At 42.7% G+C, this 144,179-nt stretch overlaps 1 protein-coding gene across 2 annotated transcripts; it reads left to right on the plus strand.

Moving 5' to 3' along the window:
- The first annotated feature begins 1,831 nt into the window (after positions 1-1,831).
- On the plus strand, positions 1,832-110,173 carry TBX22 (T-box transcription factor 22). 2 transcript variants are annotated; one of them, XM_086966776.1, is made up of 8 exons: positions 1,832-2,177; positions 4,743-4,881; positions 10,691-10,792; positions 15,630-15,804; positions 57,357-57,521; positions 66,011-66,075; positions 102,754-102,842; positions 109,097-110,173. In XM_086966776.1, the coding sequence occupies exons 1-8, from the start codon at positions 2,033-2,035 to the stop codon at positions 109,702-109,704; spliced, it is 1,488 nt and encodes a 495-aa protein (XP_086822902.1). In that variant the 5' UTR covers positions 1,832-2,032; the 3' UTR covers positions 109,705-110,173. The 2 variants fall into 2 exon arrangements, with proteins under 2 accessions (XP_086822902.1, XP_086822903.1); XM_086966777.1 differs by lacking the exon at positions 4,743-4,881.
- Positions 110,174-144,179: the final 34,006 nt, after the last annotated feature.

Here is a 144,179-nt window from a genome sequence, read left to right on the forward strand (position 1 = left end):
CTACGTGATGGCAACACAAAATGGAGGCACGAACAAAATGGAACACATATTCGAGACGAAGTCTCTGAATACGTAATGAACTCGCTAGTTAACGTGACGAATTCACTCCATATTAGCCGAACTTACTAAATACGGTACAACATCACCAAAATCGTGACAGAACCATAACCTCACGGAACAAGATCGGATTTCACAGAACCTCAGAGGTGTAGAGCGCCCTCTCTGCCAGGTTTCCCTCCAAAAGCTGGGGTTGCTGGGAAACGAACAACTAGACTGGCAACCCACCTTAGTCAGGCGGCACAAACACACAGCCATGGCATCCATTTAACAAGTATATCTGCACACGCCATTGAGCAGCAGGTATTTTCTCACACACGGTAAAAGGCTTGGGGGAAAAGCGAAAAATTTAAAGGAAAAAGGGCCAAGTCCAACAGCCACGTTTTGACTGAGTATCACGTCCACCACACTCTATATAAGGACTACTGGATTCTTAAGACCTTCTGACCCATAAATCAGTATTAAGACATTTAGCTCTCCAATGATCCTATCTGTAGGTAATTTTTCCTGAACAATAAAGCAATCTATGTATTTTGCTCTTCATACCTCTTCTCTTCCTCCCATCTATATCTTCTGCTTTTCATCTCTCTTTGTGTCTTTTTCTTCTTAGCTCTCTATATCTCCTGCACAACTTTGGGACTCATATTGTAAACTTTAGTGTGCATCTCATAACAATAAGGCGTACCTTGTATGCCTCTCTCTTTCTCTTTCTTTGTTCTTTACCTTACTGCCCTTATTTCTCTGTTTCAGCATGCCTCCCTCTTTATCATTTTCTTCCTTACTTTAATTATTGTTCTTTCTCTTTCTTCCCTTAGTTCCTTGTTTTTCCCCTTGTTTCTTTTTCAGCCTTTGTCTATTTCTTACTTTCTTCCTTTCTCTTTGCGGATATAATTCTCACCTTCTTTTTCTTCCTTGCTGTCCCTATCTCTTTTCAATTTGTTTCTTTATTTTTCGTTAAAGCATTTCGTTTTAAAATTGCCACTCTGAAAACATTGATTGCTGCTAACCGTGAACTATCCTTGGTTTTGTTTTGTGTCAGTTTGTAACTGTGATGTCAAACATAAATAAAAACCCGTTTTAGAAGTTTGGCAGGGCTATGTCTAACACATGAATTTGTAGAATTTAGATGCACAACTGAACAATGTCCCGACTTTTGATGGATAAGTTTGCCTCTGGTGCACAATTATGTCATATTTCTTTCTAATTGAAACTTTAATCTAAAACAGAGATGTTCTCTTGTCCCAGAGTAAACTTCTCACTCCTCCCCTCTCTCTATCCGTGGATATGTCTGATAGCTTCTTCTCGTTTCTTTCTCTCCCTTTCAATATTTAACCCTGTTATTCCCATGACTTCTGTTCTTTCTTTGAATATACAATAATGTCAACGCTGCGGGTGACGTTCTTGATTATTTGCCCTGCAGCCGGAGTCCTTCCCTTTTCCTCAAGCTACCAGAGTGCCAACCTGAGGGACCTCTCAGCCTCCGTTGACATTTATCAGTGACGTTCTTTCCATATTCCAACCCCTCCATGTTGTCTCTCCTCCCTCACTCTCTGTGTACGCCCCTGCTTCTCATAGCCCCCGCTCCCAACACCCGACCCTTCTGAAGTGTCAGTCATGGAGTGTTTTTAAAGTCCACCACAGTTTCCAAAACAAACACTGGAGCCCGCAGCCTCACGTTGCCTCAGCTGGGAGCAAGACGCCTCCTCATTGGACTGCGCTGACTGGCACGGGGACAGGCCCTCTGCCCCAGCCCTCCTCCTTCGGGGTCCCGCGAACAAGTGAAGCCTGGAGCTCCACTGACAGATGCGTGCTCGCGCCGGGCTGGGGGCTCTTCAGTGACAGGACCTCCGCCATGAGGAGCTGCAGGTCTCCATCCGCGCCGGTCACTCTGTTTTAGGATTGTACGCGCTCACCCGCGCAGAGGCTGTCGGACTCTTCTATTCCTCGAGGGACTCTACTCTGCCTGTGACCTGGGATGGCCCTGAGCTCCCGCGCGCACGCCTTCTCCGTGGAGGCGCTCGTGGGCAAAGCGAGTAAAAGGAAGTGCCCGGATCATAGCGCCGAGAAGCAGCTGGGCCAGGAAGAAGGAACATGCACCGGCAGCACGAAAGACGACGAAGGTGAGAAGAATATTTAACGGGGTCAGGAGTCCTTCGTATATATGACATTCTGACCGTTTGTTGGATGAGCAGGAAGGACCCTTTGTTTTTCCTTTATTACAAAAGCCCGTCATTTGATTGACATACCTGTTCAGTGCGGTGTGGTGCAGCTAGGTGTAGGACGGTTTTCAGTGGATTTCTTGCTTCTGGGGTATAAATATGACACATTAGGCACTGCGCCAGGCTGTATTTCCATTGTTACGAAATTAATAAAAGATGTTGTTCTAAAATACCACTATCTTTTTTTAAGTATATATTTTTTAAATGGGCAATTACGAAACCTGTGCAGAGTCAAAGTTTTTCGAAACTGAAAAAAGAAGCTTTAATGTGCTTAACAAATCTTGGAACTGACGAGTATTAACAATGGTATTAATGTTCTTATTCCCCTCAGTTTTCCAATTGGCAATATATATTTGCCGATATTTTAAAACAAAATAAATTGCTTATAGTTAGTAAAGTTTGAGGGTTTGCGCGAACACATGTGCGCAAAAGCAACGTACAGCAAGAGTCATAAAAGCGACAAAAGTCTGTATATTTTTTATTTTATTGATCATTTTACTTTTTGGAGCAGGAGAGAAATGAACATGTGTGGCCATCTGCAATGTAAAGAACGGTAAGAAGGCAATGTGATGCTAATATCTTAAACCACGCCTTTCTTTGAAATGTGCTTTCCACAGTAAAATTCTGTATCACGTCTCTGCCCCACTAGTATGTGGAATGTAACCACTGCAGAGTAACAAAATATCACTGGTGGATGGTTTCATCAAAACCCAGCTGTATATAATGAGTGGATGATTGTTGACAGTGTCTCTGCCTGTGGGCAGCTTCAAGGCGCTTCCCTAGAGTGACAAATGGAAGATTAAGATGAAACAATAGCAATAGGACTCCTTCTTAACACACAGTGAGATACGAGCTGTGACTGCTGTAAAGGGTACACATGTTCTCTCACTGAAAGACTGCTCTGAAGGCACACGTGGGCAGAAGAGAGGTGCGGGGAGTTGTAGCGCCTCCTCTGACACCTTCCATTTATTTCGCAAATAAATGGTTCCTATTCGAATCCCTCGCTTTCACATTGTCGCACGACTGACATAAAGAGGAGGTTATTTCAGCGTGGATTGTTACAGTTCTGTTTGCGCTCCTCTTCAACCACTTTGTGTTTGTTTTTTTCTTTTTAGTTAATGTAAGCACACACGCTCACCAAACGGAGAGCTAGGCACGCACACACCTGTTCAGGGCCAGGATACTTTCGCGGGTGATACAGGCTTTACAAATACACATAGCATAAATAGAGGTGGGTGAGTCGCTGAAAGCTCAAGCCGGGCTCGAGTTTGAAGCCGGCCCTGCCTCAGTTCGAGATTCTGTTGGAACCTTGAACCTAGAACCAGCGGAGCTTTTTCGTGGCTTCTGCCTGCCTACCCCCTCTGTCTACCCAGGATGTACCATTACAGCCAGGGCTGCGGCTTTGGAGCCAGGTTCGAGGGCTCTGCCTCGGCTCAACATCCTGTGATTCTGAGCAAATCACGTATTATCCTGAACCTCAAAAGTGAGAAAAACGCCAGGCGAAAACAAAGCCTTTACAAAAAGGAAAAACAAATAGATACTCATTTATTTGTATAAAGTAAAACTATGAAATATGCATATATTGCGATTTTCCCCGCTTAAAGTGTGTGAATGTAGTCATATATTTTATTTCACCAAAACTCTTTTTTTTCTTCATTATCGTGAATGAAAACACTTTCAAATATGTGAGTTCAGAATACCGGTTGTATAAAACCTATTGAGTTTGTTTTACTAGACTATGATTGTGCTCTATTATAACCCGTGGGCCCTACAGGGTTTACATGACAACCGTCTTGACTTCTGATTGTTCATGTTTTAAAAATATCACTTCTAATAAGTCTCTCTCAGAGCTGTACTGTAATGTGACGTATATCGTCACCGCTTCTTCAAGTTAAAGAAATAGACTTTTCTGAATGTTGATCTGACTTTTATATTTTAGGTGATGTTGGTTGAATGATGTATATTCCAAACATTTTCAGGGCTCGGCTCGTGCACGGGCTCTAAGATCCGAGCCAGACCTTTGGCTCGTCACTTTGATAATGTGTCGGCTCGCCCACCTCTAAGCATAACATAAAAGAGATGCGCCAGGACGGGGGCTTGTCAGTTGTGAGGGTCCTAAGATGGCCTGGTGGGCGGCCTGGGCCAGTCTAAAAAGACTGGTGATGGGGGTGGGAGAGAAAGCGGTGGGGGTCTGGTACCTGGACTCTCATAATGTCTGCATTATACCCCCGTTACACGTCTGCTCTGCCCTCTTGGTGTTCATGCACAGTTGATATTCAAGATACGTTTGCCACTGGCTGAGGGTGCCCCGTCTGTGCCAAGAGCTTTGCCCCTCATGTTGTTGGCGCCCTAGCCCTGGCACCCTGTCACGTCGGACCCTGGTGGGTGCCCCTGGTCCTTGCCCTCTGCCTGTCCTGTCTCACTGTCCCTGCCCTGTCTCACTGTCCCTCTCTCGGTCTCTTGCAGAGAAGCGGCCGAAGTCGGAGCCCGGCGCCGAGGGCAGGGCTGCCGCGCCCCCCATCGCTCAGGTGGAGCTGCAGGGGTCCGAGCTCTGGAAGCGCTTCCACGACATTGGCACCGAGATGATCATCACCAAGGCCGGCAGGTAGGCACCTGCGCCCCCCGCCCACTGTCGGGGCCGCGGAGCCCTGTAACACCAACCAATCTCACAACCTCTACTGAAAGAAGCACCCAGCACGCGCAGTGCTCACGCTCGGCACGTTCCATTCACTTTATCAGCCCGTGAGTGTGTGAATAAATAATGCGCGACTGAGCTTTGCAAATAGTGCGCTATTCGGAGCAGAAGAGCGCTGCTGCTCCTAATAGTGTAAAGTGGATGTCCATGTGAATAAAGTATCCTTTGCACGACTCGCTGGAAACCACCAGCGGGAACCTTCAGCACTGTTTACAGCACTGTGCACCTTAGCGCGACTTGATCGAGTGTGGCCCAGTTCTTATATATAGTAGCAAAAGAATTATCGGCGTAAATTAAGTCAACAACACTTGTGTGCGCATTTGCATAATTCATATTAAGTAGTTTTAAAAGAGAACTGACCATTCTGTAGCCGTGTTTCTCATAGAAGCCCCCTTGTTTCCAGCGTGGACACATATATGCTCTCTGTTGTTATATACGTGTGCGAGTTCTCATTTCGAAAAATGCTCGCTGTTGACAGCATCATGAAGTGAGGTTTGTGGTCGTTTTTGCAAATTTGCTACCTCGTGGACACCAATGCAGGTATTTGTGTTCATTCGTGCTGCCTTAGTGTGTGCAACTGAGTGTGTGTGTTGTGTGGCACTTCTCACAGATCCGCACTATTTTGCGCCAGCGGGTAGATTCTCGCTCGTGGCACGCGGTACGCGCTGGTGCGTTTTATAGACGTCCTCTCGTGTTCCTTTGGCCCTGCTGTAGTATCGATGGTTGATGTTCGCTCTTGTTATTCCAGCGTGTGTGCCGGTATTCCTCAAAGTTGCCTATACTTGTCACATTCATCCTTGAGCTCTTTTTTTCCGGTACATTCCCATACATCGTGTGTGCGCTGCTTTTACTCACAGATACATATCTTTGTTACATCAGTGCGTTTATTGGTAATTCTCATGGGTGATTCCCCTTGTTACTTCGGTGTGTGTGTGTGAGATGCTATGTTTCGTAGATTATCACTCTGATCATCGTCGTGCGTGTGTTGGTACTTTCCGCAGAGGCTCACTAGCGCTAGCCCGGCGTGCTCAGAGTTAGTGCCTCTTTCATCGATGCTCATTTTTTTTAGCTTGTGATTGTGCTGATAGTTTTCGCAGGTTCACTCTTGCACTCTGAACGGGTGTGATTATATTTGTGTAGGTTCACCCTTGCTAGCTTGGTGCGCGTGCCTGAATTCTGCGTGAGTTCTCTCTTGCACGCGCTGTGTGCCTGCTGATGCTGTTCGTAGATGCTCTAACTTGATAGTGTGCATGCTGGTATTGTTCAGAGATGCTCGCTCTTGACCTTTCAGTGAGTGTGGTGGTGATTTGTGTAGTTCCACTCTTACTCGCTCTATCGTGTTCATATTTGGTGTAGATACACTCATGCTAGCTCAGTATGTGCTAGTTTTCTTGTTTGTTTTTATGCTCTTTCTAACTCAGTGTGGTGGTATTCCCTTGGGATAATTCTTGGCAGCGCCGTTTGTGTGCTGCAAACCTTCGTAGATTTACTCTTGCCGGCTCATTGTGTGTGGTGGTATTCTTTGTTTGTCCATACTTGTTAGCTCAGAGTGTGTGCTAGTTTTGTTTCTTATATTCACTCTTGATAGCTCAGTGGCTAGCTGGTTATATTGTTCCTAGGTTGGCTAGTGCCTGCTCATTGTATGCGTGCGTGTTGGTATTTTTCGTAGGTAAACTCTTGCTAGCCCTGTGTGTGCTGGATATATTTTGTTGGTTCTCCCATTCTCTCCTGTAGTTCAGTGAGCGTACCGACATCCTTCTAGTTTCACGCGTACTGGCGCAGTGTCTGTCTGGTATTCTTCTTCTTAGGTTTGCTCTTGCTAGCTCACCGTCTCCGTGTGTGCATTGGTATTCTTTGTACGTTCACTCTTGCTAGCGAAAAGTGCGTGCTGGGTATCTGCCAGCACACACACTGACTAGTAGGTTCTTTCCTATAGATCAGTGAGTGTACTGATACCCTTGGAAGGCTTACTCTTGCTAGATCAGTGTCTGCCTGGTATTCTCGCAGTGTTACTCTTGCTACCTTATTGTGTGCGTGTTGGTAGGTTCACTTTTGCTAGCTCAATATGTGCGCTGGCTTTGTATTGTAGTTTCTCTCTTGTGGTTCAGTGTCTGTGCTGGTTGTTTTGAATATATATATTTTAGGAGGGGGTTTATATGACGGGAACTTGTCCCAAAGATATCTACATGAGCAACAATTGCTTTACAGACGGACACAGTCATTTTGTTAGGCACGGGGAGATTAAGTGATTTGCCCAGAATCACAGGATGTTGAGCGACGCTGCCGAGCCTCGAACCCGGTTACCCAGCTTCGAGGTCCGCCGCTCTAGTCTTTGGGTCACATTCTCTCCCTTTTCTGTCATGTAGTTCAGTGATTGTACTGGTTATGCTTTGTAGGTTCTCCCTTGTAGTTCAGTGTTTGTGCTGGTTATGTTTTGTAGGTTCTCTCATGTAGTTCAGTGTTTGTACTGGTTATGTTTTGTAGGTTCTCTCATGTAGTTCAGTGTTTGTACTGGTTATGTTGTGTAGGTTCTCTCTTGTACTTCAGTGTTTGTGCTGGTTATGTTTTGTAGGTTTGTAGGAAACGCTCTTAAATGGATATCAAGCTATCTTGAAAATAGACGATCAAGGGTCCAAATCGGTGACCACACCTCTATCTCCTATAAAAATGATAAAGGAGTCCCACAGGGATCTATTTTAAGCCCGACCCTTTTCAATATTTATGTTTCCCCTCTGGCCAAGATCATCAGAGAATACGGTTTTGGGACAATATCCTATGCTGACGATACCCAAATTCTCGTCACCATTAGCCAAAACAATGAAGATGCTAAATTTAGGTTCAAAAACTGTATGATTAATATACAAGAGTGGATGACTAGAAACTACCTCATGATGAACGCAGGGAAGACCGAAGTCATGCTCTTTGGCAAAGCTGACCAAATCTGGTCACCGGACTGGTGGCCTGACGCCCTGGGCATGTGCCCTGCCCCCAAACCTTACGTCAGGAACCTTGGTGTAATCCTAGATAACAAGCTCACTATGTCCGAACACATAAAAAAAATAGTTGGAAGTAGCTATGGCCAGATACGCAGTCTGAGGAAGATCTTTAAATGGATCCCGCTCTCAGCACGCATGCCCCTAGTTCAAGGGCTGGTTATAAACAGGATGGACTATGGAAACGCACTGTTCTCAGCCATCAATCAGTCACTACTAAACCGACTTCAGGTTCTTCAAAACACGGCTGCAAGGCTAGTACTAGACCTTCCTCCGCGAACCCCGTCAGCAGCTTGTCTCAGAACGTTGCACTGGCTCCCCGTTAAAAAACGCATAAAATTCAAACTCTGCTGTCTGGTTCATAAGGCAGTAAATGGACATGGACCAGTTTACCTAGAAAGGAAACTTAAGGCCCATATCCCACTTAGGACACTACGCTCCTCTACTAAAGCCCTCTTATCCGTTCCCAGAGTCCGAACGGTTAGGAACGGGGACCGAGCCTTCAGCAAAACCGCCCCAGAAGCATGGAACTCCCTCCCCACACCTTTGAGAGAAGAGCCAGATCACGTCAGATTTCGGAAACTGCTCAAAACTTACCTCTTTAACCCTTAGTATCCCAACCCTCAAACTCCTCTGAATCTGCTGAATCCAAGGATCTTGTCTGCTCCCAGCGCTCTGAGACCTTCGGGTGAATTACGCGCTTTACAAGTGAAATAAATGTAAATGTAAATGTAAATGTAAATGTAGGTTCTCTCATCATGAGAGAACCTACAAAACAACCAGCACAAACACTGAACTACACGAGAGTCTCGTGTAGTTCAGCGTTTGTGCTGGTTGTTTTGTAGTTTCTCTCATGTAGTTCAGTGTTTGTACTGGTTATGTTGTGTAGGTTCTCTTTTGTAGTTCAGTGTTTGTGTTGTTTGTTTTGTAGGTTCTCTCATATAGTTCAGTGTTTGTACTGGTTATGTTGTGTAGGTTCTCTCTTGTAGTTCAGTGTTTGTGCTGGTTATGTTTTGTAGGTTCTATCTTGTAGTTCAGTGTTTGTGTTGGTTATGTTTTGTAGGTTCTCTCTCCTAGTTCAGTGTTTGTGCTGGTTATGTTTTTCAGGTTCTCTCTTGTAGTTCAGTGAGAGCCTTTCTTTGAAGGTTCACTTTTGCAAGCTCAATGTCTGGCTGGTGTTCTTCGCAGGTGTACTCTTGCTAGCTCACCATCTCTGTGTGTTGATATTCTTCCTAGGGTCACTTTTGCTAACCCAGTACATGTGCTGTTTATGTTTCGTTGGTTCTCTCTTTCAGATCAGTGTGTGTGCTGGTTATGTTTTGTACGTTCTCTTTTGTAGTTCAGAATGTGTGTGTGAGTTATGTTTTGTAGGCTCTCTCTTGTAGTTTAGTGTTTTTGCAGGTTGTTCCCTATGTTCTCTCTTATAGTTCATAGTGTGTGCAGGTTATGTTTCGTACGTTCTCTCTTGCAGTTCACTGTGTGTGCAGGTTATGTTTCATAAGTTCTCTCTTGTAGTTCAAGGTGTGTGCGGGTTATGTTTCATAGGTTCTCTCTTGTAGTTCGCCGTGTGTTCATGTTATGCTTCATAGGTTCTCTCTTGCAGTTGACTGTGTGCGGGATATGTTTCATAGGTTCTCTCTTGCATTCACTGTGTGTGCAGGTTATGTTTCGTAGGTTCTCTCTTGCAGTTCACTGTGTGTGCGGGTCATGTTTTGTAGATTCTCTCTTGCAGTTCACTGTGTGTGCAGGTTATGTTTCATAGGTTCTCTCTTGCAGTTCAGTGAGAGCCTTTCTTTGAAGGTACACTTTTGCTAGCTCAATATCTGGCTGGTGTTCTTCGCAGGTGTACTCTTGCTAGCTCATTGTGTGTGTTTGTATATTTCCTAGGGTCACTTTTGCTAACTCAGTACATGTGCTGTTTATGTTTAGTTGGTTCTCTCTTACAGTTCAGTGTGTGTACTGTTTATGTTAAGTTGGTTCTCTCTTGAAGTTCAGCTTGTGCTGGTTATGTGTCATTGTTTTTCTCTTTACGTTCAGTGTATGTGCTAGTTATGTGTCGTTGGATCTCTCTTTTAGTTCAGTGTGTGTGCTGGTTTTGTGTCATTTGATCTCTCTTTTAGTTCAGTGTGTGCTGGTCATGAGCCGTTGGATTTTTTTTATTCAGTGTGTGTACTGGTTATGTTAAGTTGAGTCTCTTTTGAAGTTCAGTGTGTGCTATCTATGTGTCAATGTTTCTCTCTTGAAGTTCAGTGGGTGCATTTATGTGTCATTGTTTCTCTCTTGAAGTTCAGTGTGTGTGCTAGTAGTGTGTCGTTGGATCTCTCTTTTAGTTCAGTGTGTGCTGGTTATGTGTCAGATCTCTCTTTTAGTTTAGTATGTGCTGGTTATGTGTCATTAGATCCCTCTTTTAGTTCAGTGTGTGCTGGTTATGTGTCGTTGGATCTCTCTTGAAGTTCAGTGGGTTCAGTTATGTGTCATTGTTTTTCTCTTGAAGTTCAGTGTGTGTGCTAGTAGTGTGTCGTTGGATCTTTCTTTTAGTTCAGTGTGTGCTGGTTATGTGTCGTTGAATCACTCTTTTAGTTCAGTGTGTGTGCTGGTTATGTGTCATTGGATCTCTCTTTTAGTTCAGTGTGTGAGCTGGTTATGTGTCGTTGGATCTCTCCTTTAGTTCAGTGTGTGTGCTGGCTTGCCTCCACTCTGCTGTAAACTGTTCACTCTCCCTGCAGGCGCATGTTCCCCTCTGTCAGGGTGAAGGTTAAAGGTCTGGACCCGGTGAAGCAGTACTACATCGCCATGGACGTGGTCCCTGTGGACTCAAAGAGATACAGGTGAGTCCTGAGCAGGCTTGCAGAGCACCCGCCACAACGTCAATACGTGGGCAGAGCAGAGCCTTTGAGGTGAGGCGTGGCCCGGCAGCACCAGTTCGAGATGGTAAAGGTAGATTCTTCAAGGAAGGGGGAAGGAAGGATCCCTCAAAGCGTGAAGCAAGCAGTGCCCCTGCACATGAGTCTAGGGGCCTACAAGAAACGGGCGGGTCACAGCTCCATCATGTGGTTACGTCTGCACTTTCTACACATGACCAGCGCAGAGCCCTTTCACTTTCAAGAAACAGGGTTGCACCACAGACCCGCAACAAATGCCACTGCTCAAGGCAGAACTTACGTGTTCAGTAGTACAGTACAAGCAAGACGTCAGGCATTTTCTGCACCCCTAAACACATCTTTTGTGTTGTATGCAGAAATGGAAAGCACTTTCTAATGTATTTTTTTAAATTCAGCGCCCATTTTTGCCCTTGCCTCAGATATTTCTTTCTTTATTTTTTAGAGTTGGCACACAAGGCCTTGTGTTGGTTTCTGCTTCTAAAGTCATGAGCTCAGGCGTGGCGTGGGTCATAGATTTTAATTTCAAATATAACATACAGTATTCTAATCTTATGAATCAACCTAAGAGCTTTAGGGAAACTCAGTCATTTGCCTAGAGCTCCAGTGCAGGACATGCATAGCCATTTCTTATTAAAAAAGGTTCATCAATAACTTATTGTATTTACCATTATATACGGACCTCTGCCTTATATTTGAGGTTCCTGTTTTTTTGTTTTTACTGATTTTTACAGATAATTAAAGACAGAAAACACAGTGTTTCCTGTCTGTTTTTTCTTTTTAAGAGCAGAAAAATGCAGAAAAGTCAGCTACTTGTGGGTGACTCTCATGCTGTTTTTGTGATGTCTAGGACAACAGCTGATAAGAGAGGCTTCAATAGAAGTTAAAAATAGGTTGAGATCTCGCTAAATGCAGGTGTTTGATAACATATTTGTATTATAATGCTCACATTTACCTGAAGGTGTAGTATTGTGCTATATTTGGCTGCTTAATTTGCTAAAACGCGACAGGCAGCAAAGTATGAGTGAATGTTGTTCAGTTAAATAAATGTGGAAATATACCATTTTCTGACTCCATATATTCGCAAAACACAAAATAAACATGGATAAATACCAATAAGATGGGCAAAAAATAAATATGGAAAAATACAGATGGAAATGTTAAAAAAATAAATACCATAAAACCGAGAGCCCTACTTATATTATATGGATATTGCATATCACAGAGGAGCTCACTAACTATCAAGAGGAGGAACGGGGCAGGAGGCAGAGTTCCTTTAAAAGGTTACGGAGCTCCAAGTTTATAAGGTTATGGAACTCCGAGGTATGGTCACACCATCACTTTTCCCACAAACCACAACAATCTTTGGTGCATAGCTCTATTATGTGAAAGAGAGAGCATTTTACAAACATAAAGAATACAACTTGAACCGCTAGTGCATAATTAAACACATCAAAAACCTGTTCGATATTTGTTGCAAAAACATATTAGCATCAGTTCAGTACAACTCAGTGTTATTTAAAGCTGCAATAGCTCAGAATGAGTAGAACTTGCAGAAATATTCTAACATATATGTAATTTTCTAAGAAGTGTAAACATAAACATGTTCCCTCTGCTTATCACTATAAGCTAGAAAAACAGAGCAGAAGAAAGAAAAGCAAAGTTTCATTTTTGTTGCTTTAAACAGATGCTTTATTAATGCTATGAGACCTGTCCCGGTTTTCCCTTCAGCTGCTGGCTCTGACAACAGGCACTGTGACGTCAGAACTCAACTGTAATTACAGTTCATATCTGAAGTCATTTCTATATAATCAGCGGCTAGGCACATTATAAGTGCCTAGCCGCTGGGTGTTTTTTCGATTGCTGAATCCCATGTATTATAAAGGACATTTCTCCTTTGATAGAGATGCTGCAAGTGCCCTAAAAATAAGGTACTCTACAGTGCCTTCAAAAATAAGTATATCGCCTTCAATTTACATATAGCATTTTCATATGCAGGTATAGTGACCTCAAAATGAAATTGTGAACAATCAAACAGTAACAACACTGCCATCAAAAGGGAGCTAGAGTGCCCCCAAGAACCACAGTGCCATTACAAAGTAGGTATACTGCTGCAAATGAAGTCTTACCTGAACTTGCATGCCTGCTAGAGATACTGAGCCCCTTCATGGAACCTTGTAAAGCAGTAGAGGAAGCCTGGTAGATCCTTAGAGATAACTGTGTAAAGCAGCAGAGGAAACCTGAGATAACCCCAGTAATAACATTGAAAAGCAGCTGAGGAAGCCACAGATAACCACAGCGATAACCTTTTAAAGTAGCAAAGGAAGTCTTAGATAACCTTGGTAATATCCTTGTAAAGCAGCAGAGGAAGCCTGAGATGACCTTGTGATAACCTTCTAAAGCAGCAGGGGAAGTCTGAGATAACAGTGGTAATATCCCTTTAAAGCAGGAGAGGAAGCCTAAGAAAACCTTGGTAATAATCCTGTGAAGGAGAAAAGAAAGCATGGGAAAACCTCAGTGATAACCCTGTAGGCAGCAGAGGATGCCTGGGAGAACCTCTGTAATAACCTTGTATAGAAGCAGAGGAAGCCTGAGAGGACATTAGAGATGATAACCTTGTAAAGCAGCACAGGTAGCATGAGATAACCTTAGTGATGACCTTTTGAAGAAGCAGAGAAAGCCTGAGATAACCTCATTAATATCCTTGTAAAGCAGCAGAGGAAACATGCAACAACCCCAGTAGTAACCTTGTAAAGCAGCAGAGAAAGCTTGAGAGGCAAACTTGGTAATAACATTGTAAAGTAGCAGAGGAAGCCTGGGATAACTTTAACCCCCGTAATAAACTTGTAAAGCAGCAGAAAAAGCATGAGGCAACCTTAAACCCCATAATAACCCTGAAAAGCTTAACCTTAGAAAGCAGCAGGGGAAGCATCAGGTAACCTCAGTCATATCATTAGAGCTGCAGAGGAAGTCTGAGATAACCTTAATCCCAGGAATAACCTTGTAAAGCATTATTTTGAACAGCAGCAGAGTAAACCTGAGATAATGGAGGAAGCCTGAGGTAACCTCCGTAATGACCTTGAATAGTAGCAGAGGAAGCCTTTGAAATCCTCACTAATATCATTGTAAAGCAGCAAAGAAAGACTGAGATAATAGAGGAAGTCTGAGGGAATCTCTGTAATAACCCTGTAAAGTATCAGGGGAAGCCTGAAATAACCTCAGTAATATCCTTGTAAAGCAGCAGAGGAAGCTTTAAATATCCTTTCTAATGTCCTTGTAAAGCAGCAGGCAGCAGCAGTGGAGAGCTTTGGAAATAAAGGGGCAGTGGCAGCTGCAGACTTGACAGCACAGGGAGGCCTTCCCATTCCATCGGAGTCTGCAGGAGATGCTACTTCTGAAAACTACACATTTTGAGACAGACCCCCGACCTGAGCCCCACGAACAATCCAATATTAAACGCTAGACTCCAATGAGACAATTTCTACACAGGAGGAAGAACCCGGAGAGCCATCTTGGGTCTGCCTGCTCGGGGGCCCGTTTAACAAACAGCGTTTAATCAAGCACGTTTGTGCTACATGCTTCCTACCACAGGTCAATGGGTCTGTCAGCAGGGGTCACAGCCAATGTTCACTCTGATTGTTTTTCTTCATGTAGGACAGTACTATAATGTGTTTGTAGAGGCGGTCTTCATCTGTGTGTGGATCTGGGTACCCTCCCCCCCCCACCCCCGACCCTACCGGGCACTGCCTGATTGCCCTGTAGGCCATTCCGACCTTGTAACCCCTTTCAACTCTGGGGTTTCTTCCTGCAGCCAGGGGTCACCCCCAATCGAGAGAAATGAAATGGTTTGACGCCGCCACTGTCATATGCAAAAAAATATAGATTGTTTCAAGAACGGTGCGAGTGCTGGACAAACAGTATAATGAATGTTCAGATGCCAGCGTGCATTTCTTTGTGGGGGGAGGAAGGGCGGGAGGGTTACCTGTCCCTGTGGCCACGGGTCTAGATAAGGAGGCAAGCATCTCCCTTTACCAATGAAGCCTGAACAGTTTAAAACATAGTTGTTTATTTAGGAGCGTATCTGCCCAATCAGAAACGTTTTACACAAGCTGCATCGACCGCACTTAGAGCTGTGGGAGTGATTAACATAAGAAACAGAGGGCAGCAGTTCGGTGTGGCTAGATGGTGCCAATGCAGGGATAATATTAGTGAAGACACACGCACATTTAGGGTAATTATATTGATATAAATACTTAGGAAACAATAGTTCCAATGTACAAGTATTGTGTTTGTCGACCTCAGGGTATAACAGAGAAGAAGTAATAACATCAGAAACAACACGTACTGGTGGAGAGCTAATAGAAAATAAAAATGTACGTTAAAGGAGATGGATGGGTGGCAGAGCAGAGGGGTGGATGAGTACACAATGGACGGATGGGTGAATGAAGGGCTGGATGGACTGATGGACAGATAGAAAGATGGAGGGATGGACGGACAAACAGATGAATGTTTAGATTGATGGATAGATCGATGGATGGATGAACAGTTGGATGAACAGTTGGACAAATGACAGGGATGAGTGAAGGATGATCAGAAAGACACACCAATAGACAGAAAGATAGCATACATTATGGATATAGAACGTTTCAAAAAATGTTATGTACTCATTATAGGTTTGGAAATGCTCCTGTGATTATGACTTCTTTTTCCTTTCAGGGATATTCCTTCTCTTACTTCCTCTCACTGCTCGCTTATATCTAAAACTGTGTGTGGCTTGGTTTTGCAGGTATGTCTATCACAGCTCCCAGTGGATGGTGGCGGGAAACACTGACCACTCGTGTATAACACCCCGGCTGTACATCCACCCTGACTCACCGTGCTCCGGAGAAACCTGGATGAGGCAAATCATCAGCTTTGATCGCGTGAAACTCACCAATAACGAGATGGATGACAAGGGCCATGTAGGTGTGCGTTTGTTTATTAATTGGACATGTAGGTGTGTATTCGTAATAGTATATGGAAATGCAGATACAACTTTTCAAAGGTGTATGGTCATATATGTGTGCACTTTCTACATTATATGGACAATTAGGAGAGCATTCTTTGTAGTATATGGACATGCATGTATATATTCTCTATGTTACATGGTCACGTAGCTGTGCATTCTCAATGGAAAAATGTAGCTATAAATTCCCTTCATTAAATGGACACCTAGATGTATATTCCTCATAGTATGTAGAGATGCAGGAAAACATTTCTAAAATATATGGTCATGTACGTGTGCACTCTATAGTATATGGGCATCTAGGTGTGCATTCTTTGCAGTATATGTAGATGTAAGTATATATTCTCTGTGTTATATACGGACATGCAGCTCTGCATGTTTTTTGTTATATAGACATGTAGGTGTGAATTTTTTTATTAAATGGACATGTAGGTGTGAATTATGTTTATTAAATGCACATATAGGTTATGTTCTTTATATTATAAGGTCATGCAGGTGCAGTTTGTCTGACGTGTATAGGTGTCGATTCTTTATTATATCTGCAAATGTAGGCACACATTGTTTGACATATTAGAACATGTACTTTTCTCAAAAGTATATGGTGAAGCAGGTATTCATTTTCTAGCCTATTTGTTCATGCAGGTGTTCATTTTCTGTATTATGACAGAATGTACATCTGCATATTCTATAATATGTGATACATAGTTGTGAATTCTTTTTAGCAAGTGAAACATCTCTGAAGCATATGGATGCATATTTGTGTGCTGTCTAAGAACACATAGGGCAATCATGTGTGCACTCCTTATAGTTTATGGACGTGTGTGTGCGTTCTCTATGCTATATAACACATACTTTTGTAAAGGATATAGATACGTAAGTGATAGTTTTCTATAGTATATGTCCAGTAAATTATTCTCTATATCATATTGACATGTACTCATACATTCACTATATCATACCTGTTATGTGGCTGCATGGTATCGGGAGTATATTGGAATTTAGGTGTTTTTCAACAATACATGGGTATGCAAGTGCAATTCTAAACATTGTATACTGCATGTAGTTTTATATACTATATAGTACCTAGAGCATTTAGAAACCTCTCTTAAATTAACACTTCCAGTGCTCCCTGACTGCAATAGCTCTACGTCTCACGGTCTCTATCACAGTTATGCGCTGGCTGTTTTCTTAAGTAGCTGAAGAGCTGGAACCATGCTAGGTCACCGTCTTAGACAGTGGTGATGGTTGTAATGTCATTGGAACATTAATGAAATATTCATGTATTGGCTTGAGATGTAGCACAGTTTGTTTAGTGTAGTGCAGACCACAGTAGAATACAACAGAACAGCAGAACACAAAACAAGATAACAAGACAACAAAAATCTAATATGGCACAATGCACAAAAAAGCCAAAACAGAATACAGCACAACAGCCATAGTATACCACAATAACACAACAACCCATCAATGGAGCACAAAAACAGAGCATAACAAAATTATTAAAACACATCACCACTAAAAAAAAATGTAACACAACAAATATGCACAAATATTATTTTCATACATTACCACTTTCACAAATCTGCCGTCATAACATGGTGGTAGATGGTGTTTGCACCAAGTATTTCCAGTAATAGCACCAGTCAAAACTGTTTTATGATCCAGCCACTTGTTTCAAATTCGCCCTTACCGGGTTCACTTTACGTGATGAGGCCATCTAAGTCCAAAGAACCAGTTGGTGCCAAGAGCAAGTTTTTTTTAATAGAAGAGGAGGTGTTGGTATGCTATTCAAATTGTGATACATGTTTGGAGATGCCAGATTCAGTAACATGGTGGATTTTGTAAAAAATACATCCTCAAAGGTGATTTGCAAGGATCACAACGGTTCTGCTCCTTTTGTGCTTTGATATCTGGCATAAATGTCTGTTCCTCAACTTTGAAAAGGATCAGGTCAGCAGATCCTGTGTACGGCAAATAATAATTGTATCACATTCATAAGTATAATAATGAAAAACGTTTTAGAAAGGATAACCTGGAATTGGCTAAAAATACACTTAAAACAATCTACACTAGCACTAATATATCAGATTTAAAGCCTAATCAAGAATTTCAGAGATGCTTGATAGAGTTGTTAGTGTTCTCAAATTTTACTATCAGCTAAATGGATACGATTCAGGGAGCTTTTTAAAGGACACCAGCAGGGCACAGCAAGTTGAATGAATATTTTCCTTATAAAGTCTGATATCATTGGCACAATGAATATATACCAAAGCATCAAACATTTTGCTTCCAACATAGTAATCACAAGATATCAATATTGATAGTTCCTTACTTGCTGTAAACAGTCTCTACTTTAATAACTTGGTTGTATAAAAATAGTATCTATTGATGATAATTATTATATCTATTCTAGAAATCTTAAATCCTGAAAGGTGTACGGCATTCCTCTTCTCCAACCTTGTCCAACCCACTGGAGTCTGGACACATCGAGCACAATTGTCCATATCTAACTCCCAAAGGGCTATCCAAGTTGAGGTGGAAACTGATACATGCATAAAGTTCATTTTCCAAATTCATCATACACAAAACCAGTGAAGCCGGTGCAAGGGTCTAGCAAGGCTTAAGATTTGAATTGCATTTACACTTTTGGCCTGACAGTATTATGTGAACGACTAAAACAATACATGTAAAAAAGGTATTATACAGTGTGCGGCTTATTAGCAAGAAATACATGTGGAAAAAAAGAAAAGGATCATAAAGATTAAGATAAGATTTGCCTAAATCATTCATCTTGTGTAATACAATTTTCCACCTTGATGTTAGTCAACATTAGTCCTCCAGAGGTGAACCTCGCTCTAACCCATGAATCATCTGTAGATGTGTGATGTAGTAAAACTAAGACAGATTGCACAGGTTGTCTGTTCTGCCTGAAGACAATGGCAGCTCATTGGGTTAAATGTTGAACTATGTTCAACAAAAGAGTACTTTAGGTTGGTCAAATGATCATAATGCTTCATTTACCTTTAATGTAAAGACCAATATTGTGTGATTTGTTTAAAAACGACATTGAGATGCTGTTTGAATAAAGACAATTAAATTGCTCTATTACCCCAAACCGGACTATGTATTCAAAAGACCCATGATAAATATTCTGGTTTGACCAAACGTTAGTAAAAAGTTTATCAGTAATCAATTACTAGCAATATGCCCCCCCTGCCTAGAAAATGACACCACTCCCACTTTACCTATCTAACAAAACAGGATGTATTAATGCATGCCCAGACCACTGAATATGCCTAGATAATTTCTTTTTGACCAAATGTGAAGATGCACCTGACTTGACTTGGTCTTCAAATTGCCTTGATCACAAGGCACCACAATTCTTATTTATTAGGACATAAAATAATTTGTCTAAGTTATGTTCTCTAATCACAGACTTGTACTTGCCTTACTACAAATCTAGAGAACTAAGACGGAAAGAACATGAACATTAAAACAGGTATTCTCCTGTGACTCCCGCATACTCTGGAATGACCTCCATCTGCATCTAACACTGATTCATTCCTTCCTGCTGATCATGAGGACATTAACATCAACTAATTCCTGCTTCCTCTTTTTCCTATGTCCTCCCCCAGGATCCCAGTTACTGACTTGTAACCTGATCATGGATCATCACAAATCACTGAATACCTAACAGTTAGATTGCAATTTTTGGAACTCTTTGTCGTTAAATATAAGATCTCAATCCAATCTATTGCACTTTAGGAAAATGTTAAAAACCTGGCTTTTTTTCTCGGACATATAAATAAGTCTTTTATCTCTGGTTAGGCTTTGGTGGTTTCTTTTTGAACGCTTGTGCTAAGACGCCCTTGGTTAATCATGTGCTATAAAATTTCTATTTACATTGCAATACATTATAATTCCTGTAACTACGGCAACCCTATATGCAATTATATTTTGTTCAAGTACTTACATTTACGTTCTACATTATTGACTAATTTCTATAATTTAAGTCACATACGGCACCTCGGTATGTGGGTTTCCATACCTACCTTTCATCTAGTTTTCCATTTTTCTATGTACCGCCCTTGAGTTCCAATGGCATGTTTCATGCTTAAAACATAACCAAATACAATAGAAAATAAATATATTTTAGCTTCTAAATCCACTGTTTGTTGTAATAATTTTATTTCCAGTTTCAAGTTAACTAACCTTTTTCTTTTTTTTAGTTTCCGATTCATTCATCATAGTTAGACATTAGCAGGTGTCAAATAAGCTTAAGAATTTATTGGTTCACTTACCAGTTCAGAAATAAGTGACAAATAGTGCCTGGTCAATTATAATTAAATTAGTCAAATACATAATGATATTCAACAGTCTATCTACAGTGTGATCTTCCATTTTACAATGTTACCTTCCTATCTAAATCCCCAGCCATTAAGGGCATTGTGACCTCAGAATAAAATCAAGTTGGTGGGAAATGGTGGCTGCTAATGCATCTTAAAATCTAATAATGGTTGCGTAGGTGTAACTCATGAGAGTATAAAAAACTATAGTATAATTTTGGGTCTTCATTTCTTCCACAAGGAATACATTTACCTGACCCCTTAAACAGTTGCGATTTAAACAGCCTAGACACTATATTGGTAATTAGGCATTCATTGGCCATGGAACTTGTAAGAGTGGGACATGTAAATGTTCATTTTCTATAAAAAAAATGGAATGCAGACTTTGCTCTATAGCAACATTGGTACATTTTTTGTCATATATTACACTATTTTACATATTCATAATATTTGGGACTGCAATGATCCAAACAGATGACTACTGTTCTCGTCACACTACTCTGCACACCTGTGGTAGCGTGACTTGAACAATACCCACCTTTTTGACTTTATGATCTTTCAAACTACTGGTGGATATTAATAAAATAAGCAAAGTAAAATATGCAAAATAAATATGGATGTGAGTAGTCAATCTAAAATTAAACCCCTAAGAAGACAGAATGCGTACTCCTATTCTACAGCACATACAGACTCCTATTTATTGATTGAGTAGGCGGTATAGGGGCATTGCTATAAGAGAGAGTGGATATTTGGAAGACATTGTAAGCAGTTTCCCTATTGTCGTTTTGCAACCAACACCTCAGTGAAGAGCCTGCATACATCATTCTGGGGGAATGTGTGTAGTGCGGTTTGTGGGAGCTAAAGAAGAATAGATTATATAGCACTGAAATTCAACCACAGTCGGTAGTGGGAGTACCTGCAGGGCAGTGACGTGGGGAGGGGGAGGGGCAGGGTGGGGGTAGTAATCTATGGATTACGGAGCTTTACAGGTAAGTAAACATTTAAATAAATGAAAAGAATTTCGTTGCGTGCACTGCATCCCCAAATGCGATGCAGTGTGCGCAACGAAATTCATTTAATTTATTTATATGTTTACTTACCTGTAAAGCTCTGTAATTCATAGATTACTACCCCCCACTCTGCCCCCCCCCCACGTCACCGCCCTGCAGGTACACCCACTACCAACAGCGGCTGCTGAATTTGTCTTCCACTAAACCCCCAGTAGCTTTTTTATCAAAATAACTTCCATTCACATAGTCTGTAAGCTTTCATCTAAGACTCCAGTTGCATTAGAAGCTCATGATAGGGTCATCGACAACATCAAATCTTTATCTCCCAGCAACTGCCTTTCAAACACCCACCCTTCCCATGTTGGTCTGGGCAATTCCTTATGTGCCATTCTATAAAAATCCATTTTCAGTGTGCTCACCAAGCCTGGAGAAACTTTTTACTGACAATAGCAAATTTGACCACATTAACACCATCCTCATCTGCCTCCTCTGGCTTCAGCTTCACATCTGCATTACTTCAAGGGCACCTGCATTGTCCTATATTGCTGTCACTCATAAACTCAGAGTCCCGGACTAAGAAGCTCAGCTCTCAACTGACCACTCCTTACCCACTTACATGTCAAAGAAGAGTAGAAAACAAGCCTTATTAGTATTTGCCTAGAATTGTGAGAGCCAGGTGCTTTAACTAAGGCTCTGGTTTACCACGTATCCACACAACGCGCAGCAGCGTCAACGTTTGTTGTGGTTTATTGAATAAAGGGGAAAACACAGTTCTCTGCCATACCTACTAAAACCGACCTACTACATGTGCTATCCCCTGCACTAGTGCAGAAACAGGAATGAATGTGTAACACACAACCACACACCATGGAGTAGAGACAAGCGTACACTGTCTAGCCTAGAATTTGTTCTGGAAGCACAGCCTTGCAGTGAAAATTCCTATGAGCGAACAAAAACAGGATCTTATGCACAGGATGCGTGCTGTGCTGTGTCACTCATGCAGAAATCTGGGAACAATCAACACACTCCTCCTAGTTCGCACCAACTTCCTGTAGCAATAAATTTGATGCCCATTCCAATCGGGTTATTTTAGTAGATTGGATTTTGCGTCAAAACCTATAACTGTTTGCGCTGATCCATGCCCAATAATGCTCCCTTGATGTAAAGTGGTGCAAAGCTATTTCTGGACTGAGAAAGTGCCCCTTACTCGAACAGAACACCTTTGCTCTGGATAGTTAATCACAGCTGCTTCTTTGTGCTGCTTTGCTTCACAATAGGACTGTGCAAAGCCCTGGTAAATTATGGGCTTTTGTTCTTATTGTGTGTGCCCAGATAACCTCATCTTGTACCGACTACTGTTATCCAAGGTTGGCTTTCATGAATTGATTAGTGCTCGTTTGCTAAATGCTGCACCACTGGTTACTCTCCGTATTGGCCACATTAGTGTGCTCTGTATAACGTGCCACAGCTTCCAAATGAATGAACAGATAAAAAAAATAACACAAGATGCAATAAAATAATATAAAAATAATATAAACATGTTTTAAAAAAATTAACATTAAAGGGCTTATAGAATAAGATTTTAATACATGGCATGGCCATTTCCCTAAAACGACATTTCACTATTGGGCTTCTTTTCATCACGGTAAATATAACAAATAGCGTTCTTGTTTTATTTACTGCTTCGCGACAGTTTCAGTCATTGTTCTTGTTATCCCACTTTAAAAGTAATCAATGTCAACATCACAAGATAGAGAAGCGGAGCAAATCCTGCTTTGTTTCTACCTGTGACATGATCTTATTGAGAGCTATCAGCAGCAAGTGCTTAGCGTTCAGTCCTTTGTTACAGGCTGAAGTGTAAATGCCGTCGCTAGATATCCAGAAGAATTCTTCTATTAATACATACCATTTATTTTGGAATCCCTGTGACCGAATATGGAATGTTCACTATCTCTCACTTGTGATTCATCATGTGTGTCATTTCCCGCACTTGGCAGAGTAGGTATTGCACTTGGCCAGCTTAAAAACGTACACCCTAGTCTAATTATGGCTGATGGTGGATATCGTGGCAGACGGTGTGTAGCACATAGAAGGCTTTTCCTCCTTTGGTTAGCTGCCCAGTACCTACTTCACATGTGCGCCTAGGTGTGCTGTTCCTTCCTTTATATTTTATTGTGCATGCTTTTTAATTTTTGATTTATGTAGTTCACATTTACTATGGCATATTGGCATGCAGGTGTGCATTCTCCTTTGTATTTTGCAACGTAGGTGTGCTTTACATTTAACATACCTCATACAGATGTGCATGCTCTATACTGCATGTGTCTCATAAGCGTAAATTGTTGACAGTGCATTGGAATATATGTTTGCATTCAAGATGGGCATGTAGGTGAACATTTTCTAAATTACATGAGCCAGGCAGGTGGTCTTCAGTATAGTAAATGGACATGTAGTCGTGCATTCTGAATATTAAATATACCAGGTGATATCGCCAATAGTATAGTGGAAAAAATGTGCCTCTGTACTAACGCATATCAAGTGTTGGTTTGACCTGTGAATTACACTAATGCAGCTGAGGTGCTTTGCACGGGACTGATCAATAATTAATGATTTTGCATTATATGTTGCCAGTGTTGCATTTAACACTCAAGTGGTCCCAAGCTCAGTTTCTAGGGTGCTTTGCACCCTCACTGCTTTCAACCTATGATGCCTTCACACCGAGCAACCCTGGCTGCTGGTCAACTCAAACCCACAAAGGTGATGGGAGGAAGGCTTCCTATTCATCTGACCCATGACAATCTCTTGGGGTAGTATTACAACCCCTCGATCTTTTGTCCAACATGTCACCTTGCATTTGGAATTAACAGTATGCAAATCATTATTGACCCTACTCCAGTAGAATGTGTCGAGCCGGAAAAAAAACAGGCCCTATCAACCCCCAACAACTGGTTTAAAAGACCCAAAGACCACCCTAAAATAATGCTGACTGGTCATTCCTCAGTCTGATCACTGTCCCCGAGCAGAGACCATCTTTCAAAAAATATGCTGTCCATTCCTCTAATCTGGATGGAGGGTAGATGAGTTGGAGTTCTCACGGGCGCTGTTGCTCATATACGTGTGCCTGTTACGTTTAATGGCAAATGTGCCGTTGCGCCTGGGAATTCAGGTGTTTTTCTTTTTGTGTAATATTTGGAACTGTAAATGAAATGTCCATGTACCAGATAGACTATTAGTACTGGTGTTTTCTTTGTAGGGCTTGCATGTGTGCATAAATATGTGGGTTTTATTTACAGCAAGTGATACAATGATTTGAGTCATTCTGTTCCTTGTCTATGTGGCTGAGCATAAGAAAGGGACCACCCATAATTAAGAATTCAACAGTACTACAAGAACTAAACCATAGACGATATTAAAATACCGAGAAGGGTGTGTGGTGCTTTCTAGGAATGCAAGCCCAAGGGAGAGCACATCCCAATAAGAATCCTCAGAGTTAAGCATGTCTTACAGATGGATATAAGTGACATTATGCTCAAAGTCCTTCTACACTATGCACATTCTGTTGAATTTGTGTTCCTTTCATCTTTCAATGCTTCTGACGTCCTGGTTCTCTTAGAGTCACCGGCAATTAATGGAGATTTGTTTCCTCCAAGTGCAGAATTCTTATATTTGGGAAAGGGCATCAAAGCAACATCATTGGACTTCAGGCATCTAGTGGAGTCAGAGAGTTTCAATACAGATGACCCAGAACTGGGCTCACCTAAATAACTTTCTTTAAGAATCAGGATCAAGACCTGATACTTCACCCTTATAGCTCACCTACAGATGCCTTAGATCCTACCGGAAGCAGCAGTTTTTGTCGGAACTGAGAGCTAATCGGCTCCTCATCATTTAGGCATGGATGTCTCCATCAGGACTTTCGAGTCCTTCTCTTGGTTTTCACTTAACAGTAACATCAATCAACACCTTCGGGACTAGTTTAGCATTGTAGTCCTCTGGCCATCATCAGACAATAAAACAGGCAAAACTGACCCCTCTGGCACATCAGTTCTGAGCACTTGCCGACTACTGAGAATTATGGCAAAAGGGAAAATGTTTAGGAGAAGGCTTGCCCTTTGGCTTTCAGACATTTTTAAGCACTGCACTGAGGGATTTAGGGGCAAGGGTGAGGGTTGAACTAAAACAAAATGGGGATGTTAGAAACAGCCGTGTAATGTTTAAAGAGAGGTTCATGGTTGCTTGAAAACATATGTGAAATTACCTTAAAGATGGATTTTATAATCCAAAAGAGTGCATTGCTTGGATAAAACAAGTATCAACAACTTTAATAAAATGCAGAAAGAGAAGAGTAACTTTATGATTTTTAAGCTTACATTTGCAAACAATGGACCGTTTCTGTTATCACAGACATCCCAGAGCCTGTGCAGGACTATCATAGATTTTTTGTGCATGCTTAATTGTAAACTGACTAATTTTAAACAAGAATATAATACACCGGTTTATAGTTAGGGTTAAGGCGGAACCACATTTTAGTTTTTGCCTTTCTTCGGGCTACAGCATATTTTTCGAGAGGAGCAAATCTCTTACACAACATCCCCAGAAATGTGGGTGTGCTTGAATGTTTCAGTCACCAAACTTGCACGCTTACACCATTCATTGACACCAAATGTTGGTGCACAAATGAGGTCTTGAAAGGTTTACCGAACAACCATAAAGTTATGATGCTGTGACTGTTCATTACCTTTCCAAAGAGCTGCTCATCGCTTCCCTGAGGCTACCAGTGCCCCCACCTTTGCCGCTGTCCAAAGATTGTGAATAGATTTCACTTTGCCAGTTGTTTGCCGCTGTAAATTCCATCTGAAAATATAAATGTATACAGACTCTGTGAATAGGGAGCTTCAATGTAGGCTTACATATAGTACATTTTATAGACCACAAGGACAACTTAGGTATGCCACAAGTGTACATTCATTATTAAGGCAGCTGGTGTAGACGCCAGATGTAGTGACATAATGTGCGCTTGGGAAGCGCTATTGTAAGAGATGCCCAGTGACATGTTTCAGGCTGATTGTATCATGTAGATCTGGGCAGCGGCCCTTTCGGATCTTCAACAGTTTTGATTTGCATTTGATACTAATAGAATCAATCAATCAATCAATCAGTATTTGTTAAGCACGACTTCTCACACACGAGGGTGTCAAGGCGCTGTTGGGGGAGGGGGCTGCAGGTCCTACTCGGTGCTGAGGTTCAGTCAAAGGGCAAGATCTTGCGTTCCTTTCTGAATTGGGTCAGCGACAGGGATAGCCTGAGGTGGAGAAGGAGGGTGTTCCAGGTTTTGGTGGCGAGGTAGGAAAAGAATCTTCCTCCGATCATGGTTTGAGGGACGGTGGCAAGGGCCAGTTCGGCGGAGCTGAGTTGTCTGGTGGGTACGTGTAATGAAAGGTGGCAGTTCAGGTATGCTGGTGCGGCATCATGAAGGGCTTTGTAGAAATGTGTGAGGAGCTTGAACGTGAAGAAAATAGAATGCTCTACTTTGGGCTGGAAACGTAGAAGCATTTTCTGGGGCCTATAAAGAAATCTGCATGGGTAACAAAAGATTACAACACAAAAGAACACACTACAAAATACAACCTCAACAAAACACAGCTGAACTAGACAAAAAAAAGTGATACCAAAAAACTAAGTACAATTGTAAACCACAATAAAAGAAACACACACCGCCACAACATAGAAACGTAAGTCAACAACACAACTCATGGTGTTGTTTTGCTTTTGTGTTGCTCTTTTGTTGTTGTGTTATTGCAACAGAAATGCAGTCTTCCTGCTTAAATATACACAATCACTGCTTTCTCAAATTAATGCTGCCATAAACGAAATTTTTACAAAGTGTTGCATGGGATCACTGCATAATTTGAAATTCACCACTGTCAAGTAAAAATATCAGGCAATATCTTCCACAACCTCTGATAAAGACCTCCACCAGCCCCTGAATTGACAAACTATCCATGCTATCAGTGTATGCTGAAATTACAGTACCTGCCTTAAGTGCCTCATCACAGCTTTCTTGAGATCCTTCCTGAATCGGGTCAGTGACATGGATAGCCCGTTGTGGAGGGGCAGGGTGCCTTAAGTGCCTATTCACAGCTTCTGTCCAGTCGAAGGGCCAGGTCTTGAGATCCTTCCTGGATCGGGTCAGTGACATGGATAGCCCGTGGTGGAGGGGCAAGGTGCCTTAAGTGCCTCATCACAGCTTCTGTCCAGTCGAAGGGCCAGGTCTTGAGATCCTTCCTGAATCGGGTCAGTGACATGGATAGCCCGTGGTGGAGGGGCAGGGTGCCTTAAGTGCCTCATCACAGCTTCTGTCCAGTCGAAGGGCCAGGTCTTGAGATCCTTCCTGGATCGGGTCAGTGACATGGATAGCCCGTGGTGGAGAGGCAAAGTGCCTTAAGTGCCTCATCACAGCTTCTTTCCAGTCGAAGGGCCAGGTCTTGAGATCCTTCCTGAATCGGGTTAGTGACATGGATAGCCTGTGGTGGAGGGGCAAGGTGCCTTAAGTGCCTCATCACAGCTTCTGTCCAGTCGAATGGCCAGGTCTTGAGATCCTTCCTGAATCGGGTCAGTGACATGGATAGCCCGTGGTGGAGGGGCAAGGTGCCTTAAGTGCCTCATCACAGCTTCTGTCCAGTCGAAGGGCCAGGTCTTGAGATCCTTCCTGAATCGGGTCAGTGACATGGATAGCCCGTGGTGGAGGGGCAAGGTGCCTTAAGTGCCTCATCACAGCTTCTGTCCAGTCGAAGGGCCAGGTCTTGAGATCCTTTCTGAATCGGGTAAGTGACAGGGATAGCCCAAGGAATTGAATTGAATTGAATTGAATGGCGATTTATAATGCGCAGAACAATGACCCGCAAGTATCAAGGCGCCTAACAAAATGATCAGAAAAGGGGCAAAGGAAAGAAACAGGAAACCTTACATGTATGCTTGCCGAAAAAGAAGAGTTTTTAGCGCAGAGCGGAAGTGCTGTAAAGACGGGAGAGATCTCAGGTCCAGGGGAAGGTCATTCCACCACTTAGGAGCAAGAGTGGAAAAAGCTCTACCACCCCATCTGGCTCTTCGTACACGAGGGGTTGTCAGACGCAATTTTCCAGAGGAACGCAAGTTCCTTCCGGGAATATAGTGGGAAATGATGGATCCGATTCCTGTGTCGCTGTTTTTGACAATGGCTCTATAGGTCATACATAGAACTTTGAACCGGATTCGGTGATCTACCGGCAGCCAATGCAGCGTTTTCCTGGCTGCAGTGGCCGAAGAGCGTCTGGGAATATCCAGAACAAATCTAGCTATTGCGTTTTGGACTACCTGTAGGCGCTGCAGCTGGCCTTTGTTAAGCCCAGCATACAGCGCATTACAGTAGTCCAGGCGCGAGCCGATGAGAGCAACAGCTATTTGTTTTCTTGCCTCGAGGGAGAGATATTTCCTGATCCTTCGTAGGGTGTAGATCAGACCCCAGCATGTGGAAACAGTTCTGCTCACCTGGATGCCTAAGTCGAGGGCAGGGTCTATCAGCACCCCGAGGTTCTTGGCAGAAGTTGTAGGGGAAGGGCATGTTCCTAGAGAGTCGGGCCACCAATTGGCTGACCAGATGTTTTCTTTCCCCCCGAACACCATCACCTCAGTCTTCTCACCATTCAGTTTTAGAGAGTTCTGAATCATCCAATGACCAACCACCTCCATACAAGATCTAAACTTGGAGGCGATCAGTTCATCTGAATGGGGAAGAGAGACGAGGATTTGAGTGTCGTCTGCATAAGAGACTACCTCCATCCCGAAAGATCTTATTAGTTTGGCTAGTGGGGTAACATAGATATTAAAAAGGGTCGGGCTGAGTGCTGACCCTTGGGGGACCCCACATAGCACAGGTTGGGATGGAGATAGGAACTCCCCCAGCTTGACTCTCTGCTCCCTCCCGGTAAGGAAGGAGGTCAGAAGATCCAGAGCTGCGTTCTTCACCCCCACCTCCCTCAGCCGAGATGTAAGGACTGAGGGGGAGAGGGTATCGAAGGCCGCAGATAGATCAAGCAGGACAAGGAGAGAGGTCTGGCCCTCATCAACTGTCGTGCGGATTTTATCGAGCACGATGGTGAGGTGGAAAGGCAGGGTGTTCCAGGCTTTTGCGGCGAGGTAGGAAAAGGATATTCCTCCGGTCCTGGTTTTGGGAATCTGAGGGACGGTGGCAAGGGCCAGTTCAGCGGAGCGAGGTGTATGGTGGGTACGTGGAATGAGAGACGGAGGTTCAGGTATGCTGGTCTGGCATCGTGAAGGGCTTTGTAGACGTGTGTGAGGAGATTGAATGTGAAAAGAATAGAATGTGCTGCTTTGGGCTGTAAACGTAGAAGCATTTTTTGGGGCCTACAAAGAAATCTGCCTGTGTTACACAAGATTACAACACAAAAGCACACACTACAAAAAATAACTTCAACAAAACGCAGCTGAACTGCACAAAAACGAAACACTAACTACAATAGCAAACCACAATTAAACAAACACATACTACCACAACATAGAAACGTAAGTCAAGAAACCAACTCGTGGTGTTGTTTTGCTTTTGTGTTGTTTGTTTGTTGTTGGGTTATTGCAACATAAATGCAGTCCACCTGCTTAAATATGCACAATCACAGCATTCTCAAATAATGCTGCCATAAACGAAATATTTACAAAGGTGGTGCGTAGGATCACTGCATAATTTGAGATCCGCCACTGTCAAGTAAAAACGTCAGGTAATGTCTTCAACAATCTCTGAAAAAGACCTCCACCAGTGCCTGAATAGACAAACCATCCATGCTATCAGTGCATGCAGAAATTGCAGTACCTGCCTTAAGTGTCCGATCACAGCTTCTTTCCAGCTGCTATCCACTGATCCAAAGGTGGATTTGGAACCCATAGGTGCTGGTGTTGCATGTATCTCCCTCTCTCAGCAGAGCCACATCTTTAAACTAGACTGCAATTCATTTTCATCATAAGATGCCCGCCTTTAGACTTTGCCCTGTGCTGCCTGCTGGATTGAAGGCACCGATGAGAGGTTCACAAATACCTTACTGCAGTTTCCCCTTGTAGAGCCCTGTATCCGTAGTCATTTCATTGCAAGTTCCAGGAAGCGGGTTTCATGCAGTAGTGAGACGCAGGAAGGACAGTGTAAGTTTATTCCTAAATTTACTAACCAGTAGATAAGATCAAATTTAGCAGGTTTTAGAGCGACCTTGGACGCCAACGGACCTTCAGTCAGGGTGATGTTTCCTAACTTTTAACCTTATTAGCTTGCATGCACAGGGTGGGGACCCTATATCTCCCTCTTTCCCCACAGAAGCCTTGTAGAACACTTAAGACACAATACCACAATGTATTTGCCACAAGAAAGCAACAAAACAGTGTTTTAGTTTGGCAGAACTATTCTTGTTAGCAATACAACGATATTAATGTATGCTGCGGGGTTCCACATCATAACGATTGCGAAAACAGACAAGACTGGGGTCAACACTAGATCTGTGCACTCACTTTTTAATTACATTTATTTTATTTATTTACTGGGGCATGACAGAACATCTCAACAAAAATACAGCTCCTAGCACTGTATGACCGGCATCTTAGCAGTTTTGGGATGTTACTCGTTGATGAGGACTTGCTATGATGAATGATGAACATCACATAACAGTACATTCATTACATATATTTATTCAAATGAAAGTGACAGGTTAGTGTGTTTATATGGTAATTAAAAGGATTCTTGTAAGATGAGGACTTCCTTGGGAGAAGTTTAAAGTGATTCAAGCAGAGTGATTAAGTGAATTTCACCGGAAGAGAATTCCACCGTAGTAGCTCCAGTAAGTGAAAAGAATAGAACTTAGGTGCTGCACACAGAGATGTCGTTGGAGGTTTTTGTTGTCTGTGTGTAACTTACGAGTGAGCATGTGTCACTCGGGATTGCAATGAAGTACTTTGGGGAACCACTTTTTATGCCTTTGAGGACCGAGATCAGTAAGTGATCTGACACCATGATAACTTAGTGGCAGCGCTGTAAGGAGGATGAGGGTTTGTGGTGATTAAAGAGCGTTCTTGTGGAAAGTTTAGAACTTGCTCCACTGGGGTGAGACAATTTAGAGAGAGACCTTCTAGTAGACGGTTACAGTAGTCAAGTTTGCTAAGGACAAGTAAGTGTATTTCCCATATATTCAGTGATTGAAATCTGACTACTATGGATGTTTTGGTTATCAAAATTTCAAGTTCATTAAAAGGTTGAAATATATTCTTAGGTTTTTCGTTGATGATACCAAGGTCATAATGTATAAGATGTATATAGCAGGGGAGGAGAAGGGGGTGCTTAGGTGGAGGAACTGTAACATATTTTCATTTGGGATGAAATTAGCAGGGAGCGGACTCAAATATTTTGAAACCTTTGGCAGAAGGAGACAAGTCAAAACTGGGAATGAGTGGAATTTGAAGGAGAAAATAAAGAATGCCATAACAGAGCCGCTGTGTGGTGTAGAATGAAAAATGGCTCCAGTACCAAGGCTTGTGGAACAACAACTGCAGTGTCAGAGATAGAGAGGAGCACCAAGAGACTGAGAAGTATCTATCAGAGAGATAAAATGAGAACCAGTTGGTAGCAGTCCTTTTGATCTGGGTCATCCCCAAACCTTTTGTCTTCACCCTCCTGTTTTTATCAATCTGTTTTTGTTGGTTGTTAGGACTCTGCACACTTTACCACTGCTAACCATTGGTAAAGTGCTTGGGCTCTCTCCTTAACACATGGTAGAATTGGTTTACACCCAATTGGTCTATTTAATTTACTTGTGAGTCCCCAGTTAAGTGGTACTACATATTCCTGGGGTCTGTAAATTAACTGCTACAAGTGGGCCTGCAGCACTGATTGTGGTAACCACTCCAGTAGCCCTTTAATAATGTCTTAGGCCTGCCATTGCAACCTGTTTGTGCAGTTGTAAGCTGCTATTTCAACCTAGAAAAATAAGCCATTTGCCAGGCCCAAACCTTCCATTTTAATACAAATATGTCACCCCTAGGGTAGGCCCTACAAAGCCCATAGGGCATGCTGCAGTCTATCAAAAAAGTTGGACATGTATGTTTACATTTTATATGACCTGGTAGTGAAAAACTCCTTACTGTGAGGCCTATCTCTTACACAGGACAAAGGTTTCCTTATCACATTTAATAAGTAAAAACTTTCATTTGGGATCAAGTAGGGATGCCGATTTTTGTGTTTATGGAATTGTAATAAAATTCCCACTTTAATGGTAAAGTCGGATTTGTAGTCACAATTTTGAAACGCACTTTTTTAGAAAGTCGCTCATTTATTCCCTAACAATTTGGTGTCCCTAGCCTAATCCTGGGTCACATGACTGGGTGTAGCTGGCAACAGGTCTTTAAGTATTGCTCCCAGACAGCGAAAACAAAAAGAAGCTAGGTATTGGCAGGATGGGCCACTCTGAGTTAAGGAGGGGGAGGAGCTATCACCTACCACAGTTGCACGTCACAAAGACTCTACCTGAAAACTCTCACAATGGGATTGGCACTGGTCTTTTGTGACCTCAGACAAGCTGGGACAAGGACAGGGAGGAAGAGGATGCCAGACATCTCAGGGGTGTGGACACCTCTAAAAGCTTCCTCTATTTCAAAGTGAGCACCAGGTAAAAATATTGGACCTAAGACCTCAACTCTTCAGGACACTTCTAGACCTTTGGGCCCTGCCAGGAAGAAAGAATGCTGAGCTGCTGAAAAGACAGCCACTCTGCTGGACTGCTGCCCTGAAGGACTGCTGTCCCACTGTGCTGACCTGCTTCTTGGTGTCCTCTTGCCTGGATAAGAGGAATGGACCTACAAATCTAAACTCAGGACCCCAGAGTGATTCCAAGATCTAGTTGGCTGGCCTCCTGGTCAGAAGCCTCAGGGACAAAAAAGATTTCCAACAACCTTGAACCCATCACCAGATTGGATTTAGGGTAATCATGGTCAGTGGGCGTAACTGGGTCCCTAAAGCCGGCCTGCACTCCATCGTGGTCACCTTGAATTCTGACTTTCTCCCTATCCGGCACAACTAGATATCCACAGTTGACACTTTGTGCTTTTCAAAGCTATTTTCAATTACATTTTTAAACTTGTATATCTCTGATTCTACTGATTGAATTCTTGTCATTTTGTTCTTTATTTATTAATTAAAATGTACTCTCTTTTTCTAATTTGGTGTGGGATTTTTCTTGTGTTTTCACTTTCGTATTGTTTGAAGTGCTGCATATATTCTTTACTCATTGCCTGTAAGTCAAGCCTGCCTACTCTGTGAGAAAGCTACTGCAGGGTTGAGCACAGGTTAATGTGGGGTTTGATTGTGACTTTACCCCAACAAGGTTTGTGGTTACTGCTTGAAGAGTGTGTCATCCCCTCAACCAGTAACCCGATTTCTTACAGGTGGAATCATGTAATAAATAACTAAATCGTCCAGAAAATATAAGAACAGAAGATTTGTGAGTGTGTTTTCAGAATTCATGAAGTTGGCTTCATGAGGAAGGTTGTTTCCCTGGAGGACAAAGCCTTGAATCCAGTTTGAAATGGGTGAAGGTGGTTGTGAAGGGTGAGCAGGGATCATTACATTTAAGCATTCATGAATTTGAAAGCAACATGAAAGTTGAGAGACAGGGAAGTGTATAGCTGGGTGTTACAATGGGTAAGCAGTGGATCAGATGGTGGTCATGAGGGGAGGGCAGCTTTGAGAGTAGAAATGCACTCTGTGAGTGATTTGTGGGAGAAGGTGGAAACTGTGTCAACAGGTGTCATGCACGTGGAAGAGGTGGATGATGAAGAATGTGAAGCAAAATTATTAGATGAGAAGGAGGAATTGTTGACAGGTGTGAGGGTGGAGTTTTCGTCCTAACATGTCCTAAGAGGATCTGGCAAATGCGGGGGCCGATCTGAGTGTATTCAGGGCATATTTGTAAGCTTCAAGATGTTTCATTCTTGGTTTTATTTTCACCTAAAAAGAGTGAATGTATTACGTCTTTAGCAGTGTTTATGCTGGGAATAATCCAGGGCTGAAGACCAGGAGCTGGAGGGACAAAGCTTTACAAAGATTATCCTGAGTCCCATGTAGTTCTCCATGTACCATTGCGCAGGTCAGAAAGCAGTGTGATATAAGTGTGAGGTTGTTGTCAACTTGATCTATGTATGATGCCAAGGGATTTGGGGAGTGCTTACGTGTGGTGACATGAAGGTGACATGAACCTTTATAGGAAGGATCAAGGAAGGAGTGGTGGTGATCGGTGTGCAGTATGGAAAGATCAGAGGCAGATGGGATGATAGTGTGTGGAGAATAAGCACATTGGGGAATAGGAGAGAAGTGGTTGTTTTGTAATAAGCGTTCATGGAGGAACAGGGAAAACAGAACATTCTGTTGTTGGGTATTCGGATTTAGGGTGAGGTCACATAGAATAACAAGTGAAGCAGATGGGGACATTGATTCCAATAAAATCATCAAAGAAGAAGTCAATGTTAATGTTAGCTGATAGGTGGTAGTTTGCCACAATTTGAGGATTGAATGTTTGAATAACAGCAATAAAGTTAAACAAAGGATAAAGGAGGAGAGAATCATATTGCTATCAATAGAAAGAGAAGACCCATACTTCTGCAATGTGTACATCTGTATATTGGGAGAAAATGTAGTTGGAGGAGGTGAGATTCACAGTGATCTAGGATGTAGGCAGCATTAGTGTCGATTAATCAAGGGTTGCACAGACTGAACAATATTGATTAGAGTGTTGAGTTTTGGCCTTGTACTCACATTTTTCTTATCATTTATCTGGGGAGTGTATAAAAAGTCAATTTTGAGAGGTATTTCTGAATGAAAAATGGCAAAACAAAGGTACAATAAATGCCTCATTGTCTAGATATGGTTGAGTAGTGCTGTAGAGGGAAAGGGTGTTGGCCCTCAAACCCCTCAAATCTGAAGGGGAAAAGATATATTAGGAGTTTTGTGTTAGTAATGGAGTGAAGTATGATGTCTGGTAAGATATGGAAATATTGTGAAGGCAAGCCAGTTTTGTCTGCAAGTGGAGAAACTGAAATTTTAAAAATGAGAGGTAGTATCAAAATCACAAAATGGTACACAATCACAGGTAGGAGCAAAGTTATTATCTGCGGTTAAAGACACTGAGCAGCAAGAGGAGACCTTGTTAAACGTTGTTATAACACTATACATGTAGCCTATTATGTATAAATCACAGGTGGGAGCTATTCAAGTCAAGTCAGTCAGTCATTCAAAAGAAGCTTTATTCGATTACATTTAAAATCATAAAAGCGACAGGACAACATATAATTAAAAAATTGATTACAATTTTAACAAAGTTCATGAGTTTTTTAAAAACAATCGAGGGTTCAGGTCTGTCAGGGTATCTGTCAGGAGCTATTCAAAATCAATCTAGTTAAATTTTTTTAAATACTACCTCAAACATTGGTTCAAAAGTGTATTTTCGGTATCAATAGAGGTGCAAAATAACATTAGTAGTACAAACCTAGATGCAAATATGTAGTTAAAGTATCGGGTTAGCTGTGAACTCATATTAAAAATGTTCATTGTTGATGCAGGTGGGCTTTCCATGTCCCCCGATGCATCCACTTTCAATTTCCCTGAATAGGAAAGAATTTATTTTAACCACACAATAAACAGTGCATTAAGGAGAATGGTTAGCATATGGGCAATGAGGAGATGAAGGATCCCTGCCCATGCTCTCTGCTGCAGCAAGGGCCTGATATCATCTTGGTAATATATAGCATTGGTACAATGACATGGTCTGTGATATTTAGCCATGCACAATAATACATCAACCCACAGTCGTGCTGAGTAATCAGACTTTCATTTGTAGAACATGCCGGTGACCATGATAAAACCTATCCATCATCCTTAGAAGAACTTAAGCTCTCTGGTAGCCATGTTGCTGTTATCACATTGTTGCAGAGATAGGCAGTAAAGACATGTCATTTAATAGCATACACGCTATCTTGGGGAGGGGTGACAGTGAAAAACTCACCTTCAGTTATAGGCCTAGAGCTTCATTCCATCAGGAATGATGTAGGCTAGTAAGTGTCCCATGCCACTGGAACCACCCGTAAAGCAAGTCTGTAGGGCAGGATAATAAATAAACAAGTAAATATTGTAACTATTCTGTCTCTGCACACGTGGTGCGTTATTATTGATCGCCTGTAAGGAAGCCTCAGAGTAATATAACAGCTGTCATTGGGCCACACACCTCCCTATTAATATGTACGAATATATACATATTATAGCAATATGCATAGGTAAATTATTCCAAGTTGAAGATGATGAATCTTAGAATCTTCTCTGCTAATTTTGAGAGGAATAAAACATTTAACTTTGTTTTAAATCAAACTACTATGTGGTCTAAATATGTAACAAGTCAACATAGGTATCAATTTCAACTGGTGATTGCAGGTAGGGCCCACCGGCACCAGCTCATATTTTTCATCAACAGACTTTAACCAACGCCTAGAGAGACTAAAAAACAAAAATGTATTGCTGCATTTTGTAGCCTGAAGAGTTTTGAAAAAGTCTCAAATACATGTTTTTGGTTTTAAATAAAATAGCTTTATTTAAAATATTTGTATAATAATGTGACTTTTTGATAAAGTCAATAGGTCTGGTTTATATATGTTTATGTACCATGCACCTGTTAAAGCAAGCGTGCCTGCCTTTTATACTTTTTTGTTCTGACCCTTAGACAAAGCAAGTAGGTCTAACTTTAAAAAATGATACCCCTATAGATTTAAAGTGACCTTATAGTTAGGTATGTTAATAATATCTTACTTTACATAAAAAAATTGAAATTCACTGAAAAAGCCAAAGGTTAAAGTGGCGCCATAGTTAGGGGAAATGTAACTTTTCCAGCTAGTTTCCCACAATATTAAAAATAATGGTTGGTGGTGCCCTGCCTCTTCAAGTGCCACCATCAGGAAGCAAAAAAGAATTAAAAAAACCCTAGGGAATTATGGGGTGCTCCTTGCTGGATCAGTGAATAATGAGTAGCTGGCTTCTGCCAATCGTTAATTATTCATTTTTGGAGAATTTTATTTTTAAATTGGCTGCCCATTGCCCAACCAATGGACCCACACTTATTGTTAATTTTTCTAACTTCGGATCTGTGGGGGGAGCCACATGTCCACCACCACCTGCCCAGCTCCCCAGCAGCACCCATACCGGGTGCTGGCAGAAGCCAGCATTTTTTTTCAAAGTGGATGCCGTGGTGCCGACCAAGGCACCCACATCTCGCCAAATTGTTGAGCTTCCCAAGGACCCTGCAGCTACTGTCACCTCCTCACTGGCACCCGTACTGGGTACCAGCAGGTTCCAGTATTTTTTAAAAGGTAGGGCCCCGTTGTTGACCCAACACACCCGTATGCAGCCAAATCATTGGGTGCTCTAGGGGGAACATTTTTCTTTGCTTCCACCGGTGTAGAGGAACAGTTGTGTTCCCTGCCCGGAAGAGTATGGGCAGAGTGGGCCTGCACTCTGCCAGGTAGGATACCACAGTGTCCCTGGGGAAGTGGTCCATAATACAAAGCAGGTATAGCAGGCACTGGGATCTTGGGTCCCCAGCGTATCAATAGTTCAGGGAGGAAGCCTGCACACCCCCTCCCCAAAAATTAAATACTGGCCCCAAGGATAGGACTCAGAGACCTCTAACAGGCGAGGGAATGGGGGCCACATGCCTTGCTTTCCTAATTAATTATATCGACCCCAGGGGATGAAGTACCCAGGGTCTAATTAAGGCTTGGGGTTGGGGGCCATACAACTCCTCCCCTTTTAATTGAATATGGCCCCAGGGATGAGGTTCCCTGGACCTGATCAAGGGTCAGGGAGGGAGGCCACATGCCCCCTCACCTTTAAAAAAAAAAAGCAGCCCCTGCCGTATAAAAATGTAACTGCAAAGCCCCACCGGGACTTTGCTCACCCTGGGGGCTAAGCTTAAACATTAGCGGGAGCCAACAGTTATAATAGAAATTACATTTTTGTCACCTGGGAGGCCCTCTGAGACTCTCCACTAGGCCCAGGGTGTCCCCTACACCCATTTATGTTTTTTTCTTTTGTATTTAGGACAGGGGACTAAGTCCTGAGTCCTAAAATAGCTGCTGGCACATCTTTGTTGATGTGGTGGCAGCCAATCAGATCTCATCTTTTGATCTGTTGGATCAGTTGATTATCCACAGTGCTAAATATCTAGAAATTCGGATTCTTAGTTTCTCAAAAATACCTGAACAGTTTACTCCAAGACACAAAAAGCACACTTTTCAACCAAAATCTATCTTTTGCCAAATTTGGTGTAAGTCCTTTCAGCCATTTTGGCTATAGTTCTGACTGCCCATATATACACACAAACTTACCAAATTTTCTGGAGATTATGGAGTTTTCCATTGCTGTAAATAACATATGTTGCTGTCATCCAATTTCACTGTTGAAGAATGTGTTTTTGTGTCTGTGACACAAACTCATGAACTTCAGGTGTCAATATTTAGCCGCTTTTACTGCTGAAATATACACCCAACATTAATAAAGGGAAGTTTTGTTTAATTCCTTCATACCATGGAGTATGTAAGCTAATTTTGTGGGACGTTAGTATCCGAATAGAGGAATGGCCTAAGGTACAAAGCACCCTTTGACTTACAACCATTCTCGGCTGAGAGATCTTGTTGTGAGAAAATATTTCGATGTTGCTGAATTCTGCTGCTTCTCAGAGCAATTACCTGGGTGTAACACATATTGAATCAAATAGTCAAGAGAGAGTCCAGGACTAGTCTTCGGCTATGTGAAAGTGGGGTGTGAATGAGGCTTATGTAGTATCGGGTTAGCTGTGAACTCATATTAATAATGTTCATTGCTGATGCAGGTGGGCTTTCCATGTCCCCCGATGCATTCCCTTTCAATTTCCCTAAACAGGAAATAATTTATTTTAACCACACATTAAATAGTGCATTAAGGGGAATGGTTAGCAGATGGGCAATGAGGAGATGAAGGATCCCTGCCCATGCTCTCTGCTGCATCAAAGGCCTGCCATCATCTTGGAAATACATAGCATTGGTACAATGACATGGTCTGTGATATTAAGCCATGCACAATAATACATCAACCCACAGTCGTGCTGAGTAATCAGACTTTCATTTGTAGAACATGCCAGTGACCATGATAAAACCTATCCATCATCCTTAAAAGAACTTAAGCTCTCTGGTAGCCATGTTGCTGTTATCACATTGTTGCAGAGATAGGCAGTAAAGACATGTCATTTAATAGCATACACGCTATCTTGGGGAGGGGTGACAGTGAAAAACTCACCTTCATTTATAGGCCTAGAGCTTCATTCCGTCAGGCATGATGTAGGCTAGTAAGTGTCCCATGCCACTGGAATCACCCGTACAGCTGGCCAAGGCGGTAGGGCAGGATAATAAATGAACAAGTAAAAATAGGAACTGTTCTGTCACTGCACACGTGGTAAGTTATTAATGATCGCCTGTAAGGAAGCCTCAGAGTAATATAACAGCTGTCATTGGGCCACACACCTCCCTATTAATATGTACCAATATATACATATTTTAATAACAATATGCATAGGTAAATTATTTCAAGTTGAAGATGATGAATCTTAGAATCTTCTTGCTAATTTTGAGAGGAATACAAATTTAACTTTGTTTTAAATCAAACAACTATGTGGTCTAAATATGTAACAAGTCAACACAGTTATTAGTTTCAACTGGTGATTGCAGGTGGGGCCCACCGGAGCCGGCTCATATTTTTCATCAGCAGACTTTAACTAACACCTAGAGAGACTAAAAAACAAAAAAAGTATTGCTGCATTTTGTGGCCTGAAGAGTTTTAAAAAGTCTCAAATACATGTTTATGGTTTTCAATAAAATTGCTTTATTTAAAATATTTGTATAATAATGTGACTTTTTGATAAAGTCAATAGGTCTGGTTTATATATGTTTATGTACCATGCCCCTGTTAAAGAAAGTGTGCCTGCCTTTTATACTTTTTTTTTCTGACCCTTAGACAAAGCCAGTAGGTCTAACTTACAAAAAAATGACACCCCTGTAGATTTAAAGGGACCTTATAGTTAGGTATGTTAATAATATCTTACTTTATTATAAAAAAAATGAAATTTACTGAAAAAGCCTAAGGTTAAAGTGGCGCCATAGTTAGGGGAAATGTAACTTTTCCAGCTAGTTTCCCACAATATTAAAAACAATGGTTAGTGGTGCCCTGCCACTTCAAGGGTCACCACAAGGAAGAAAAAAAATAATAAAAAAAACCCTAGGGATTTATGGGGTGCTCCTTGCTGAAACAGTGAATAATGAGTAGCTGGCTTCTGCCAATCATTAATTATTCATTTTTGTAGAATTTTATTTTTAAATTGGCTGCCCAGTGCCCAACCAATGCACCCACACTTATTTTCAATTTTTCTAACTTCGGATCTGTGGGGGGAGCCACATGTTCACCACCACCTGCCCGGCTTCCCGCCATCACCCATACCGGGTGCTGGCAGAAGTCAGCATTTTATTTTCAAACTGGATGCCGTGGTGCCGACCAAGGCACCCACACCTCGCCAAATTGTTGAGCTTCCCAAGGACCCTGCAGCCACTGTTACCTCCTCACTGGCACCCGTACTGGGTACCAGCAGCTGCCAGCATTTTTTAAAAGGTAGGGCCCCGTTGTCGACCCAACACACCCGTATGCAGCCAAATCATTGGGCGTTCTAGGGGGAAGATTTTTCTTTGCTACCACCGGTGTAGAGGAAATGTTGTGTTCCCTGCCTGGAAGAGTATGAGCAGGGTGTGCCTGCACTCTGCCAGGTAGGATACCACAGTGTCCCAGGGGAAGTGGTCCATAGTACACTGCAGGTATCCCCAGCTTATCAATGGTTCAGGGAGGAAGCCTGCACACCCCCTCCCCAAATATTATATACTGGCCTCAAGGATAGGACTGAGAGACCTCTAACAGGCGAGGGGATGGGGGCCACATGCCCCCTCTCCTAATTAGTTATATCGGCCCCAGGGGATGAAGTACCCAGGGTCTGATTAAGGCTTGGGGTTGGGGGCCATACAACTCCTTCCCTTTAATTGAATGTGGCCCCAGGGATGGGGTTCCCCGGACCTGATCAAGGGTCAGGGGGGAAGGCCCCATGCCCCCTCACCTTTTTTTAAAAAAAAGCAGCGCCTGCTGTATAAAAATGTAACTGCAAAGCCCCACCGGGACCCCGCTCACCCTGGGGGCTAAGCTTAAAAATTGTCGGGAGTCAACAGTTATAATAGAAAATACATTTTTGGCACCTGGGAGGCCCTCTGAGACTTTCCACTAGGCCTAGGGTGTCCCCTACCCCCATTTATGTTTCTTACTTTTGTATTTAGGACAGGGGACTGAGTCCCGAGTCCTTAAATAACTGCTGGCACATCTTTGTTGATGTGGTGGAAGCCAATCAGTTAACATCTTTTGATCTGTTGCATTAGTTGATTATTCACAGTGCTAAATATCTAGAAATTCGGATTCTTAGTTTCTCAAAAATACCTGAATAGTTTACTCCAAGACACAAATAGCACACTTTTCAACCAAAATATATCTTTTGCCAAATTTGGTGTAATTCCGTTCAGACATTTTGGCTATAGTTCTGACTGCCCATATATACACACAAACTTACCAAATTTTCTGGAGATTCTGGAGTTTTCCATGGCTGTAAATAACATATGTTGCTGTCACCCAATTTCACTGTTGAAGAATGTGTTTTTGTGGCTGTGATACAAACTCATGAACTTCAGGTGTCAATAGTTAGCCGCTTTTACTGCTGAAACATACACCCAACATTATTAAAGGGAAGTTTTGTTTAATGCCTTCATACCATGGACTATGTAAGCTAATTTTGTGGGACATTAGTATCCGAATAGAGGAATAGCCTAAGGTACAAAGCACCCTTTGACTTGCAACCATTCTCGGTTGAGAGATCTTGTTGTGAGAAAATATTTCGATGTTGCTGAATTCTGCTGCTTCTCAGAGCAATTACCTGGGTGTAACACATATTGAATCAAATAGTCAAGAGAGAGTCCAGGACTAGTCTTCGGCTATGTGAAAGTGGGGTGTGAATGAGGCTTATGTACAGCAGCCTCGACCTCTTCAATTGAATCATCACACACGAAAGTCAAGGGGTCATTAGAGAACGCCCATGCATGGAACATTTGAGTAGGAAACCATAGGCGAGTTGTCTTCACTCACATGATAAACCATACGGAGACAAATGAGATAAGCAGACTAATGCTTTCCGTTTATTTTTTTAATGTACATCTTTAGTCAAATTCTTCATTTCTCCAGATGTCTCTGTTAACTGTCAGGTATCAAGGAAGAAAATTATACTGCAACTGGGATTTCAAATGACTATGTTGCATTCTGAAAAGAGAGAGCCATCAAACCGGGGGTAACATAAATGCAAGATGTTTAACATGCTGCTCAACATCATGGATTCCAGTCCGGTTAGACTGCAAGAAAAGGTACTTTTAGTTTTGTGTAGTCTGAAATGCAGCTCAAGGTCATTTTTTCTGATATGTTGTGTCCCTAAAATAAATAGCAAACCCCACCTCTTTTAGCATTAGTTTTAAATCCTACTTGTGAAATCTTTTCCATAGTATGGTGGCAGATTGTGCATCAAGTGAGATGAAAATTGTGTCGAGCTCTAAAAAGGGTGTTCCCTAAGAAATGTGTTGTAGCCACAATATGAGACGGAGAGTGGTGTGTTGATAACAAGATTTATTTAACTTAAGCAACAGGACATCAGCGCGCCCGCCGCCTGCAGTCAGCCTGTGAGAACTGACAGCTGGCATCCGGCGCTCAGCATAGAACCTTCGGCATTCCAGCATTCCACGGCGGTGCGTGGAGCGGAATGACGTCACAACATACCCCCCTTTCCTCTACACGCAGGTAGGGAATAAAAGGAAAACACTAGGAAGGAAAGGCATGTAAATGTCAGAAGCATAGAACATAACAATAAATCATCCGACAATGAAGTCATGCAAATGCTGAGGGGTTCTCCTGGCCCGTAAGGGTCTCTGATAGGATTGAGCTCTATGGAGATCAGGTGAGTCATCATTTGTGTTAAATGGCCTTTGACTATTGCTCAGGTTATCCCCACCAGGGCCTGGTGCCCTCACTCCTACACCTGTGCGAGCACTGTTGAGCAATTGACTGTCATGAGCCAACATGTACCCAGAACATGAATTCTTGGTAACCACTTTACTAACCACGCTTTTGGGAACATGATCTCGTGAGCAGTACTTTGCTACCCTACGTAGGTTCCACTTTTCACCATTCTCTAACACAACATAGAATGGGTGTGCTTCCTTTACCTGGAAGGGTCCTCGAAATTTGCATAAGCCTCTTACCCAGCGTCCGGAACGGACCTTGACCCAGTCACCAGCAATTATGCTGGACACATTCTTTTCCTGGTCGTGCACTCTACAGGAAGCATGCTCAGGAATGCTCACATCACATCCATTCTCTTTCTTTCCTTCAACCAATTCTCTGATCCACGGAGGCACCAGTTTGGAAGCCGGTTTCCTACCTCGCATGGCGACAAAGGGAATAGCTCCTGTTTTTGCATTTTCTGTCGTGCGATAGGCCCATACCAACTCGCTCAGAGTCTCCTCAATGTCAAGATTATTGGTTATTGCCAAACTTATCGCGCCCTTGATCATGCGATTGGCTCTCTCGACAATCCCATTGGATTGTGGGTTGTACAAAGTCGTGAACGTGTGTTTAATGCCACACTCACTCAGAAATTCTCTCATCTCACCAGAAGTTAGCTGAGTCCCGTTGTCCGTGATAAGGACAGCGGGATGACCCTCCTCCTTGAAAATCATATGCAAAACCTTAATGGTAGTTCGAGTGGTTATTTCAGGGAGTAAGTAGACAATGAGCCACCGAGTATGAACATCCATTACTACTAACCCAAATCTTTTGCTGGGGTGAACACCCGGCATAGGCCCAATGAAATCGAGGCATATGCTGTGCCACACTTCACCTGGGTCGTGGATGGAATTTGGGACAGATTGGGGTCCCACCTTGAGTCGCTTCTCACTTTCACAGCACTCACTGCACCTCTCTACCCAATATACCACCTCACCATCCATACCAGGCCACCAAAATTCATTCCTCAAACGTTTCCTCGTAATGGTTTGGCCCAGATGCCCTTCATGAGCCAAGTCAAAGAGTCTTTTCCGAATTTCAAGTGGGGGAATTATTTTGTCTCCACGCACGATGACCTGACCAGCAACGATTGACAATTCGTCAATGACTGCATTAAAAGGTCTAATGCTGATGGGCAAAGTGCTCTCCCTACGTCTACCTTTGGAAATGAGATTCATAACATTCTTTAGTACCTCATCCTTAGACATAGCTTCCACCCACTCTTTCTTACTGACTGCGCCGCTACTCCACTGAACTACATCTTCGACACTGGCGATGGCCCCTTCACTTTCTTTTTTAGATACACCTGTCCTGTCTACATCCTCCCAATTCAAGGACAGTCGTGACATGCAGTCGGCCTGTACATTGCGCCAACCTGAAATAAACTCGACATCAAAATTATATTCTTGCAGTCTAGAGGCCAACCTTGCTAGTCTGGCTGACCCCTTTCCTGTTCCACCTGGTGAGAGTATCTTCAACAATGGTTTATGGTCAGTGCGGAGTTTGAATCTACGCCCCCACACATACATCCTGAAATACTCCACACCCCAAGCGGCTGCCAGGGTCTCCTTTTCTATCACAGAGTAACAGCGCTCAGTGGTAGTCAGAGTACGAGAAGCGAACGCCACTGTTTTCTCATTGGTGCCGTCACACTGCGACAACACAGCTCCTACACCAGTATCACTTGCATCCACAGTAATGATGGTTTTCCCATCTACATTAAATGGAACCAAAATGCCTGCATTGCATATTTCTTCCTTAATGTCAACAAAACACTTCTTCTGATCATCCCCCCAACAAAACTTGATCCCTTTTCTCATGAGCACTTTTAGGGGTTCAGTCTTACTGGCAAAGTTCTTCACGAACTTGGAATAGTACTCGATTAGCCCAATAAATGAGCGTAACTGGTCTCTGTTGGTGGGGACTGGAGCCAATTTTATAGAAGCTAGTAAGTCTCTCTTTGGTTTTACACCATCTGACGAGATGGAATGCCCCAGATATTCCACCTCGGTTGCCAAAAATGTACATTTTTCCCTGCGTAATGTCAGACCAGATTCTAGGATTCGTGCTAGGGCATCTTTCAATGCAGAGTTATGGTCACTCACACTCTCACCAAATACCAAAATGTCATCCTGGAAGTAAATTACATTTTTTACACCTTTGAAAATCTCCGTGACCATTCTCTGGAACACGCTCGCAGCCGAACATAACCCAAAGGGCATCCTCGTGAATTGAAATATCCCCTCATTGGTGATGAAGGCTGTGAGGTGTTTTGATGACTCATGCAAGCGTATCTGATGGTAAGCATGACGAAGGTCAAGTTTAGAAAAGTATTTTGCCCCTTTTAGCATCACCATCAGTTCATTTATGTTGGGCAAGGGAAAGGTGTCAGGGATTACATTCTGGTTTAAACTTCTGAGGTCAACACAAAAACGTAATTTACCATCGGCTCGTTGTGAAATAACAACTGGGGAAATCCATGATGAGCACTCAATAGGTTCTATGACCCCATTGGCTAGCATCTCATCCAACATTTTCTTCACTTCCCCCCTTACCATGATGGGAACCTTTCTCAGTTTGTGTTGCACTGGGACCGCATTACTCTTCATCCTTATCTTATGTACGTATCCCTCCAGATTGCCCAGCTGATCTCTAAAAACACCCTTACCCCCTTCCAGGATGTCTACCACAGAGAGATCATCTACCACCATGACCTGTTCTACTGCATGTGGGTCAATTTTGATATGGAGGTCAAACTGGTGATACCACCCTAAGATTGGAGGTCCTGATTCTGCTACATAAACCTTACCCCTCACAGATCTTCCTTTAAAAACAATCACTGTTGCCATGTAACCAAGTATGTCTATCTTTTCACCCTGATAACCCCCTGGATTTATATCTTTTGGCAACAGCTTCTTATTTGGCCACTCCTGTTTGAACATTTTTTTTGGTAAGATAGTATATAGTGACCCCGAGTCAACCATCAAGTCAACTTTTTTATCACCAATGACAAACCCAGCCTTAGGCCTGTTTTTTCTCCTATCGTCTAAATTATGAGATTCAGTGAGAAGAATTTCTCCATCCTCCCCACCACCGCAAGATGAAGGTTCAACACACAAGATCCTATCAGGCTTGTAAAAGCATTCATATGTAGTAGACTCATCTGATAGCATTGCCACCTTTCCCTTGTTGGCATCCCTGCACATTCTTTCAAAGTGACCCCTCCGGCCACACTTTCTGCATTCCTTCCCAATGGCCCAACATTGTTTCGAGTCGGAAGCGTGGTAAGCACTGCCACACTTTCCACAAACTTTGTTCCCGAATCTACTTGGATATGCTCTACCCCTGTTAGCACTCTTCACACCTTTAAACTTGCTAGAGGCAGCTACATCCCCTTCACAACCCTCTACAACAGATGTTTCACCTTCACAAGACATGCTAACTTTGTTGTCCCTACGATCCATTTCTTTCATGCATGAGTCTGACTCCTCTATTATTTTTGCAATATCAATTGCATCCTTGAGAGAGGGGTCCTTTGCGGCCCATAAACGTTCCTGAGTCTTCCTGCTTCTACACTGAACGATAAGTTGGTCTCTGATCATTTCTTCAGTCATCGGGCCAAATTTGCACTTCAAAGAAAGTTCGCGAAGTCTTGTGACAAAGTCATCAATTGACTCTCCAACTCTCTGTGGCTGAGTATAAAACTTGTACCTTCTCAACGCTATATTAGTTTCCTTAGCAAATCTCAATTCTAGCCTTTTTCGTGCCTCCTCGTAGGCATCCTCAATGGGTTGACCTTGCTCATTTATTGCAACAGGCAAATATTTAAAAATATGTTGTCCTTCTTTGCCTAAGTTAGTAAGCAGAATTGCCTTTTTCCTGTTGCTGCTGTAGTCCAGCGCATCCAAGGCTTCCAGGTAATTATCGAACACTTCGATCCACTCATCCCACTCTATACTTGGATTCCCTGGCTGATTGAGAAAGTGAGGAGGCATAGACACTGCAGATACATCAAGAGCACTTACATCCATTTTAACTCAAATGTATGCTCCCAACCAATTCAAATGTCTTATTTCTAGGCACTGTCACATATAAGGTTCTGTCCATAGGCAAATGTGTTTTCTCAAAATTATGTGGCCAACATATACCACAATTTACCATGAGGTGGCGCTGTTGCCTAAGACTTACTGCTCTTTTCTGTTAAATGTGCCAATTACACGTGAATGTGAATACAAGACAGAGCGTAGCTTATTCACCTCGTAATTTCCTATTTTCTGTGTCAGTTTCATGCCAGAAGACTCGTGCTGCTTTTCATGCTCGGCTGCGCAGTGTTTAGATTCAATTCTTCACGCTTCCTTTTCGTGAAATATTTACTTATGACAAAAGACTCGAGCTTTCTATACTCTTCACTGCGCAACAGTTGTTTACATATAATCAAATGACTCTATTTTTCTTAGAGATCGCTCTGCTCGCGCTGTGTCAAACTTGTCATAACACCACTTTCCGCTCCTCACAAATCATGCGAGGTGTTATTACATTGGGCATTACTGTCAAAGTTACCAAGCTGGTTCTTCCAGAGTAAACCCACCACAGTGAAAACGTCGTTCATTCAAATGTGTCTCTTTATAATTCAGACATTGTCACGTAAATACACCATCGTCGCTCCTCTTTAATTTAATCTTTTATTTTACATGGAGTGAACGTTTTCCTCATTCTCTTTTAAATAACTTCATGCAAAGCATTCTTGTCAGCGCTCCGCTCTCGATCTCTAATCAGCTGTTGCTCCGATTGTCTGGGACAAATCTCTTTCGGTCTCCTCACACCGGCACAGACGCAATTTCCGCTTGTCTGTTCTAACAGCTGTCACACAGATTGCCAGAGACGTAATCTCTCTAGATCTCCTCACACCAGCACAGACGCAATCTCTTACTGTTTCTTCTTCTGCGCTCGTCTTTTCTCTCCGCGTGAAGGCACCCTTTGAAGGTTCACTTGCTTCACCTTTCACGCCTCAATATTCGCTGTATGCCCTGCTGCTCGCTGACTGTAGACTGACCCTCGTCGCCAAGAACATGTTGTAGCCACAATATGAGACGGAGAGTGGTGTGTTGATAACAAGATTTATTTAACTTAAGCAACAGGACATCAGCGCGCCCGCCGCCTGCAGTCAGCCTGTGAGAACTGACAGCTGGCATCCGGCGCTCAGCATAGAACCTTCGGCATTCCAGCATTCCACGGCGGTGCGTGGAGCGGAATGACGTCACAACAAAATGTATCTAAGACAAGCTTGCATGTAGTGAATAGAGTGTCTAAGTGTGAGGTTTAATAAGTGTGAACTAAAATCCGACACTTGACAGATATATAAATGGAGTTGCATTGAGCAAGGAACAACCCAAATCAGCCGTAATAAAAGATTTATGTACAATTTACACGGCACTATAGTAATAAGACAGAAGCAATAGAATACTTCACAAGGTAAATTTAAGAGCAGGGCTCATCTTGGCTGCTTGCTATCACTCGGAGAGTCGAGCCTACACTGGGAATAACTTTGTTATTCAATTGAAATTAAATATTATCGTAGACTCTGGGATAGCAGCAGTGTTCAACGGATACCACCATGTCACTTCCGCATAATGGCATAATTAGGACACCTGACGTTGTTTTACCATTGTGGCAAGTGGTTTTCCAGCAAGTTCAGTTTTTCTTTTCTACAGGCGACAGAGGGCATGCCTAGAGGGTCCAATGGCTGTTATTGGTGTGCTGGGGCAAGCCCTGGCTCACTTAGAACACTAATAGTGGGTATCCTTGCCATTTAAAAGTACAGATCAAATTGATATCAATTAGAACATCTCACGGCTGATTATTGTAACAGTGCTGTAAAATATTAATCGCACTTTATTCATTGCAATTAAAACGCTGATCTTTATCGTTAGCGCCTATGAATGGTTGACACGAATTTGTTTTACTCAGGTCACATAAGAGCTCTATCAGTGGATGTACAAAAGGGAAGAGGTGGGAAAAATTCTGACTTTCTATGACAATAATTTTCATTCCAATAAATCTGGATCTGGCAGCACAGACACAATGTAGTAAAACATTGCTTTGCCCAAGTGGACAAAATTACTTTTTGCATGAAAATTCTTTCCCAGATCCATAAAAGGCGATTTTAAACATTGGCATTGGCAGTTAAAAACTCCCGCATAAGCTTGTTATACCATGTTATGCTCCATCTGTTGTCCCTCATATCTTGACTTATGTTTAAGTAAGCGGAAGTGACTTGAAAGGATTTGCTGAGGATTTTTTTCACAGATAGAAATGAGGCAGATTTCTGCAAATTCTTGCAAATTGTTTCATTGATTTTTTGTCAGGTGAGTACATGGCAGTCAGACTCATCCTCAACCTCCCACACGGTACCCACATCATATCACATCACATCTCAGGTAGGCCCCCAGGCTCCCGATACACAAATGTGCTTATTTGAAATTCGACAGACACAAATCCAAGGCCCTACACAATTTAGGCCCCAACTACCTGAACAGTCGCATCTCCTTACACCAACCACCCAGACACCTCAGCTCTGCAAGACTTCTACTCGCATAGATCCAACACATACAGACAACCAGACCAGAAGGACGGGGTTCTCTTGCATCGCAGCCAAAGCATGGAACGATCACCCGTTCCACATCAGAGCCTCAACATCTCTTTTCCTACTCGGCAAGAAGCCGAAGACTTGGCATTTTAATCAATGCACTACACTAGGCAGAGCAAGGCACACACAACTGCTCAGTACCAGTATACCCTCATGGGTGATAATGCACTTAAAAAATACACATAACATCCAACACAGTGCAAAACAATTGGCAATGTTGCATTGCAGATGCGGTGCAAACAAAGCATATACAATTCACCTTTTAAATCTGCCCTTCTTTAATTAGTTCCTGATGGTACTTTCTTACTTCAACTTTCCACACATACTTGAAGTACGATGGAAAGGTCAATAATAAAAAAAAATATATATATATATATATATATATATATATATATATATATATATATATATATAAAACTAGATGAAAACTTGTTTATTCAAGTGATTCTATTTTTTATGCAAATGTATTTATACGGACATATAGACACTTTAGTTACATCTTGAATGTGTCTTTTATTTCCATGATCATGTGACACATGGAGGAGGTGGTAAAGTTTGGGTGTTAAGTGCACTATAAAAATAGAAAATGTACAAAACAAAAATTGCATGTGAACAAGGGCTCTGGGAGCCCGAAACGCGTTATGCACTCTCGCACAACTTGAGCAAATAAAAAAAGAAACTTAATATCTGGTCCTGTGGTCTGTCTCCTGGTTTTTCGTGTCTGGATGCAAGGAGTTTTTCGAGGATAATTACGGAGGTTGGCTTGCCTCCGCTAACAGACCCCTTTCCCTGAAGTGGCGTCCTGGTTTCAAGCCGGTGTTCTAAAGCATCCGTGGTGGATATTTTTCAGATGCTCCCTTAGCAGCCAAGCAGACTGAAACTACGCAAGGTGTGGATTGGCCATTTGGTGGCGGAGTCGGAGGGCTCCGTTTGTCGTTTGGAGAAGCATTACCGACGTAGTGAAGTAATTCGTGGCAGTACTAAGGTGGGAAAGCAGCGCTTTTGTGCGGACCGATTCACGAACGCCTCAAGAGGACTGATATACGAGCCCGAGCAGCAGGCAAGTTCGTGAACACATTTTACATTTATTTAAACAGCTCAAGTAAGTAAGTTGCGGGAGAGGCATGTCCGCTGAGGAGTTCCGTGCAAGGGAGGAGGAAGCCGAGGGGCTTTTTGAGCAGATCTCAGCACCGGGTCGGAGTGGAAGCACGCAGCCTCCAATTAATGCAACAACACGAGAGGGAACTAATATCGAAGCATTATATAAAGAACTGGAGAGGCAGAGGCGCTTGGAAATCACCAAATGGTGGGAGCATTACTCCCTATCAAAATATGTGTCTGCAGGGCGGGTGCCAAGAGGATTAAGAATATTACTTGCACCTAGCTTTGAAAAACCAAACCCATTAATGCTTAAGGAATGGGGGAAAACAATTTAGCTGCATCCATGAACTTGGTTCGGATTTTAATAAAATACGCAGCCATAGACCGAGCAGAGATCTTGCTAAACATTGAAAAAATTCAGGAGGATATTAATAAAATCACGGAAACTGAAAATTCAAGAAAACTAAAGGATGCTATGCTGGAGAGATTAAAAAAACATGGGGATAAAATCAAAACAAGGAAAATAAGCAAATTCGCAAGAGACCAAGCAGACTATGCCAATGGGCAGATATTTACTTTTGCACGGAAGTACAATAGTACAAAACGACAGAAATACATGGGAAAGGATAATAAACAGCAAACCACAACAGCTACAACAACAAACGTAAGCGCAGGTATAAGTGGTGGAGTCAATGATGATACATTGAGCGTAACGTCAATGGAATCAAATACCCTTTCAAGTACATCAAGTGTTTCTAGTGTGGATTTGCTAATTCCACAACCGGAGGCAATCTTCAACATAGAGCAAGAGCTTGATTTTTTAGTACAGGAAAGACTTTCAACACTCCGACCACGGCAAAAGAACTTAGCCGGAAACGCAGGAACACAAGGAGACGCGAGAGGCGACGAAGGCAAAAGCAAAAAAGCACAACAAAAGAAACAACAAGGTTGGCGGAAAAAGAAACAGCAGTAAATAACTCCGTCATCAACCTTTCGGATGTTGTTCTGACAAAAGCTGAGGAACAACTTTTGGCACTGGGATTAAATCACTGCCCAGCACAATCATTCAAGTATGCACCAACTCGCGTTGATGTGTTCTGCTACATACGTAAACTGAAACTTAAAAAATTCTTTGCTCTGCAAAAATTGAAACCCGGAGTTCCTACTAAAACTGCTGCTACGATCTCAGGGGCTCCTGAGATAATGGCAGCTGATGTCCCCTTATTTCTGGATATGCACGATTTAAACACCTCACTGGTCCCACAGTCAACAGCTCAAGATGAAGAAGCATCAACCCAAAGACGCTTGAGTAAAATTGACATGGTACAGAAAGGTGCTGGATTAACTCCATATAAAGGCAAGTCTGATTTTGTACCATTAATGGCAAAGGATGCAATAGATACTTTTCATGACTGTGTGATTTCAGAGGTAAAAACACTCTATAAGAAAGTCAACAGCAAAAAGACACAAGAATTCAGTCAACAACAGGCAAACTATTTTACTTTGATGAAGAAGCTAGGTACCAATCCTAATATTGTGATAAAAAGAGCGGATAAAGGTGGCAACTTGGTCCTTTGGCCAAAATCTGACTATATCACTGAAGCACATAGGCAATTACATGATGACAAATGCTATTTAAAGTCGAGCAACAAAGAATATGGTCAGGCGAAGGATAATCTTTACAAGTTGTTAAATAAATTGAGGAGAGAAGGCTTAATATCAGGAGAGGAGTTCAAATTTCTATACAATGAATTCCCCACACAACCAGTCTTCTACCTTATCCCAAAGGTCCACAAAGGTATCTCGCCGTTATCTGGGAGACCAATTATCTCAGCAATAAATAGTGTGGGTGAGAAAGTGGGCCAATATATAGACTTCTTCTTGCAAGAACCTGTGAAACAACTACCAAGTTATGTAAGAGACACTACTGACTTTCTGAAAAAACTTGAAACAGTAGAATGGCAGGAAGATATGGTACTAATGACGCTAGATGTCGAATCATTATACACTAGGATAGCCCATAAGGATGGTCTCAATGCAGTTAAACACTTTTTGGGACTCAGACCTGCACATTTCTACGAACATAACAAGGCAATATTAAGCCTAATAGAATGGAGTTTATGCAATAACTTTTTTGCCTTTGAAAAGGATGTTTGGCGTCAAGTGAGAGGTGTAGCAATGGGGGCCTGCTTCTCACCCAGCTACGCGTGTTTACACGTTGGCTGGTGGGAGGAGCAGGTCCTCAACAGGACACACAAGACCTGGGTGGATGAAAAAATCGTTAAATTCCTCAGATACATTGACGATGTATTCATTGTGTGGCAAGGTGAAATTGATGAAGCGATTAACTTTGTTAAGGAAATCAATATTAATCACTTAAATCTGAAATTCACATCCCACATTAGTAAAAAGGAGGTTGAGTTCCTAGATGTTAAAGTGTACATAGATAATGATAACAGGATTCAAACAACACTTTTTAGGAAACCAACCGCCGGGAATACCACCCTACACGCCTCAAGTCTGCATCCCAAACACACCATCCATAGCATCCCGTATGGAGAAATCCTTAGATTGAAAAGAATCTGTAGCACCAATGAGGATTTTACTAACTGTGTGAGGGACTTGGAAACTAGATTAAGGGAACGAGGCTATTCCAAGAAGATCTTTGACCAGGCTTTGAAAAAAGCTAGTTTTAGAACCCGTGACAGCCTTTTTGCGATCGATGACAATATGGAAGAGAATTTCTCTTCAAATGTTGACATCGAAATTGATACATGCCCCAGGTTCATCACAGCATTCAGTGACCAGGAGAACACAATCAGGAAAATTATCACCAAAAATTGGCCCATTATAATGACAGATTCGGTCCTAGGAGCATTGTTACCACCTAAACCCACGATTACCTTTCGTAGGGCACGGAGTATGGGAGCTATTTTAGACCAACCAAGTCCTGAACTTAAACAAAAGAGGAATTGGATGCAGACCGCAGGAGGATTTCGCAAATGTTCCACCTGCAGGGCATGCAAATTTGGTGTCAATAAAACCCACTACCATACCCCATTCAGTGAGACCGCAATTCCAATTGTAGGTCAATATACATGCAAAACTGAATTTGCGGTATATGTCCTGACGTGCACTTGTGGCCTTAATTACATCGGCAGCACCAGCAAACAAGTGCATGTCAGGATCCTACAACATCTACGGGCAATTTTACACAATGACTCAAACTACCCAGTGGCACGCCACTTTGAGTCTACACACAATAGAGATGTAAATTGTTTATCTTATTATGTAGTGGGAGCAATACCAAAACTAAGAAGAGGTGGTAATAGGGATTTGAAATTAAGGCAGTTGGAATCCAATATGATATTGGAATTCGACAGTAAAAGCCCTAATGGCCTTAATAATACAGAAGATTTACATACCTTCCTCTAATATCCCTCAATACTCTATTCTGCAATTCTGGAATTATTTACAAGTGGTCTAGTTGGTATTAAACAAATCTGGATTTTCCGCTCTCAGGCAGTCAGGTTCCCTGTTGCCTGGAGTATGCTTTATCTGTTTGCACATATAACAACGATATTCCTAAACATTTCTTCAAATTTCCGTTCCGTCTAGTCAGGTTCCCTGTTAGGCGGAAACTAATGAATCCTCTTGAATCATTCGCTATTTTGTAAATATATGTAACATATTACTTGTACTTATTTTGATTTTCTACACAATTTTTATACACAGGGTGTTTTAATAAGAGTTAACTATTTATGATTATACTTGCTTGGATTATCAAATGCTTTTATCATGAATTTTAATTGAAGCAAAATGTGGTTTTAACCCAATTGTTGACAATATTGAAATAAGGCAAATTTGTTTACAAGTTGGTATTTCATGCACATGGTCACTTTCTCTTCCTCTAGACAAAACATAGGTCATAATTAATCTTTTGCACTTTTAGGACATGCACTGTTTGCACTTTAAAAATAGCACTTTAAGATCTTACCCATCCATCAGTTTGATCTCATTGAACAATCTATAAATTCTAACTATTTAAAGATGGAAACTTTTTTAACATACTCCCCTCCCTTTTTTTTCTTGTTCCCCTCTAGATACAAATATTTGATGGATTTATCCAGAGACTGCAGATGAAAACTTGTTTATTCAAGTGATTCTATTTTTTATGCAAATGTATTTATACGGACATATAGACACTTTAGTTACATCTTGAATGTGTCTTTTATTTCCATGATCATGTGACACATGGAGGAGGTGGTAAAGTTTGGGTGTTAAGTGCACTATAAAAATAGAAAATGTACAAAACAAAAATTGCATGTGAACAAGGGCTCTGGGAGCCCGAAACGCGTTATGCACTCTCGCACAACTTGAGCAAATAAAAAAAGAAACTTAATATCTGGTCCTGTGGTCTGTCTCCTGGTTTTTCGTGTCTGGATGCAAGGAGTTTTTCGAATATATATATATATATATATATATATATATATATATATATATATATATATATATATATATATATACATACAAAATTATATATTTAAAGACCTTCTAGATTCTTTTACTTGCATTTTTTGCAATGGAACAGTCACCAGGAACAATATGTTGGAAGAACCAATTTCTGGATACATGTGAACTCGTAGAAAGACAACATATCCTATTAAGTTGGAACCTTTTTTAACAAATGGATCGAGAAACTGAAACATATTGTCACTCGCTTTTCTCGTGACATTAGAACAGCTCAATGTGATTATTTCAGTGCCACTTTGGTAAGCGATTAGTCTTTCATAGTATATAATAGCACTGATAAAATGACCCATCCTATATCTTACAGGTAACAGTGACAACTTTGAATCACTGTTTATCAATATCTCTCGAGCCAGATCACCATACATTTTTGGCTAACAATGACAACATGTGTGTCATACTCCGAACTGTATTCATAAAACGCATCCACAAAAACTGCAGCTTTTTAAGCCGCGGTCCGTGAATATTACAGCGGTGGCGAGGTGGGGCCTCGTTGGGAGGGACAATGCTGAGAGCAAATTAAATAAATAATTCTTTTTCCTCTGCACCGTCCCTCGAAATCCCCCCAACACAGTCCCACCACTCCACCTCTGTTACCTGCACGGACCGCGGTCGGTTCTCTCTTTGTCAAAAATGCCTTAAGCCATATTAAAAAGCAACTCAACCAGTGGCGGCTCACCGAGGGAGTGATGCGGGGTGGTGAGGCGGAGGAAGGGCAGAGTGGGGGGTAGTGGACTCCAACATATGGCAGAATGGAGTAAACTAAGTAAATAAATAAATAAAACAATTAACCTTACCTGTGCTGCATCACAGCATTGAAGATGCAGCGAGTGCAAGGTAAATTATTTTATTTCTTTATTTACTTAGTTTACTCCGTTCCGCCGTATGTTGGAGTCAACCACCCCTCAACCCTGCCTCTTCACCACCCCGCAGCACTTCCTCGGTGAGCCGCCACTGGAGGGAATACCAGTAGATGCAAACAACTTTCTAAACTTGTCATTTTAGGACACCACATTGTCAGCTTCACATTGATATGGAGAACGTTTTCAGAGTCTGGGACTGATGCTAACTATATACCTGCATGGGGCCTCAGGGATATAAAGATTCCTTTTGTTGCTGAGACATTCTTGGTCTCTCCTGTTGTTGTATTGAATATAGGGAAGATGCTTTGAAGATGACCTGAATGTTGCAGAGATGTTTCAGCAATGACATCTGTGACAGAGGTGGCATCTTCGACCTAGAATAAGTTTTGCTGGGCGTTTTTGAGACAGGACATTTAATTTATTTTTTGAGATCAGATATTTTTATGCGTACTACCAATTGATTCTTTTTGAAAATGTAAGACAAGATATTTTGGAAAGTAGGAGGAACTATTTTTGGGGCGTTCCGAATGCAGCTAGTTTCAAGTCTTTTTATGGGTAGACAGGCACTGCTTCTTATTTCTACTGCTTTAAAATAATCCTACCCAATATACATAATTTGCCAAATAAAGGTCTACAGAAATGCATCCTAAGTTGTGTTGAGAGACAGACACAATTCTTGTAATTTTGTCATAGTGTACATTGTAACCATGTCATGCATTTTGTATTCTAGATCATTCTTCAATCAATGCACAAATACAAACCAAGAGTTCACGTTATTGTTCAGGATTCCAGATTTGATCTTTCGCAGATTCAATCTCTGCCAGCGGAAGGAGTTAAAAGCTTCTCTTTTTCTGAAACCGAATTCACTACTGTGACTGCTTATCAGAACCAGCAGGTGAGATGGTGATCATTTGGAACTTAGTCCGACAACCTTGCAAAGTGAACTGTATTTCTCCACATTAAGTAATTCAAGTGGGACGATTTTATAAGCAGAGTATTCGGTAACATGTGAAATAAAGATTGCCAGGCTTTGTTCACTGTCCAACCCGTATGGTAAGATTGGGGGTTATTACCATTCAGAATAACGTTATTGTGCCTATAAAAGCTGCTACTATACTCTGAGCCATGGGTACTCACAAACTTTCTCTCAGGGGCCAAATTTATAGTGTGGTTTGTGTCTGAGGACCGCTCCGGTGGGGGCGGGCCAGAAGGGGGGGGGCGGGGCTAAAGCAAAAAATAATTGTGACCATGAGGTTGAACACAGGTCCCTGCAGCAGATGCCTTCGTCCACTGAGCCACCAGACCGGCATACACACATCTCTCTTTCTCCCTCCCCTCTCTCTCTCTCTCTCTGTCTACCTCTCTCTCCCTCCCTCCCTCTCCCTGTCTCCATCTGTTTCCCACCGATTGTCTCCCTCCGTCTGTCTCTCTCTGTCTGTCTCCCTCTGTCTGTTTCCCTCTGTCTATCTCCCTCTGTCTGTCTCCCTCTGTCTGTCTCCCTCCATCTGTCTCCCTCCATCTGTCTCCCTCTGTCGCCCTCCCTCTGTCGCTCTCTGTCTCCTCTGTCTCTCTCTGTCTCCCTCTGTCTCCCTCTCTCTGTCTCCCTCTGTCTCCGTCCCTCTGTCTCCCTCTGTCTTGGTCCCCCTCTGTCTCCCTCCCTCTGTCTCCCTCCCTCTGTCTCCCTCCCTCTGTTTCCCTCCCTCTGTATCCCTCCCTCTGTCCCTCCCTCTCTGTCTCCCCCCTCTGTCTCTCTCCCTCTCTGTCTCCCTCCCTCTCTGTCTCCCTCTCTGTCTCCCTCCCTGTCTCTCTCCCTCTCACTGTCTCCCTCCCTCTGTCTCCCCCCCTGCCTCCCTCCCTCTGTCTTCCTCCCTGTCTCCCTGTCTCCTCCCTCTGTCTCCCACCCTCTGTCTCCCTCCCTCTCTGCCTCTCTCTGTCTCCCTTCCTCTCCCTCCCTCTGTCACCCTCTGTCTCCCTCCCTCCCTCTGTCACCCTCTGTCTCCCTCCCTCTCAGGGCCGGACTGGCCATAGCGGGCACCGGGTGATCCCCCGGTGCGCTGCACGGGTGGGGGCCGGTTTTGGGCCCCTGGGGGCCGTTTTTGTTACAGGGCCGTTTTTGCAGCATAGCTGCAAAATCAGCCCGGTACCAAAATCGTCTGAAAACCGTCCCCGGCAAAGAGCTCGGCGGCACCTCCAACCCGCCCGAGTTGGGGTGGGGGGGCGGCCGAGCACTTTGCCTGGGCCGGTTGTGGTTCCCAGTCCGACCCTGCTCCCTCTCCCTCTGTCTCCTTCCCTCTGTCTCCCCCTGACTGCCTCTCTCTGTCTCCCTCTCTGTCTCCCTCTCTCTGTCTCCCTCCCTCTGTCAACCTCTGTCTCCCTCCTTCTCCCCCTCTGTCTTCCTTTCCTTCCCTCTGTCTCCCTTCCTCTCTCTCCCTCTCTCTCCCTCTGTCTCCCTCCCTCTGTCTCCCCCTCACTGCCTCTCTCTGTCTCCCTCTCTGTCTCCCTCCCTCTGTCAATCTCTGTCTCCCTCCCTCTCCCTCCCTTCCTCTCCTTCCCTCCCTCCCTCTCCCTCTGTCTCCCTTTCCCTCACTTTGTCACCCTCTGTCTCCCTCCCTCTCCCTCCCTCCCTCTGTCTTTCCCTGACTGCCTCTCCCTGACTGCCTCTCTCTGTCTCCCTCTCTGTCTCCCTACCTCTGTCAACCAGTGTTTTCCACCCTCTCCTTCTCTCTCCTTCCCTCTGACTACCCTCTCCCTCCCTCTGTCATCTCACCCGGTGTGTGTGTGTCAGCCCTCAGCCCGGGCTGAGACAGCGTCCCTGGCACACACTCACACACAGCCGCACCCCAGTACTTCACAGGTCTTTAAAAGACCATTTACATGTTAATGGGACTTTGTTGTATTTCTCCTCTTAGCGCCCCTGTATCTCCACTCTGACAATCACTGGAATCCCCGGCCCCGACAGAGCAGAGTCTCTCAGAGGCCGGGCTGCTGCAAACGGCAGTGTTTGCTGACACAATTTTTTTAAACACAGGTACGATGTCTGCAAGGCCCGCGGGCCACCAAGGAAGGCTTGCTGGGGCGCTGGCGGCCTCCGGGCCGCACTATGAGAACCCGTGCTCCAAGCACTGACTGGTTCAAAACTCATTGTGTACCAGCCAATCACGTCACTCCAAAATCCAAAAAGAGTAATACAATTTAGATTTGCACAGTAAGAAGAGCAAAATAAAAAACCTCTTCCAGAATATTTTAAAACACCCCCCTTTCTATCACGTTTAAGTGCAAGCAAGCTTTCATATCAATTTAAGGGAAACAGCAAAAAACTGCGGAAAACCTGTCTATATGTGCTTTTTTACTTTATTTATACATCATTTGCTACATTGTGAAAACAGTGTCTGTATTGTTTATATTTAAAAATAAACAAAGAAGTATTTTCACTATTTGTGGCCACAGATAGGAAGAGAAACATTACAAAACAAACCATGATATCTAATAAAAGGTTTCTATGTGGAAAGACGTTATCTATGTCAGTCTAAAACACATTTTCTCTCCTTTATCAGGACTTGAGTTCGGTCAGACTAGCATCATATTAACCAATAGGGTTGTTCGACACGGTCATAGAGATTCATTGATAAAAAGTGATGGCAAAAAGACCAGCTGCCCCTGGAACTTGGTTAGGCTTTGCAAATGTACCCTTGCAACAAGTAAATACGACTGGAAAATAACACAGCATAAGCATATCTAAAAGACATGGCATAACAAGGACGCTATATTTCAGATGTTTATTGTTACCTATCTCAATGATTCTCATTTTATTAAACCCAGAAGGGTCAAAGGTCAAGTGATCCTGCCATGACTGCTGGCTTTGAAGCTGGGGAGCCGGGTTCGAGTCTTGTAGGAGGCTCACACATCCTGTGATTCGGGGCAAATCGCTTACAGCCTGATTCATGAAGCTAAATTGCGCTCGCAATAGATGCGAAAATGCTATCGCGGGCGCAATTTCCCTAATCGGTATTCACCACGAAAATAGCAAATTCGCTAACACAGAATTGCGAAATCGCTAAAAGATTCGCAGAATCCCGGCAGTAGACCAGTTGCGAATCGGAAATAGCGAGAAATCACGGATTCTGCGATAAAAATAGCGAAATCGCAATATCCTCGCAATCGGGGTTCATGAAAAATCGCAATTAGCGAAAAACCCCAAAATCGCAGTTTGCGAGGCGCAATTTAAGGACAACCCACAGCAGGTGGTAACCATCAACCCATAGTAAAAAAGAAAGTGAAAAACCGTTGGCCAATCAGCAACTGGTGCTGGCCTGACCAAACACACTTAAGGAGAAGCAGCATCAGCATAAGGAGTGTCACAATGCCAGGAATGTACATGGTGGTCAGGCAGCGAAGGCTACAGCGAGCAGCACGGAGGAGACGCAGAATCCACGCCAGGATATTCCGCCAGCGGGTCACCCTGCTGGGCCAAACCAGAGAGCAAATATACGCAAAGTACCGCCTGAATGGGGCAATGATCATCAAGCTAATTCAGGACCTTGACCCCCTGATGCAGCACCCAACAAGGCGGACTAATGCCATGCCAACACATGTCCAGGTATTGTGTAGCCTGCACCTCCTGGCCTCCTGGAGCTTCCAGGGGATAGTTGCGGCTGCTGGGGGGATATCCCAGCCCACCATGTCCCGCTGCCTAGGGAGTTTCCTTGACGCAATGCTGATCCAGCTACACCACCACATCAAATTTCCAACAAGCCAACAGGATTTGGATGAGACCAATCTTCACTTCTACAATGTCGCCCATTTCCAACACGTGATAGGATGCATTGACTGTACCCACATCCACATCTGCCCACCAGCTGCAACGGAGTACATGTACCGCAATCGCAAGTCCTACCACTCCCTCAACAACCAGATGGTCTGCAATGCTAAGACATACATCACGGACATAGTGGCACAGTACCCGGGGAGTACACATGACTCATTCATATTCCGGCACAGCGGCCTCCACACATGACTGTCCAGGGGAGACTTCGGGGAAGGACACCTACTTGGTAAGTACACTTTGCCCACAATGTCACACTGCGATGAAGTAGCTGCGCTGCACAGGCACTCACCCTCTGCTCCTCTCATTCAGGTGACAGTGGCTACGCCCTGCGTGAATACCTCCTCACCCCATACCTCAACCCTGCTACACCACAGCAACGGCGTTACAACGTATCACACATACGCACAAGGAATTGCATTGAGAGGACTTTTGGGCTACTGAAGAGCAGATTCCGCATACTTCACAAGACAGGTGGGGCCATGTACTACAGTCCTGATGTGTGATGCCGCATTGTGGCTGTGTGTGCAATACTACACAACATTGCTACCAAGCGCCGGATACCTGTAGACATCTCTGGCAGTGAATCTGAAGGGGACGACCGGCCACCTGCACATGTGCGCCATGCACGCGGGGAGAACCCAGCTGAAGGCCACAGACGCAGCAACCACATCATAATGAACAGTTTCTAGTGCACCCTCACCCAACAAATCACAATTGCATGCAAATTGAAATAATGACAGAACGCCAATGTGTGATGCTATAATAAATATTATTGTTTGATTCACAATAATAGTGCAAGTTGCCATCCTTCCTATGCAATCAGTATTGCCCCTTACTGCTGCGTCCAAAACACAGGGCAGGCTTATAGTGTCAGCCTGTGCCTGTAAAAGTACATGTTAGTCAGGTGCGCCTCCGGCGTGAAGCGCCCAAGCGCCTCTCCGGCTCCTCCTCTGCCACCGCACGTGACCCTGCAGTGGGCCTGTTGATACGTCTCAACACCGCTACCTGTGAGGCAGACTGGCTGCTCACACTTGAGGTGCCCTCGCTGGCATCGTCCCCCCCGACATTGCGAGGTAGAGCGGGATGTAGTGCCATAACGGCAGTGGTGAGGTGCTCTAATACTCTGGCCACATTCTCGCAGCATTGAATTAGCTGCTGCTGCTGAGCCAGGGACCGTCGCGTTAGCTGCGACGTGGCATTCCCGATCACGTAGTTCGATCTAGTGTAAGCGGACAGCCGCGTCAGTAGCTGCCGGTGGCGGCGGCGGGCGGTGTTGCGCTGGGATATCAGAGCAGATGTGTTGGCCTCCATGGCTGCCGTCATGCGCTCCATCCGCTCAGCCACATTAGCCACATTGTGGCCTATATTATCTAGCTGCATCTGTATGGCCCCATGCCGGCGTGCCTGCAGCTGGTGAATGCGTAGCATTCTACGCTCTATACTCATGCTCAGCAAGCGCACTTCCATCCCCCTCCTGGCGCCTGATTGCATTGTTCTGCAGGCGAGCCCTGCCACGCCTGCTCTGCTGGCTGGCCACAGTGGGTGGCCGCTGTGTCACCGCTGTCGCTGGACCAGATGTGGATGCTCCAGCTGCTGGTGGAGTTGAGCTAGGCGTAGATGGTGCGCCAGACGGTGGAGGCACAGATGTTGTGGGCCTGGCTGCAGGGGTAGATGGTGCGCCAGACGGTGGAGGCACAGATGTTGTGGGCCTGGCTGCAGGGGTAGGTGCTGCGCCAGACAGTGGAGGCACAGATGTTGTGGGCCTGGCTGCAGGGGTAGGTGCTGCACCTGTTGGTGCAGGCTGTGTTGGTAACGGCACCTCCTTGGCATCCAGTGGTTGCTCATCGATGAGCAGCCTGTCACTGTCGCTGCTGTCTGCGCCACCTGTGAGGGGAAGTGGACGTTCATTAGTTGCATGTATCTGTCACACGTGCAGTTGCTACATGCATGCTGGATGACATTCCCTGACTGGCTGTGGCATTGCGTACTTTGGAACCTGTCTGGCTGCATTGGGGTACTTGTACATTGTGGCCACACTACATGTCCCACAATGCTTTAGGGCATTACCTAATGTGCACCGATGGCATGACTTTGGAATATTATGGGAGGCTATAGGGTCATGGCCATTCATAGGGGACAGGGTCGCAGTCGCATGCCACTTACCTTGGCTCTCTTGGGTGGGGCGGGATGAGTCCAGTCTGGTGACTCCAATGCACGCCTCGGGCTCCAACGTGTCCTCGACGCGGTCCTCCAGGGGGGTGTTTGGAGGGACTGTAGGTCCTCCCCCTCCAGTGGCCAGGGACTCTCCCAGCCTCTCGGCAAGCTTCTCCTTGGCACGACCTCGGAGGTCGTACCACCTCTTCTTTAGTTCTTCAAGTGACCAGTCTGCCACGCCCACGGAGTTCTCTGTGGCCGCTATCCCGACCCAGATTCTCCGCTTCTCCTGCTCAGGCACCCTCCTTGACTCTCTCCCAAACAGTTTAGAGTGGTTCTCCACCACCCCTTCGATGAGGTGCTCCAACTCCTGTTCGGAGAACTTCAGTTTTCTCTTGCACCCGGTATTGCTGGGCCCAGGTACAGCCTCCTCTGCCATTGCTGCAGTGAGATTGGGTGTGGTATTCCAAGTTTGCAGGTGTCCTTGCAGGAGCTGACTCAGTTGCTGCCTCGAGGTCTGCCTCACTGTGGTGAATGGGGGTGGGAACTGGCTGCTTCCTGGTTGTGATGTCATCACTGTGCTCGAAATGCGACTTCCCGTTTTCCCGATCTCGCGATTTTGCGATCTCGCATTTAGCGATCTCGCAATTAGTGATATCGCTATTTGCGATATCGCAAATCCTACACGGATGTTGCCAAAAATAACGATTATTCTGCGATTTTCGATAATCGGAAACGCTTTTTGCGGCTGCGTGCGAATCACATTTTTTTCTCGCAAAAATTCATGAATACTGATCTGCGATTTCTAAATTGCGATTAGCAGTTAATCGCAATTTGAAAATCGCAGATTCCGGTTTTCATGAATCAGGCTGTTAATCTCCCTGTGCCTACAAAAATGAATGTGTACGTTTGTAATGCAACTGGTACTTATGTAAAGCGCTGTGATACCTTCGGGTCTACTTTGCGCTTTATAAACATGCAAAAAATGTTTACATTTCAGCAGTGAATACTTTAGTCAACTGCGCCACGAGATCTGGAAAATAACACCCTGCTTTAAAGACTTGTGCACAAATAAATAGAAAATACATTTTTGGCACAAAAATGTTAGTACATCTCTGGGAGATGCGTCACGTTGTAAAGCCCTGTGCCAGAAGGAGGCGTTCCTGCGCAGGGGTGGGGGGTGTTCCGGCGCAGGAACGCCTCCTAAAAGTAGCTTAGTGAAATCTACAAGATTTCACTCAGTCACTTTGGGGCCCATGCTGCGTCAAAACCCTGCGCCTGCTTGAAGCAGGTGTAAGGATTGATGCAGCATTAACAAGATAGGGCCCCCAGAGTCTTGCTGGAGCTGCGTCGCGCTTGCGACACAACTCCAGCAATGCACCGCCTTTACGGCACAGATGCGTCACGCATCTGTGCCGTTTTTGCCCATTGGTGCGTCGCATTTACAATGGTGGCGGAGTCATGGCGCACAATAAGTGGCGCATCCCTGCTGATATGCAGGGATGCGCCACTTATTGTAAATCTGCCCCTATATCTTTAGCTCAACTTTCTAAATGTGACCTTTTTGTTTATATTTCTTCATGAGGTGCAAATGTCTCTTAAAACTTTTTTCCTCGTTTCTTCACATGAAAAATATGTTTCCCGTGTGAAGAAAAGCTTTTTCATAAACCCCTGTAGATGTAAAGGTGCCTGGATTTTCACACTCCATTTACAAATACCTCCCAACTTTTTTTTAGAGTAGTTTTAAATGTGTAAATGCCATTGAAAAGCTATTACAATATTTTGTGAATATCGCAAAGACACAACTAATGGTTTCAACACACTTTCCCACATGTCCCCTAAAAATACGTCATCGTTGTAAGCATCAAATGTATTCTGCAAGGTTAAATACGTTTTGTGTGCAACATTTGATACATAGGTGTAAAATATTATTAAACTGGGTCCATTGGAAATGCATCTTGTTTGGTGGTAAACATGAATTAATGTGTAGGCTTTTCAGTGAATGTGTAACTTAAAAGTAAAATAAAGATTAAAAAGCTTTTATTTCGTATTTGGAATTTGATTCTTGCTTTTTCTCGGAGGCATGCAGATCACATGTTCTTTATATTACATACCAAGGCCTCATAAGAATGTTAATACTCTGTGTAACATGCATTACAGACATGAAACATAACAAATGAAATAAAATAATACAATGATAAACAGCGAGGTAGTGTATACTTCGACTGCAAAGTGATTGGATGTCAATATGTTATGATAATGAAAAAACAACAATTTTACTTGAAGTGTTTTAGAAAGTAGAAAATATCATTTGAAAGCTCAAATTCAAGAAAGTACAGCATAAGCTTTATATGTTTATTTAGCTCATGCAATTCACATTAATGTTGTTCCTTTGACATTGATAGATTACCAAACTGAAAATTGACAGGAATCCTTTTGCTAAAGGCTTTAGAGACCCTGGAAGAAACAGGTAAAAACATAATAAATTAATGAAGATCCTGAATGCCTATAGCATAATAAGTGAATGTAAAAATGCAAAGCAGATATATTATTCAATAAGTTAAAGGTGTTTTATTCTCCAGTCAACATGTCTCTAAGCTATGTAACTAATTCACTGAAAAACAGCCATACATTTGTGTAGGGGCAACATGCATCAAACAAATGTGCAGATTCATGGAGTGTGTCCATATGCTCTGAATTACAACTGAGACGTATGGCTAGGGGGATGGCAGTCCACAAAGATAAATACCGTATTTGCAATTTTAGTCCAGTCCTCTTTATAGAGCTGGTTTGATGTATGCTGTTTTAATGTGCAATGCCGTAGATAATCCATGATTATGCACTGATGGACTCTGCTGATAGGGGCTCATTGATACTTACATGTCTTAAACTGTGTTTCTGTCCTGTTATTTACTTACCATGCAAGCATTTCCTGAGCATTGGAGTGTGGGTGTGCCATGCAGGTAGGCAACATGTTTGTGGTTGATAGGATCTGCAACAGTAGGTGCTCTTTGTAGCCTATCATTACATTTATGGCACAGTACAGTGACAATGATTGATTTGACTGGTTTATTGTGTCACTAGTTTACTGTGCCTGTGTTACTAGAGAGGTGGCTCCTGGCTCACTCCCGTAAAGTTCAGCTGCTGTGTACTCAACCAATGCTTGACCTGCATTGGGCTTGTGTGCAGCGCAAGGGTGTACCTGTGCCTGAGGGATAGTACAGTGCAGGAGAAATAGTGCAAGGCATTGCATGTGCAGTGCACAGTTCTGTATGTGGCAGAGAGATGGTACAAAGCAGAAAAAATTGTGCGAGCGATTGACGTGAGGATGTATGTGGACCTGCAAGATGGTACAGTGCACGAAGAATAGTGCAAGCAGTTGCGTGCGCACACTAGGATGTGTGTGTGCTTGTAGAAAAGACCATCATATTGGAGAAATCGCATGGTGTTGCATGACCGCTCTAGGATGTATGTGTGCCCAGAAACAGGCACATCACATTGTAGACTGCATGCATCTGAATGTGTTTGTGTGAAGGAGAATGTGCTCAGAGGATAAAAAACAACACATCAGTATAATAGATCATACACCAGGTATTCACCACCAAGTACAACTGTCATGCACAGTTGTATAAAGAGTTAGCACATTAATCTTATCCATGCTGTTATATATTCGCTTATGCACTACGAGGCCTCCGGGTTGTTTGCGCTCAACAAAACCCCATTAATAATAATAATAATAATTATTACAAACAACATTTTTGTGGTTGATAGGATCTGCAACAGTAAGTGCTCTTTGTAGCCTATCATTACGTTTATGGCACAGTACAGTGACAATGATTGATTGGCTGGTTTATTGTCTGCCTTGCAGCTTTCTTTGGACAAGCCATGCACTAGTTCACAAATGCAGTATGGATCAAGCGTCTCTTCAGGTGTAGCTCTCTGAAGATGTTACTGTTGAATGAGGGGTGAACTAAAACCTGCACCTGCCAAACCGTCAATATGCCCTATTTTTCACCTGAGGAAGATACAGAACACACAGACTTGCCTACATACATGCACATGCAGCAGTTTTTGCACCTTGAAATTGCCAGAGGAATCATTACATTTAGATTCCTGACCTTACTTTTGCCAGTTTTAATGGATACCAGGGATATCCAGCAATAAAGGGATTTCCTTTGGGTACACGCCTAGGTATTGTTATTCCCCTTTTCTTCTTTTTCTTAACAGGGCCAAAAGTATTGTCCTAAAAAAGTTATTGAAGAACTCCCAAGCCACATCAACTTGGTTGAGTCGACTGGATTGGTACCATCCTACTCCAATGTGAGAAGTCGCCTATGATAAAGCATGCCACGATAAGTTGTGGGTGAGGCGACCTCTCAAATATCTGTTTGATGACCTGGTGCAAGTATTCCCTCACCTAGCTAAGACCAGTGAAACACTTATGATGTAGGCTCGAGTATTTTGTGTGGAAACATAGGAAGCTCTCTTTTTTTCAATGGCATATGTATTCCAGGAAAAAGGATACGTTGGCCTCGTTGGTAACTTGTTTATACCGTTAATGTGAACACTAGCATGCCCATATCCCTCATGTATTATGTTTACTCATATCATCTCCTACCTCTGAATAAATAGAAAAATGTAAATAAAGCTATTTAAACAAAAAAGTGAAGGAGAATGTGCTTGTAAAGGGCACAATACACAGAGGATACTGGGGTCTCTTTTGGCTCAATACTTGCTGAAGGAGTAACGAGAGGAGGAGGTTTACCTCAGACAATTTGCAGATTGGTGCTTTTCTGAGAGTTGGGTAGCACACATGGGTGGAAGAAAGAGCAAGGCTCTGCAGTGCACTTTAACAGGAGCATTTTGATTTGGAAAGGATGTCAGTGGTCAAAGGAGTCCAGGCACATCTGAGGAGGGAGATGAGGATGACAAGAGAATCACAAAGAATAGGGCTATGGCCATTTGGTAAACATTTGAAGCACATATCACTGAGACTATCATTCAGGTGTGAAACCCTAGTCATTCCCTTGGCTTGTGTTTGGGGTTGTCATGATTGTGGAATGTCCTGCTGTGACAGACTGATCTCTGAATCAAGAGCTCAACAAAGGAGTGGGCACTTCAAAGTGACCAACCCTAAGGACATGAACTTCAAATGCAGTGACACTCAATCACAAGTATGTCTGGAAATGGATTATAAAAATGGGGGCTTGAGACTCTCAAGTCATCAAACTGAAGCTGTACATCATTGTAGAGTAGCTCAGCATGAGCTCTGACTGTTTTGGCCAATACTAGGGTCCACAAGTCTGTCAGTCTCCCATGAAGGTGAGGAGACAGCACCTAGGAGGAGCAAGACACTTACATGGAACCAGTAGCACCAGCTTCTGCCTGACCCAAGACTAGTGAGCGAGATCCTGTTGCATAGATCCCGGGAGTGCTGTGTGAGATTTTTGTCCACTGGGGCTCTTGTACTAATCATGATTCAGAAAAGGGGGTGGTGATGAACAGAGTGTCTGAATTAAGCAGACCACTCTTACCCAGTCCAAAGATCAGGGCTTGATCCATCACCGTTTTTTAGCTCACTGCACCATCCCAGCTCAGAACTTGGCTATATGCAAATTAGTCTGACCCTGGCCCAGTGCATCATGGGAACAGGGCAGACCAAACTACCAAGCCAATTCTTATGCTGGGAAGGAAACAAGCTACCGGGGACCGGTTTCTGGCATTTCAGCCGTCTTCGACCCGGCTTGCTTGAATCCTGATGGTGCAATGAGCTAGGGGCTCACATCTGAGTATACCCTTCCACGAGAATTGGCTTGGTAGTTTGGTCTGCCCTATTCCCATGATGCACTGGGCCAGGGACAGACTAATTTGCATATAGCCAGGTTCTGAGCTGGGATGGTGCAGTGAGCTAAAAAACGGTGATGGATCAAGCCCTGATCTGTTGACTGGGTACGAGTATTCTGCTTAATTCAGATACTCTGTCCATCACCACCCCCTTTTCTGAATCGTTTTGTCCACCATAAGCGTGGAAGGGTATGCTCAGACATGAGTCCCTTGCTCACTGCACCATCAGGATTCAAGCATCACCAGCCCCTTTTCTGAATCTTGTACTAATCAGGCTGCCAAATTGTGTGCCAAAGTCCGAGACCCCCTGCCAGGTGGGGGCTGCAGTGAAGCATAATTGTTACTGCACTTGGTGCTGCACTGAGAAAGATGGAGGGCCATTGCCCTATACACCGTTTTGACCTGCGTGGGGCTGTCCCCTTGTTCATGCCTCCCCTGAGCCAGGCCTGGGACTTTAGGAGTAAAAGGCCTCAACCACCACGGATGGAGCCCAGTAATTACTGCTTGCTCTGTGGTCCTCTGAACAGAGTTCTGACACTCTAACGCTCATTTTTATACAACATGGCTGATTAGTTTAATCTCAGTCCGTTCTCCATTGAACCACTAGATTGAGGATTTGATACTTGTTTTTACAATGTTTTATTATAGGTAGGTGTAGCATCTTGCTACATCAATAATGACGCTAGACTGTGCTATGAATTGGAGTTCTTTATTATCCATCCATGCTGGTCCCTGTCCCTATTCTAACTGCCCCGAGTCCGTCCCTGGCTCCTCCCGTTCCTGTTCCTCCACTATACTCCACCCCCAACCACTAGACTGCATCACACGTTATCACATCTCCCCCTTTCTTGACAAAAATAAAATTGACTTCCAACATGTTTATAGTTCCTTAATCAGCCACACGGGTCCGCGGGCCGCCTGTTTAAGCTATGGAGACGTATCTCCATTTCTGTTGTGTGACTTTCTGTCGCCTTGACGAGAGCATCCTTTACTACAGGAATGCATCTTTGAAATTGCAAAACGTCTCATGTGGTCTTCTTGTGCTCAGGTTTGTGGTGGTTTCCAATCAGCTTCTGGGTGATCCACTCATCTTCAGTTTCTGAGGTGACCGTGAAAGACTCAGCTTGATGTCGGCAATCTGTCTTCCTTTGTGGCTCTTGTTCGATTGACGCTCGATCTCCTTCATGAGGGGATGATGTTCTGGTTCTCTTCCGAGCACCCGCATATAATCTTACTTCTTTTTGTCTTGTCCGGTCGAGGGCAACACTGCCCTCCTGTTCAAAGTCATGTATACCAGGCAGTAAGGCACTATCTGAGGAGGTCATCTTAGTTTGGTTCGGGGACTCATTCGCTGCCTCTGGTTGTCTCACCCACTCCCACTCATGTTTGGGACTGGTGAACCCTTTGACTGTCTGGGCATGTGCATGTCTCTCTCTCATCCGATGATGATCTGTCTCTGTTGACACGTCTGGCTTTCCTTGCAGAGTGAGTGGATAGTCCTTTACCATCCGGTGGGTAATGTCCACTATACCTGTTTTCCTTCTGTAGGCCCTTTGAGTCAGCCTCGCTGACCCCAGCAGGGCTGAAGGTATATTATTTATGTCTTGATGTACCCGCAACTGACATGACAGGTTGTCTTGTGGAGTGATTGAGTATTCAGAGACATTGGTGTGAGATATGTTGCTCTTGATGAGAAGAATGTCCTCTGGTTTTAGGGTGTGTTCAGGTGGTTGACACCATGACCGTCGTCGGGACCATGACTGTCGACTTGAGGGGTCGAACAGATGTGCTTTCTAAATCAGAGGAGTCTTTTGTCGATTTTCTTTGATAACATTCCTTTGAGTGTGTCTTGAATGGAGGATTTCTGACACAGGTAGGCCGTGACGAGCTGCTCCTAGAGTCGGAGTTCTCTTTGGGATATTTCTCCGGGTACCTTTCTCGAAGTGAATTCGGTGTCATTTCACTGGAGAGGTTGTTTGATAACCACATATTTATTTCCTGTGTTTGATTCCAGGGTATTCTGTCTCTGACTCTCTCGTATGATGATAATGGTCTCCTCTCAGTTTCTTCGTTGTCTCGGATGTCGTGGATGTGTTTGTCTTCCCATTTCCGGTGTCTGAGTGGATCGGTCCATCTTATGCGGTTTGCTTCTTCTTCCCGCTTGTTTTGTACACTGACATCTGTGTTACGGGTGTGATTGTGTACCGATTTCCAGTGTTGATGTGACTGGTCCAGTCTTCTATAGTTTGCCTTTCTTGCACATTTGTTGGGCAGGCTGTCATCTGGTCCATTGGTGCGATTTGTCCCACTTGACACTTCATCTACTTCAGAATCGTTTGCACCATATGTTGAATGACTCCTTGAGGTTGAATAACTCCTTGAGGTTTTATCAGTGAAGCTGTCTCAATACAATCCTGGATCATCCCGGTCTTTTGTGTTGTTGACTCAGGGTATTTCATGTCACTTTGTTTCTCCCGTTGTCTTATCTCTGATCTGTCTTCACCCTCCCTGTTTCTGGTTTTGTTTGTTTCTTGGGCTTTATTCACAGACATGAGAAATGTCTCGTTCCTGGTTTCTTTGTGTCTTGCACTCAGGTGCAATTCTCTTGATATTTCTCTTGCTTTGACCCGCTCTCCAACTTCGGCCTTCCTGATAATTTCCTTTAGCGACCAATGCCCTCGAAGGATCTTGCGCTTTGTATTAGAACTTGAACAGCCTTCGATTATCCCGAGTCGAACTGCATCCTCATTTGTAAATATGTTGAAATGGCAGCATTGTACCAGAATTTGCAACCGGGTGATGACGTTTGGCAATGATTCTCCTGGTTCCTGCCGTGCAGTGTTGAAGGCGATGCGTTCATGATCCACGTCTTCCTTTGCATTGAAATGGGCTCGTAGCGTCTCTTGGAGTCTTTCATAGGTCTCTGTGTCCTTTTCAGAAAAAGTTCTGATTAAGCATCGGCCTTCATGACCCACCAGCTGGAGGAGTAGTATCAGACATTTTCCATCTCTTCGCTCACCGGTGGCGTCAAGAAAATCATCCAGTGATTCCAGCCACCGGTTCCATTTAGGACCCAAACTCTGAAAGTCAGTCTGTGTCACTGGGGGTGGCACTTCAATGCAGGGATTGGATTGTTGTGTTGCTTTTCCCACCGCCATGAGGGAGAAAGATTTTGATCTGCTACGGTCATAGGACTGTTTCCTTTGCTTCCCGTCTTCTTTGCTGAGCCTCTTCGGCCGTGATCCTTGGTCTAGTCGTTTCCTTTAAGGTTGGTAAGATTCGCAACTACTTTGGTATGCTTTAGTGAGTGAGGCTTGGATTTCTTGAGTTCAGAATGGCCACCAATCAGCTACACTATGCGTGACTCGTGTCTCAGCAGATTCCCACTTTCTTTAGTGTTGTGTGCTAGCTGCAGGTGGGTGAGGGCTGTTCCGCGATGGTACGTGGTAACGTTGACATCTTGTTCTTGCGTTTCTTCCCGTACTAGTGCATGTTATCCAATGACTTAGTTGACGATAGAGGGCTTCCTTGATATTTGTCTACTCATGCTTCTGGATCACTTATTTCTCAGCTTCTTTGTTTTTAACGTAATTATTTCTCTTCACGTGGTGTTGAGAGTTTACTTTGGTACTTGCCTTTATTCGTGCTTGTTGCGTTCCAGATCTGCATTTGCTTGCTTTTGCCATATTCGAGATTTGCACTGTCTTGTGCTTGTTGTGTTTCCTTATTGCTTGCTTGTCGTTATTTATGGTTGTCTTCATTTATGTCTTGTATTTGCTTGTGCTTGTTTACTTGTGCCACTTGCATTTGCTTGTGGTTGTTTGTGTTGATTCTTGTATTCGCTGGTGCTTGTTTACTTGCTTCACCTCTGCCTTAGCCTGTGCTTGTTTCTTACATTTGCCAATGTTTGTTTTCTTCTGTTTGCCAATGCTTGTTTTGTATGTGCCACTGTTTGTTTCCAAACTCTGCTTTGCCTGACTTAAAGATGGCCGCCGGGGATCCTTAACAGGGGATTGGGCAAATCTCGCGCCTGACCTCAAAATGGCCGCTGCGAGAATCTCGTGTGCAACGAGATTTTGCCTTTTCCTTCGCCGGAGACACCGCGTTCATCAGCGCTGGATTTCACTCACCGGCCTCTGCTTTCAGGCCCAGCTACCGCTCCATGTGAGGCTGTTCTCCTCTTTACTGTTGCCTTTTCGCCATTGCTGCTGGGGTGGGCTCCCGGTAGGCGCTTCAGTCTCCACGCTCCAGCCCGCACACGCGGGGCGAGCAGCTCCGGGTCAGTCGTCGCCGGGGTGGGCTCCCAGTGGGCACTTTAGACTGCACACTCCAGCCCCCACACGCGGGCGAGCTTCACATTAATCGCCGCCGGGGTGGGCTCCCGATGGGCACTTTTGTCGTTACCCTCCAGCCCCCACACGCGGGGCGGGCTCCGGTCCTCTTGCGCGAGATCGCGCTCGAATGCTCATTCATGGCATTCACCGCTCCACGCAGCCTTCGCAGCCACAGAGCTTCAGGACAAGTATGTCTGGCGGCTCGTTCTTCGCCGCAACGCTCTTTTTGATCACGACAGTCGCGAAGGCGGGCTGTTCACTCGCGCCGCCGGGGGACAGCGTTATGCAGCGTCGCAGGATCAGCACAGGTCACACAGTGCGCCCGATCCCACCCTCGTCGCCAGCTGTAGCATCTTGCTACCTCAACAATGGCGCTAGACTGTGCTATGAATTGGAGTTCTTTATTATCCATCAATGCTGGTCCCTGTCCCTATTCTAACTGCCCCCGAGTCCGTCCCTGACTCCTCCCATTCCTGTTCCTCCACTATACTCCACCCCCCAACCACTAGACTGCATCACACGGTATCACAGTAGGATAAACGTGTTCAAGGTGGAGAAGTTAGCATAATAAAGATATTCCAGTCATCAAGGTCAGAGATGTTTGTAGCGATATGGTTTGAATTCCTCAACAATTACACTTATATTTATATAGTTCCTAACTGTGAAATGTTGGAGAGGTGTATGAATGGGCTATGCACCACATGAATTTAACTATAGTGACTTCAAGTTCTCAATGTGCTCTGATGATTGTTCTGACTGGAACTTCAAGTTGAAATCACACAAAGTCAGGATTTTCTTGGATGTTTCCTCCAGGTGCAAGATATATTACAGCACTTAATTCAACAATGACGAGCTATAGCCAGTGATGGTGTACCACTACCACATTGAAAGAGCTCGTTGGGTTAATAATGTATCATGTGATAGGCACTTCAAGACAGATCAACCAAACAAACTACGTTTCATTTCTGTTAACCCATCCCAAATCATAATCATTGGTTTATGAGCAAATAATTAAGTTTCTTTGAAAAAATGAGCCAGATAAATCAGTTATGATAAGGTAATTTGGTTGTCTTTGCCCAACATTTACTAACAAACTGGGGGCCATATTATCAAGAAAGGGCGATACATTATTTCCGCTTTTATCGGCAGGAAACTTCTGCTAAAGCGGCGATAATGGGCTTGATATTATGCCCTTGTGAATTCCCATAGAAGCCCAGGTTCTGGTGTTTACCTGGATTTCTATGGGAATTCACAAGGGCATATTATGAAGCCCATTATCGCCGCTTTAGCGGCAGTTTCCTGCCGATAAAAGCGGCGATAATGTATCGTCCTTTCTTGATTAATATGGCCCTATGTTAATAAACTTATTCTAAAAGTTAGCAAACTATATTCAGCCACATGTAATTCCTGCTAGTAGCTTGAATGTTGAAATCTTTTAGTATTTCGATATAGCTGATGGAACCTGCTAGTGAATTGCAAACATTAGGTAGCAGTGTTTTAGAGTATTGAACCATTAGCACTTAACTCTCCAATGCCACCTGGCAGTGTCTTGCTTTTCAAAAGTGTGCCTGTTTTGAGCAAGGCAAAGCCGATGTGTAGAACTGATACCACTTTACTGGACTACATACATGTAGGCCAAAATAGAAAACGTAATCAGCTTCAGTGATATACATGCAGAACAATATTTCCTTTAACCCACAAAAAATGACAAGCATGTTTTTTAAAAACATCGATTTATGAGGAAGTTGTCCAAACAAATTAGTTATGGTAGCATAACATGTTTTTTAGGTCATATTCACAAAAACATTTTTTGAATGAATATGCCTAAAACCTTGTCTGGCAATGTTCACATATGGCAATAAGCTAGTTACTTCCACTCTTTGAAATTTGGAAAAAGTCAACATAAACTACTTGTACCGGTTACCAGGAGGGTTTCTAAAATTAGTAAATTTGCCTTTTGCCAACTTTATAAAGCTTTTTAAGAATGTTTCAAATTCAACATTTTCATGGAGATGGCTGACTGTTAGCTCAAACTGAATACACAGAATGGAGAAGTTCTGAAGACGTGCTATTTCCATTTGGGCAGTTGAGGTGCATTCCCTAACTTTCTGTGGTTAAGATTTTCTGATAATTGATAATTTAAATTCCATGATACATCAGCAGGAAAATATAGTAGATTTTGTTGCCATTCTGTATGGCATTCCCTGCTTGTAGCAAATTTGAATTTGTCTGCACTCATTTTTTTAAAGGTGAGTATGACTATATTTTGTCTGGTTTCACGTTCTCTACACTGACTTACAGTGCATAAATGCATTATCTTTAAATCAGCCAGTCTAGTTCATTTTGCCCTTTATGTCTGTAGGCCCTGCTTTCTTCTAATTAACAGTTTAAGATTATTGTTGCATTTCTGACTAGTCATTCTACTATTTTCTGTGCCAGGTTAGGCAGTACTCATTTTTATGTGACAGTAACGTAGCCATGAAACTTTACTGGACACCCTCTGAGCTCAACTTGACCACTAGACATTTTGAAAGTACCTCAAGATGTGAATCTTTGTTTTGCCAGTGAAGTAGCAGCTTTCTCCAAAATGTTAAGGACTGATTCACAAAAGCATGTATGAGTACAGGATGCTGTACTACACACTTACTCTTTTAAAAAGCTCTTACATGCCTTTGTGAAATATCCCTCAAACATCCAACTTTCTAATAATATTGTGCAATGAGGACACAGTTCTTTCTCTTTCTACTAATTGTATATGAATATTCCCTGACTACTCACATGCTATTACCATGTTATATGTTTTAGGCTAATTTAAAAGGAATGTAAGAATATGTAAAACAGTATTTCAGGAGTTCTAGTTTACGTAATCTGAGGTGCATTTGTGAATGACACCCTTAGTCTCCATATCAGTACGAGGAGGTATTTATGAGATATTTGGAGCTCTCCACCATCATCAATAACATGAGACCTACAAGAAACCAATGCCAAAACACCTAAAGGCCAAGGTCTCACATATTCAACAATTTCAATATACAATTAGAATATATGTGGGATAGTTAGTGTCTCCCTAAAAACCATGGGACAGCAATCTATTTTTCAATTAAAAGTGATAGCCATAGGACCAATCCATATTGCTAAACCCTCTTGGATGATGAACCCTGTATCTTTGGCAGTTTGGGCACATGGGCTGATAACCATTCCTTAGGACTGAAGCACACTAGGACAATACCCTTTCACACTTCACCACCATTAACTTAACAACTGTAACATATTTCTCACAATGTATGTTTGCTTTGTGGGCATAAGGAAGGGTAGATACACCTACTTTGCTTACATTCTACACACAGGTGTAGCTGGTACAGGTAACAGCGGTTTAGCATGGAGAGGTGAAGTCGATATACAACGGGAGAAGGAAAATAAAATAAATAAATAAAACAACTGACTGAGCGAGTCGCATCGTCAACTCGTTGATGTGGCAAGCACAAGGCTAGTTGTTTTATTAACTTATTTATTTTATTTTCCCTATCTTTTTGTATGTTGATTTCCCCACCCCACCCCACAGCCCCACTGTTGTTACCTGTACTGGCTACGCCTGTCCACACAGATAGATGACATTGCATGAATACCTCTGTCGAGGTCGTGACTGACACTGTCTCCAGCCCTGAACATTTAACCTAAAAATCAAGCAGGGCTATTCACGAAGGTGAGTTACATTTGTATGTAATTTACACATGTAACTTTACTATTACACTTTTGATTAACTACTACCTTTGGCTATTCACAAAATATATATATATAGATACTCAGAGGTGAAGACATACACGTCTTCAACCACTGAAAAGAAGGTGTAGCTTACTGTACAAGTGTAAGTTACTACTAAAAATGTTGCAGTATGTCTAGCACCACACATGGCCAATCCTGGTACTGCAAGGCCCTCCCAAAGACAATAACTGTGGTGAGAACTTAAATGTAAACCCCATAGAAAATAATGTTAATTTAAATTACATATTTAAAATAGATGTAATTTTTTTGTTAAAAATATATAAGACTAATTATATTTTAAAATTCATGTAAGTCATTTAATATAATTAAATCAACTTTCATTAATTCTATGCATCACTTTTAATATTTATTAATCCATAATAAATATTTTTTACTTAACTTCTCCATGTAATAAATATATCATATTAATTTATATTAAAATGCACTATAAACATATTTTACACATTTCTTTGAAGTTTAATAAACTTTTTAACTTTTCCATCTACTTTATCTTGCGTCTATCTCCGCCACCGGGTTGGAGATTTTTTTATGCTTAAGTATAGGGAGCTTTTCCCTATACTTTACCATGAGGAGATCTCCTGCCCGATTGCAGAGAACTCTGTATGGTAAAGTATAGGGAAAAGTACAAAAGTTTATTAAACTAGGAAAAAGTTTGAGGAAAATATATTTGTTTTTTATAAGTGTGTATATATATCTATATCTATCTATATCTATCTATCTATCTATCTATATATCTATCTATCTATCTATATATCTATCTATCTATCTATCTATCTATCTATCTATCTATCTATCTATCTATCTATCTATATATATATATATATATATATATATATATATATATATATATATTTCCTACTGGCGGTTGGCAGTAGGTAGTTATAGTTAGGACCTATTATCCATAGGAAAACAGCAACATTCTATTTGGAATAACTTCGGCGTAGATTGATGAATCTTCTTGAAATTTTCCAAACTTTTGGCCAGCTCAGTCCCCCTCCTTCCCTGAAAGTTTGAGGGTGATTGGTGGAGTGGGGGCCGAGAAAAAAGGGGGGTCCCAAAACTTTTTTTCCCAATGCAATTTCCCATTGGACCTTTATCCACGGCTACAGCTCGAACGGCTAAACGGAATTACACCAAATTTAGCAGAGAGATAGTCCTCAGTTCCAACTTGTGCCTTTCGCATATCTGGTGTCAATCTGTTAAGTAGTTTCTGTGAAAATTACGGTTAAAATCATTTACATATCTATGGGCGCGGAGGATCCGCGGATTGTGCGAGGATTGGCCTTGTAGGATAAGTGCACCGTCCCGATCACGTGCTCAATTCTAATTGGCTGTCAATTTGAGATGTCATCAGTGATGTCATGAGTGATGTCACTGACCATGTGATGAGTGATGTAATATGTGAAGTCATCAGCAGTGCAGTGCGGGCGCGCAAGTTATAGTTAGCTGAACTAACTATAACGGGGGAATTTCAATGGTTTTGTATGAGTGAAATGTCCAGCTAACTATAACGTGTGAAATCGATGGTTTTTTCAGTGAATTTTTAAGGTTTTTTGAATATTAATTCCTAACTATAACGTGGCTGAAACCTATGGTTTTTTCAGTGAACTTCTAAGGTTTTTTAAATGCTAATTCCTAACTATAACGTGGCTGAAAGCTATGTTTTTTTTGTGAATTTCAAAGGTTTTGTAAATAATAATTTTTAAATGTATTAATTAATTTTTTATACTGATTTACTACATTGTTTTAAAGTATTTATTTTTAGATATTTTATTTTTAAAATTACATTACATATTGTTAATATAAATTGGAAACATTTTTTTAAAAAAAATATTGAAAGTGTAATTTTTTAAAATTATTTATATTTTCTATAGCATGCAATGATATCCTATGGAAGGAAATTCAAGTTACTGTAAGTATGGTTAGAATTACTTTTCAGGATCAGTAGTGGGCTGAAAGATGCAGCACTGGGGTCACTCCTGATAACATGTGAGTAAATTGGAATTCGTAGTTCGGCTGATTTTAGAGGAATTTTTTAAAGTTCCAAAACTCCACACTTAGAAGAATTTCCAAGTGAAACCAGTCAATGTTAGCCTATGGAAATAAATTCAAGTTATTGTAAGTATGGTTAGAATTACTTTTCAGGATCAGAAGTGGGCTGAAAGATGTAGCACTAAGGTCTCCTGATAACAGGTGAGTAAATCGGAATTCGTAGTTTGGCTGATTTTAGAGGAATGTTTCTAAAGTTCCAAAACTCCACACAGAAGAATTTCCAAGTGAAACCAGTCAATGTTAGCCTATGGAAGGAATTTCAAGTTACTGTAAGTATGGTTAGAATTACTTTTCAGGATCAATATTGGGCTGAAAGATGCAGCACTGAGGTCTCTCCTGATAACAGGTGAGTAAATCGGAATTCGTACTTCGGCTGATTTTAGAGGAATATTTGTACGTTTCAAAAATAGACACATAGAAACTTTTCTGGTGAAAACCACACAATAGATTCCTATGGAAGGAAATACAACTTACTGGTAAGTACGCTTAGATTTACTTTTCAGGGTCCGTACTGGGCTCAAAGATGCAGCACTGACGACTATCGTGATAACAGGTGAGTAAATCGGAATTCGCAGTTCGACTGATTTTAGAAGAATTTTTTAAAGTACCAAAACTCCACACTTAGAAGAATTTCCAAGTGAAACCAGTCAATGTTAGCCTATGGGAGGAAATTCAAGTTACTATAAGTATGGTTAGAATAACTTTTCAGGATCAGTAGTGGGCTGAAAGATACAGCACTGAGGTCTCTCCTGATAATAGGTGAGTAAATCGGAATTCGTAGTTCGACTGATTTTAGAGGAATTTTTCTAAAGTTCCAAAACTCCACACAGAAGAATTTCCAAGTGAAACCAGTCAATGTTAGCCTATGGAAGGAATTTCAAGTTACTGTAAGTATGGTTAGAATTACTTTTCAGGATCAATATTGGGCTGAAAGATGCAGCACTGAGGTCTCTCCTGATAACAGGTGAGTAAATCGGAATTCGTACTTCGGCTGATTTTAGAAGAATATTTGTACGTTTCAAAAATAGACACATAGAAACTTTTCTGGTGAAAACCACACAATAGATTCCTATGGAAGGAAATACAAATTACTGGTAAGTACGCTTAGATTTACTTTTCAGGTCCATACTGGGCTCAAAGATGCAGCACTGGCGACTCTCGTGATAACAGGTGAGTAAATCGGAATTCGCAGTTTGGCTGATTTTAGAGGAATATTTTGCTTAATAGTGAAGAAAGGGGGCGCGCCTGAGGTGACATGTGTGCAAACATGCTCTGTGGCGCATTTTAAGTTGGAGAATTCATTCCTCTTCAATCCTGAGGTCCCCTGTGGGGCAACTAGACCTCTAGGTACCTCCAGTGTGCACCAGGGAGCTGCGTTGCAGAGAGGTGTTCAAAGGCCACGCCGCCTTTATACAACACTCTGCAACGCAGCTCCGAGGCACTTACTGGAGGTACCTGTTGGTCTAGTTGGCCTGGTGGGCTAGTTGGCTCCCAGGGACACCCAGTATTCAAGGGGATTTAGTTCCCCCACTGGAAACGAGCCAGGGTGCTGCGATGCAGAGAGGTGTTATGAGGTCACCACCCTTTTTACACCTCACTGCAACGCAGCCCCCTGGCGCATACTGGAGGTTCCTGGTGGGCTAGTTGTCCCCCAGGGACCCTCAGTATTCAAGGGGATTTAGTTCCCACTCTGGAAATGCACCAGGGGGCTGCGTTGCAGAGAGGTGTAATGAGGCCATGCCCCTTTTTACAACTCTCTGAAATGCAGCCCCCTGGCACATACTGGAGGTTCCTGGTGGGCTACTTGGCCCCCAGGGACCCCAGTATTCAAGGAGAATTACTTCCCCCTCTGCAAATGCACCAAGAGGCGCGTTTGCAGAGTGGTGCAGGGAGGGGGTGTGGCCTCCTCCCCGATCCCGTTTTTTGTATTTTTTTGTTTTTAAGAAGGGGGGCTGTGCGGCCCCCCCTTCTTTTTTGGGGGGGGCCCTAGGGACCCTATCCCGTATGGCCCCCCTCTCGTGGCTAATCCAAGCCCCGGGGACCCCATCCCCCGGGACATGTCTCATTTTTTAAAAATTATTTTAAGGAGGGGGCATGCAGCCCCCCTCCTCAGGCCACTTAAGGCCCCAGGGTCCCCATCCCCCGGGGCCAGCCTGCCTCCTTTTTTTTATTATTTGGGGAGGGGGCCGCGTGGCCCCCCTCCGGGGCCACTTCTGCCGCCATGGACCTCATCCCCCAGGGTCTGGCCCTCCTCATTGGGGGCCGTGTGGGGGTCCCCAAGCCCCCCCATGGTCGCTGCCGGCTCCCTGCATTCTGCGCGAGCCGGCAGTGCTTTTCTGCTTGGGGAGCAGCTAATATGCGGCCCCCCATGCAGAAAAGCAATCGGCTTTGGTTTTTGAAAGAGAGAGCTCCTGCCCTACCATAGCAAACAGCAGTGTCCCAGGGGTGGGCACCCTGGGACACTGCAGGAGCTGGCCCTTGGGGGTGGCGGTCCTCAGTGCCATCACAGGCTTCAGGAGGGAGGCCATGTGGCCCCCCTCCCATCATTTGTAAAGCCCGGTGGGGTGGTGGTTCCCAGGGCTGGGGGTCCATCACGGACCCCCCTATTTTAAATATTAGAGCCCCGGGGAGGTGGCGCTCCCCAGAGGCTTGTGGGGGGGCTTGAGCCCCCCACACAGGTTTTAGTTTTTTAAAATTTTATTTTAAAAAGAAGCCCTGGGGTGTGGCGGTACCCAGGGCTGCTGGGGGGCCTTGAGCCCCCGCATACTTCATATTAAAGCCCCGGGGAGTGGCGGTCCCTGGGACTCCGTAGTCCTTAGAGGCCCCCCATCATTGTACATTGAAGCCCCGGGGGGTGGCGGTCCCCGGGGCTGCGAGGGTCCGTGTTACTCCGTTATAATACGTACTTTGCCCCGGGGGTGGTGGTCCCCAGGGCAGTATGAGGGGATTGGGACCCCCACACTTTCTTTGTATAAAGCCCCCAGGATTTGCCCCCCCGGGGGCTAATTTACATGAAACCGCGGGAGCCGCTTTGTTTTGTTTTTTTTAATCGGCAGGGTACGCGTACCCTACGCATATCCAGCGATTTTTTAAATCCTGCCCCATTTTCGCTTTTTTTGCGTTTTTTAAAATGTTTTCTGGACAAGATGGCTGCCAACACTTCCTGGTTTCTAGTGTTGAAACCAATTAGCATAAAGCTCGTGCTTGGGTGGGTATGCGTACTGTACGCGTACCGTACTTCGTCTATAGATCTATCTATGATTTTACTTTTGATTTTCTCAGGAACTACTGAACGGATTTACCCCATAAAAAGTGTGATCTGCGAACCAAACTCTACCTTTTTGCCAAATTTGGTGTACTTCCGTTCAGCAGTTCGGGCTGTAGCTGTGTCTAAAGGTCCCTATGGAAAATTGCATGGGGAAAACACATTTTGGGACCCCCTTTTTTCTAAGCCCCCGAATCACGAATCACCCCGAAACTTTCAGGGAAGGAGCGGAGCGGAGAGCCCCATCTTCTTTAAGAATTTCGCAAAGATTTGTCAACCTGCGCCAAAGTTATTCCAAATAGAATGTTGCGGATTTCCTATGGAAACTAGGTCCTAACTATAACTACCTACTGGCGACCGCCAGTAGGTAATACATATACATATATATATATATATATATAAATTTATTTTCTATAGTTATTTTAAATGTAGTAGTAAAGACAAAAATGCTGCCGAACTTTTAAATTATTTAAACTACATCTTTAATTATTGTAAGTATACTCAATTATATTAAACTGATTTTTCTCCAGTTTAAATGAAAAAGTAATGTCAAACCTCAAGTAAAATAAAATAGCATGCATTAAGAATCTTTAAATGCCGGGTCTGGTGGCTCAGTGGACTAATGCATCCACTACAGGCGCCTGTGTTTGACCTCATGATCACAGGTTCAAATCCCAGTGGATCAACTCAGCCTTTCATTCATCTGAGGTCAATAAAATGAGTTCCATTGAGTTGGGTAACAATAAACATCTGTTATTTAGCGCCAAGATACGTCTGGGTGTACGTGTGCTTTACAAATACACATTTTATGTCTAGAATTAGTTAAAAGTCATTTAGGCATATTTAAAAAACTGTTTTGTGTATACAACTAGAGAGGCGGACCCTCTGGCAAAGGGAACAGGGAACTACTAAACAGTGGAGAAAGCACATTTTCCCTTTGGCATTGAGGTAAAATATAACAATTCAACACTCCCAGCTGTCATTCGCTCAGGTAGCATCATACGCTAACCCACCCACTCATCAATGTATCACCAGATCAGAGATGTAGCACTCAAAATAATGTTTTTTTATTTTGCAGCATAAAAGGTCTACTTACCACAAAAAGGTCTAACCTCTCATTATTAAAAAACAAGACAATTCTACAGATTTAAATGGGGTATAAAATACATATACAAAGTACAAGATTACATCAAAACAAATATATGATCGCATTACAATTCAATAAAAATGTATTGCACTCATTCTAAAATCCGGCGAGAAACAATCACAATTATAGACATTACACTATCATAACAAAATAATAAATACAGGAGACCCTATCTACACAGTTACAAGAAATTGCCTGTTGTATTAATTAATCCAACGTAAAGCATTGAGTTGTAATTCAGGTATGTTTTACAATAATTTTCCTTTCCCGAATTCCTGTGGTTGGATACAAATTTAAAAATTTCCGGCAGCGTTCGCTGATCTGTAACACCGGGCCCTGTAACAATTAACAGATCTATGGGAGAGGCCATCGTCGAATAAGTCAACAAGGAAATTAACTATGCTGACGATAGGAGCCTCCACAGGATCCAGGTTCCTCTCCATGCATCAACAAAACCATTTTCTCCAAATGCTGTTGTACCTGTAATGTGTCCCTGGTGCCCAGGACTCTCTGAGGAGAGAGAGAGCTGATGACGAAAGTCCAGACAACTTGTTGGATTCCCTAACACTTTTCACGCAGGAAGGTTCAAATTCCCTGAAAGTATTAGGTGGTAATCTTCTCCATTTTAAACCAGACCTTTTGTTGCAGGAATTAGGAAGGGTATGTCGCAAGACAGTTCCAAGGTTGTCGGGAACCATGCCTGAGAAGGCCAGAAGGGAGTTATCAGGACCAAGGAGCACTGGTCTTGTCTCACTTTCTGCAGAACCCTCTTGACCATGGCAAAGGGAGGGAAGGCGTAAGCCTGAAGGTGAGACCAGGACTGGAGAAAGGCGTTCACTGCAAGAGCGCCCAGGTCCGGCATCCAGCTGAAGTACTTTGGCAGTTGGAAAGTCAATCTGCTTGCAAATAAGTCTACATCGAAAGGGCCCCAAAAATTAAACAGGGTGTTGAAAACGTTCACATTGAGTTTCCAATCACTGAAGTCTAAAAGGAATCTCGAATTCCAATTTGCGGAAAGATTTGACTTTCCCAGGAGATATTCTGCCTTCAGGGATATTTTGTGTTCTAAACAAAATATCCAGAGTTTCTTGGCTAAATCGGAGAGGTCTGCTGATCTTGTCCCGCCAAGGTGGTTCATATAGGAGACTGTGGAGATGTTGTCCATTTTGAGGACAATAGATCTGCCCTGCAGTGAGCGTTTGAAGCTCATTAGGGCGTATAAACCGGCGGTAAGTTCCCAAAAAATGTTATGGTGGGAGGATTCCACATGAGACCAAACACCACCTGTGTTTTGGTCGAGGAGGCGAGCGCCCCATCCGTGAAGGCTGGCGTCTGACTCCAGGACAAAATCCGGAGTTGAGCCGAAGGTGGCTCTCTCATTCCATGCATCCAAATTGTCCAGCCACCAGGAGAGTTCCGACCTGGCCTGCTGATCTAGGGTTACAAGGTCCCCGTACGAAAGACTGGACATGAGGGCTTGGGCTTTTACTCTCTGGAGAGCACGGTAATTCAGTGGCCCAGGAAAGATGGCTTCAATAGAGGAAGAAAGTAAGCCCAGAAGCCTGGCTAATTCCAGAAGAGTTAGAGATTGTTGTTTTAGAAAAAATCTGATCTCTTTGTGAATCTTGGCGATCTTCTTGTTGGGAAGAAGAAGAAGACATTTCAAGGTATCTATTGTGAACCCGAGGAATTCTAGAGATTTTGAGAGGTAAGAATAGATTTTTCCCGATTTATAATAAAGTCGAGACTCTCTATGAGATTCATGATAGTCTTGAGGTCTTCCAAAGTTTGAGAGTGGAGTTAGGACATGATAAGGAAATTGTCTAGATAGATAATTAATCGAATGCCTCTTTCTCTCAGGAAAGAGACAATAGTTCTCATGATCTTGGTGAAGCACCAAGGGGCGGATGAGAGCCTGAATGGGAGGGCCTGAAATTGAAAAAGATGATTGTCCCAGATGAATTGACGGAAGGGCTGGGGTTCTTCGAGCATAGGGATGCTAAAGTAAGCGTCCTTTAGATCTAGCTTGACCAGCCAGTCTCCTTGTAGAAGGAGGTCTCTGAGGAGGTGAATATCCTCCCTTTTGAAGTGTCTGCAGACAAGATACTTGTTTACCTCTCATAGGTTTATAACCGGTCTCCAACCTTTTTCCTTTTTTTGAACCAGGAAGAGAGTGCTGACGAACCTCATTAGAGACCATGACGCTTCTACAATAGGGCCTTTTTGAAGCATGGATGGGATTTTCTCTTGACAATCTCTTGATGTTCTGCTGAAAGAATCAAAGGTTTGGGCGTGTGTGTTTGGGAAGGAAGATCTATAAAGTCTATTTTGAAACCCTGAACAGTCTCCAGAACCCACGGATCCTGAGTTAAAGATTTCGAAGCATGGTAAAAGTATTTCAGTCTGCCCCCGACCTTGGGAGGGGAAGAAGCAAGAGGGAGACTTACTTGGAGAGTTGCTGTTGAGAGCTACACGGGAGGAGTAACCTTTGTTTCGGGAGCCTCTGATGCTTTGCGGGTAGAACTGACGGTTAGAAGGGTAGAATCCTCTGCCTGATGATCCTCTGCTCTGAAGGATGAGAAGGAGAAGGGCCGGTAGTTGCTACGGCCGGACGAAACGGTCCCTTCTTCCAGCCTGTCCAAAAACATTACTGTTGAAGACGCGCCTCAGATTGCTCTGGGCCTTTTCTAGGGCAGTAAAGGTGGAAACATATTTTCCTATAGATTTAATCATATCCTCAGCAAAAAGGAGGCCTTTGGGGTTTTGTGAGGGTTCTTTCTCAGCTAAATCACCCAGTTTACGATTGATTTTTATTAAGGATGGCCTTCCTCCTTTCAATGTTGAGGCTTGAGTGTGCGTTACCAAGCAAAACAATGGCCCTTTGGCTCCAACCTCTAATGAGGTTGATGTCGAGAGGGGAGTTGGAGATATAGGAATCTTCGGATAGGTCCAAAAGCTTGGTGAGGGGCCGAGAATGTTGAGGAGACGATCTTGGCAGTTGGAAGTTCTTGAGGGCTCTTTCAAGGCCCTTCCTAGGGTCTTTACCTAGTTTGAATAAAAACTTTATTAAATAAGGGTCAAGGTTTGGGGTCTGACAAACCTTGTCTTGAATGGAGGGCCTTGGTCATTCTGACCTAAGAGTGTTACGCGTTTCCCTCTCAAGAGAATTTCTTAGCCATCTGGTGATAAATTTTGAAACATGATCTTGGGGAAACCATTTGGAACTATTGGGGTGGGAGATGTTGAGAGGAAAGAACATTTCTCCACCCAGGGAGTCAAGGATAGCATCTTCAGCAGAGGGGGAGGAGTCAAGCTCGAACTGATTATTGAAGTCAAGCTCTTCATTGTCCAGGTCAAGGACAAACTCTTCATAGGGATTATGGAAGGCTTCTTCCTCATCAGAGTCGGTACCTGCATCATCGTGGGCACTATTATAATTCGTGTCACTAGGGAAACCCATCAAGTTTGTGCCTCTACGGACACCCATCCTATTTGTGTTGCGAGGGACACCTGTATCTTTTGAGGCGCGAAGGCCTCCCAACAAGTTTGAGATGCTGGGACCTCCCAAGTCAAATGAGGTTCCACGACCTCCCATAGTGCCTTCACAGTGTTTGGACTTCTTACTGCTCTTGGTGTGTAAGAACTGAGGATCACGAGGAGAGGTGTCATCATGTTTAGGAAGAAAGGGTCTCTTAGATGACATGACCTCCTTTAGCGTGTCCATCATGCAGGACCTCATTTCTTTTTGTAGGAAGTTTTTAAAAGAGTCACTTGTGTGATTAGGGGAACTGACAATGGCATAGTCGGACTCCATGTCAGACATAACAGGCACTTAGAAGAGAAAAATGCTGTTGTTGGATATGGACTTGTGAACAATAGGTAAGTAAGGGTTAGATTAACTGAAAATATAAGTGCTGATAGAGCTATATATATATTTCTTTCTTTAATATTGTTAAGCTTTTTAGTATGGGATATAATCTGACATGTGCTGAGTATATATTAATGACTTTAAAGTCAGAATCAGTAAGGTTAATAAAATGGGAAAAACCTGTCTTCCAATAAGGTTTGTTTATGCTTTTCCCTTTTTTTTTTATTAAGCTGTAACAGTAAAGATCACTGAAAACGCGATGAGAAACAGTATCGGTAACGTTTCCGGCAGCCGCTGGGGAGCGCGATGTAACTGATGCGCTCGAGCCACCGCAGCCAGAGGATTAAATGAAAGGCCGTAGGCAAGTAGGGGGCGTGACGCCACCGCTGCCTAGGGCCATTCCTTGTTAGGAAGGGGAGAGATGCGCTCGCGAACACGGATCTTATCAACGGTATGGTGTGAGCGGTAAAGCCAAATTAAAAAGTGGATGAAATAAAGAAAAGTGAGACGCTAAGGGAAACACAGGAAAGAAGGACGAGGCACTCTTGAAGGCGAATCGCCGGCAACAGCGAGTGCGGAATGCGGGCCCACCCAAAGTACTTCGGTGAGGAAGGGGGGTGGGATCAGACTCGACGACCGTAAATTGGAAGTCGAGGGAGGGGGAGCAAAGGGTTTTTAAGGAAATCCAGAGATTCAGTATAAGCAGTATAAGTATAAGCAGTATAAATAACAATCAGTATAAGAAAGAATTAGTATTCATTAGTAATCAATAATAAATATGTCAGGTATAAGCATTTAGCCCAATAAATAAGATAAAGGAATATAAGTAGAGAGCAAGGTAAAGTAACTTATCTGCTTGCGAGCCCCATTTAAAAGAGGCAGCTCCGTTGTTGCTTATGCCTTTTATTAGTTGTTGTCACTGCATTCTAGAACTGTTTTGGTTGTAATGTAAGTGCGGCTGCTTGTGACTGCATTATAAGAATAATGCATAATGTAGCCTCCTGTCTTGTAATTAAATCTGTAGAATTGTCTTGTTTTAAAATAATAAAAGGTTAGACCTTTTTGTGATAAGTAGGATTTTCAAAGCGGTACAAAAGGGGGTGGTGATAGACGAAGCATCTGAACCAATCAAACACTCACACCCAGTCAACAGATCTGGGTTTATTCCATCACCGTTCTTTAGCCCACTCTGCCACCCCAGTTCAGACATGGCCATATGCAAATCAGTCTGACCATGTGCCTCATGGGAACAGTCCAGCCCGAACTTCCAAGCCATGCCTTCCCTGGACTTGAAACAAGCTTCCTAAGACCGGTTTTTGGCATTACAGCCGTCTTCAGCCAGGCTTGCTTGAATCCAGTGGCAAAGTGAGCAAGGGACTCACGTCTGAGCATACCCTGCCAACTTATGGCGAACAAAGCGGTACAAAAGGGGTGGTGATGGACGGAGCATCTGAACCAATCAAACACTCACACCCAGTCAACAGATCTGGGTTTAATCCATCGCTGTTCTTTAGCCCACTCTGCCACCCCAGTTCAGACATGGCCATATGCAAATCAGTCTGACCAGTCCGAACTGCCAAGCAATGCCTTCCCTGGACCGGAAACAAGCTTCCTAGGACCGGTTTCTGGCATTACAGCCGTCTTCAGCCAGGCTTACTTGAATCCAGTGGCAAAGTGAGCAAGGGACTCACGTCTGAGCATACTGTGCCAACTTATGGCGAACAAAGTGGTACAAAAGGGGGTGGTGATGGACGGAGCATCTGAACCAATCAAACACTCACACCCGTTCATGCACCAAAACAAAAAAATACTTTTGAGCGCTACATCTCTGATCTGGTGATACATTAATGAGTGGGTGGGTTAGTCTATGATATTACCTGAGCGAATGACAGTTGGGAGTGTTGAATTGCTATATTTTTCCTCATTACCAAGGGGAAAACTTACTTTCTCTACTAAAAAATGTTTTGTTACATGAATTTTGTCTTAAAAAAATATTTGTAACATATTTTACATTTGATTAATACAAATTTACTATATAAATAAACTTTATTTAATTTAACATAATTTCAATGGGGTTTTATTTGAAGTCCCTTACTACATTGATTGATATCAACTGGAGGATGTTGTACTACCAGTGGTTGGCCTTGTGTGGTGCTGCAGCTCTGAGCTAGAGTAATTTAGTCACATTCTGGGTTCCTTTCTGGTTGTAGTAACTTTAGAAGTGCAGTTTGAGGATAGCAATAGGCTTATTTTTATGTGGGTGGGTACACGTATCTCCTTAAATATTTCTGTGGCCCTCCTTTAATCTCTCCCAACTCCACCCTATCCCCTCCCCACTGGTAGGAAATGTTCCAATTTTCCAGCCACTCCCCTGTGTTCTTCCCACAATTAATTTTATAACATATACTTATGTGTGTAGAGTCTCCGCACTATGGGCAGAGATGTCCACACAGAAAAAGATAGGAGATGCAACGTTCTAAACTCTAAATGAAGATTTGCGAATATGGTTTTGTAGTATGTTTTGCAATAAGACCACATGTTCTACAAATTTCGGTTGGCAAATAGGCCTCATGGTTTTATTTGTTTTAGTCTAGTTAGTTTAATGAAAGCAAAACAAAATGGCAACAAATTCGATTGAGTTACCATATAACTCCTAATTCCAAGGTTGGAAATAGGGTCTGTAATGGCCTGGAGGGAGAAGGTCATTAAAACAATAACATCTTTGTATTAGAGATCTCCATTGCAGAATGATTATATATGATAAAACAACTTTGTTAGATCAATGTATTTGAAGACCTGTGAGCACTACAAGTTTATAGTGGTATTTTTGACCAACAATTAACAACCTGTCATAGACATTTAGAGAACATCTTGAATCTGTTATGTATGTATCCCTGCAAAAACATTTGACTGGTAACAATGAATCCTACATAACTTATGTGAGAAATTGGATTGCTAGTTGAGGGGGTATGAGCACTTTGCAAGTAACAGCCACACTCCTTGTCAAGGTAAACCACAAACGTCACTAAATCAACCTGTGCTTAACCCTCTGGTAGCTTTTCACAAAAGCAGTCAGGCTTAACTTAGAGGGAATGTTTAAAGTCGTAACAGTAATGAAGTGAAAACGCATCACAAGTAAAAGTTGTTTAAAGTTCATTAAATTATTTGACACCAAAACAACAAAAATCCAACAATAGATATGTAATTTTAAAGATTCAAAGTAAGAATAGTGTCCGAATGCACAAAGCTTCACTCGCAGTTATCTGGTGGTGCGAGACCAGGTGAAAGTCACAAGTTTCGGCTGACTTCTTTGGAGCACAGGCCAAATACCGGGACCTGGTTATTCCTGCAAAATAGGTTACCTTCTGAAGTCCAGAGTGCAGAGTTCCATTCCCGGTGGAGGTGCTATGAGGAGCAGTGAGAGCATCACAGATGGTTGTCATTGTAGCATGAATGGCAGGCTGGGCATCATGAACAGTCATCGATGTAGCACAAAGATCCTGTTGGGTGTCACGTACGTAGTTGCACTAGCTTCATATTGGCAAGCACCGTGGGCTGTTAATGCTCTAGTGCGAACTGCAGATCTTGCAATGCCAATTGTCACAGGAGTTCATTATAGCATGAAGAGTCTGGCTCACAGGAGCTTCGTGCTGGCAGTCTGCTCACACAGCAAGATGTTGGTGTGACCAGGCCGGTTCGCAGTCGCAAAGAACCCAAAACGTCATTATTTTGCCTTTTTTGTTCGGAGGAGCCCAACTGACGCCACACCAGGGGTCCAGGACCTGACGGGCACCTCTTGGGGATCAGGAACTCACTCCAGCCATGGGCAGCAGGGCTCAGGCAGGTCAAATTGCAGGTCCAGGAAGATCCAGTAAAGCAGGTCAGCTTGGAGGTTCAGTCAGCTGACCCTTGAAGTCACTTCAGCCTCTGATGAAGGGTTCTGGTTCAGTATTCCTTCTCAGGCAGCAGGACAGGCCTCAAGCAGCAGGGGCATCCTATGGCAGCAGGGGAATCCTTCTTCTGTAGTATCCACAGGTCCAGGAGAGTACTGAAGAGTAAGTCCAAGGGCCTCCTTTTTATATTTGGTACCCACTTTGAAGAGGAAGGAACTTTAGGAGTTTTTCTCCAACAGAGGTGTCTGGAATTTCCTGCCTCTCTGCCTTTATCCCAGTCTGTCTGCAGGCACAATGGGCTAGTGTGAGGTACTTTGTGTGTGAGTTGAGGTAGTGTCTTAAGTGCAAGTGTTACAGGTGATAGATCTGCCTCCTTATCATGTGAAGGTGGCCCATCTGCCAAAACCCAGACCCTCTATTATTTAGATGTCTGGGAGTAATAAACAAATAACAAATGCCAACTACACCTAGTCAGTCAGTCAATTTTCTTTATTCGATTATTTAAAATCATAAAAGAGCAAGCATTATTACATAACATGGTTACAATACATTTCATTGAAGCACAAAACAATTTAACAAATCTAAAATATTCAATCAATATTATAAAAACAGATAGGCTGCAATGCAACATACATAAATATCTAAAAAAGCTAAAAAAGAAGGGTTTATTGAGCACAATTCATTTAGGAAAATGGAGAAGAGAGGAAATTCATTTGTCAAGGATAAAGTGCCTGTGCCTTGTGCGGTGCTTATTTAGACGTGCACCTGCAACCAAAAAACTAGCCACTGAGAAAGCTACTTGTACATTGGGGAGGAGCTGCAAGAACAACAGGGCTGGTTTAACCTGGATGAAACCCTGGTGACGTAAAATAGGGAGCAGATAACTTTTCCTAAACTCGGTGTAATGTCCGCAGAACATAATAAAGTGCATCGTGTCCTGTGTCGAGAAGTGATCACAGTCGCATGGATCGGCATCCTCGGGTCGCGACCAAGATTTGAAGTTACCCAGTACAAAATGAATTAAATCAAAGCGGAATCTCGTTAAGAGAAAGCGATGATAGGAATTTGTAGTAAAAAGGAGATAAGGTTCCATTCCTGGAGCTGAGGAGAGCATACAATGTTTCCTCACCATAATCTTTTTTAGCTCTACTTCTTCCCTTTCCATGGCATATAAATTTGTCAGGGTGTTTTTGACTGATTTTATATCGCCATAAGTTATCCCCTCTGGGGAAGAGAAGAGCTCCGGACGACCTGCCAAGGTAAGCTGCATTTTAACGTATCTTAACCAAGGAATGTAGAGGGCTCTATCCAGGGCTAAACAATCTTTTAAGATGGTATGATTTAAAGTAAGCTCCTGATTGAGCCATGTTTTTATCCAGCCAATCACTGGGGCTAGTTTTAATAAGTCTGAGATATAGCCCACACCTAACTCTGTATGTATTGCAAAGGTCGAAGTTGATTGGGGGACAGAGAGCAAGGATCTCAAAAATGTATTCTCTACAATCTGTATTTTAGCTGGGCTGGTATATCCCCAGATTACCGAGCCATACTGGGCAACTGACAAACACTTGGAGTTATAAACTTTAATGATGCTTTCCATGGGGCGGGCACCCAGCTTTTTGGCAAAACCCAGCAGCCCTGCGGCCGCTCTAGCGACAGCGCTGCTTTTGACCAAAAGCTGAGGGCCCCAAGTGCCCCTATCGTCGAAAGTGACTCCTAGGTATGGGAAGGAGGAAACTCTCTTAACCTCCTTTCCTGCACAGGAAAAAGTTAGTAACTTTCTTTTCCTTCCTGCGGGTCCAGCGATCATTACATGTGATTTGTCTGTGTTAATTTTCATGTCCAAAGATGACATAAAAGCCCCGAAGGATGCAAGAAGTTTATTTAGCGCAACTCCGGAGCGTGCCAGAAGGACAGCGTCATCCGCGTACAGGAGTACAGGAATCTTTGTCTCCCCTGCACGCGGAATATCGCTGTGGGCTGTTATCATTACTGCCTCTAGGTCATTGATGTATAAAGTGAAGAGGAGGGGAGCAAGTATGCACCCTTGCCTGACCCCCCTCTCCGACTTAAAGTGACAAGTGCATCTACCTTCCCGAGTAACTCTGACTGAAGTCATAAGGTCCTTGTGTAGCTCGGCCAGGTATTCGACCAAAGGGGGGTCGAGACCCATGGCCAAAAGGATCGGCCACAGCTTCGCCCTGTTGACCAGGTCAAAGGCTGATGACAGGTCCATAAAGGCCATGTATAAAGACCCCTCCCTGCCGATTACATACTTATTTAAAATTAATTCTAAATTTAGGCACTGATCTAACGTTCCTCTTTTGGATCTAAAACCATATTGTGCATTAGATAAAATACCCCTACTTTCTAAAATAAGGGTTAGTCTTGATAATAGGACTCTGCCCATAATTTTTACACTCGAGTCAATAAGAGAAATTGGCCTATAGCAAGCCGGATCTGTCCTCTGACCCTTCTTAAAAATTGGCACTATAGTTGAGTTTGCCCAGCTAGAGGGGAAAATAAATTCCCGTGTTGCATTAAAAACATTAGTTAAAATTTTCGAGCTAAAATCAGGGGCACTCTTGAAAAAGTCTGCCGGGACCCCATCTGGGCCTGGTGCCTTTTTACAGAGTGTATCGTTGATAGCTTTTTTCACCTCTTCCTGAGTAAAAGGAGAGATGGGATTTGGCGTTAGAGAAAGAGGGAGTACCCGTTCTATGCTCGTGTCATTGTGACGATAAATATTACTAAAATGTGTCACCCATTGCTCATCTGGAATGGTACAATCCGCTCTTTGATGATCTAACCCTACAAAGTACGGGTGATTTATTACTGCCCAAAATTTAGCACTATCTTTCTGTGTCTCAGGCAGTAACAGGTTATTCCAAGCTTCGTCTTTTATCTCGGATTTCCTCTTTCTAATAGCCAAATTATATTTTTTCCTTAGAGATGCTACCAATACTCTGTTTCTAGGTTTGTTTTTTAAGGCTTTAAGTAGAATTGAATGAGCCTTAGAACAGTTTGTATCGAACCATTTGGGGCCCATTGTCTTATTGCATTTAACCTTCACAGTCAGATCTAGATTGACTTGTTGACAAATAGTGCTAAAGGCCTCAACCAGAGTAGTGCTAGAATTTTTGTCGTCTAAACATATGGCAACTTCACCTTCTACCTTGGCCAGTGTATCTTGTAAGAAGGTTATAGGGGTAACTTTGTCCCATTTAAGCCTTCGATTTTGATCTCTCAGCGCAAGGTCTGTTGCACAAAAATTATCAGGCGTTCTATTACCCAAAGCTCCCTGTGCTAAAACCTCTAAAATCACGGGATTGTGATCGCTAAAAACAGAGATTAAGACTTTACAAACAAATACATCAGATAAAAGTCTAAGAGATACAAAAATATAATCAATGATTGTGCCTCGGTCCTTGCCCTCATAAGTCGGTAACCGTAAGTCATTTGAGCAAGTATAAAATTCATGGAGGTTGAAGGTAGCCAAAAACAGTTCCAGAGCCTCGCCACTAGGTGTGTGTTCAAAATGCGGCGTGGAAGAATATAGAAAAGATTCCTCTGTTTCTCTTTGGCAACCCGCCTGGCAAGTGTGAATATTAAAATCTCCCATGAGGATCACCTCATATCCATAAGAACTATTTGTATCGTAAGTCGATAGGAGGTCCTCTAGGGATGCTAAATGCTCGGTAGGAAATTGACTGGCTGGCGAATTATAAAAATTAATGAGTAAAATAGGATGGGAGTTTGATGAGCTCAATTCCACCATTAAACAATTTTTAGTATTAGACTTAATATGCCTCGCTTTTCCTTTTACATCAAGTGAAATATATAAAGCCAACCCACCCCTTGCTCTTCCTGCTTTACTGGGGTCTGCAGGTACATAAAAATGGGAGTAACCATCTATAGGCAGACACACTGATGTTTCCCAAGTTTCCTGGAATGCAAGGATATCATAATTTCTGATTAGGTCCAGCCAGTTCTTATCTTTAAATTTAGCTCTAAGCCCAGCGATGTTCCAGCTCATAATTCTTCGAACCTCAACACTTACTGAAGAATGAGCCAAAGGGCCAGAAGCTGGCTGTAAACCTTCTGAGTTATTTTCTCCGGCTGGCAAAAGTCAATCATTTTGGTCCATAAATGAAAGAGGCGCAAAACGATTAAAAAGTTCAAGTGGCTGTGTGACAGGGTTAAACGTTGGAGGTTGATGACGGTGAACTGAGGCGTTGTTCCTTAGGTCTTGACCCCATCTAAAGTGAGAATCCCAGTTGGTATCCCACCCTGGGGCGGGAGTCCTTGGAAAAGAGACATTCTGCTGCTCTCCATAAAAAAAAAGTAAGTGGGACCACAGTGCCTCTTCTTCGTTGGGGAGGAAAAATATTTGTAAGAATATTGGGAAGAACGTCTGGGTTAGAAAAGCTCACTGCCACACAATCCCCTTTAAATTTTTTTGGCCGGTTTCCCAGCCAAGGAACCCTGGTTGCAGATTTAATCACACTTGCAAGATGATGTTTCCCACCTGGTGCTAGTCGCATATTGGTAGTTAACCAGTGTAGGGCTTTACTGCAGAGTGAAGTTGAAGTTTCAGCTATGCCCCCTTCTAATGGGGGTACGTTTGCGAGGACCAAAACCACGGGTGTAGCCTCAACAATAAATTGCAAGGGATCCGTGGGATGAGTTTGAGCTTGCACTTGTATTTGCGCGGGAGGAATGTTAAGCGAAGGAGTTGGGTCTGATGTGGAGCATGCTGGTATGGAGCCCTCAAATGCTACTGATGGTGTTTGTTGCGTTGGATTTGGCCCAAGCAGTTCCATTTCATCTCCAACATCCGTATTACTTCCAGCTTCAGCTCCTCTAGGATTATTATCCAGATTAGTAATTAGCGTAGTAAATTTCTCAATACCACTTACAACTGTATTTTGGAGTGCGCCCAACTTCTTGACCTCTGCTTGCAGTTTATCGATCTTGGATATAAGAGGTTTGACAATGATATTGATTTTCATCTCAATGAGATCAGCGATTTTATCAAGTAGGGCTTCCTCGGAGGAACAGAAAGGGTGTTCCTCAACAAGAGTCATTTGTTTATGCTTTGGAGTGGTAGCCCTCTTCCGCTTAGTCCCTGAGCGTAAACCCCCCCGCTTGGAAGGATTCTTTGTGCATTGACGTTTAGGTCTACCAGCGTGTCCAATAAGGGATTGATCTAGGACGGAGACCTGTGATTGTGTATCTTGCTCTGGGTCTTGATCAATGTCAGTGTCTATAACAACATCAATAGGCAAGCCTTCAAGAGCCGGAATTGCATTCTCCGGTGATCCCGGTATAACTTGGGGTGTAAAATCAGCTGTAGAGTCTACAGTATGAATGTCCTGAGTTAATGTACCATCAAGCAGGATTGAAGCGGATGTAGGTGGTGATGGGCATAGCAAGTCAGGTGATAGGCTCAGCCCCAATGACTCCCTCCTTTGCATGTTTATTTTCTGAACAGTCTGGACCATGTAGTTGTTTATCTTATTTTGTTGCACTGCTACAAGTTTTTTAGACATTGCTCAGACTGTGTGATATATGTAGGTGATATGTACGTGACTTACTTGAGGGACGAATGATGTCTTCACGCTTGCAGAGTTTCTGGCCCTGCCCCTGCCTCCTCCTGCCGATGAGGGCCATAGAGGGCCCGCCCTTTGCCCGGGCTTAGCCCGGCGTCCCGCTCGCGTCCCGCGAGACGGGACTGACGCTGTATTTAAGCGCCTCCTGGCGCGAACCGCTCTCGTTGGATGCCGCTAGGGCTGCTGGGGTATGTAGTTTTGAATGGCCCGCCCACGCTCCGCTCGGCGGCCCTACTCCGTGCTGGCAAGAAGGAGTTAGGCGGCGGGAGGCGGGCAGGCGAAGACCCCAGGCGCAGCACTTCCCTTTAACCCTGCTGGGTCCACGGGCAGGATGCAGGCAGACAAAGTAAGTGGCAAGTCTCAGTCCCCCCGCTCGTCAGAGCTGACGCTGTATTTAAGCGCCTCCTGGCGCGAACCGCTCTCGTTGGATGCCGCTAGGGCTGCTGGGGTATGTAGTTTTGAATGGCCCGCCCACGCTCCGCTCGGCGGCCCTACTCCGTGCTGGCAAGAAGGAGTTAGGCGGCGGGAGGCGGGCAGGCGAAGACCCCAGGCGCAGCACTTCCCTTTAACCCTGCTGGGTCCACGGGCAGGATGCAGGCAGACAAAGTAAGTGGCAAGTCTCAGTCCACCTAGTCATATGACCTAGGAACTGACTGCAGGCACCAAATGGTTAGGGCAAGAAAATACCAACTTTCCAAAAGTGGTATTTTCAGAGTTGTGAGTTAAAATCCCACTTTACTATTAAAGAGGATATTTAATTACAATTTCTCAAACACCAAACATGAAATCCCTACCTGCTCTTAAGCAAAAGCTATCACTTCCTAAATGTAATAAGGTAACCCCATGTTATTCTATAGGTGTAGTAGACATTGAGGTAGTGACAAACAAATTTGAGTTTTTCACTACCAGCACATACAAAACTTAAAAATGCATGTCCAACTTTTGAAATGCATTGAACTCTGCTGTGTGGTCTGCTTAGGCCCTACTCTTGGGGTGACCTATATGTATTAAAACGGAAGGTTTAGACCTAGCAATAGTTTTTTCCCCTAGGTCGAAATGGCAGTTTAAAACTGTACATACAGGTAAAATCACAGGCCTGAAATATGTTTAAAAAGGCTACTCAATCAATTCAACTTTATTCGATTCAGACAGAGAATCATAAAAGCTTACTATTCAATACAAATTTTTAAAAATAGGAAAGAGTTGGAGGAGGAGCCAAGATGGCGACCTGAACGGACGTGCCGTGTCTCGGCTCCGCGAGCCTGCATGCCCAGCGCTCCTATCCTGCCTTCTATCCTGCATTTTGACTGCAACAATGTGACGCTGTGTTTGCGCTGAGCCCCCCCGTGTGCCTCCGAGATCCCTGCGAGCTGCAGTTCCGGAGATATCGTCGCAAGCCTAGGTGACCGCCGAAGCCTTGGGTCGGTGCTCTGCTTGTCTCCTCTCCGCCGATCGTCGCTGCACCGACGACTGCCTCCTACCTGCTCGTCAGCCCTGTGACTGCCTCTTCTAGCGACGGACCGGCAATGATGCCTCCTGTGCGGCGCTCCAGAGCCATGAGCGGTGTTTGTGACGGCGACCCGCTTTGCGATGCCACCATACCGTGCTTAGCCCCTTCTTCATGCGTCCATTCCGGGGAGGGAGCGATGGCGGCTGCTTCCCCCGAGCTGGCTGGGGCTGTCCTGTGTCGCGACTGTGCCGCCTCGCACACCGCTGACCTGGAGGCAATGCTACCGACACCGTCCCCTGCTACGGAACTTGATAGCCTGCACTCGGAGCCGACGTGCGGGACTGTTCTTGCCGCACTAATCGAGCTCCGCCGTGACTGGCAAGCCTCCTTCGCACGGATGGGTAAGCGACTCGACGATGTCCTTCTCATGAGACCCGGGAGGCCGACCAACTATAAGGATTGTGCTGGCTTGCCGCTGCCGGTCTCCGCGGGGGACACAGGGGCACAGAATGCATGCGGGGAGTGGTTGCCTTTCCCCGGCTCCCGATTTACCTTTCAACGGCAGGTCGACATCCTCAGTGGTGCTACAATGTTTCCCCCCCAGTCGGACATTGCAACTTTGTCATCGGTGAGGTTAGTGTATCGGACTTTGTCTTCGCACGTACTGGCCCCCTTTGACTCTGCAGTCTTGTGGAGATCTTATGTCAGGCGGTGGGGTGGAATTCGCTTCTTGTGTTTTGGGGTGCTTATTTTGTGCACCGGCAGCACCGAAAGTGATTGGAGGCGCCCATTTTGTTTCTGCCTTCTTCTTCTTCATCAGCGGTGGCCATTTTACTTTTCTCCATTGTTTGCACCGGACCTCCCCCGTCGGCCATTTCTGGAGAGACAGTCAAGATCTGGCCAGGGCTGACGGGGATTTGACCATTGCTTTTTACACACTGGCTGGCGGGACCTGACTCGGACTGGTTTTATTGTTGCATCCTTTGGAACTGCGCTTGCACGATGTGCCGGATTGCCTGCGTCATGATGGTACGCTTTCCTCTTGATTGTGCTCCCCCGAACTGCCCGTTACTAAGCTGTCCTTTTCCATTTTGGCTGACGAAGACCCACCTGGGACGCTATCCTGTGCCTCTGTATGTGCTCATTTTAACGATCCTTATCCTCTACAGGCTGTGACTATGTGGCAGTTTTTTTTTTTTTTGGACCCGCTTACTGGGGTGGTTGTTTTTGCAGGCTGGGGTCTGGGGATAACTGTTGCTTATGATTGATTTTTGACTTCATACCTGATCGGCCGACGGGGAAAATGTACTTGATTCTGCCTTTTCCTAATGTGGGGGACGTATTTTCGGGCAGGGGGTCCGGGGACAATGGGTGCTGGTGGTGGTCTTGCACTGTTTTGTTCGGTTGGGGGGGACTCGGATTGATACACTATCTGGACACACACGGGGGCTCTGACTGAGACTTACTTCTTATTAGAGACGGTGGCTTTTGTATATGCTTGATGTGGTTGCTACGTTGTGAATCTGGGGCGGGTAGTGGAGTCCGTGACACGAACATAATGGCCCTCCTCCGGGGTTAGGTTTTTGTGGGAGTTTTAGACTGGGTTCTCCTTTCTTGCTCCCTGTATCTAAGGTGTCCTTTTATCTTCTTTCTCTCTCTCTGGTTTCTTTTCTAAATTTCGGGTTTATGGGGCGACAGATGCGCTGCTGGGGGGGGGTAGGCCGTAGCCTTTGCATGCGTATAGGATGGGGGTTGAGGGATGGGTTTTATTTCTTTAAGTTCCTATGGTGCCTTGTTTTTTCTCTTTAATTTATTTCTTCTCTTCTGCTTTGGGTCCGCGTCGACGTTGCCGGCGGGCGGGTGGTGGTAGGTACTGATGGACCACGGGTCCACTATCCTTGTTGCACTTTGCCGTCTTGCCGCCTGGTGACAGGCTTGTTCTCGAACCGCTGGGCTGTGTGGGTTCCAGTTGATATTGCTATCTCACGTCTACGCGGACCCTGCTCTTTCTTTTTTTCCTTTTCGTTTATTTTCTATTCTCAATAAAATATAATGGTTGGTCCTTATTAGTAGCATTGAAACTTTAAAATTAACCTTCGATACTCCTGAGGAGCGGAGGCACGTGATTTACAGTGTAACTGCTGACTATTTGTTAATTGATATCAATGTACTATCGCGTCTTGTATTGTATGCACCTGTGCTCAACAGTTTTGTGGCCGGCCTGCCGGTTGTAGGCCACTATTTGTATTTTTCTAAGAAGCACGAATAAAGGTTTCCAAAAATTAAAAAAAAAAAAAAAAAAATAGGAAAGAGTTAATGAAATCGCCACTCAAATCGGTGGCCCAATAAGTCCTGCCGGCCCACTAATAGCATTTAATTAACAGATCATGGGTACATGTAAAACACTTTATTAGGGACTTATAAAAACGAAATGTGCCTAGGGGTTTAAGCCAATTTTACCATGTTTGATTTGGAAGGGCACAGGCAGTTTGACATTAGTTAACAGTGCCAAATTGCACAGAGTCCTAAAGCCCAAAAAAATGAATTCATCAAAAAGGAGGAGTTAAGGCTAAAGTTTGGGGGGACCCTGCAAATTGGGCAAGGTCCAACAACGTTGAATAATGAAACTACTAAACAGAAAGAAACAAATGGAACAATTATTTTAAAAACTTGTTAAAAATGTTATTTCTTTCTAAAACACTGAAAAATCATGCAATTGCAGAGATCATGTGGGAGACCCTTGCATTCCATGCCCCTGAATTAAAACTTCCTCCCAACATCAATGTAAATCAGTATATTTGGGAGAAAATAGAGATCTATTTACGTGGCATCACTGTCCATTTTCATACTTTCAGGATCATTGTTGATTTCTTCAGAGTGGAGTTTAGACAAGGCAGAAGATGCTCACCCTTTCAGCTCTTATTGTAGCCTTCCTGTGCCAGGTAGACAATCCCATGACGACACAAAAGATGTGGCACTCTTGCATTTTTGAAATGTAGATTGGAAACTGAAGAAACATGCCTTAATGTTGGCAGCTATCAGAGACACTTCTGACTGTTACCTCCCACCTAACCCACATCTGAAAAATCCCCTTTATTATGTGGCTACTGCCCAGTGGCAGCCTTGCACAAAAATTATGCCGACTCCAACTCAGATGAAAATCTACAAACTAGGCAACTTATTTTGTTTGAAAAGAAACATAATGTAAATATTAAATTATTTTTTCATTATTCAGTTGTACATTCTCTATTTACACTTTATACCAAATTTATTACCAAGATGAGATACTTAGACGCAAACCTGTAACAGAAGAGGCTAACAAACATACGTCAACTGATGCTGAACAACATAAAACCAGTGGGTCATAGGAATACCGATTGCCACATTTAATCCCTTGCAAGTAGACTGAAGAGCACCAGAGATTGGCTCAATGTGGGATAAAAGAACTGATAATGGGCCTGATTCTAGATGATTCTAAATTCTATTCTCAATAACCAATCCTATAAAGAAAAATACTCAAAAGAATAGAGGGGCATGCTAGCATAAATGTAACACCACAAGATTTTCAGAATGTAGATACTAAAATAAGAACTTGCGGTCAAATTCATACATATATTTATAGACATCATAATTGAAGAATTTGGCTAATTCTTGGCTTTGTAATGCCTGGCCAACTTGGACACACTAAGCCCAATATAATAGCATAATAAGGAGGACCTAAAATTACCCAAAAGTGCTCAATGCTAAACTTATATGGAGTGTATGACATTAACTGTAATTGAGGATTTTAAATACAAAAGTGATGCTGTGCAGACAAATGTTCACTTCACCAAATTAATTCAAATATAGAAATTAAAGTATTTGAAACGTTGACATATTAAATATATTTGATTTTTTTAGAGGCGTACTGGATGGACTTTTAGAGACATATCCATGGAGACCACCTCTTACGTTAGATTTCAAGACATTTGGAGTAGAAACACCTAGTGGTAAGTGAAATGTTTATAATGATAGAGGTTGTAATATGTACAGCATTCTACAATCCTTTAATATTAAATAAGGGTATTTTTTTTTACAGAGAATTAGAACTATATGCAATGTACTTTATTTGTGACTAAATGTATGTATATGTAGAGTGAACATAATGGGTAATCTTATATCATGGTCTTATATTTCCATTAAGGAGTTCTGGTTATAATAAAAACAAAGCTGAACACAGAATGTTTTATAAATGCCATCAAAACTTTGATGGTAATGTAGGAATACACTATACAATACCTATTCTTCTTGTTTATACTACAAGTTAATTTTGGTGTATTTATCAAGAAAACACTTCTTACATGTTTTGTTTCTGCATCTATTCCAACATATTTAATAAACCAAGGCTCCTTTAAAGAGTTCTCTAAAAAAATGTATAGTGGGCATATGGAACTCCCAACATAATACAATAGGAAGGAACATTCTCAAATGTACACTACAAATTTACACTAACATCAAATTTGTTTTGTATTCTGACACTGTGTGGCAGTCACTTCATATTCCTTTCATTTATGCCTTGATTGTGTGCCTTTCAGCTGTTGTATTTTCAGCAATTTACAAAATTGAAAGCAAATTTCACATGCTATAACTGGGAAGAAGAATTGTTTGTGTGCCCACAATAATGAGATTCATTTGTAAAAAACAAAACTGCACATGTACAAAAGATGAAGAGATTAATATATAATTTGGTGCTCAGGATGAAAAATGTTATGATAAAGTCAGGAAGCAAACTAATTGAAAAACAAACATTTTAGCATTCACAGCACTACTTAAAAGACGAAGAAGCAAATTCAAGGACTAACTTTCACAAAAAACCCTGAAGACTATAATTAAATAGGACATAATTGATTCCTCTACGCTGATTGTGCCCATTACAATGTGTGACTTAAGTATGGAATCTATGAAAATAAATTATTAACATATAGAAAAAAAAATAGAATAAATATAAAATAAGACATGTCATACCATGGATGTAATTGTTTTTATATGTACTTAAAACATATGATCCCAACTATTAAATACTCACCCAAGATGTTAATAGTAGTGTCACATTATCTGGAATTCAATGGGAAGTTCACATTGAACAGAGGAGATTCTGGGACAGTGAAAAAAATAAATGGTTGAAAATAAAGACAGACTTAACCAGGTGTAACCAATACCTATTTGGTTGAAATGCATTTGTGTCTTTGTACATCAATTGCTCCGTAACCTGAAATAAACAAATGAAATGTGAGCTATTTTGAGTGCTGCTGTTCATTAGTGAAATATCCTTTCTAGGACTGGTTCAACCAAGAGCAGGCACTGGCACAGTTGAGTGTTATGAGAAATGGAAATCATTTTGCTTGTGATATGTACAGTAAACACTGATGAGTGTAAGAAGGGGTTATGACTCACAAAAGGTGAAATTGCAGGTTGATTACACTCCCCCTACCCTCTATGCCCATCTATATGTATAGTTTATTCCATATTGATCTTACTTGTGGATAGTTATAAACACATGTATCTAAGCAGTACCAGAGCATGATCTTATTGCATTTTACTAAAGTGCAAGAGTTTTATTTATAATGTGTTAGTAATATGGGATTTGACTTTTACACTAATAATTTTGTGAATGGGTGTTTAGTACTACACTTGGTCCAAATACATTTTAATTTGGCCACATTTATCGTCAATGCCATCACATGAATATGTATACTAGATCACTTTCTGTCTCTGCTTTTTCATTCAATTTCTATGATACCTAGAGTTTGAGAATACGCGATAAATTTCTTTTACAATTTGCACTGAAAACATTTCTCATTCATGACCCATTCCAGTGTGACATCTGAAATTCTCTATGAAGAATATTTACAGTATGAATTTATGAGGAATAACATGTTTTCACACACTACATTCACAATGTACATGCTACTCTGTATTCATTTGCTTGTTCTAATCAAGGTTCACAAAAAAGAGTGGTGTGCCATAACCGATCAGTCAAGAAGATTGCTCTTTGTCTAAGGTACCAAGTCTCAAGAATTGGCTTTAAAATCTATAAGGATTGTTTTATATAAAGTATTTAAAATAAGTCTTCCCTTCAATTTTAATATGACGTATTTCTGTGGGTGACTCCTTTACAAGGTGGACGCTGCACATTTTGCTTGTAACTGGCAGTAACTGTATGGAGTGAAAAAATGTCAGGCAATAGACTCTTAATATTTCCATACATCTCAATTAATTACCAGTAGATGCAGGAATAATATTAGAGAATGACCCAATAATACAGTACATCTCCTGATAATTGCAGGGATCTACCAGAAATGTACATATGGAAGAAGACTGCTGGTAGTGGTGTTATCATACAAGCCTTTTCTGCTTGATTAACTGGTTCACATGCTCATGCTTCTTGTTTAATAGACAAGGTAATAGTAAAGTCATGGCAAAGTTTAATGAAAGCAATTCTACAAAGTGACGTCTTAAATTACTGGACAATAATTGCAGTAAAATATCAAATACATGTCTGTATCAATCGGATATCCTTCAGTTTGGATCTAGTCTTTTTCCATTTGGATGAATTCTTTTTTCTGCACACGGTGAGACACAATCAACTGTATGTTTCACCTTTTCCAATTAGTACAGAAACATCATACAAGGAGTAACGGACAAAAGATTGTAGAAGACAGTGACACATTATGCATGGGTCTATAAGTAACACATTTATTGTGATTTGAAGTATATTATAGTCACAGATTTCTTATATCCGCACAAAACGGTCCTACATGATTTTCAATATGTAAACCCTAGTACTGTTTCAGATAATCCTGACATATAATTCAGTCATGTTTTGTAGTTAATATCCCTTGTCCCTTCTTCTTTAAATCTATATTGCACAACAGTTTTCCTATCGATATGTTCTGTTCTGGCAGGAGAATTCTGAAGACATTCTTGTCAAAAGTATTTCCAAACCCTCTTCTACAGCACGAGTATCCACTTAAAGGTCATCAATTTTTGCTTTATATTTATGGCATTACATGAATTCACTCAAGACTTTTTATTTCCAGCAATCACCCACATTTTAAGAAAGGAAGTACCATTACTTTTGGTTTTATTGCAGGAGACCTTAACCCAAGCTCGTAATGTATTGCTTGAATCACCAATTCTTGGGGTAGTGTGTGAATGCACCACAATAACTCTTCAAATAGATTGTGTGGCAAATCAAATTAATTTGTTATATCATTTCAAAAATAATGACTTATTCTGTTTATCCAAACTTGTTACTTTACCTGATCTGGAAAGATAGTCTATTGCCTGACATTTTTTCACTCCATACAGTTACTGCCAGTTACAAACAATGTGGTAGAAAGCCAAATTATAGAGAAAAGAGTTATGAACAGGAGTCAAGAGTGAACAATAACTTTTTAAGTTCAATGAGGAAGTTAACCTTGCTTAGCGTTTTCAGCATTGTCTAGAATTTAATGACGGAGAGAGGGATAGAGAGACTTGGGACTTCCATCAGAGAGTTACAGAGTCCAAGGGATTTGAAATGTGAATGCCTAAGTCAGATTTGCACAAGGTTATCCTATTGTGAGAACTTTTGCACTTGTCAGTTTATCACGAGAATAGACCATAAAAGGAATACCCTGCAAGTGATAAATCAGATTTTAATTTGCATTCCTGATCCCAATGGAGATTTATTAGATGTAAGTCTATGTGGTCACTGTATTTGGGTGCAACAACATGTGAAATGCTGTGTGTACTCTGGAATAAATTAGACTACTCTAAATATTTGGATCACAGCCTATCATAAGACCAGTGTTCGCTGTAGATAGAACCCCACATCTTTCCATCTGTAATTTATAAACAGCCAACACATTGTTTAGTATTCCTATATTCTTATATGCAGATATATGGAACACATTATCACCTAGGAGGGTATCCTGGATCTGGACAGATGTCCAGCCAAACCTAGGTCTCAATGGGAGTACTCAAAAAGCCAGGTCTTCAGCTTTTTGCGTAGTTCTAGAAGTGAGAAGAAGGCTCTTATGCATAGCTCCTGGTAGTTCCATGATATAGGAGTGATGTAAGAGAAGGCTTGATTGCTGGATCTGCCTTTCCGTATACGTGGAATGTGTGCAAGTAGGAGCCTGGACAAGTAGAAATGCCTGGAAGCTTTGTGAAAGCAAAGCAGATACGAGTGTTGAGGTATGCTGGGCGATTATTATGTAGTGCCTCGGAAGTGGAGGTGTTTGAATTATGCAAATTTGTTTGTGGGGAGCCAGCGGACCTCCTTCAGGTGTGATGTGATATGAGTGCAGCTTGGGAGGTTGAGAGACATTCTAGCTGCAAAGTTCTGAATGGCCTTCAGGCTTCAGATGAGTGTTTTGTTGACCCCAGAATAGAAGGAATTCCCATGCTCCAGCTTGTTTGTGACAAGAACATGTGTGATGGTTGTCTGGGTGCTGAATGGGAGCCATTTGAAAACCTTTCTCAGCAGCTTCAGGATGTGAAAGTATGAGTTTGTGAAAGCATTGATTTGGGTGGTTATGTCCAGTTTTCTGTTCATGATGATCCCAGGGTTCTTTGCGAGGGTGGTGAGGTGAGTGTCAGTCCTAACTCTGTTGGCCACAAGGTGGAGTCCCACGGTGGAGTGCTCTTCCCGACGATCACAATTTCTGTCTTGTCGGTGTTCAGATTCACACAGTTGGTTCTCATCCACTGGGAGATTATAGTCATGCAGGCATTAAACTTGAGCTAGGTACTGGGCTTCTTGTCCTTGAGATAGATCAGGAGCAATGTGTCATCAGCGTAGTAGAGGTTTCTGATGTTGTGAGAGCAGATGATGCTGGATAAAGTTTGTATATGCATTGAAGAGGGTCGGGCTCAGGTAGTATCCTTGTGGAACTCTGCAGATGAGGTCATAGATATCCGAAGGGTACAGTGCCAGGATAACTGACTGCATCCTTCCAGTCAGGATGGAGCAGATCCACCGGAATGCATGTCCTTGGATTCTGATGTCGTGTTAGCATTAGATGAGAATTTGGTGGGAGACCGTGTCAAAAACTGAGGAGAGGTCCAGGAGGGCTTTCAGAATGGGGACACTTGCAAGAGGTCTAGCAATTTACGAGGTTTTTACAAGTAGATTCTCACCTTGAAGACGATCAGAAAAAAACTCTTATTAAAGGCAATAATAAATTTGTTTTCAGGGTGGGAAAGGGTAAGGAACACCACTAAAATTGATTGTTGGGTAAGGAAAGGACCAGGGCATCTCCACACAGACACATTTCTTTACCATGAAGGAAGATAAAATTAACCATTTGTAAATGCATCTGTGCATAGTATTTGCACATTCAGTAATCGCTTCCTATGTTGCCCAATATTAACCCATATAACTTCTCCTTAGAATTTGTGACAGTAACAACATCCCAGAAAAACTGATGTCATTATTTTGGAAATCAAGAAAGCTGGAAATGTGTTTCAACTGTAGGGACAATCTATATTAAAACATTTCTGACTTTGTGAATCTGCCATTATAAAGCTACCAGTACTTATTAAGCCAGTAAGACCTTCTGATTGGCTGGTCAGTTAGTGAAATTGACTCTATCTATATTAGTGATTTGAACTTTTCTTTATCTAAAAAGAACTGCATGAAGAGCTTTGCATTCTAGGGATCCCCATAAGCACATTCTGAAGGGATTTTATATCCATAAACACTCCACTCTGTAGGCACTATCAGATTAATTGTAATCAGCCAAAGAGAAATATTGTTCAAACATGTCTCAAACAATATATTCATTTTACCCTTAGTCTCCCTATTATAATGCAGTTGGGAATCTTTAAACACAGCGACCAAAACAGAGGTTAATGACATTCACCTCAACAACATGGAAAGCAGAAAAAATGAAAATGTTTAGCTACTTTAATGTGCAATAGGAAGTTAGATTTAAAGCAAGATCAATAATATTCATTGATGCAATGTGAATGCCAGGAACCTTAGGTCTGTGTGTGTTTTAAGTCTGGCTTCTGGCACATGATAGTTATCACAGAAAACACATCAAAATGCTTAAAAAAGAACTAGTGAGTGTTTAAAAAGTGAATTAATTAGAGTAAAAATTGCTTGATAATGCATTGTTTATGTGAACTTGAAAATAAATAAAACATCATTTGTGTTGTGTGATGAGTTATTCTCTGAAATGTATGTTATTTACTCATACTGTTGCTATTTTAGGCGGAAGTTCCAGCTCATCACCTGTAACCTCCAGTGGTGGGGCTCCCTCTCCTCTGAACTCTTTGCTATCACCATCCTGTTCACCACCATCATTTCACTTGCCGGGGCGCAACATTGGAATCCCAAGCGCCGAGGCATACTTGCAGAGCCTCAAGTTGCCCCTTTGCTACAAGATCTGCCCAACGAACATTATCAGACAGCAGTCATTTGTTTTTCCAAATCATGAGAAACTAGAGAGTTGCAGTTCCGGAGGTATCCCTTCATTCCTTGTAGATGTGCCCATGCTCTCTTCTCTTGGCATTCATATTAAAAATGCAAAATCCGAAGACTCAAATGCGCATTGTATACAAGTACCGAATTCAGCCCATCCAATTTTATATGGATTACCGCCATCTGGAAACATTTTTCCCTCAGGACCCATTGCACGGGAAGCACTTAATTGTTCATTACATCCTCCCTATGGCTTCTATGGATATAACTTTTCAGTTCCATCAAGGCTTATAAATGCAGCAAACCATTTCAAAGTAACTGACAACATTCCAACTTCATTTAGAAATGGCAGATGTAACCACTCTACATGGCCCTCTACAGTTAACAATTGCCTATAGTAGAACATAAACTATTGCTTCTACGACGTCTTTTGATGAAGAGCATATCAATGCATATACTGAAATTCCAATAAAAAGCCCAACAGGAGAGTTTGGATGGCCCAGTTAAGCAAAAAGATTGATTATCTAATGTGTAATATATGTACAGTATGTATTGGGTACTCGGTTGATTCTTTGCAAATTGATTAAAGACCTGGAACAATGCCTAATTGTATGTATTTATGTTTAGTATGTCAAAACAAAACACATGCACTTTTAAATTTTTTGTGGGAGAAGTACTACATTTAATATTCTCCATAGATTCGTTACAACAAATGTTACTTTATAAAATTTGAGTCAAATATAATAAAGGAAGAAATGTATCAAATGAATAAAATAAGGAGAGAGACAAATAATGAATTAAGGTAGTAAAAAGAAAACAAACGTAAAATAAAAAAGTAAGGAAGAAAAAGAAAGAAAGAAAAGAAGAAAGGAAACAACATGTAAACTAATAAAGGAAGGAAAAAAAAGAAAGAAAGAAAGAAAGAAAAAGAGAGATGCTCACTGGTACCATGGAGGCAGATTTCAGAATGGCAGAATTAGTCACTGATGCAGATTCATAGGGACATATTTCTAAAGAAAATTTGATGTTAACCACCCAAAGTTTTTTTTTAAATGACTTTGTAGGTTCAATTATTGAATCTACTATAAAGGACCAAGGTATACATATAAAACTCTAAGTTGAAATTACCATGATATTTGTTCCTGTTATGCATAAATAGATCTCTTTTCAAGTGTAATTCATATTGAACAAACTAAATTAAACTTGCTATTAAAATGTATGCTTATTAGAATGTATGCATTCTTGATTTTCATTTCCTATGAACATTTAAAAAAATGTAATTAGAGTATTGTATTGAGCTTAACAATCAGACTTTTGAAATATATTTACTGATTGAGAATATGAAACAGATATTTCTTGCTTCTATGCTTCCTTTTTCATTATTTTTCACATTTACATTCAGGAGTGGGCCGTGAAGGTAAGAGCGGTGGAGCAGGGTGAGGGGGTAATTGATAGATGATGAGTGAAAATTAAATAAATATTTAATTACGCCCTGTCATTGTGTGTCTAATCACCTCACCCCGCCTCACCACTCTTACCTGCACGGGCCGTCCCTGTGTACATTAGCATAGGAGAGTTGCATCCAAAAGTCATATTGAAGGTTCTGCGTCAGTTTGGTCAGAGCTTTTGACATCTGATTAGCTGCTGGGTGGTATCAGGAAATCGATTGTTGAGGAAAAAACACTAAAGGAGGAGAATTCATCAGAGAAATGTTTACTACCACCAGGACAGTATTCTGCAAAAATGATTTCAGCTGATGCTACTCTGAAGCCTAATAAGTCTCTAGTTTTGGCAATGCAGCTAGTGCTAACCTCTGTTTGGAACATTTTTGCACAAAAAACTTCAGGAAGCCTGCCCCTTAATCTGCAAAGTACCTGAATGGTGTGGCTAGCATCTCCTAAGTAAACATCTAAGGAGGGAATGTATTGCAGTTGTTTCACTCTCAAGAGCCAGATAATTTTTGGGGAGTTCATGACTATGCACTTATGTGACCCCACAATGTTAGAACAAAGGTTATTTTAAACTCCATCTTTCATTTTTTTTTAAATGACTCTGCTTTAACAAACAGTGTTTACTAAAAACTTGACAATGATGTTCACTTAATTTCGCAAACTGAATATGATCTTGTCGGTTGGGATACTCCGTTATAAATGTGACGGATACCCCGTCACCGTATTTAAAGTTCCATAGGATATAAGGTAATACAGTCAACGGGATATCCGTCAAATTTGTGACAGAGTATCCCATCTGCTAAGAATGTAATCCCGTCCTATGTCATGGGCAGCATGTTGTGAAACTTTTAAACCACATAGGGTGCATTGCATAGCAAGCATATTATAGTGCATTAACATTGACATGTTGTATGTAGATTTTTTATAACACAGTAAATGACATGCACTTCTTGTCATTTGGAAACCATGGTCTACAAATTGAGTATATCAATGTATTTCTCAACAGTTAATGCAGTTCTGGGCAACACTTGGAACCTATTTCTTTTTTTGCATACATGTCATTTTTGTCTAATGCTGTCTTTGGCAGACTTCCCAGAGACCCTTATTTTGACCTTTTTTTACCTGGCAGATTCAGCTATATGTCAATAAGCTCCTAATAATGGAGAACTGTCCTTGTTTAATGCCAGTCAATTACCTGCAATCACAGCACAAATCACCTGACAGCTGGTTTCAATTACAGGATGTTACAGATGAAACCTTTCAACAACTTTTCACATTTTAAAGACCAGCAATCCCCAAAGCCTTGGTATTTTGGTATTCTTCTCCTTGCCAAATGTCTGGCCTCCGTTGTGGCTCATGAGGATGTGGGGAGCTTGGGAGGCTTTTGAATAACACTAAATTCACTGGTTAGAGGTCATTGCAAAATAAGTGAGTATTATAGAACACCCTTAAGGGCACTAGGGCATGACAGTTTCTTGCATGTGCAGCAGATATAGAGCTTCATGAACGCAGGGCCTGATTCACAAAGGTAAATTTGGACGTTTGTGTAAGTTCACTTTTTTTTGGTACTCACAAAATTGCATTTTTATGATAAGTTTATGAATGCAGTCCGAGCGGATTACTCCGCACATTAATGAAAGGCATGTCCTTTCTTTTTATGTGTGCAGACTCTGCAGTTGTAAATATACAGTTGTAAATATACTACTATTAAACTACCTTCATGAATATCAAACAATCGTAAACCTAGACAAAATTATAAGTTTATGTTTGTGAATCAGGAACTAAGGGGCATATTATCAAGAAGTGCGATAACATTATCGCCACATTAGCGGCAGGAAACTGCAGCTAAAATGGCAATAATGGGCTTGATAATATGTCCTTGTGAATTCCCATAGCAGCCCAGGTTCTGATGTTAACCTGGGCTGCTATGGGAATTCACAAGGGCATAATATTATGCACATTATCGCGGTTTTAGCGGCAGTTTCCTGCCGCTAAAGCGGCGATAATTTTATTGCAGTTCTTGATAATATGCCCCTAAGTGTATGTAAATGCGTAATATGTGGAAAGAAGTTTTCAGAGTTTGCTATTACCATTTATTCCAAAACAAAATGTCATTTTGGAAATTGCACAACATTTCATTAGGAAGACTGGACTGAAAATATTAACCAAGGTTTGTGCTGCCTACAAGTTAGTTTTCTTTAAAATGTTTTTTCTCTCAAATATATATGTATGAGGTACGTAGATATTATGAAAAAGTGATGTATTCCTATTTTGTTTAAATAAAACTGTACAAATGATGTTTGAACACAGTTATTTTAACATACCTAATGTATTCTTTATGAAAACCAAGGAGAATTCCATAGTCAACATATTAATTTGAGAAATATATATTGTAGAGTTAAGAATCAGTCAAGCCAGTATTTAGGATAAAGTGATTCACTCAGTACTAAAAAGAGATAATACATGTAAGATTGAACACTACAATAGTGCAGTGGGGGGAAGTACACAAACAATGGGAAATCCCACTGATGTAGCAAAAGAGGAACAACTTGTAGTGGTGGGTACACTAAATAGCAATCAAATACAATAATTTGAATTTGAATTTTCTTTTTTTAGAAATTGCATATTGGGTCAATGATGATTTCTGCCCGTAGAGTTTCAAAATCCTCTTTAGGAATAAAGATATTTCTTCTCCACCCATTTCTCTATTTTAGGAAACTAATAGAAAGGGATGGGAAGGCATGTTTAAGATCAAATGTTTTGTGAACAACAATTTAGGGAGTGGCAAGTATCTACTTTGATACTAACAGAGACTGGAGGGATTATTCTAAATCACACAATAAATAAAAAAAAATTGTTTTATTGATTAATGAGAAGTGACAGTATTCAGCTAAATAAAAGGGTTTACTTTAATTATACAATTTGTAAGAAAATTGGGCAATGAATTAATGTACCTCAGAGTACCTGCAAGTAATATGATGTGTATGAAATAGATTTTTTAGGAATTTAAGGAAATAGTTTATACTTTCAAAAGTATTAAGGATTTAATGCATAGCCTGTGGGTAACTGCTTTAAATGTTGCTGATTATTGCTATTTCACATTGAGTCCTAAGGCCAAATAATATAATGCACTTCAATATCCAGTATTTAACACCCAAATAGGTTTCTTACATTAATTGTAATGGAAATGTTCTTTATTTATTTATTTGTAAATTGTAAATTATCTCCCAGTGAAAATGTAGCTTTAGGACAGACATGTGTTGGACAAGAATACATAAAAAAGGGAGTAGGAGGAGCAGTGTTGTAGTGTTGCAAGTGGCACAAGAAAGCATTCCAGAGCTTTAGGCAATGACCTCTCATGGCTCTCCCTCTGCTGCAAACCTCCCATTTATTATGGAATTGTGAGTAGGAATGGAGAGCTAGACAAAGATTTCCTGGGGCAGGATAAAGGGAGATCAGCTCAGAACAGGAACTGTGGATTGATCTACTGAAAGGCCCAAGATGTTAAACAACGTTTTTTGCATAGGATCCTATGTTAGATCAGAACCCAATGCAGGGAGCTGTGGGCCTCGAAGATATGGTCATATTGGCAAAGCCCATAGAGGAGCGCCACTACCTTGTTTCAATTTCCCTGGATCTTCTTCACGGGATTTTAGGGAGATGGAGGCAGAAGCTATTTCCATGGTCCAAGGGAGACAACATTGATGACTTGCTGAAGTGATGTTCTCCACCAAAAAGAAAGGCCTACCTTCCTGAATGACAACAGATGACCACGCTTTCTGGATCTAGTAGTCAAAGGAGAGCTCTAGGTTGACCAGATCCCCAAAGTTTTGACTCTGTCAGCAGAAAGATTGCCTAGAAACAGCCGTCAAATGCTCTTTGACTAATCTGAGCTACCTTTGCCAATCACCATTAGATCAAAATTGTTATTTTTTTATTGTAGGAAGTTCAAGGACATACACATGGAGACTGGCAGTCTATTAAGGTGTTAGGAGAGTGAAATATGAGTTGAAGATGCGTCTTTCAGGTATTGGGGTAGTAGAATTGGATGTTTGAGACTACTGAGCAGTTATACATCAGTGGACACTTGTGTGTGGATCAAGGGCTTACTGACCAAAAGGGGTATATCATTAAGAGGTTAAAAAAAAGGAAAGCACACAATTATGTCATCAAAGGTGATCGTGCAGATAAAGAGTTGAAGGTAGACAGGTAGACACGGAGTAAGCAGAACAACATAATAGTAAGTAGAAGAGCTTTTCTAGGCAGGCTTAGAAAAATAACGTTGTTACCTTTATGAAAATAAGAAATATGCTTAAAAGCATGCTATTTTTCTCAACTATTTTGAAAGCAATGCTTTTTCAGCCGTTTGTAAAGATGTGGCTGCTGTGTTCATACTGTATGAATGTCAGGGTTGATCTTGGGTTAAGGGCAGGAGGTTGAGGTGGTAAACAATAGGATAATGTGAGAGGTATCAAAGATACAAATGAACAACCTACAGCAATAAAAATGAGCAGAGTAAAGGCAATAGGATTTGGCACTCTTATCATCATGTTATGGGTGACTAGCTTAAGAGATTACAGCCATTGTTTGTGTTATACTAGCCGGGATACCAGTTACTTTCAGTTTAAAGAAGCATTGGGTAGGACTATAGACATTCATTCTATTATTTATTCAATGTAAACTTTTATCGTACCTAAGAACAAAACAGAATATTGAGAGGAAATAACTAATTCCTCTGCTTAATAGACTATCAGACAATCCACCACAGAAACTGCTACAATGCACTAGTACAGGATACGCTGTGAATGATGCATATATTTCCTATTGCCAAGGATATAATTTTTAATGATCCCATGAAGAAGTATAATTCTAAACTCATCATGACCATTTATTGTTTTATTAGTTTTGGGGGTTATAAAGCTGAACTAGGACCCTATTGGCACTTTAGAAGTGTACAATGGGAGACACATTTAAAACCTATAGAAACAATACATTAATGAGAAATAAACAAGTTCAAAATTGGAGTTATATGTAGTTAAGAAAATAGACACTGAAAGGAGGGAAGTGAGTTGTATTTATTAAGTGAGTGAAATTTTTGACACTAAATATGGAACTAGATATATGGCTATGTAATTGTCAGGAATCGAGTTGGAGCATCTCTCAGGGCAGGCAGGGGCCACTGGATTCTAATTGTGACAACTTCAGTCTTTCACCACTGGTGTTCTGGGTTTCTCATAGTGCAGAGCCTCTTACTGGGAGCCAGTTCCCCCTTTTAACTACATGACTCCCTGGTAGTGAGGCAGAGCAGTAAAGGCTTACATGGGACAGGTGCTGTGGGGTAAAAAGTCAGCAATGCAACAAACAAAACAAAAAAAAGTTCTGTCAGTGCTTTTTCTTCTAATTAAATGTCATTTATTGTACATACTAATAAATAAATACTATGTATAAATGTACATATGTACACAGAAGGACAGGTGTTTATGGTGGCTTCTTCCACAGGACTTCACAGCCAACAGGTGGTCAACACTAAAGAAAGGTTTCACAGATTAGATAGCCCATTAAATGTACTCTGTGCCTCCTGCATTAGAGGCATTGATGTACATCTGTGCACCAGCAAGCTCTGAACCCAAAAACATAAACCCCTGTAAGAGAGTGGATTATTAGTTGGGAGTGGATGGTAGTCCACTAAAATTATTATTGTGACTATTCTTGTTTGGTCTAGTAAAGATTTTGGTAATTTAAACCTGAGCTCAACTCCGTTTAGCTATGGCAGAGACCACACAGGCTTAATTTAAAAAAATTTGTACAACATCTAGAATCATCAAAACAGTAAAAAGTCACAAATACAACACAATAAGAATCCCACTCCACTTTATAAAAACAGAGAATAATGTATTTAACAAAAGGACATAAAACATAGAAATTTCCAATAAGGGGAATCAGAGATATAGTTTTTTAAAGTTTTAAAAGAATATACTCCTAAAAAGTGTTGAGCACCGACTGCAGTTATCTGGTTGCACTTGAACAGTACAAAGGCAAGATTTAAGGCAGAGCTCAGGTCAGACATAGATCTAGGTTCATCCCGGTCGGGAGTATCACCTTCTGACCTAGGCCTGATTATGAGTTTGGCAGAAAGACACCACCGTTACCTTCTTAGAGGAGCGGGCCTGCCAACTTTCTGTCAGGAAGGACACAAAGAATACAACTCGGAGAAGAAATCTCCACAGTGGGAGAAATAGAATGTGGGGTACCTCAGGGCTCGGCCCTATCCCCACTGCTGTTTAATCTATACCTGCAGCCTCTGATTGCCTCCCTGGCGAGTATGGGCTGCACAGTATATAACTACGTGGATGACACGCAGCTGCTGCTGAGTGTTGACAATACAAACACCGCCCAACTCCACACTCAGAATATCTTGAGACACACGGTCCAGTGGATGACAGGAAACCTCCTAAAAAGCAATCCAGATAAGACTGAGGTTCTGGTGATTTCATCTGCCACCTCACCATGGTGTGACCTCTACTGGCCCGCAGAGTTAGGTCCAGCTCCAAAACCCAGTTTGAACGTGAAGAGCCTGGGGATTAAATTGGATTGTGACCTCTCTATGGTCAGCCAAATCTCCTCAGTTGTGGGCAGCTGTACTAATATTATCCGACAGCTACGGAAATTAGTGCCTATCATTTCCCAATCTATGCTACGTTCCATCGTCGCAGCTACTGTGATTTCACGCATAGATTATGGAAATGCCCTCTACCTTGGCCTACCAAAAACCTTGATAAATAGGCTACAGGTGGTGATGAATGATGCCGCCTGTCTTATCTTCAGACAGCCAAGACACACTAAAGCATCCCTCCTGCTACAAAGCCTCCATTGGCTCCCTATCAAGGAGCGAGTGGAATTTAAAAACCTGTGCATAGCCCATAAAGCCATCTATGGCATGGCGCCCGCATACATCAAAGATCGCCTGGCAATGTATAGCCCAAAGAGAGTTCTTAGATCTTCAGACTCTCAGCTATTAGTCTGCCCTCGGTACAAACTCGCCACCAAGGGCGGAAGAGCCTTTTCGGTGCTGGTTCCGCATCTATGGAACACACTACCTGAGCCACTACGTAAGGAAGGAAACCTCCTACGTTTCAGAAAGGGGCTGAAAACGTTGTTGTTCAGGAGAGCCCTGTGAGCCACTTAGGCTAGTGGATGCCCTCTGTACTGTCAAAGTTGTTGTTTACCATCGATTCCCGAGCGCTTAGAGGCCTGTAGGTGATTGAGCGCGCTACAAATCAAAAATAACAATACCAATAACAATAACTGGGTGGGGAGCAAAGCAGGGAGACCGCCCACTGATATACAAATCAGATCCTAGGTCTAACCCTTGTCTCACAGAGAAATAAAAAAAAATTCTATCCTTTATAACCAATAGGAAAATATACTTTTGCTATTGATAGTTTTTTGGACTCCTGTCTTAAGGTCACGGCTCAGGAATGAATTTTGTAGGCTGTAATGGTACTATGGACTTAGTTAATGTATCAACATGAGACAGAGAAGCAAATGGAATGCAACCACCCCCACCTACTGAGAATTACTTGTGTGAAGTGCATTTAAGTAACAATCATTCCTGTGCCACTTCACAGCGATAGTTAATTGAATACAAACCCTATTTCATCAAGAAGGTACACACTCAAAAAACTAGGAACTAAAATCCTACTCTACAGCACAGAATAGGAATAGTTACTATTATAAATTCAAACGTAATTGTGGCAATGATTGTTGGCTGAAGACAGAACAATAGAAAATATTGCAACATTATGTGAGTATTATAGGTCTTCTTTACAACAATATCCCAACCTCTCCTTTAATTAGGCTATCGTAGCTAAACTTAGCACCAAAAAGGGGGCCTACTAGAATTAAAAAAATGGTTCACACCTGCATGCCTCATTTGAACAACTAAAGCAATAGTGGAAAGGGGCAACCATTCGGTCCCCCCGAACGTATGGCGGAGTACCACGATCTCCCCGGGAAGCCATCTTGGGCGGGAGGCGAGTCTCGGCTGGTATGCCCGAAGCGGCGTAGCCGGGGCGCGCCTTTTCCCGCCCTGGAGTGGGTTGGCCTAGACACTGACGCAGCTGGCCACGCCCTTGGGGCAGGCAGGGGCGGGTTTACGCCCGCCCTGAAGACGGATAAAAGGAGCAACAAGCCAAGAAAGCATCCTCTTGTTCCTGTGCTCTGAAGCTGCACCTCCTCGCTGCACGTGAGCTCGAGACGGAACGAAGAGCCAATTTTGAGCGTTGTAATCGTTCTTGTTTGTTTTCCAGATAATCTGTTGGAGAATGCAGAAGAAGGCGGGAAAGCGAATGACTACCGACCAGATGCTGCGAGTCCTCATGAAGGAGGTGACCGACCTAAAAAGGCGAATGGCGGATAAAGATGAGGAAGGGGGGCCGAAACGTCCTTTGGCAGGAGCAGCTCCGGGAGGAAAAGGCAAGAGGCCCAGAAGGGGAGCAGCTGGGGGAGACATTCCGGGTCCCAGTACCCCGCTCGAAGCACCCACTCCCGTGCCGGAGGGAGGGAATCCGATTCCCGTTGTGGTCACCCCCGTGTCCGAGGAAGATATGCCGCCCGAGCTGGCAGCACAATTAGCGGCGTGGTTGGGAAAAGGTAGCGAGGGCGCCACGGCTGTCGACGCGCAGGTGTTTTGATGAAGCAACTGCGGGAAACACGGGAAGCAGCGAAGGCACCCTCGCCGGCTGCGGCAGTAGAGAAACCACAGGGGACAGGTTCAGTCCCAGAGACAGCGTCCGGTTCAGGTAAGCGGCCATTGCCGATTGCGAGAGATGAGTCGGCTCCCTCTAGAAGGGAAAAGTTGGGTCAGCATGTCCCTTTAGCTATTAAAGAGAAGATATGGGCAGGGGAGTATATAAACATATTCTCGTTGCTCACTGATCATTATGAGATGGAGCATGTTAAGTGCCAGAAGGATCTCATGCATCCGAGTGTTTGGCGCGCAAAGATGGCCGCCTTTAAGGTAAATGAAAACATTGGCAATTGGGGCAAAGCGTGGGGGGTTTTTACATCCATCTTGGGGGAACGTAGGCCCGAATTGCTACCCGAATTGCCGATTTATCAGTCACGGATCATGGGGTACTCTGTATCACACGAGGGCAATCATTGGTTCTGCTATGATAACATTTTCAGAAAAGCGAAAGAACATGATAAAAGCTTAACTTGGGATTGTTATGATTCTGTGTCCTGGTCCAAAATGGAGGATACTGGTATGTTGAAATTGCCATTAGTAGGGAGTAACGTTGGCGAATCCTCCCGCCAATATGCGGGGACGCCCTTTCGAGCAGGTACGAGTACCGACAACTACTCGAGGCCTACCGGCAACGCTGGAAAAAGGGGGGTTTGTTGGAACTTTAACAGGGGTAAATGTACTAGGCCCCAGTGGTCATGCAAATTTCGACACGAATGTAGTGGTTGTGGGCAATCATCCCATCCTGAGTCCACGTGCAGAGCCAAAACGGGTGATAACGGGGGTAGAGGAGGCGCCAAACAGGTCTAACATAGTCCGAGGGGCGCCTTTACCTACCCCGATTGATACCTTGGCAATGATTCCCTGGCTCAGCGAATACCCGGATCGTGCTTCCGCTGGGGTGTTGCGGAACGGGTTTTCATATGGTTTCCGCATCCCAGTGGGGGACTTTCAGGGTGTAGCAAAATGTAAAAACCAGATATCGGTCTTACAGCATACGACCGTGGTACAGGAAAAGATCCGGAAGGAGGTTACTCGAGGTCGAGTCGCCGGTCCGTTTAGTGTACCGCCAGTTGCTAACTTTGTTTGTTCCCCTTTAGGGGTGGTCCCCAAGAAGGACCCAGGTGAGTTTCGGCTGATACATAATTTATCAGCCCCACGTGGTCTTTCCGTAAACGATGCGATAGACCCAGAAGTGTGTTCGGTGCGGTACGCATCCTTCGATGAGGCCGTAGCCATTTTGAGTCGCCTGGGGCCCGGTGCGCTGATGGCAAAATCTGATATCGAGTCAGCGTTCCGGTTGCTCCCGGTACATCCAGACGATCAGCGTCTCCTTGGTTTCATGTTTCAGGGTCATTATTACATGGATAGGTGTATGCCGATGGGGTGCTCTATATCTTGTGCCTATTTCGAAAAATTCAGTAGTTTCCTACAATGGGTCTTCACAAAGAAGACGGGTTTTCGTCATGTGATGCATTATCTCGATGACTTTTTGTTCCTGGGGGCAGCCGGGGATCCGGAATGTGGGCAGGCTTTGGCTGCATTTTGTGTCTTAATGAATCAGTTTGGCGTGCCATTGGCACCAGGTAAGACTGTGGGTCCCTCGACTTGCCTCGAGTTTCTGGGGATCGAGTTAGACTCCGAAGAAGGTTGTTTTCGTTTACCAGGTGACAAAGTGTTGAGGTTCAGGGCATCACTGCAAATGTGTATAAGTGAGTCTAAGGTTAAGCTGCATCAATTACAGCAGTTAGTGGGACAGTTGAATTTTGCCCTAAGAGTTATACCGATGGCCCGCCCCTTTTCCCGCTCGATCGCTCAAGCCATGGTCGGCCTGAAGGAGGGTCATCATCGCACAAGGCTCTCGGCAGAGGTTCACCAGGATATGCGCATTTGGTTGGCATTCCTGGCGGGTTTCAATGGTCGAGTTGTCTGGAACAAACCGGCCGTGTCCTCTGAGGAGCTGGGGCTGTGGACAGATTCGGCTGGGAGCGTAGGTTTTGGTGCCATTTTCGGCACTCGATGGTCTGCACAAAAATGGCCGGCATGGTGGCATGACAGTGGACTGACAAATAACATTGCTTTCCTGGAACTTTTCCCCATTCTGGTGGCCCTGAGAACGTGGCCCGAAGGGTTCAGAGATCACTCTGTGGTATTCTGGTCTGATAATATGACCGTGGTTGAGTGTATCAATAGCCAGGCAGCACGATGCAAATGGATTTTGAGACTACTCAAGGAAATCGTATTACTGTGTATGCAATTGAATGTGCTATTTAAAGCAAGACATGTCCCGGGGGTGATGAACCAGGCGGCTGATGCCCTTTCTCGTTTTCGTATGCAGGCCTTCTGGGGTTTTCTGCCCACAGCGGACCCGGAGCCGGCACCCTTTCCCGAAGCTCTCTGGTCTCTCGGTGCCCCGAACTTCGTAACCTCGTGGGAGAGAGTTTAGCACCCAGGACGAGGAAGGCATATGAAGGGGCGTTCCGTTCCTATTTGGCCTTTTTGGGGACTGTTAGAGGGGAGCTTTGGGGCCAGGAGGAATGGGTAGTGAAATTTCTAATGTCGTTACATCTGGCGGGGAAATCGGTGGCTACGGCCCAGAGGCATCGGGCTGCCATTTCCTTTGTCGCTAGGGCTCATGGGATCCAGGACCCGACAGCGTCTTTCGTTGTACAAAAAGCGCTACGTGGGTGGCAACGCCTTGAGGGTCGCAGAGTAGATGAGAGGCGCCCGATAGGTTTGGATATGTTGGCCCTGTTATTATCCAGACTCCCTGCAACATGTTCATCTCAGTTTGAGACAGTGTTATTCCAAGCCGCTTTTACGCTGGCATTTCATGGGGCTATGCGGGTAAGCGAACTAGTGGCGAGGAACAAGCAGGATGTTACGGGAGGACTGTGCCAAGAGCACGTCCAGATCAGAGGGGAGACAATGACTGTCTCGTTTGTCAGGTCCAAGACCGATCAAAGTGGGATGGGTGATTGCATAATCATACGAAGGATTCCCGGGTCCTCCATATGCCCTGTGAAGTGTTTAGAGGATTATTTAGCACGAAGGGTGGCATCATGGGGGGGGACCTTGTTGAGACACGCTGACGCCACCCCACTGACAAGGTTTCAGTTTCAACGGGTGCTTGCGATGTCGATTACCGCTGCGGGCTTGACCCCGGGCGAGTTTGGGACCCATTCCTTTCGGATAGGGGCTGCTACAGAGGCTACAGCCAGGGGTCTGAATGTGGAACAAGTTAAACGTGTGGGGCGTTGGTCCTCCAACTGTTATAAAAGGTATGTGCGGTTGCACATGTTGTGAAGCTGTAATGATGTACTCACGCTTCTTGTTTTGTTTGGTTTTCAGTTGCGCAAGCCTACGAGGCGGGGCGGACTATGCAGTCGACCCAACACCGGGCCAGCGGTCAGACATCACCGGCTGTGAAAAAGGAGGTGTGGGTCGTGGGCCACTCATACGTGAGGCGTGCCGCAGACGTATTCAAGGCAGGTGACATGATTCACGTGGCTGGGGAATACGGGTACAGTGTGTCCTTCTACGGAAGGGGCGGTCTCTGTATTGACCAGTTTCAATCATTTTTCGAGGGTTTGCTAGGGCGGACGAGGTCACTGCCGTCTGTAGTCATAGTACATCTTGGGGGCAATGATTTGGTCACCACTGGTAGACGACTTCTTCTTGAGGCGATGCTTTCCACTGTAAGTTGGTTAGCGAGGAGAGATCCAGGGTGCACAATTGCATGGTCCCATATGATCCCACAAAAAGTGTGGCGGGGGGCTTTTTCTGTTTCTGCTTTAAATCATTCTGTAAGAAAAATTAATAACAAAGTGAGTAGATTGTTCCGTTCCAATACACTGCATTCTATTTCGCATGGTTGTATTAATGATGACAGTATGTATTTGGGGGATGGTGTTCATTTGTCTCGGGTGGGGAATGAGTTACTCATAGGAGACTTCATGGCTTGGCTAAAGACGTTAAAACATGACCTTTAGGTAGGAGTGTTGTGGGGGGTCCGGATAGCCGGTCAACTATCTGGCCTGTGGCGGTAAGGTCATGATCGGTGAGCACTAATTGGAAGATCCCTATGAGAGGGCGTCACCCATTACGGATGGGAGCGCTCGGGGGAGGTGGCCATCGGCCCCTCAACGGGGAGGCGGTCCCTTCTAAGGATGGGTCGCCGAAAGGAAAGGAAAGGCGGTCAAGGCCCCTTCCTGGGTAGGAGGGGTTACAGCCCCCTCCTGGGGAATTTCCCGGGGCCAGGACGTCTGCGACGGCAGATGTGGTAAGTTGTGTGGGGTTTGGGGGGGGGTCTACGCTACCTTCTAGATACCTCACACGAGTCCTCGTACGACCTTTAAGTGGCGTCGAGTTTTATTGGGGCCCCCGTCAAGTCAAGGGAAATTGGTAGTTGCACTTGAGGTATGCCTCTGTGCGGTCGCCCCTCACAAGTGAGGGGGATATTTCTGGTTTAGGGATCTTGACACCGGTTACGACCTTGCCGTTGGCCCTTAAACGTTAGGATGTACAATTTCAAAATTTCAAGTAAATGTTTGGTAGGATGTTAGTTCGGCTAGGAGAACCTTTGTATTAGAGAATATGTTAAGGTTAGCCAAACATCGCAATGTGGTAATGAAATTGTACATAATATGAAACTGTTAATTTAATGTTTTAATTTTTGTTACATATTTTAATAAATACGGCCGGGAGGGTCACTCCCTCCCGTCTTCCAAAAACTTCAGAACTGTTTCCAGTTTCCCATCCTTGGGGATTGTGTTGAGAGGGGGTGGCGGGTATCTCAGCCATATGGAAAGGGGCGACCATTCGGTCCCCCCGAACGTATGGCGGAGTACCACGATCCCCCCGGGAAGCCATCTTGGGCGGGAGGCGAGTCTCGGCTGGTATGCCCGAAGCGGCGTAGCCGGGGCGCGCCTTTTCCCGCCCTGGAGTGGGTTGGCCTAGACACTGACGCAGCTGGCCACGCCCTTGGGGCAGGCAGGGGCGGGTTTACGCCCGCCCTGAAGACGAATAAAAGGAGCAACAAGCCAAGAAAGCATCCTCTTGTTCCTGTGCTCTGAAGCTGCACCTCCTCGCTGCACGTGAGCTCGAGACGGAACGAAGAGCCAATTTTGACCCACCCACCGGCCCCTGAGGACAGCAAGTGGTTTTGAATAAAGTTTGATGGATAACTCTGATTTTCGTTTACAGGTTGTGGTTATTATCGTGATGACTTTTGAGTATGCAATAAAGAATGGCCAATTTGTGTTATGTTTTTCAAATAAAGTAATCCTGCTTAAGTATTCATCAGTAAGCATGTTTTTTAATAAAGTTGTTGTTGCTATTGTCTTTTTCATAATTTAGTCATTTAGTAATTTAGTTAGCATTGTCGTATTTATTTTGGTCGGGCGGTAAGGTCATGATCGGTGAGCACTAATTGGAAGATCCCTATGAGTGGGCGTCACCCATTACGGATGGGAGCGCTCGGGGGAGGTGGCCATCGGCCCCTCAACGGGGAGGCGGTCCCTTCTAAGGATGGGTCGCCGAAAGGAAAGGAAAGGCGGTCAAGGCCCCTTCCTGGGTAGGAGGGGTTACAGCCCCCTCCTGGGGAATTTCCCGGGGCCAGGACGTCTGCGACGGCAGATGTGGTAAGTTGTGTGGGGTTTGGGGGGGGTCTACGCTACCTTCTAGATACCTCACACGAGTCCTCGTACGACCTTTAAGTGGCGTCGAGTTTTATTGGGGCCCCCGTCAAGTCAAGGGAAATTGGTAGTTGCACTTGAGGTATGCCTCTGTGCGGTCGCCCCTCACAAGTGAGGGGGATATTTCTGGTTTAGGGATCTTGACACCGGTTATGACCTTGCCGTTGGCCCTTAAACGTTAGGATGTACAATTTCAAAATTTCAAGTAAATGTTTGGTAGGATGTTAGTTCGGCTAGGAGAACCTTTGTATTAGAGAATATGTTAAGGTTAGCCAAACATCGCAATGTGGTAATGAAATTGTACATAATATGAAACTGTTAATTTAATGTTTTAATTTTTGTTTCATATTTTAATAAATACGGCCGGGAGGGTCACTCCCTCCCGTCTTCCAAAAACTTCAGAACTGTTTCCGGTTTCCCATCCTTGGGGATTGTGTTGAGAGGGGGTGGCGGGTATCTCAGCCATATCAGTAAAGAAACAGTAACTGCTATTCTTTTCTCTGTATTTCTGAGGCTATGTTGTCAAGCCGGCAGATAAGCCAAATGCAGGACTCAATGTGCCTTATCCTCAGCTTTCTACAAAGAAAAGTGTTACAAGTACAGGCTGACCTTCAGTCTTGAAACCCGGGTTTGAAGTGCCTCTTCATATAATAATGATTGGGGTGTGGATGTGGTCAGCCGGCTAGACTGCTGGCTTTGGTGCTGGAAACCAAGGTTTGAGCCTCTGGGTCGCGTCACCATCCTGTGATTTAGGGCAAATCACTTAATTTCCCTGTGCCTGAATGTGTACTTGTGTAATGTAACCGGTGCTCATGTAAAGCGCTCCACTACCTTCCGGTCGAGTTTGCGCTATATAAAATCTGAAATAAAAAAAATTTGAAAGAAAAAATGGTTTAGTTCCAGTTTATATACTCTAACAAATTAATAATGACGCCTCCCTAACCTTTTATCTACGTATATTCTGTAAAACATTGATAGGAGCAACAACAATAACTGAGAACTTAAAATAATAATTTTTGAGAAACCTTGTTCATTTTGTAGAAACAATAACAGGAAAATTCATGTCAAACTAAAATAAAACATTAATTTATTCCAACAAATACGTTTACAATAATAATATTTATGCACTTGCGTTTATAACATACACCTAAATAAAAAGAAGTATTATCCAAAAGGGGAGAATTAAAAATGGGAAATATGTGAAGAACATAACTCTATAGTTTTGCTATGGTGAGTGGGCTGTAGATGTCTTCTGGGAGCATTTCAACCCACACTGCACTGTGCTCTTTGATGGCAGAGGTACTTGACAAATATTGTCAAACATGCATCAATATTTTGTAAATGAAAAAATAATATTAAATAAATGAGTGTTCGGTTTGTGAAATGGCCTTATCAGAAACAACAAAGTAATGTGGCATACCTGTTTCTAATGGTCATTTCGATAATCAGTGATCAATTCAAGTGAGCCTGATTTACCTTTTATAGATCACAGGTTTAAAGACATCCATGTTAAAACCTTAAAATGCATCATATGTATAGTGCCTGTTGTACAATACTGTCTCTTCTATGTGGTTTTCATGTTGTTTCACGTAATGGTTTATTTTCTAAGAACTGCACATTTATGTTCACCAATGTAATTCACAATGCATTCTGATGCACAAAAGGCTGATGCTAAAGTGTAATGAAACAGAACCCTATTAAACTATGCATGACTATTTATGTTCTTAAAATTCATTGGTAAAGCCAACAGCATATGCAGATTGACAACACTGCAAACAACTGAAAGAAAGTGCAAATACATCTAATTAAATTCATAGCTCAACATAATCACACAATACAGGCTAAAAACCAAAGTGATCAAGCCTATTCATCAATGCATGTGCCCTCTCTCTCCCTCATCCAAATTCGAACTCTATTAGATATACTCAGGAATACACAGTCTCTTGATCTGAAGAATGAATTTAATCAGAGATAACATATTGCTCTAGATTAACCCAGTCAACAATCCCATATCTAAAACAGATGCGTGCCCTAATATCAGATTTTCGAACCATTCACAGTTAAAGACCTCAATGATGTATAAAGACCCGAATTATGTTGCCAAGGTACTGAAACCCTTATTATTTGAAGATGCCATAATTCCGTCTAGCATCACAACATCTCCCTCCAAGGATCATTGGATCCCTACTTCCAGACATCTTCCAAACCTGATATATGATGACTTGAAAACGCCTAGTCTTTCCAAAGCAAAATCAGCTGAACAATATATGCCCGCCCACCTCTGGCCCTTCAATCACTTCCCCTTTCTGGGCGAATAATTGAAATCTGTGGCTGCAAAATCATAGTGACCACTATTTCTACCTCCCTAGAAAACTAACCAATATCATTTATTCCAGAGGCAAAAGTACAATATCAGCAACCATACAGGTTGCTAATGACGCTTAACGTGATCTGAAAAAGAGAACTAATTCAGCCATATATTCTTAGATATGTTTCGGGCATTGAAAAGTCAACACCTCACCCACAAATTCCGTCATTTCCTCTCACTTTGGGATAAACCACTCCAGCATTGGCTCCTCCGCTAAGGCAGAGGAGCATCGCCACACTAAGCGTTACAGAGAAAATAAAATTATAATAACGCAACATTAATAATGTTATGGTATCATTTTATTTTTCTGTATGGAGTCCGAGCCAGGTTAGGGCAGGGCTTGGGCTGGGCTGTGTCACAGAGGAGGGGGAAGAGTGGTATAATGTGCATCATAAGTGCGTATGATGGTTTGGCCAGCCATCTTGAGCCGGTCAAACCTTCATGCAAGGAGTAACAAGCTCCCTCTCTGAGTGCTGAACAAGCACATTAAGACCAATCACGACACTGCTTTCATGCTGGTGACAGCAGCGTCGTGTTTGACTTTGGGGAGTCTTGGGATTCGGTATACTTGTGTGCTGCCAGGAAGAGAAGAGGACAGAGGGCAGGCGGTGGCCCTTCACAGGTAGCTGAGCTTGTATTATTATTATTTTTTTAAATCAAGAACTCCCCACACCCTTCCACTACTTTCCAAAGCGGCCGCCACTGAATCATACAACCCTTAAGTGGTTCTAATCCGTACAGCAGACAATAAAGCCTTCACATAAAATCTCTTCTTCGACCCCTGATCTTTCCCTGTGGCATTCACCAAGGCCAATTTCTCATCACCATAATGTTTAATCCTTAAAGAGGAGCCCTAAGAGCAGTGCTTATTTGAGCTGGTGATTGCAGAAGGCTTACCACTTATTTTATCTCATCAGACTTTCACCTCGGTCAAAGGAGAGAAGAACACAAAAAAAGACATGAAGGAGGAAGGGAAAGATGGAAACCAGTGACAAAGAGAAGAAGGAGGCAAATAAACTACAAGAGGGAAATAAAGGTGATAGAGCGCGCAGGTCACCCAGCTAGGACATTTTTACTAATACTCACCTGGGCCTATAATTTCCATACACCTTATCATTACTTAGGTAACTCATGCTCTACTATCAGTATAACTTGAGATTCTATACTACTAATTCCTATATCTATATCCTAGCAATGTAGATACAAGGAACCTAAATACATAGGATCAGGGAGTTGAGTTATAAGTTAGATACTCAACATTTATAACATTTGTAAATATGAAATAACCACAGACTCTGGGTAGGTTCAAAGTTTTATCTAATCATCATCATCATATGTCATGAGCATAAGGTTAAAGCAAATCAAACTATCTATAATCAAAATCATGAGCAACGTATAACTATGTAAAAGATAGAATATGCTAAGCATTTAAGAACTTTGAATAAAGGGAAGGCAAGAACAAGGAACATGCTATATTTAAATAACAATCTTTCGCAACTTGATTAAAGGTGGGTAAAGAAAGGGAACATGCTAAACCCAAAGACTTTCACAATTAAAATTGACAGTTAAAGAAGAACTTATTGTAATTCAAGATTTATAGTTTTAGGATAATACAATAGAGAAGGCAAGATTTAGAACACACTATCAATTCAGCTTACCTCCTAAAGGGAGGGTAAGGAAAAGGAACATATACTATATACAAGCGATTTAGCATTGACTAAAGGTGGGTTGAAAAATGGAACATACTAATAGTCAACAATACATGAATCTCATTTACCAAGGGACAGGGAAGAAAGTGGAACATAGGCAATCAAAGCTTTGCAATTTCAGGGAAGGTAAAAGAGAAGAACGCAATTAAGAAGACAATTACCCACACAGACTTTATATTTACCTAGGATAGAGTGAAGACCAACCCTGGTCATGGGTTAGTTGAAACAAAACGGGTAGAACCCCAAGGACTTAGGTGCCAGTAGGCGAGCAGGTGCAGCTCATGGACAGTCAGGACAGGATAACCCCAGAATTTGGATCAGGACCGGTTCACCAGAGGTTAAGACCAACACCTGCAGCTTCGGGTGCAACCCCCTGCGCTACTCCCTCTCTGCAAGGAATCTGCCAATAACCCCGATTGGGTTCCCGAACCTCCCAGAAAAGTGCTTCGCCAGCACTTTCAATTGTCAAAACCCCGGAATGGGTTTCTCGAACCTCACAACAGAGTGCTCCGCAGCTCTCTGTTTTCAGTCACCTATAGAGTGTGTTGGGTCAGTGACAGGTCAGCTATTCAGACAAGTCGGACAATTTCTCTAGCTAAACTTAGGCTAGTTATACTGTTTTTCTGGTCAGTGTACCACCCCCCAAATGTTGCAAGTGTAAGGATCCCCAATTTTGATTGGACAAAGGAGGAGGTTAGGTCATCACACCACCTAAATGTTATACTTTCTCAGGCTTAATATTCAATTTCTGTACCCGCCCCTTAAATTCCATGTTCTCATGACATAGCTTTTCAGTTAACAATGGTGAATACAATATTCGTATACATTTGTTGCAACTGTAGCACAGTTCAGCTTCGTTCAGCTGGGTCACAGTTCAGGTTCCCAGGAGCATCTTCTCAGTCATTCAGCTCCTTGGCGGCGTTTCAAAGGTCATCTGCTCTGGAGACTTGTAGATCTCGCGCAGACGCAGTTTCATTCAAAATGGGGTACTGCATAATACAACTGGCCAAAGTTTCGAAGTGTACATGAAACGCAAAAGAAACAGCTTTAGAACATAGATTACATGATTTCACTTTATACCATGAACTTCTATATTACTCCCATTACTTTATAATAACTATAGCATTATTGATTATGCAGAACGAACAGCTTAGCGAAAGCGGCAATGCAAGCTTTGAGCATGTGAGAACACAGAGCAGCCATCTTAGCTTCATTGTGAATTTGCAACTGTTTTCCCACCAAGACATTGAATACGTCACGTCACATGGTTATGACCTACCCATGTGCAGTCCAAATTCCCGCGTAGCAGCGCCCATTTTAGTATGCAAGCGTATTAAGGTTAATAAACACATAAGCAAGCTTCACTCGGTCGCCCCGTATAATAAAAAAAATGTGCAAAATTAGTAAAACAAACATGTTGGTTATTTTAATAATGTTATTTGAGGTTCATGAGTACAAGCAAGTCGCTTAACGTGCGAATCCTTGCTCCATCAATCCGCTCTTTGATGATATTTACTATTATCACTATTAATGTAACTAGATGTCAACTTTTCACATTTCACCCATTTCAATCTCTGCAAACTTTCTATTTAGCCTTCTCTCAGCGTCTTTATTAGGATGAGAATTTTTCACTATTTTATAAATTTGATTATTCATTTCTTCCAGTTCGAGCTCTACGACATTTCTTTTTAGTCCTCGCCTATTGACAGTATATTTCTTTTTGTGCTTTCGACATTTGCAGCAAATTATTATAGTGAACACTAATAAACCTATTCCCGCTATTGGCATCAGTATTTTACTCACAAGACTTTTACCTAGATTAGAAAACCAACTACCTACGGAGGAGAGACCATCAGTTAGTCTCTTCCAGGCACTATCAATCTCCAGTGGTTTGAGTTCTTTTTCCAAATTAGTTATGTTTTTCACATACTTCCTAATTTCAACACTTTTATCTGGAATATACGTGCAACAATGTTGCGCTTTTAACATTCTACAGACTCTGCCCTCTTTTGCCAATAGGGTGTCAAGAGCAAGTCGATTTTGTAAAACCATAGATCTGATTGCAACCAATTCGGTATTGGCCATCAGGAAACCTCCAGCAGTGTCAGTTGATAACCAATCTACTACTGTTGACAATTTGCAGATTCTATGTGTATTCAAAGCCACTCCCGCTGTAGGTATCAATGCACTAAATATATCACCTATTATTTCTCCAACACTTTCTCTTTTACTACGTAATAATCCATTAGTGTTTTCATTGCTTCCAGTGACTTCATTTACATGGGAAGACAATACCAAAATAACAGCTTCCATACCAATGGTCTGGCAATTTGAAATAAGCCTTGTTCCCACATATATAATAGATTCCGGGAAACACAGGTTCTGACCCATTTTTGAAACCCCAACCTCCAATTACCTTGTAATTGTGTTCGCATTCACTGGAACCAATGAATATGTTATTAAAGTAACTAGTCTTTTCTCTGTGAAGACAAAGTTTCCCCTTCTTTTCGAAATCCAGCAACATAGCAGCATTAGCTCCACCATTGGAGGTGCTCCCTATATTTTCAGCCCATTTAGGAGTTTTCTGCCTTTTGACATTTGCTTTTCTTTGGAAACTTTCTCTTCTTTTCTCTGCCATATTTAGAAACATTTTCTCTTGTTCATGTTTTGTACATGTTAAATTATCTCTATGTGCTTCACCTAAATCTATTGTGCCTATAGTTAGAAAGTATTCACCCATATAACGTGTTACATCACTCTTAGTATGTACAGGATTTAGATTTCCACGTATAGGAAGTTCAGAAAATATCACATCTGAATTAGAGTAATAATACTGTAAAGGTCTTCTCTTATAGAATAAACTAGCTAAAATACTTCAGGAAATTCCATATGTTAGTGGCAAGTGATGGTATGTCACACCCTCAGCTACTGAAGTAAATAGCTTCATACAGACTTAACAGTCTTCTATCTCCATTGCTTCTACATAGTGCACTAAAAGGTTTGCAAATACATTTAAATGAGTTATATTCTTGATTCTATGATAATGCAGTCCTTCCTCATCTGGTGCATCTACGTCCATTCTAGTTTGTCTAAGGCTAAGTGCTTTCTCTTGTGTGTCGACTCTTTGTGGTGTATCTTTTGTTTGTAGCTCTTCTGTGTCCTTTGTCACTGGCTTAGTAGGGTACAAATTAGTATCTTTTCTCATCATGTAAGAAATAGTTATTGTTAGTCCAATCCATAGTATAAGTACTAATGCTACACTACATAAACATACTTTGCAGCATGTTTTACAACAAGTTCGTCTCGGTCTTCCATTCACAGAAGAATCAGACATTTTGACTCACAAGAAGCTTCAACCCCTCTTTGTAACTTTGCACAGGTTGCTTACTCAGGGCAACTTTCAGGTTGGGTTCACTTCTTCATCAGTTTGGTCAGCAATCAATTCTTCTTCACTTTCGTCACTTATTTCAAGGTTTTCAAAGTCTTCCAACACCAGATAAGTCCATTCAGGACTCTGATACTTGTTATTCAGTCTTTTTATTCGGGCACTTCTTCTCTTAGGTTTTATCACAGACTGATCAGTTTTACTGGAGTCTTGATTTTCCTGTTCAAGTTCTTCGTCGATAGTCTTTAGTCTTAGTCTCAGTCTTTTGACAAATCTAGGCACTTTATCTCCTTTTCTGAATCTTTTAATTGGCACTGTGTTTTGGCCTTCTTTAAGTGCTCTTTTATTCTCGTTCAGTTGTGACCCATCTACTTCACTGCCTTCTTCTTCTCTACCTGTCTGACTAGTTCCAGGTCTTATTTCAGCTTCTTCTGCCTGGTTGCTTAACTGGCCTTGTTCAGGTGTATGCTGGATTTGGCTTTGTTTTGTTTCAATTTCTTCTTCCTGAACACATTTATCTAGTTCTATCTGATCCTGTTCAAGCACTTCGAACTTTTGATTTTCTTCCGCTTGAACTTCCGCTCTGATTTCTATCTGTCCCTTTTCAGGCTCTGGAGTTCTTGGAGGTGTGTCAATAATCTGTTCTTACCCTATCTGGTCTTCCTCATCATCGGATTTTATTTGGATTTTGATGATCTGATTGTCTTCTTCTATTCCTGTCTCATCCTGTCTATCCCACTCTCTATCTAAGTAGGTTTGTCTTCTTGTTGTTATTGGATCTAGAGTCAGGTCGATTATTGGGACCCAATCATCTTGACTGGAGATCGGTTGTTCTTCTTCAGCTACTTCAGGACCAATTTCTTGAGACCCCTCAGCAGCACAACCTTCAGCCTCAGTTTCTTCCAGTTCTGTCACTTTCTTCGTATGGCTGGCATGGATCCACTGTGGCACACCTGCACACTTCACAGCTGTTGTGGTAACCAGGATTACTTGTCTTGGTTTTCCCCACTTCATTGCAAGGCAACTCTTCCGAGTATGTTTCTTTATTACGACCCAATCACCTGGGTTCAAGTCATGTGCTGGAGTTGTTGGTCTGGCGACGGCGTCTTCCCCAATCTGGTGAGAGACAGAACGCACTTGGTCACCCAGTTGCTTGCAGTTTTCTAGTACCAAATCATCAGATATGCTTATCAGTTTGTATCCTGGCACCCATGCTTGCGCATTGGTCTTCCCATCAGTATCTCATGGGGACTCAAGCCTGTGTTCCGGTCTGGAATACTTCTGAGTCCCATCAAAACAAGTGGCAAAGCATCTGGCCATTCCATTTGAGTAGATTTACGCATTTTTCCCAATCTTGACTTGATAGTGCCATTCAGTTGTTCTACCACTCCAGAAGCCTCTGGACAATATGCACAGTGCAGTTTGGGCGTAATTTTTAATGCTTCACAAATGTGTCTTATTATTTCGCTATAGAAATGCCCACCTCTGTCTGATTCAATTGTGACTGGAAATCCGTACCATGGTATCAGTTCCCTAAGTAACAGTTTGGCTACAGTGATGCTGTCATTTTTGCGAGCAGGGTAAGCTTCCACCCACTTTGAAAATAGGCAGACAATGACGAGGACGTACTTCATTCCTCGACAAGGGGGTAACTGAATAAAGTCAAGTTGTAATCGTATGAAAGGGCCTTCTGCCTTTCCAATCTTTCCTGGCAAAACTACAGTTTTCTTTCCGGGATTGAATTGCTGACAAACCAGGCACCTTTGGCAGAGTGCCTCTGCTATGTTTCTGAATTTCGAATTGAACCATGTTTGCCTAAAGATGCGTATCATGGCATCTCATCCTAAATGTGTGTCTCCATGTATCAGTCTAACCATAGGAGCAAGCAGACAGTCTGGCAACACAGGCATACCATCAAGATAAACAATGACACCATCCTCATTCCTTCTCTGACAACCACATTTTCTCCATCTTTCTTTTTCTTTTGGTTCTGCTGCATTCTGCAAATCTCTCACTTCTTCCCGTGTTTTGATTCCTTCAAGCACCAGAAGTTGGCAGCTGTTTCCATTTACTCCCATCTTTTTATTAATAGCCAATTTGTATTTTGCACAATGTTTGGCCAATTGGTCAGAATATCGATTACCTGCTGTCACTTTGTCATTGCCAGATTTGTGAGCAGCACACTTGACCACTGCCAATTATTTTGGTTACTGGATTGCTTCCAGTAATTCTTGTGCAAAATTTCCATTTCTGATAGGAGTACCTGAAGAAGTCAGACACTCCCTTTGCAACCACAATTGGCCAAAGTCATGCACAATCCCATATCCATACTGGGTATCAGTGTATATGGTTATTTTCATGTTCCTCCCAAATTTACAGGCTTTTGCCAATGCAACCAATTCAGCTATTTGTGCAGACTTGACTCCATGTAAATAGGATGCTTCCACTGGACCTCCCAAAGTGCATAATGCATAAGCAGCACTTTAGCCTCCGTCCTCATGTCTCATGCATGAACCATCTACAAACAGCTCGTAATCTTCATCAGTTAGGGACACTTCTTTTATGTCTGGGCGTGGTTTTGTGCTATACTCAGTCAGATCAAGGTAGTCATGCTCAACTTCTCCTTTCACTTCTGCTGTAAGTGAATTTGGCAGTAGGGTAGCTGGATTCAAAATATTACACCGGGCAATGGTTACATTACCTGCACCTACAAGAATTCTCTCATACTTAGTCAGCTGACTAGGTGTGAGATACTGAGTTTTGGTTCTGGTCAATAAAATTACAACTGCATGGGGAACATACACAGTTACAGGATGTCCCATAATAATGGATTCACTTTGTTCAAGACTCATGCAAGTTGCACCTACTGCTTTCAGGCATCCAGGTAATCCAGCAGCCACTGGATCCAAAGTAGAGGAAAAATATGCCACTGGACGTCTAGTTAAACCATGAATTTGAGTCAGGACTGAACGCGCACAATTGTCTTGTGTGTCACAAAACATTGCAAACTCCTTTGAAAAGTCAGGCATTCCTAATGCAGGAGCTGTACACAGACATTCCCGTAATTTTGTAAAAGCTGACATGCTTTCAACATCCCACTCTACTGGGTCCTTTGCTCCTTTCTTTGTCATTTTTATCAATGTTCCTGCTAGGACTGCAAATCCCACAGTCCACTGCCTAGAGTATCCTACAACTCCAAGAAATGTTCTGATTTCTTTCTGGGTATTGGGTAGTTCCATGTTTCAAATTATTCTAATCCTTTCTGCGGTAACTTTCCTGATACCTCTCTCTATCTGGTGTCCCAGATATTTCACTGAGGAGGTACATAACTGTAGTTTGTCTGGTGATACTTTATGTCCTCCTTCACCTAAATGGTTCAGTAAGGCAATGGTGTCAACGACACAGTCTCTCCTACTTTTAGACACCACCAAGAGGTCGTCTATATATTGCATCAGGACTGATTCTCCAGGCAATACCAGGGATTCAAGGCATTTTTTCAAAATCTGATTAAAAATCGAAGGACTCTGTGTACCCCTGAGGAACACTATTCCAAACGTAAATATGAGTGTCAAATTAAAATTAGAAAAGAAATTTGCTATCTGGATGCAATGGAATTGAAAAGAATGCATGGCATAAATTGATGACAGTAAACCATCCAGCATTCCATGGTATTTGGTACAAGATCACTGCATGGTTTGGCACAATAGGACAGCAAGGAACAACAATTTTATTAACCTTGTGCAGGTCCTGTACTACGCTGTACATACCACGTGGTTTCTTTATTCCGATTATGGGGGGCGAATTACAAGGACTGCTCAACACTTCTTGTAGGATTTCTGCTTCCAACAGCCTTTTTATTTCAATAGCAACCCCTGCTTTACTTCTGCACTCATTTTATACTGTTGAGTATTCGGGTAAACTGGATCTTCTTTTATGGTAATTTTAAATGGGTCAACATTTGCCTTTAATCCTACATCTTTTCCAGTAAAATCCCATGCCTCTGGTTTCACTGTCTGTTGGAGCTCTTCAGGTAAGTCTTGTATTGTCAGTCTTTTAATTTCTGAGTCAGGTCTTATTACCATTAATTTGTAGATTCCGTCTTCATCTGTGGTCTGAATTTCGACGCCATTTGGAGTGCAAAAGATGGTACAGTTCATTTTGCACAGCAAATCTCGTCCTAGTAAATTCACAGGACTTGAATCACAAACAACAAATCTATGCATCTCTTTGAAATTCCCTAATGTAATTTCCATAGGTTCTGTAACTGGGGTACTAATTAGTTTATTAGAAACGCCCACTACTTGGATCGCTTCTCCCGAGAGGGGTAGGTTTGGAACGTCTGCTGTTCTCACAGTAGAATGGGTAGCACCAGTGTCCAACAGAAAGGTGACATCATTTCCTTCAACCTTTCCTTCAATGTAAGGCCCTGACTGGTCTACCGGCAAGGAGGCGCCAAGCACGCACTCCTCGTCCTCCCTCCTCAGGCACCGTCAGTACGGGTCGTCACCGAGGAATGCATCATTTAACAGAATTTGCGAAGTTGCTGCAATTCTATCCTCCTTTCCTTCCCAAACTTCAGTGTCTTCATCTTGTTGTGCTTTGCTCCTATAATTTGGCCTAGGTGCATGGGGCAACTGATTCTGTTTTACCTGTTGCTGGTTCTTCCGTGGTCCCTCATTCTGCGCCTGTGGATTTAAATCATTAATTTGTACATTATCATTCTGCACAGCCTTACACTCGTCCCTCCAGTGCCCCATCTTTCGGCGCCCATGGCAGGGGAACTTTTTCCTGGCCTCTTCTCTACTAATTTTTATCCTCGGTTTTCCCCCACTCACAGGGCTCTGATTCTGAGTATTTGTCATTTTGCTTAACTGCTGTTCATTGTGCTCTGCTAATTTTACTTGTGCCCACATGACTTTTTCTTTTAACTCTTTGCGCTTATTTTCTAGCTCATCTTCACAGTATTTAGCATATTTAAGGACTTCATCAATTGGTTTAGCTTGCCAGCAGATTTTATTGTCTTTGATCCACTGTGAAATTTCAGGCCTTAACCCTAACACAAATCGATAAATAAAGTGGGTCATGTCTTTCATTTCAATATTGTCCAGGCCACTATATGTCTTAAACACTTGTAACAGACGCTCATAATATGAATGTACAGTTTCATCTCGATTTTGAGTAGTTCTATCTATTCGGGTCCAGTCTGTCTCTTTTGCAGGCACCTTTCCTTTTAGGTACAACATCACCTGATTGTACTTTCTCATGACATCTTCGGAAGGAGCCCCTGTCTTTGGGTCTCTAGGGTATTCCTCATTTGGCCAGTCAACAGCAATTTTACATTCTGTCCACAGATCTACAGGAACTACAATGTCAAAGAAACCATCTAAATCTTTTAGGAGGCATTTTGAAACGTTCACAAATCTCTCAACCCGTCTGTACCACTCTACAGGTTTTCTCGTAATTTTGGGAAGTCATTTGTAAATGATACAATATCTTGTCTGGACCATGGCACAAGTACATATCCTCCACCTGGTACATCTCGCATGGGACATCATTTTTCTACCTTGTCTGCCTCTTTAAGACATATTCCGAAGCTAACTTCCTCCTTTTTCTTTGCCCATCTTGCTTTTCATTTCTCTAGTTCACCCCATTTCTGCATTACATTCATCAGTTCTCTGATCTGGACCTTTTTCTCTGAAACATTCATGTTTTCCAAATCTTTGTCAGAAAATTCTACTTGATAGGGTTTCTGCAACACTTTAGATTTGCCAATGTCAATTCCCATGCTAGCTGCATATCCATTAATTTCTCGTGAAACACCCTTGTATTTCTAGTGATGCTTTTGCAGACAAACAGCAATTCGTCTTCACTAAGGGTATTTAATCTTTCTAATCCCATATTTCCCGACATCAATTCTTTTATTTCAATTCTTAATTTATATAAGTCTAATGGCTTGGGCTGCAATTTTGGTCTCTCTATTTCTCCGGTCCATCTCTCTATTGCTTCAGGAGTTACTACAGTGGCACTTCTCGTTCCTGATGAAGTCTCTATCTGTACTTCCCTCTACAGGTGTGGTTTTTCTCATGGAACCACTTTCAGGTTCTCGTGTTGGTAAATCCATTAAGGAAATTACTGATTCACATTCACTTGCCTGATCATCTATTATTAGGGTTTCTTTTCTTGGCTGTACTACTGATGTAGTTATAACTGGAGCTTTTGGACTATCTCCGTACAATGGATCAACTGGGCCAATAGTTACTGGAATTGTCAAAGCCTCAGGACTTGTATTTAATTGGGAAATCTTCTGAATTAATTCACTTCTCTGTTTATGTAAAGCTTCCTTTTCTCTTTCTTGTAATACCCTCTCGATGGAGGTCTCATGTATCACTTGCGGAATTAAAGGTGGCTTAAAAAACGGAGCAGTCGGATTTGACGTGCTTGAACCCTCATTACAAGGAGGCCTAAAGAATGGGTTATTTGGGTTTACTATTCTCGTTTCTTCACTATACGGTGGTGGATTTTTCATTAATATATCCTCCAGGTAATCATCATCGGAATCGGGACTAGTCATTAAATGTCTGGTTTTCTCAGTTCTTTTACCTCCCACAGGTTCCTCTAACGTAAGAACTGGGTACAGTCCTTCCACTAGCATATTCTGTCTCCATTCTTTCATTCTTTTTTCTTTGGTTTCTCTTTTAACTTTTGGGTAAAATTTACTTAACCCTTTGTCAATTCTTGGTCTGTCCCGCTCAAAAGCATCTATTTCCCATTCCTCTTATGCCTCGTATTGCGTCAATCTAGGTCTGGGATGTAAATCATTCATTTGGGTTCTCAAGTTGAACAAAATTCTTCCATTAAAGGTACCTTCTAAAGGGAATGCTAAAATTCCATCATCTTTGGTATATTCCACCCAGTTCTCTAACCATACACAAGAATGGTAACCTTTGTCAAACATCATGAAGGATGCGGGAGTGTTTGGTGGTGGAATAATAACTCCTTCTCTATTGTTAATCGGCTTGTCTTTCTTGAAATAATTTTTAACTTTGTCTACGAAAGTCATTTTTCTCTTGCTTCCATACATATTGTACGGTCTGCCTCTTAACATCTGATCCTTAGCAAACCCTAAGTATCTTGGATCAGGTCGGTTTCTGGATAACTTGGATACCACATATACTTTGCAAAATTTTAAATCATGCGAAAATACGTGTTTTTCTTTATTTAACACTTCCAATGCTAGCGGGTCTTTTATTTCTCGACAACCAATTAACACTGTGGTTGCAAATAATTTCAACCAATGGGTGCGCGGCCTTTCCGTGAGATGAGTTCCCACGCTCCTGCGCTCACCCCTCCTTTACAAAGCTATCTCAGCTACACGCCTGCTGTCTTGACCAATACCAGCGCGGCACTGAGTGACGTCAGCGCAGCTCCGCAACTGACTCCCTCCTTCACAAGGTAACGGAAACTTAATTTCCTTCTTTAAAGTGCAAGTGCTTTGTTTAATTTACAACGTACAACATTTGCCACTGTACTCGAGTGTCTAGAAAGGAAAGATTTATTTCACTGCAAGTAAACCTCTTCTGTTTACTTTTCATATACTGCGGATAGATCCCTTCTGCCTATCCTTCACACGAGCATTAGAGAACCTGCTACTCCTTCGACTCATCCACTCTGGGATATATACTAAGTCTAAAGTTTCACCAGCGAACCCTTTTGCTATCAATCAAGCTCCGAAGAACCTGCTACTCCTTCCGGGTGACCCTTACTAGGTTACATCACATTAGAAGCTTTGCTAGCTAACTAGTTGCTATCACTTATTCAATCATTCATACAGAAAACCCTAATTAGTGCTACCGATTCTGCCCAACCATGCACCAATTTTCCTCGAGCCACTGACCTCACTGCGATGTGGCTTCTGTTTACCACCCGCTATTCTGCCCCCGGGGATTCCAGACAAAACATATAACAGGTAAGCACAATTTTAGTTAGTACATCAACTTCAATATAGCAGCATCAAATAAACATTTCAATAATAGCCCATTTGATCGATCAATAAAATGTGAATTTTTAACCTATTAACTAACTAACTACCTAACTTTAACTAATCCCTAAGCTGGAGAGTTTCCTATCCGGGAGGTCGCAATCTATCAGCCTTGGCCCCTACAGTTCCATCTTGAGGGTGCTCACGAAAGGGGTGCCACAGGGCTCCTGCCTTAGCCCCACATTGTTTAATGTTTATGTGGCCCCCCTTGCTGAGATTGTACGAAAATATGGGTTCACACCTGTCTCGTACGCTGACGACACCTAGCTCCTCTACCCTTTCAGCTCCCTTGGCCCTAAAGTCAAAGAAAACTTTGCTGAGGGTATGAGGGCAGTGTCACATTGGATGGCTGCAAACTGCCTCCAATGCAATGTCACAAAAACAGAGATCATGCTCTTCGGCAAAGCAAATCTTTTGTGGTCTCCCGATTGGTGGCCGCTGGACCTAGGTCCAGTTCCAACATCAAAGCCACATGTCAAAAATTTAGGGGTAAAAATTGACCAAAACCTAACCCTCAAGGAGCACACTAATCATATTGCAGGATTGTGTTTTCACACCATTGGCCTCTTGAGACGAGTCTTCCCGTACCTTCCTGATACCTATAGGAAGACCCTCGTACAGGCCCTGGTTACTAGCCGCCTAGACTACTGCAACGCCCTGCTGACACTTGCTAATGCGGATGCAGTAGGACGCTTGCAGGTAGTCCAGAATACGGCGGCTAGACTGGTCATGAGTGCACCACCCAGGACTCCGTCCAAGCCCCTGTTGGAAGAGCTGCATTGGCTTCCCATACGGCAGCGAATCAGTTTTAAAATATGTTGTACGGTTCACAAAAGCCTATATGGAGATAGTCCCAAATATCTTTCCCAATCACTGGAGCTGTATCAACCCTGTCGGTCACTGCGCTCTTGCAACCAAGCTCTCTTGAAACCACCTGTCACAAAAAAATCTAGACAGGGAGATAGAGCTTTCTCCTCTATCAGCCCCGCTTTATGGAACAAACTTCCCACTGATTTGAGACTGACTACTAACCATCTGTCCTTGAGAAAATCCCTAAAAACTCTACTCTTCCGAGAAGCATTCCAACCACAATAATTACCTACACTCTATCTGCAAATGTAATGCTATGCCCTGAGGAGCAAAGCGCGGAGATACCCTTACGGGATTGATTCCTGCGCGATATAAGAATTTAAATAAATAAAATACCTCTGCTTACCAGAAAATATACTGATAGAGGGCGCAGGTCCCCCAGCTAGGAAATTTTTATTAATACTCACCAGGGCCCATAATTTCCATACACCTTATCATTACTTTGGTAAGTGCTGTTCTCATGACGAGCTGAGCTCGTCATGAACGCCGCTGAACGCCCACGCGGGGATAATTCCCCTGCTGTACTGAGCGTTCCATGAAAACAGGCGTGGTCATGACGAGCTCAGCTCGTCATGAGCACAGCGCCACCGCGCAGCGTGACGAGCCAAGCTCGTCACAAGCACTGCGGCGCCGCGCGTGGCCCTCGTCCCCCCAGCACCGCAGGGGAATTAGCCCCTCGGCGAAGGGGTTAATGTAAATACAACTGATCATCATCATGATACATCTTGTATCAATTTGCTTGTTATATACCATTGGTATGATGTATGTGCTCTGTTCTACTCAGGTGAAAGGTAATGCCAAACAGACACTGTGTCATAAAAAGCAACTCATTTCCACTTTGTCGTTAAGCCCTTTTGTCTTCAGGGTCAAGTCTTTTAATCCAAAATGTTTCACTTTGAAGCAGTTGTTTGGAATTATCAACCCCTGGACTGTTTTGCACTATTTCAAATATTTGAAATTGATTTGTGCTATTGAATGCCTGGATAATTGAATCGCTTTAACAATTATGTTGTTTTGATTATGTATTGAACAAATAGTGCATACCTGATGATAAGTGCACAATTTGATAACAATTGAGAAGAATTGTTATATATCTAATTGCAATAATGTATTAAAATATTGAGATACAAGAAGATACAAGAAGAATCAATGTTGATATGTTTTGAAACGTTTGTATATCAAGTATAATTTGTGCACATCTTTGTCCAAGAAGCCAGTTGGCTTCTGGCCCCACACACAAGTTTTACATTGTAAGGAAAACACAAGAGAAGGTGTAGCACACAGATCAAAATCTTTGGTTGAAATCAGAGTACGTTTTCTAAAGTTAGGAGTTTACCGCCTACCCACAAACTTTCGAAAAATTGTATTTTCAGAATTGTGGCTTAAAATCCAACTTTACTATTACAGAGGGTTTTAAGGGTTTTAAATTTCAATTCTTTAGACACCAAACTCAACATTCCTACATGCTCCGATTTGAAAGTGAGACTTTCAAGATAAGTCATGCACTGCGTGGCTTCTATGCGATTAAATAATTCTCTGCTGTGATCCTGGGAATCACTCCTCACCAGGAGTGTGGATACGAATGCTTAGGTTGCAGTTCTACTGCATGTAGGACTGTCTCCCTGGGCACTAGTTTATTGCTGCATTAAACCAGCTTAAGGTCAATCAAACAAAAAGTTTCTTCACTTCAATTTCCTCTAATTCAATTGAGTCTTTATTAACTTATTTCATCCTTGATGTTGTATTCACATCTGATTTAATTCAATCATTCGAATTTCCTATGAATTTAATCATCAATATTCATGTTGCATATCACAATAGTACCCAATGCATTTCGGCGTACAACGCCTTCATCAGGGTTTATCTAAAAAACAAGCAATATACATTGTTTACTTCATGGGGTAATCCATATACGTATACCTATACCTGTGTTAACATTTTTCGCTGCTTTGAAGATGCTTATCCCTGTGTGTGCGTCTATGTTATCTCTAACCTATGATGTCGTCCTAATCCTTCTATCAAATTACCTCTTTAGATACCCAACTGCTTGTGTTTCTTTCTTAGTGATTCTGTCATTCAATTACGCGAATAGCCCATGGTATTTACATGACTCATTGCACTATCCCGTATCTTTGGTCGGTTGTAATTCGATAAGTCACTCCTGACCTATGTGCAGTGTTGTTATCTTTCGTTTTATCAACGTTGTTGTGTAAAAAAGCTATTGTGTTACGAGGTTCCAGACATTACTAAACCTCGCTCTTGAATTAACGCTGTTCTATACAATCTCTGGTATCCCTCTATAATGCCTGTTGCGCTGTTATGTGAATCTAAATGCTCCCTGTTGCAAGTCCCTTTTAACGCAGGTTTCACTCACCTATCCGTGATTCTACGCGGACATTTTCCTTGTTCTTCCTAGCTCGGCGTTTGTGTGTGAGTCAAACGACTGTTTCTTTGAATCACGTCTCGCGTTCCTGAATCTATCGTGCGCGCATGCGCGGTACTAGTCTCTCAATGTTAAAGGAACAGTGTTCTATTAAGTGCTTCGATGTAAAAAAACTTTATTGTTCTCCTGTTAACGGGCTGGTGTGTGGGGATATATGAAATCAATAA

This window comes from Lissotriton vulgaris, chromosome 4_1 (assembly GCF_964263255.1).
Source record: "Lissotriton vulgaris chromosome 4_1, aLisVul1.2, whole genome shotgun sequence".
Lineage (NCBI taxonomy): Eukaryota > Metazoa > Chordata > Amphibia > Caudata > Salamandridae > Lissotriton > Lissotriton vulgaris.

What these genes read in the sequence shown, in the direction of transcription:
- TBX22 (XM_086966776.1), top strand. Translation starts at nt 2,033, where the DNA reads ATGGCCCTGAGCTCCCGCGCGCACGCCTTCTCCGTGGAGGCGCTCGTG. An exon ending in AGATGGATGACAAGGGCCAT is followed by an intron (nt 15,805 to 57,356) that starts GTAGGTGTGCGT and finishes TTTGTATTCTAG; the next exon opens with ATCATTCTTCAATCAATGCA. An exon ending in CTGCTTATCAGAACCAGCAG is followed by an intron (nt 57,522 to 66,010) that starts GTGAGATGGTGA and finishes TGACATTGATAG; the next exon opens with ATTACCAAACTGAAAATTGA.